This window comes from Dermacentor andersoni, chromosome 1, assembly GCF_023375885.2.
Source record: "Dermacentor andersoni chromosome 1, qqDerAnde1_hic_scaffold, whole genome shotgun sequence".
Lineage (NCBI taxonomy): Eukaryota > Metazoa > Arthropoda > Arachnida > Ixodida > Ixodidae > Dermacentor > Dermacentor andersoni.
The window spans coordinates 292,754,878-292,899,056 of record NC_092814.1 but is presented as its reverse complement, the minus strand read 5'-3'; the positions used below and the strand labels follow the sequence as shown (position 1 = coordinate 292,899,056).

The 144,179-nt window shown below is 46.9% G+C and overlaps 1 protein-coding gene and 1 long non-coding RNA gene across 4 annotated transcripts; one reads left to right on the top strand and one right to left on the bottom strand.

The window, feature by feature from the left end:
- Positions 1-13,859: 13,859 nt before the first annotated feature.
- Positions 13,860-66,486, bottom strand: LOC126548618 (uncharacterized). Of its 2 annotated transcripts, XR_008609193.2 has the most exons (6): positions 66,323-66,486; positions 59,803-59,844; positions 34,682-34,806; positions 20,130-20,228; positions 16,985-17,047; positions 13,860-14,007 (listed from the first exon to the last, which is right to left on the bottom strand). It is a non-coding gene; the product is annotated as an uncharacterized lncRNA (long non-coding RNA). The 2 variants fall into 2 exon arrangements; XR_011890673.1 differs by lacking the exon at positions 20,130-20,228 and having other exon boundaries at positions 66,323-66,484.
- A 14,462-nt stretch (positions 66,487-80,948) lies between these two features.
- spz4 (Spaetzle domain-containing protein 4) lies at positions 80,949-142,537 on the top strand. Of its 2 annotated transcripts, XM_050196828.3 has the most exons (8): positions 80,949-81,647; positions 109,378-109,526; positions 119,661-120,113; positions 123,736-123,792; positions 126,492-126,648; positions 130,618-130,931; positions 136,768-136,890; positions 142,222-142,537. In XM_050196828.3, exons 1-8 carry the CDS (start codon positions 81,552-81,554, stop codon positions 142,424-142,426), a joined length of 1,554 nt encoding a protein of 517 aa, XP_050052785.1. In that variant the 5' UTR covers positions 80,949-81,551; the 3' UTR covers positions 142,427-142,537. The 2 variants fall into 2 exon arrangements, with proteins under 2 accessions (XP_050052785.1, XP_050052786.1); XM_050196829.3 differs by lacking the exon at positions 123,736-123,792 and having other exon boundaries at positions 80,950-81,647.
- The last annotated feature ends 1,642 nt before the right edge of the window (positions 142,538-144,179 follow it).

The following is a 144,179-nucleotide window of genomic DNA, read 5'->3' as shown; positions in this document are numbered from 1 at the left end:
TTTGTGCGCGAAACAAACAGTGACGAAGAACAGGTCCTCGTGTTGCTTCTTTTCTTCGTCCCTATTTGTTTTGCGCACAAAAAGTTTTTTTTTTTATGTATACTCCGTTTCATAGATTAGGTTCAACGCAGTGAAAGCTACGCAAGGAGTTCAGTGACCAAAATTTAGCACTCGGCGCGTTCCTTGTATGCTTCGCTGCGCGCCAGCGGCATTTGCTCGCGCGAGCATGCACGTGAGGCTGCCGCGACGAGCTGCAAATAATAAAGACTAAACGAAAAACAACGAAAAGCAAATTGATCTAAAACAACGTGTTAGCTGAGATATAAGTACGTGGTTCGTTTCTAACGATGAAATCCTTTTGATGGGAGAGCATTACATGCCCCATTACGCGATAATCCGTCGCAGTCGGCGGCGTGACCGAAAGATGGTACCAAAATGACCGACTGCGCAAAGAGTAAAAACCCGTCAAAAATGTTCGGATTGACGTCAAATTTCTCAGGGAGCTTCCTGTAAACAAAGTAAATTAACGGCTTCGAAAAGGAAATTTGGTGCATTTCAGTCTGGGTTGGAATTGAACCTGGACCTGCGGGGTGCCAGACTAGCACGCTTCCCCATGCCACGGCGACTCAACTGTTCTGGCTGACTTAAAGGGCCCCTCGCCAGGTCTGGCCATTTTGAGCTGACAAGCGCAGAGCATACAATGCGCGCCAACGATCGCGTTTACAAAGAATTACATCGCTATACGCGCAGCGGAAAGGACTGAAATTTAAATCCGAACGCCGTTTTCTCTTCTCCTCGCGGCCGCAGCGCTCCAAGCCAGACGGTGACGTACTCGCGTCCCTGCGCCTACGTACTCGGGTCCGTAGTGTAACATCGCTCGTGGTGACACGCGACTTCGAGAATCATTCAAGGCACCCTCTGTTATTTGTGTGATCTGTTGCTTGAATTGACGAATTGAAGTTTAGAGAAATGATAAAACACAAACTGAATGTCTGCGTGTTTTTTGTTTTACTTCGCACCGAAGCAAGAGAGATGTACTTCCGCTTCGTCTGCTTGTTCCCACGGTCGGGCAGTCATGTGAGCAGCTACCGAAACTATGCCATTTCCTACCGTGCTCTGCGATCCGCTTGCGCTGTCTCAGTTTTTGTGTAGCACTGAATTATCTTGCCATTCTGTGTCCTTGTACATAGCGCGCAAAATCGTGCGCCGCGCGAACGAGACAACGGCTCGCACTCGACGCTGTCAGCGCAAGGCGTAGCGCCGAAAAAAAAAAAAGAAAATCGAGGAGAAAAGAAATGAAAGCGGGGTTCTCGAGTTCCGGTATGGAAGAAGGTAAGGAAGGAATTTCGCTTGCGGTGGCTGGACGGGGCGAGTGGAGAGAGCGTCTTGCTTGGCAATGGAGCGCGCCTGCTGAAATCATGGGTTCGCGGCACTGAAATATTTCTATGTCGGTTATTAATGAGCCGATTTGAAAACTTTTTTGCTGCAGAACGCTCCCTCTAAGACATGTAACAACTTGCAGCGTATGACCGAAATTTGCTATGGGGCCTGGTGAGGGGCCCTCTAAGGTGCGCCTAGTGCGTGCGTCATTGCACACGTCACATCGCAGCCATCCGCCTGACTAAACGTGTGGCCTAGTGCGCGCATCAATGGGCACGTGGCGGCGCAGCCAATGGGGCGGAGGTGGCAGCATGTCATTAGTGCACAAAATGAGCGCCTTCGTGACGTTGCGAGGTCTACAAACGGAAGTGCTGCTTCTGTGTTCCCGCATGTAAGCAGTCCTAAGTGTCTCCGCCGAATAATTTTTTTTTAAAAACTTTTGAACTGAGCCTATATACAGACGAACGTTTTCACAAATATTGGTCAAAAACACCAAACTTCTTCCAAGCGCGCACCCAGTCATCGTAAGGTGTCTCTCTAGCCTCCTCAGCGTTGCAGCTGATGTATGAAACAGAGTTATCGATTCATAGTGGGCTTTCTGTTTGTTGACGAATACATTTTTTGGAGAGATATGCGCGCGTTTCTGCTGTTGCCCGCGTGATACTGTGTATGTGTGCGCGCGCTGGTGAGTGCCGCTTGTCGCCTGCCGAAGTTGGCGGGATATTTTGTCGTTTTCAAATGCATAACAATTTACTAATGTAAGTTCCAGTGTCGTTCATGGTAGCGGCTGCTAATCCGATTTTGTGCGTTGGTATGCTGTTACTGAAGTTACATTTGTTAATAAAAAACTCAAATGAAAAGCTGCAAACTGCTTCACATTTGTGCGCCTTCAGTACATCACAGAAAAAAAAAATCTGATGTATAGTTTCGCTTACTTGAGCGGGTGGGGTATTACTTTGACTGTATTCGTGAACTTCAATCTACGCCATGTTTCGGCCGCTATCGTGGAATGCGATAACCGACATGCTGAATATCACACTACTCATGCGACCAAGATTACATCGCCAGCTACAATAAAAGCTTTCAGGTGTGTTTACTAAACACTACATCACTTATTTATGCGACTGGAAGCAGCAGTGCCCTTAAGGTATTAGGGCACACTGCAGGCCCTCAGCAACATCAGCACATTTTTGTTTCATGCTGGGACCCTGCTTGAAACAACTGCAATTTTATTCAAGTGACCGTTGTGAATGTAGTAGTAGACCGGCACCCACGAGGGCACAAATAATTTCGTAGTGTTTTCTACTTTGTTTAGTGTGCACAGGCACCATCCTCGAGCCAATATGCCGCTACTGCTACGCTCAAACAACGCGCTATTAGCGCCTGTATCTCACTAGTTTAACAGCGATGATTAACTTCGGCGACACAATAATTTTAACGCCTAGCGTTATATGGCGCGTCGGTCGAAAAATTGTGTGACGCCAGGAGACACCTTTTCAAGTACAAAACGAGAACGCCTTTTTGTCAATACAGGGCGAGAATGCGCATTGTGTGTGCGCTTGATAGCTGCGATACGAAGCACAGTGACAAGCGATCCATCGTCCACGACAACAATAGGCGCACCGGCGCAAAACACTCTATGAGGCCGTCCCCTTTTGCCTTTCCTCGTACGCCATACGTAGAAAGGAGGCGTTAAACCTAGGCGAGAAATGCTTAGGCCTATGCTAAAATCGGGATCGCAAGCAGTATGGGATGCCCTGGTAAACACCCGACCAGTGGGATGGAAGGTGACTAAAGGGGACCCAAAACGAGAGGATGCGACTCTCATGCATTAATTACGCAAGCGCGCGTGGCCGTTCTTCCTTCGCTGCCTATGAAACGTGTAGGTTATGCATCGCCGGCCATCGCGCAAACAAATTCATCAGAACATCCTTGAACTGTCAAAATTACGCGTAGCATGGTCGGCGTAGTGCGGAATGTATATGTTCGGCAATGTAAATATGCGCATCTCTCTGCTCGCACTCTTAATAAACAACGCATACTACATCGGCATAACGCCAACATACATGATTACCTCGCATAACAAATACCGGACCACGCTGACTGCCATATAATGCTACGCATATCTTGGACAGTTCCCGTTCGGAGAGGTACCGCTTAATTTTTTCACTCTTAGAAACCGACTGATCGCATGTTTACTAGTTGCAGCCACAATCGAAAAACGTACTGCATTGATATGTAGCCTTTTCGGGGAGCAGTTTGCTCTACAGACACGAAATGGCACTCTAGGTGACGCGTCGTGCGTTGCCTCAACGAAAACGCACGAATACGAAACCATTACCACTTCTACCCTGCCGTGCGATCAGCTGTCGGAACTCGGTGTTCGCCAAAACACTGTGCTGTATTCATTCTGCAAAATGTGAATCGGTAGAGGGAAGACGTGCACATCAGTTGGCTGCAAAGATTGACATATTGAGGAATGGAATAAATCTGCGTGGCCAAGTTCCCGGACCGCTGCTACATAATGACTGCCTGTGTTGCTGGATCTTCGCGATGCAGGCATTCCTCGTGGATAAAAAAAATCGCTCGTACGGCAGCGTTGTATCCTTAACATCCAAAAACATTTAATTCTGGGTTTACATGCCAAAATCGCTATCTGATTATGAGGCACGCCGTAGTGGGCGGACTCTGGATTAATTTTCACCACCTGGGGTTGCCCCCAATGCGCGGGACACAGGCGTATTTGCAATTCCCCCCCAGCGAGATGCGGCCGCCGCGGCCGGGAATTCATCCCCCGGCCTCATGCTTAGCAGCGCAACACCACAACCGCGAAACCACCGCAACGAAAGGACGTCAACCACGGAACGTCGGCAAGAGAGTATCGTTCGCTAAACAGAAACATAGGGAGTAGCGCCGCTTCCTGGCATAGTAAGTTTCTCGCTCGTTATCTACGAACATCCGCTCCAACTTACACGCAAACTTACGCCATAAGATAATGGGCGCACTCTTGAATCGTTGTGCCCAAGCATGGCTGACGGCGACTACACCAACAGTACACAAATGTTCGAAGCTGGACGTTTCGTGACGGTCCACAGAGTAAGCGATTGACTAGTGATAATACCTCTTTGCTACAAGCTATCACCAAGTACAGAGGATTCACGTTACAGAACTTGTGCGCAGTAAGAACAAATCTGTCTCAACTGAGCCCACCCGCGAGCGATTAGGCAGAAAGTAATCGGATATTGACCGCGCCGAAGAAAGTTACTGGATCAGAAACACGGCAAGCCGTTTCTTCAATGTGTTTGCCAAATAAATGACAAAGAGCAAAACACACTCACGTGATTTAATTCATAAGCAGAAAGTCTGTATATAAATAGGAATACATTTCTAGCCCCGCTTCTAGTACAAGCGCCATATCCGCAGCTCGCGCACTTTGCACAATGGGTAATAAGCTCGAAACGCTTAGGTCTGCTCTGATGCTGCGGCCAAGGCTTCGTGTCGTCCACCCACTCACCGTTAAAAATATTAAATTAAATTATGGGGTTTTAGGTGCCAAAACCACTTTCTGATTATGAGGCACGCCGTAGTGGAGGACTCCGGAAATTTCGACCGCCTGGGGTTCTTTAACGTGCTCCTAAATCTAAGTACACGGGTGTTTTCGCATTTCGCCCCCATCGAAATGCGGTCGCCGTGGCCGCGATTCGATCCCGCGACCTAGTGCTCAGCAGCCCAACACCATAGCCACTGAGCAACCACGGCGGGTAACCCACTCACCGTCTACGATATCCGGCGAAACAGAGGTTTGCCGAGCCGCACCAGGCGTCATGCACGTCTATTATGAACACGGAGGCAACGGAGGCGGATGAGGCAAGCAATGGACGCGTCACTACGCGATCAAATATACCGGCGCTCGCGAGATCGCCCTGAAAAGGGTCTATACAGCTTCGAGCGAACACAGCAGCGAAAGCCCACCATAAGGCCACTTAATATTTTGATAGCTGAAAAAGGTTCTCAACACGTTCGTTTCTTGACTTGACCGCCGCACGCTGCCAATATTGGCGCATTGCTAGAGACGGAAGGAAGGGAGGAGAGTACTTTAGAAAACGACGATAAAGAGAAAAGGTGAGTGGAGGCAGAGAGCGCTGTAAAATAGAAGGCGCCTGTTATCGCTGGGACAGAAGTTGGCCGCGCCAAATGCATTACCACTTAGGCGAGTCGGCGCTCCTTATATTTTAATCCGTGGCGATGACCGCCTGCAAGAAAAAAAAAAGCTATACTGCCATCGAGATTGCATCAGTGTGCTGTGTCGGGTATAAATTGCCATAAAGGGAAAAAAAAATGTAGTATCTCATTCAATAAGTACGCTCTGTACGAATATATCTAGGTTATATAAACGCATTTGCCAGTCTGCAACTTAAGCATCACAGCCCGACCTACTTGACCAAGCATGGGTTCTCTGACACCTGCTTACAGAACGTTCTGTTGTGGAAGCGTATGACGATATAATCATGATTTAGCATAGTACGCTGATGAAGATTCAGTGCATGTTTATATATAGGGGAAAAAAACAAGCACAACAGAGAGATTATTACAGGAAATACGACTGCACGAGCGCTCGTGCCACTTGTAAACGTCTATATGTAGTGCTTTCGCTTTCTTGAACATAAATAATCACGCCTACTTTCTGCCGCAAGAAGCCGCTTGACTATCCCTTTTGCAGTTCATTGCTCTATTTGTACAATGCTCTGCAACAGAGGCGGCAACCATCATAGTGAAAAGAGCGCGCGTAGACGCTTAATAATGGCCGAGGCAGTGCCCGCAACATTCAGTTCCACAATTTTTGTAATCTTTCTCATCACTGCCACTGTCGTACAACACGGATCGGTTTTCTGTCCAGTCTATCTGTGAAGAGCAGCATCTTTAATTGAGCTAGCTGGTCACAACATACTGATGGCACTAGACCGCGATAGAGACGGAGACGAATTACCCTTGCAAAAAACACGGCTAACGTGTTTGTCCCCGTCTCTAGCACCCTCAAGAGCTTTACATTTGTGAATAGCACCCCTTGACAACATTCCTTTACAATGTGCCATTTGCGAAAACATTCTGCGCGTGCGCGACAAGGGCATTTTCCAACGACAGCTGCTTATCTGGGACGTTTCGCCATTTCCTAAGAAGCGAAATAAGTCGTCGTAAATTGCGGCCAACGCGCTTGTTTCTTTAATTTGAGACAGCATAAGCGACTGACCAGTTGTGGAGAGCGCGCGTTCTATATAGCCACCTTATCGTTATCTCGTGAGACGCAAGTGACTCAGCCCAATTCAGCTGGCCGAGAAGCGGTCAACTATCACCGATAGCATTTACGATCGAGGATAGTGTCATGTTTTCAAGCCAGATTTTGTTGTTCGGCCGCTGCATGGAAGAGGTCGCGCACTATTTTGCAAGTTGCATATTGAATGCAACGTTTCATTTGGAAGCGCAATCCTGCGCGATAATAAAACAAGTCAAATTGCGCGCAGTGACCAACATACTAGGTGAAGAAGGCGAGGCAGACTTGTTGAGTCAGCACGTAAAGGTTGTGATTGAACAACAGGGCCGCACGAACAGTCATCCATGCTCGTGGAACTGGTGTCAGGGTAGATAACGTATTGCAAAATTCACGCGATCTTTCTTTCCCTAATTTTTGCAGTCGTCTCCGCACGACTGAGTGCATTTACTGCGAATTTCTAAATGCTTCTATATTTCCACCCCGGTGATAAGCTCTTTCTGCTCTTCTTCCTACAGCTCTCAAATGTTGGTATTCTCCTTAAACTGATGTGCACTCGTCAGGAATGGGCACTTGTTTCACACGCATTTTCATTGTTTCTTGTATCGCTGATCTGAGTTTTTCTACGTCAGCTTCACAGTCCACTCGACTGGACAAGTGTTGACGAAAGAGCTGCCAGTTTGTTACATCTACGTATCTTCGTTTCGCAGTACTTTTTAAACGTGGATGTGATATAAGAATTGCGAAGTGATCGCTTCCACGTGTTTCTGTGCCTGTTCTCCCCCAGCGTCGGTAGCACTATCATTAAAGCACAGTGTTACGTCTCTGCAACTGGCGTAGCGATATCCCCGCATAAATATGACAGATCCATCACTCAATATTGACAGAGTGCATCTTTCTGCGGCACATTCAACGATATTCCCACGGGCATCACAGTGATTACTCCCCCATGTTACGTTGTGTGCGTTAAAGTCCCCACATATGATAATGTTTCATCCTGTGACGCTAAAAATATTTACTAAATTATCAAGCATAATACGTCGCGATGCTTAGAGGTATATGCTTACAACTCTTACACATAGTTTTGCGAGATATACTTTGCAGGCTACATATTCAGGAAAATCTGGACTGCTTGATTGAATGAGGTGAGAGTACAAATCTTTTCGAACGCTGATCTACTGTTTCCAGCTGGACGAGAGGAATTATGTATTATGTAATTAGCAAGACGGAAGTCATCACGTACTCCAGCCTCTTATTGGCACAGCACAGGGAAGCTGTACCGTGCAACTAACTTGCGAAAATCAGCAGATTTGGATCAAAGGCTATTAGCGTTCCACTGAAATATTGCAACATTTTCGTAACGACTTTTCGGGATTGCCATCCGGTAGCACTGATGTGGACAGCTGGCTCATTAATGGCTCCACAGACAACAGTGCATTTACCTCAGGCAGCTTGTTCGCCTGAGGTAGAGGTGTGACAATTGCTCGAACTTCAGCGAACAGCATGGGTAGAATCATCTGTTCAACACTGAGTGGCGCGGTGTTATCCTGGAATGCCGATGTTCCAGTCGCCGTCTGCGGTGATCGCTGAGGGCTGTTCTGAGAAAATCGCTGAGGTTGTCCTAGGTTAGGCCGCTGATATTGTTGTGATGTGTGGCCGTAGCAAAATGATGACTCCGCTGTCTCTGAGACCCTTGCGTGGCTTGCTGCTTTAACGCCGACGAATACGACAGTTCTTTTGATTTTTGTTCAATTGCTGTCAACTGGCGATTATTCGCTAGGCTCACTGCATCAAGATTCGGAAGGGGCTCTTTGTGTCGTGGTTGCTTCCCACGAATTAATTCATGTTTGCGTAACATGGATGCGGCCTTTTTCTGTGGACATGCTGAGAAAGAAGCCATGAGATTACCCGCCCAATTAGCATATTTAGGCTGTCTCACAGACTTGCATTCAGCATGCTCATGGTTCTCGGAGCAGATTTTACATCGACGTGTTCCATGACAGTTATTTGTCAGGTGTCCAAACCTCTGGCAGTTATAACACCTCAAGGAAGCACCAAGGTATTCTTGCACCGGGTGGCTGGTGAAGCCCAAGTGGATTCTCTGAGGCATTGGCTTATCATCTTCGAAGTGAAGGATTACACTGTGCAAAGAGCGCGATTCTACTGTACCATCCTCCAGACGGTAGTATCTTGCTTGTCCGCGGACTGATATTACTCCAAAACCTTTCAAAAACTCGAGCAGTTGCCCTTCAGTGTACTGAAGCGGCACGTGACGAATCTTTCCGACATCTCGAGTGTACGAAGCCGGTATGCAGGGCTTAACTCTCGTGCAGTAAAAGCAGGTTTTTCGCATATGCCACTGAGGTAACACTCACAGAAAAACTGCCGTCTGTGTTTACTCGGAACGTTCGAACTTTTTCTTTTGCCGCCGAGACAATTTCTGATGCAAAATTATTTGGATTCACTTGCCAGAAATTGTGGCCTTCTTCTGATGATCGGAACACCACCGGGATTCCTTGATTTCTTTTCTTTTTGTAGGTCACGAACTTGAAAGGCTCTTCGTCACACTCAATGCCTTCATAATCGCTTAGCTCATAGTTTGAAGTACTGTCGGGCTCCTGATTGGGTGTCTCATCAAGACGAGGTCTCTTGCTCTCACCTTCGCTGGGTTCCACCATGGTCACCGTTCGCGCCTTCATGTTCAAGGACTAGCCGTGCCGGCTTGATGATGTCATGCACATAGAATGGTAGAATCTTTGACGCATTCCTGCGATGCACTCATGTGCCTCAAAACACACTGGCGGTCATAAGGCTCGTGCCGCCGTTCTCGGCTGCCGACCGCCGTAGCGGTTCGGGGAAAACTCCGAGGGAAAAGGCAAAGAAGGCTTCGTACCTGGCTTCAACGGGATCGTAGGTCGGTACACTTCTCCCTGAATTCCAGAGCAAATAAGCCCAGGCACAATGTGGCCAAACTAGCTAAAATTGAAGTAAAAAGCGTGCAGAAAGGAACAGGGCCACCACCTCGGAGAACTTTTTCTTCAACAGATAACTTATCCTGATTAAATTACACAAATACATTCCGAGGCATTTCATTTTGCCTCATACATGTTATCTAAACCTTAAAAGGCAAACAAATTAAGTTCGCAAGCCTTCAGCTAGAGGTAAAATAAAAATAAGAATGAAAATAGTCAGACTTGACGATGAAAGATTAATTCTGCAAGTATATTGGGAATTGTAGCATGTTTGTTTATCTCGACAGAAATTGGCGATGGGCGACGTTAAGAAGTTGTTCCTGTTACGCGAAGACCAATAATTTAACTGCGTAGATGCGCATTTGAAATGTCCTTAAGAGAAATGTTCGAATTTTACTTCTGTCACACAGCACGTGCACTGTCATTCCCAGTAAACGACGTTCATACCGAGTGTTATTGCGGTCTTGAGCTTCCTGTCTACACGGGTGTACAAAATGCCATTAGCAATTGATAGCGATGTTTATCGGCACCTTGTGCACGCAGGCACTCGGCAATAAGCATGTGTACTTTCAGGTTACGTTTCGCCCTGCGCAAACGGGTGAGGTGGTCTTTCCACACTTTCAGCAGCGCGCGCATCTCGTCGCCCGTCCAGTGCGCTTTTCCCTTCCCATCCTCCGCTAACGAAGCTACAGAATTGGCTTCCGTAGTTGGTGGATAGGCTTTAGTGCGGCACCACTTTGTAAACAACATGAAATGAAAAAAAAAAAAACAGACGAGCGTTTGTAAACATGGCCGACAAGAGGTCCTAACGTCCGGTCGGAGGCTGGGAACAAGAATATAGCTGCACAAACTACTTCAACTATCGTGCGCACGTCATAAAATTATTAAACAGTTCATAACAGCAATTATGACAACTTTTACTCTAATTACATTTCGTTTTAACTTATCCATTTCGTAATTTTTGTTCAAGCCCCAGCCATCGAGATTACACAAGTTGCGTTTGCGTGAGAACACATTCAATGGGCGAACACCGTTAGCTGTGAATGTCATTCATTATGCCCGTGTAGAAGCAATACAAATGACATTAAGACGTAATCTCATTCGCTGCGAAGGCACTAGACGTGCCGTGTGACAGGGGTATATTCAGTTCGTTTAGATGCTCGGGTAACTGGAACCTAATCATCTCGTAGCCGAAATTTTCCGTACAGTAGCCAACGCCCAGGCTGACATCTGTCGGAGTGGATACGGAAATTCGAGAGGACGTAAAGACGCTAACTTTGATATAAACTCCAGCGATTTTTTGTTCTTTTCTATAATTGCACAATAACTTTCACGAATATGAATTGAATAGATCTATGATTCCCTTGCACGTTAAACAAGTGTCTGGTTGTACGTCTGTAAGGTATATCATACACAATACTATTAAACTATTAAAGAGTGGAACGCCCTTCCCGACACTGTTGTCACCACCCCTACTGAAATATTTTCTGCTGCGCTCTGGCAGCATTTGCGCATGAGTGCAGCATGACTTCAATTGTTTTCATTGAGTGCGCCGCTGTCACCTGCTGGTTCCACTGCAATCTGTGTCCACTGCTGTAATCACGCCAAAGTTTTTTTATGCCATGCTTTTAACTTTTTGCGTTTACTCATGTATAACACCCCGCTACAACAATTCCTCAGGGCGAATGTAGGTATATTAATAAATAAATAAAAAAATAAAATACGAAGAATTCTTTTTGTAGGACCGATATCTGTTTTAAGTTTGCAATGGTGGTGGACGCCCACAAACTAATGGACAGTAATTTAGATAAGAGCAGAATAGGGAAGTATACAGAAGCAACTTTATGCGGAAGAGCATACCTGCGCCGTGTAACAAAAGTTATAACTTGAGAGGCTTTCAAGGCGATATGATTTATCTGTCTGTCCCACAGCATTTGTTCTGAAAAATCCGCTCCCAGTGACTTAAAAGAGTGCAATTTCTATAATTTCTCCCTTGTACGACAAGTTAACAGTAAGGTCATTTCTTTTATTGTTTCTGAGAAAACAGACTGCTTTAAATTTGTTAACATTAATATTCAACACATTTGTGTCGCACCATGCTTCAAGATTTTTAGAAAGGTACTCGTCTGTACTGCCAAGTTATCGGGGTGCTGCGTGCGTCGGTCCAATTGCCCCTTAAGTCGTAGCTTTTTGTCGACAGAAGCGAGCTCCCTGGGGGGATGGCGTCAGCAAGAAAAGATTTGGCTGGATCTCCATTACTCTAAATGTAGGTTACACAAAGAATAGCCCAGTTTCGCCCGACGGGTGAGTTGTTGACAGCGATAGCAAGCTTTATCGTATAGCTCCTGAACTCCTCGGGCACTGTTATAACTGCACGCAGGTGTGACATGTTGGCGCTATCCAGCACGCGAGGAAACTGCGGCTTGGCAGAACGAACAGCACGCCGGCGTGATTGCAGGTGTCGCAACTTGATGGAGCACGACATGAGAGTGTAAGGGACTAAATCGTTATTTTAACAGATGACTCTTTGCCCTAGAAAGAGGAGGGAAAATAAGAAAAGGGGGGGGGGATAACAACTATAGTAGCGGCCATGTAATCTGGCTTCGCGCGCCAAGTGCCACAGTGACTTTAATGTGCACTAGACGTCAGCCTGAGCGGCCGCCTTGATCCGGTCATTCAGACTCCCGACGGCGTTCCCTCTGTGCTTCTTTCTTGTCTTTTTCGAGGCCGGGGCATTTCCACAGCAAGTGGTGCAGACTGGGGCGCGCTCCCATGTTGCATGTCTTAAATGTGCGGTAGATCGAGGAACGTACTTCGTTCCGTGGGAACGGACCCTCCTCGGCGCTGTCTCTTGTGTTTCATGTTCACCTAGAGGCGGTCATCCATCAGGCTAGGGCAACATACGGGAGGGCTGCTCTCGTTCTTGCTTTGTGGGTTAGGAGATGAGCGCCGCGAGGAAGCCCCTCAGGAAGATGGTGGGTGTCGTGTTGCACCTTTGCCCGAAACTCCCTTTTAGCGCTGTAATCTGCCTTGTTTTCGTAAACCTTCCAATTCCATGAGCTTTGGCGCAATAGAGATATCGACCGTTGTAGCAGATGAGCCGGAGTGCAGCAGCTCGCTCGCAGCGTCGTGGGCCGGGCCGTCGCCGACACTACCCGCGTGCCCCGGGACCCAGTCGACGCGCACCTTAGATCTGTGCGACGGATTAATATGCCACGCCGCATGTCTTGTATGGCGCTCCCAATAAAGTACCAATACGTCGAGTTCTTAAAAGCGATTTCAGGACCTCCAGACAGTCAATAAAAATAAAAATTCTTATTGTCTGGCCGTTTTATGAGTCATCACGGTTCATCATCTTCGTTTTCTGCAAGGCGAACAAAATGGCGTGAAACTCCACTGTCTCAGTTGGCGGCTCCTCTTGGTTTCGAAACACCACAGCCTCGCGCCTGTTGCCACAAGAGAACGCCACTACTGAAAGGCGGGACTGCGTGGTCAGGCCTGGCGGCTTCTCAAGATAAGGTGAGGACCCCTGCCGAGGAAGCTGACAGTAAATCTACTCTCACCGCTACAGCTAGGCCTCGACTCACTCAACGGCTCACTCATTCACGTCGAGCTCGAGACTGCTGAACAGCGAGCAGCACAAGCCGCAGCTCACCGCCGACGCCGGGCAGACATTTCGGCTCGTAGTCGTGAAAACGTGGACAAGAGGTTTCGCCGAAATGATCTCGCACAACAGCCTTCTTACACCGCTTACTACGATATCCGAAGGTGGCGCTTTTGTAGCTAACGCTGTGGCTGTGGTTCACGTTTTACACCAGGCATGCTTACTTTTTTTTCTATTTCTATATAATTTCATGAAAAATTGTTTTCCTGTAGAATATCTTTTTGTTTTCTGTTCTCTACACACACAAAGAAGTCACAGATAAACGCAGAAAATCAGTGAGCCAGTAGATTACACAGCGAGTGAATTAGTAAAGGGAGAATTAGTGGATGCCAGAATGGACCAATGAGTGAGTGAGTGAGTGAGTGAGTGAGTGAGTGAGTGAGTGAGTGAGTGAGTGAGTGAGTGAGTGAGTGAGTGAGTGAGTGAGTGAGTGAGTGAGTGAGTGAGTGAGTGAGTGAGTGAGTGTTTACCGTGTGACTAAGAGAATCACCGAATGAGTGAGGAAGCATAATGTGCTTCTGTAGGCCGGTTGTTTTATGTCACTGTCTGAACGCAATGGCAAAAGCCATGCCTTAAATTCAAGGACGCTTAATGTGAAATTTAATTTCTGAAGCACACGCAGTTTTCTTTGAATCTTCCGGTGCAGTATCCACCTTTCTGGGCCTTCTTCTCTTTGCAGTACTTTGAGCATTCATTGGACCCAAATGGGCAGCCGAAACTTTTACCTGTAGCAGTAATAAGAATGAAAGGATGTGAAAGAGATATTATTATCGTATTGTTAAGACGCACATACACAAGCACATACAAACGCACGCACTGATCTCTAAAGGATATACGTTGTCTTTGTAGGAAGGCAATCCGCACGGACCGAGGAACTCCCAGAGGCGGGAGTTACAACGCCACACGTAGCTGAGACTTGATCCTGTCAGACAAACAATTGCTGCACTTCTAAACCACACTAGCAGTCTTATATTGCTGCACTGCATGTGTGCAAAGAGTAGCGTGTATCCCGTAAAAACACGTTGCTCCCCCTTTAGCACGACGATGCTGTAGGTGTAAATCGCCATTACATTACGTTACGTTTGAGAAGTATCATCAGCAAAAGAAATGAAACGTGAACAAGAAAAAATGATCAGAACACCTGTTACGGGTAATTACACGGAAATGTGGCATGTAGTCACTCTTTAGCCACTTTCTAAGCATGAGGGTTTCACAAAAGCACGCCTTAGGGCACATTCACACCGGCGACTTGAGGAGGTCGCGCGACCATTTGCGACTCGCAATCAAAAAGCGACCGAAGGCGACTGATGCTCACACCGGCAAGCCCGGCTGCGCGCGACCCGCAAGTCGCAATCCCGGAGATTATCGTTCTCAGCGAGAACTCTCGGAATCTACGCGGAATTTGAACGCGACGCCGGAGAAGGACGGATGTAGACACACGAAAGATCACTTCCGGTGCGCCGCTGATTGGTTTATCAGTTTTGCGACCACAGTCGCGCGACTGAAAAATCGCGCAGAGAGCGACTGGCCCAAAATGGTCGCTTTTCAAGAAAGGCGACCGTTTGCGACCATTTGCGACTGGTCGCTTTGCGACCAACTTGGTCGCGCGACCACTGTCAGTCGCCGGTGTGAATGAGCCCTTAGAGTCTGAATTAAACCGTTGTTAGAAATCCAGGGTGAACCTGGGATGGCTATTCTGGACACTGACAAATTCCGCGATATTGTCGACTTCGCCATCTTGTCAGCTCTGATTAGCCCAGAGTGCTGCTACGGCCTCTTGGACTGGCTCAAAATATCGCCATTACAACAGTTGCCAATATGGCGGAAATAGGCAATGTCTAGAACAGCACCCCTAGAGAGAAAACAACGCGTTGGAGAAGTTTCAGAACTCCTGTTCTTGGTAAGTGATCAAAGGAACACTACAGAGAAAAAAAAAGGTTGAGCTGTGTTAGTAAATTGCGCTTTGACAATACCAGAAAGACCAAGGTGCAACCACATGCACGCGATTTTCGAGCGACGGCGACGAGCCTGGGCCAGGATTTGCCGTTGCGGAGGGCGATTTGCCGTTGTGGAGGCCTTCGCCGGTTTTTGGCGAGCCAGAAAATTTTGTTCGCAGCCCAATAGTCTGCGCGGCGTCTTCCGTGGGCGACAGCATGATTGCGCAACAACATGGCAGCAACCAGTCCGCCCGCTTTGATCTGAATGCGCTCTTGCAGCTTGCTCTCTGCCGTGACAGCAAAAAATAAATACTAAAATCAGCCATCGCTTCGTCTCATCTCAAGTTGAGGACAAAGTACCTGTGTTTTCTTGTCGTTATTATTGAGATCAGTAATTAGTTTTGACGCTGTTAGGCCTGAGACGCCACCGAGAGCCGTAAAACTGTTTTCAGTTTTACTCACCAGATGGGGCGCCAAAGCATTTCACGCTGGCAGCATGGAAATGGATTCCCACTGGGAATGACAGCATACTTAAGCAAGATCTAATACACCTCGGTTAAAACATTGCCCTCGTGGTAAGTTTGCTGTTTCTGCACGGACGCATGATTGTATTTATTCGGACAACAACGTAAATTTGTCGCTACTGTTTTTCCGCGATGCCGCGTCCATGTGTAACTCCACGCCGCAACGCCGCTTGTCGCTGTCGCTTGAGTATCACGTGCTTGTGGTTAACACATTTCCAGAAAGTACGAAAAGACGAAAGATAGGTGTTGACGCGACCTCAAAGTTTCTTCGAAACGTCGCCGGAACGTCGGGGAACTTGACAACGTCGCCAGGTTCCTAGTCAATTGTTCATCAGCAATGTGTACTACATTCTGTTCAAAAAGCGCCCGACTAAACTAGCAAGTTGCGAGAACTTTTGCGGCGTCACAACAGCCCGAATCAGTGACATGCCATTGACGTAGCGACGCTGTAACTTCGAAGCAAAATCCAGAGCTTTGTTTGGCATTGTTTTGCTTCTAATACTCAACCTCTCTGCTCCAAATCAACAAACGTAGAGTTTTGGGTGAATACCTCGTCGGTAAAAGCCAGTTTATTGTCTTTCTTTAGCGTCTCTTTAACAGGCTGCTTCAGCTACGCTTTCAGCTTGAACGCTGCCCGCAAGAGTAGGGATAAGCCGGCAGCTACTGTAACACGACACTATGGTGTAATACGTACCTAATTACGGCAGGCTGCAGGGCTTGATGAAATTTATATAAATGAGACATTTTCAACGCTTAGAAAGAAAAAAAATAAACACCTTAGAAGAAGACAAAAGAGACGACACGATAGAAAAAGGCGCCGAAACTTCCAGCGTCCTTCCTGTTTTTCCGTTCTCCAAGATGCTATCGCAACTTGCTACCAGGACGAAGGTGCGTTCGCGCCGCCATTTGCAAGTGGTCGGTGGGACTTCCGCGTTTATTGAAAGCCCAGTACGAGTTGAAGTACCGCGGCGGTAGAGGGCCGATGAAGTGACACTGCACGCTTTTAGAGACAAATATTAAGTAGTTACATGGCAATTATGGGCTCTGAAGAGGAACAAGCACCGTAGTAGTGTCGGTGGGGCTGCGCTTCCGTTCTCGACATTTTAAATTGCCGGTTGGTAAATTTGCCTCGCGACGTACCGTACAACAGGTTATCTGAGACTCTATGAATAACGGTGACAATAAAATCAAAGGTTCAGTTAAAGCAAAATAAAGGCTAGTATTTAAAATTCGACACTTACGGATGACCATGAAAGCGCGTGAACAGACAGTGGCACCTGCGGCGCAGCAAGGCCCCAGATAATCTGCAAAGAGCAACAGCAGCGCTGGTAACGCAACGGGAACTTCCTGATATGCATCATTTATGACAACAAGAGCTGACTGAAAGTATTCTTGCATTTCGAGGGAAGTGCCTCGAACTGCCAGTCTCGCGGCAATTTTGCGTGTATTCGCGGGCTTCTTTCTCGCTCGGAAAAACACTTTTATGTAGCACGTATTGAGCAACAGAAAGCTGTATCGGGAGTTTTTTATGCTGCTCTACGATTTTCTCATTGACATTTTTCGTCTAACTGTATTATTTGAGAAGTTAATTAATGAATTAGGACTAATTGTGTAATTAGGTGGTATGAAAAAACAACCTGAGTATCTTCAAGCGACGGCAAACAACATTACCTTGGTTTTGTCCAGCTACGTGGCATTTGCATATTTTTAAATCTTGGTACATGATAGTTGGGACACTCTGTATAAAACAAGGCTTTGCTAATATAGGATTGGGGATAAAATAACGAATAGCTCTTCGAACCTTTGAATAAACAGTCGCCGGAGAACACTGAGTAATATTTTATGTGAAATCAATGGGTTCCGAAAAAAAGAAAAGAAAGGTTCAAGATAGTGTATTTTGAGAGTGTATTTGATAGTGTATTTACGGCCGTGTGCGCCGATCAGTGCAAACACGTCTGGTCAGGTTTTGACTAAATTAGAATGCTGAAACTGGCCAATAAACGATGAACGCTCTAAGAAAAAGCACCAACGTTGTCGCAGGGGTAACAAAAAACGAGAAAAGAAATCAAATCAGTAGGGCCCTGCCAGGTTGGTATAAATCACTGGTCAGCGTTTAAACGGCTATAATGCAAGGACTCTGTGATAAACATGGCAGAAAACGGTGTGTAGTAGGATTGCTTCTAAAACGACCCATCTCCCTAATTTAGGAACGAGACAATGCTTGGTGATTTTTCAATATATAATTATGTATGTGAATTGACTAAGGTGACCGTTTGGGCATGTTGGTAGGACATGAATGCATCTTTTTGCGCACAAGACAAAAACGAAGGAAAGGCTGAGACACACATATGTATATATTTGTGTCTATATATATATATATATATATATATGGGGATCGTTTACTTTAGGTTGCGAAGGTGAGCGCAACAGTGGCCAGCTGGTTGATCAACTCAGCGTCGTCCTCTTCCTCTGTTCCCGCTCGGGACCGCAAGCACGTTCGCCGGTCTTCGTTTTCCTCACGCGTAACAATATATATATATATATATATATATATATATATGGTCTCTTGCTTCAAAATAAAACGATGTTGTAAGTCTGCACTCAAGTGTCTCAGCCTCTCCTTCGTCCTCGTCTTGTGCGCAAAAAGCTGCATATTCATCTGCATTGAATTGAATTATGGGGCGTTATGTGTCAAAACTACGATTTGATTATGAGGCGCACCGTAGTGGGGGGCTCCGAATTAATTTTGACCACCAGGAAATCTTCAAAGTGCCCCCACTGCACGGGACACGGGTGTTTCTGCATTTCGCCCCCGTCGAAATGCGGCCAAGGTCCATCTAAATAGGTCGTGAAGTTTGGAACGAAATGCGTGAGGGGATGGGGAGGTGGCAAATACTGAAACTAGAAAACCTGTGTAATTTTGAAAATTCGACAATGCCTAATTAGAACACCGTCATACGAGTAAATATTCTGCATAAAGGGAAATTCTGTTTCAAATACTTTTGCTCTACTCAAACAACAAACGTTGATTTTTTTTTCTATTTTACAATTTATCAATTCGTTCTTGACGACCCCTGTCAACTAGTGATTCTGGCGCAAGAGACAGCTGACCTGTGCGAGCCTAGCTATTATGTCGTGCGGAATGGCGTTGCTCACTTGAACGCGGCGGTTTCGTCCGAGTTTTTCTTTATTTCCTAGCATATTTGTTTAAAGTGTCGCGTGCGCTTCGCTTCAGATATTGCGTGACCTAGCGCACGGCATTCATTGGCGAAAGGTGTGAGCGCAGCCTTTTTGCTATCGTGTAAGTTCACGCTGTGTATCGCCGATACGACAAATGCGGAGCCCTCCGCGTAGAAACGTCACGTTATATTCGTTCACTCTCTGACACAGGCTCTGAATGTCCTGCAGTCAGCAAAATTAGTAGGTTCAATGTTTTATAAATGATAACGTGGTGCGATGTTGTCTTGTCTGATAACATTTGGATATGAATACATGGTGTCGTATGGAATTGCGAATGATTCTGTGAAAAGCCTTCGCATATATTAATATACATTACGACTGTGCGCTTGCCATAGTACTTTTCATACATCGATGCATGTTTTGTTTGGTCAATGATATTGGTTACGTTATTCTAGACGAATAAAAGTGAAGTTACTTTTGTAACCTCTCTGACCCTGTCATATATTTCCATCCAATTCGCTTACCTTCCTGAGGAACCTACAGGAGCAATTGACATCAATAACAGCCTATGGTCACCTTACGACATACACCACTACTATAGTCTCATCATGAGAAGCCAACACACGCGCCTGTGTGTCATAGTCTCATGACACACAGGCGCGTGTCAGCTCGCCTCAGCCTCAGAAGGGAAATGACTGCTGGCGTAGGGGTCAAAATGTCGGACGCTAAAGAAATTGAAACATTCGCGTCAAACAGCATAAGCCCTCGACGTCACTTCTGGGTGTGACGTTGTACTTTTTGTTTATTTTTTTACGTAAGTTTTCCCCACGACGCACAGATGGCGACGGCTGCCCCACACCGCCATTTTCTTGACACGTGGACTCCTATGGAAGCTTTGCTACCAGTTTACATGCACCTTGATGCGGCCGCTGCGGCCGGGATTTGATCCCGCGACCTCGTGCATAGCAGCGTAACACCATAACTGCTAAGCCACCGCAGCGGGTAATTATGTATGTGTATTTGGCAGTTTCTTCTGCAACCCTTGCAATCATTTTGTTCACCGAAATTTTCTGTGTTCGCATCGACCCTTAGCTGGCTTACAATACTACGTGTTCAGAATATATTCACACACATTAGCTGCCATCCTTATTATTGCGATAAATTTCACGAAGTGGGCAACCAGAAAGCTGAGCGCTCCTGTCTCACCTGAAATTATTAGAAGTGTGATAGTAAAGGCGATCATCTTCATGCTTGGCCGCCAACACAAATGCAGAAGAGAGAGAGAGTGCAGCAGGGAAGTGGCGCCTGCAATACAATCAAGAAAGGGTATCTACACTGCTTCACCGGTGCGCAGCAATTATGCCAAATTGGGTGCACTAGATTTATGAACTCTGCTTGTGATACTGAGGTCGCAGTTTACATGGCAAGTCCACTTCTTTAGCCACCTGCGCAAGGAACATGTCCACATAGAAAGTTACTGACAAGGTACAGGAATTAGGGTCATCAACAACCAGCGCTCCTAGTGGTTCAACGCTGGAAAAGAACAGGTGAGGTTTCTGGGGGGGAAACATTTTTCTTTCCCTTTTCTTGTTTTTCTTTTCTTTTCTTTTTTGCGAATAGCTAATCACAGAGGCTATCTTTAAATAAATGACCGGAGGAAATAGATTATGCGGGTTGATTATGCATAATCGGCCCTTTTCTTGTTTGAGGGTGGACAAAAAATTAAATTAGGGAGTTTTACGTGCCAAAACCAGGATCTGATTGTGAGGCATGCCGTAGCATGGGATTCCGATTCAGTTTTGACCGCTTGTGTTCTTTAACCTGTACTTAATCCTAGGTACACGAGCGTTTTTGCGTTTCGCCCCCGTCAAATGTGGCCACCGCAGCCGGGATCGAACCTGCGACGTCGAGCTTAGCAGCGCGGCGCCATAATTGCCGCTGCAGGTTTCGATGGCCGAATACCCACTTCAATATAAGCGCAAAACTTGAGGTATGGGAGTCAAGCAAACGCTTCCAAATCTGGGGGCATTCTTGCTGAGGGAAAAGCTATTTGCGAAGAAACGAGGGTGCCGACAGAAATGTTTTAGGGAATCTACGAAATTCAAAGGGGCTGAGAAACGCATATCGCGGTGTTAGTACAAGAAAAGGAGGTGTTCGTCTGCACTGAAACAGTCACGAATAACGAGAGCGTTGCCGGTGTCAACGAGACCTATTTTGTGAGCGGTAGTATGCCTCCTATAGTTACATATAGAGGCGTTTTGTATTGATGGCATTCATAGAGTTCCACTTGTCCACACAGCGAGGCAGTTAGACGAGAACTTCAAAAAATATTTCAGCGAACTGACAGATTAGTGATCAGAGTTCTCATTCTTATCACGCACGTGTTCACTATTATTTTGTCATTGCCTGCAACGCACTACGTTTACTGCTCTTGTGGCTCATATCGTTTGGTGCTCCACATTGGTCATGACATGATGCGAGCAGCAAACTCGAGAAAGCATCCACACTAACAGTGAAATGCGAGCATTCATGGACAAGGCGTTAGGAACAATGGACGGCGCACCTTGAGAATCATTCAAAATCTCTATCACGCTCTTACCGAACAGAAACGGGCGACGATCTGGTGATGGTGTCCTCCGGTCTCCTGCTCGCGGGTTATCTTGGCACAGTATGACTTGACACGGAAACGTCGTGTTCGTTAAAAAAAAAAAGTTGGGATAACTGGGGTGCCGCCTCTTCAAACCGTATGTCGCTAAGACGAGGCCGTCAAGCACCCTCCCCACGCTGCCGCCTGGCCACTCTGACGGAGTTGAAAGAGAGCATAAGGGGTTGACGTCGACAGGCCTGGCTGACAAGCGCCATTCAAAAACTGGCGCCGCGTGCTTCAGAGCTTGGTCACGACGAAGTTGGAACGCGTGTAGGGCCGAAGTCATCGATTGAAAGGGAGCCGCGAAAATGCCTTGAAGCGTCCTCGCTTGCATGGCGTTAAAATTGCGGCAATTCTGCTGTAAGCGTGAACGAAGCGTTCGTGCGCGTCAAGCGTGTGGAAAAGTCAAGTTTCTAAACGCTACGCCTCACTCTCCCTCGAACGCAGACTGAAGCGCTCAGCTCGAGTGATAGGTCGTCTTGGCGGTGACAGTTTTGTTTATTACCATGCACAGAACATGAGTGTGATCTCTTGCTAGGACGGTGAAGCTGAAGAGATGCGCTTTCGAAGGAAGGCGCCCGAGTGGGGTCGACGAGCGCAAGTAAAAGGCAGCTCTGAAATACGGGTGCTACATCTTGTTTCGCACTGTATTTTTAGTCTATAGGCGCGTGTCAGAGCAGGCTTGCCCGGCGGAGTACATCTAAGTTTATCTGTGTTTGCAAATGCTCCTTTCATGAAATACTGCTCTAGCTATGCAGGAGCAATATTTCTGCCAAGAACGCATAAGAAGAGGACTGCTCGTGCACGACCACACAGAATTGATCGATGTTAGTTAATATGTATCACAAATATGCGTATATTCTGAAACACTCAAGCGGTGCATGAGGCTACAACGTTTTGATGATAATTTACCATCAGTTACTCTTTTGTCACAGAGTGCAATATCATTATTTTTTACTACATTCGCTGTAACGCCACGTCCACACTTAACGGTTATTTTTTATTATTATCATTATTTGCGGTACACATCCATACCGTCTCTCGAGCAGCTCCACTGCACTACACTACACTCTCACGTTTACCCGCGATTCCCTCATTCCCGGCAAGGAGAAACATATTATTTGTATTTCCAAAATTTCTGACGCGTGGATACATATTCAGGTAATGTCTACCTTTCACTTTCATGGGAGCAAAGAAAGAAGGAGCAAACGCGTATAGCCGTGACAAATAGCGCTTTTGTTATACATTTGTCGTCTTCTGTTTATCTGCGCACTTAACCCCCTCGCGCTGAATATTACTTCTACTTGTTTCCATTTACCACACTGTAAGTTCACACCCATGCCAAGCAACTATCGCGCTTATTCTTGAAGAAATTTAGGACTGAGGAATCATTACAGGTACGCAGTACCTGTAATGATTTTAAAGATTTGAAATTGACATCAATGCCATTTATGTCGCCAACTAGCGTATGACATGGCCTCCTTATGCTAATAATTCTAAGCGCCCTGTGCTGCGCTGGAGGAGTTTTGCTGGTACGTACGACCAACGCTGTCTTTATATCACGATTGGCGCGGCGCCCCCACCACGTGTCGAAATGCATCCAAATGAGACCTTCTTTAAAAGCGACCCTCGTATTGCTCTTTTTAGCAGTGCGAGAAGATTATCGAACGGAAAGTGCGAAGAACGAAGAGCGGGAAGCGGCTTCGGTGAAGCAAGGGCGCTCGTCTTCTTTGGCACGGCCGTTTCGGCGCGTGGTTGAAGGCATGCGCAGCCCACGCGACCCGATCTTGTGGCGGGCGCAGGGAGCCGAGATGGCGGATGGTGTCAAAGGTTGTGTAAACTCAAGTTTAGGAGACGCGTTCAAGCGAGGGGCCCGACTTCCTGTTGCCGCCGCTTTTGATAATGCCAGCGTTCGGATCGCGAGTGAAGCTCGCAGCCATCAATGGAGATATGAACATATTTACCTGTGCGTTCGGGACATCATGCTTTGCAATTTAGTAAGTACGCGAATGTTAACTGCAATTTATACTGCCAATAAAGCTACGGACCATATTCTGTGTTATTGTCTAATACTTTGCTATTGCAGTGAATGATTCACATTTAGGGGGAAAGTGGGGTTTTATTTATCAGTATTGTCGCTGTGGCGGATTTCGTAAAACGAATTTATGAAACACTATTTGGCTTCTCTTATAGCTGGCCGTGTCAAAGCAAAGAAACCTTTCTGGAGCAACAATTAAAAATTTAAAACGTCATAAAGAAGAAGAATCACAGCAATCACTTGGGTCTCTCGGAAATTTTTTAACAATTTAGAGATGCCGGTTGTTCACCGTTATGCGGCTGGAAGTAGTACAAGTGGGTTGACAGCGACTGGCTACAAAAGAGAAGTCATGATTCCTTGAGGTCCAGAGCGAGCAGGCACCAGTCTGTTTTAAAGTAGTGAACTTGGATGACCTAGCCGAGTGATCTGAATGCGTTACTGGCTCTTTGCGACAAAGAATTGTACAAAAAGTGATTCCGCGTCCCCCTGAGAACTTCATGTATCCCGTTCACGAAAGAAACCGACGCTTCACGCCTATGCACTTCGAACGTGTTATAAAAATGCCATGTCAGACAGACGCTGGTTACTGTACTCTACAAAGGAAAGCAACGTTTTCTGTTCGTACTGCAAGTTGCTTCGCGCAGCAAGGACAAGTCCTATTAGATCGTATGAATTCGATGAGTGGAGAAATCTATCCTGCCACCTATCCCTACAATAAAACTCTGAGCAGGACTTTCAGGCCCTGGAACAGTGGATCGAGCTCTCTGCGCGTCTGGAACAGCAAGCGATGATTGATACTACGCATCAAAAACTATTGTCCACAGAAAAAAAAAACATTGGCAGAATGTTTTGCAAATGTTTGTAGGTAGTCGTTAAGTTTCTCGGGCAACAGAATATAGCTTTCGGGGGATCCATCAATGAGTTGTCTGAAAGGGACATTGGCAACTTCTTGAAAGTAGTAGAAATGTTGGCAGATTTTGAACCATTCATTATGGAGAATATTTTCTGGTTTCAGAATGCGTAAATATGCGCCCACTCCTTGGGTAACGTTACTCAGAATGATTTGATTAGTCTGCTTTAAATGAAAGTTACGAAACGGGTCTTGGAGTTGAGGAGAGCAGCCATATAATATTCTATAATAGTAGACTGCACTCCTGATGCTAGCCACGTGGAGCAGATGAGCACATTAATCCGCTTTGCTTCAATTAGTCTTAACGGAGCAAGCAGCGGTAAAGCAAAAATAGAGGAGAGGTTCATCGAGTTTCTACCTGTGCGCGATTCCACTGGAGCTGGCCTATCAGATTTCTTTTAGAGCTGGAATGGTTAGAAATTCCACTTGCAGAAATTCAATCTGGCAACGTTTCCAACATGAAAGGCATGTACACCCCGGAGTTCAAAAAAGAATCCTGCATCTGAACAAATGACCCTGCTTTGTGCCTTGCAGCGCTCATTCTTTGAACCTGGTCGGGAACGATACGGCTGTGTGCTGTCCTGACTCTGTGTGGTTCTTTTTTTTTCTGTTCAGAAGATATACGTGTTCTTTTGATCATCAGTCCATCGTTGGGTTATTCTAAAAGGACACGCTAGGGCAACCTCACGGTGAAACTTCTCTCAGAGACAAGGTGGTCCAGCAAAATGGAGGCAGTCCGTCCTTTCCGGAATCAGATTGATGGAATATACGACGATCTCGTAGCCATTTGAGGCAACCCAACTTCTGAAGTCATGCATGAGAAGGCATGAGGCCGCAGTGAAGAAGTTCAAATTCTTGTGCCGAGTGGTGATTTGGTTTAATGCACACACAAAAATATATATGTATATATTTAGTTAATAAATCACTTTTGAACCCTACTTTGCGCCTGCCGGATGCTATTAATGCTCTAAAAAGCGTACGCTGTTTTCTTATGAAGGACCGATCTGACAAAAGCTTCCAAGAGGCAGTGGGAGAAACAATAACCTGGTATCGAAGCTGGAAGGAAGGAAGGAAGGAAGGAAGGAAGTAAAACTTTATTTGGTCCTGCAAGTAGTGATAATTAATCACTAAGCGGGCCACTCCCACGTCGTGACCGGAAGGCCAAGCCTCACGGCCACGTCGTGAGCCTGCTGGACAGCCCAGAATTGTTCATCCAGGTCCGGGCTGCGAAGTGCAGCCTCCCACCTGGATGCATCCTTGATCGCCGAGTCTTCAATTCTTTCGCAAGACCAGAGCATGTGTTCGAGCGTGGCTAAAGCACCACAATCTTGGCAATAAGGCTCTGTATACGTCTCTGGATAAAACATGTTCAGTCTCCGTGGGCAAGGATAAGTACCAGTCTGTAGTAAGCGTAATGTAAGTGCCTGAGCCCTGTTTAGTTTAGGATGCGGCAAACTGTAAACCCTGCGATTAAGAAGGTAATACTTCGTGATTTCATTGTATGTGGAAGGGGAGTCTCTGTTCTCGGGAAGTACCGCCACGCCGTTGCGCGGGGCAGATCTCGCGCTGCCTCATGAGCGGACTCATTGAGATTCGGAGGGGCTCCCTCGATCATCCCAAGGTGAGCAGGAAACCAACATGAGTAGTGTTGAGAGATCTCACATGTCTGCATAATTTTAAAAGCAACCTTAGCCACCGAGCCCTTCTCAAAGGCCCTAACGGCCGATTTTGAATCGCTATATACAAAAGGCCTGCGCCTGTCAACCAGGGCGAGCGCAATAGCCGCTTGCTCCGCGACCTCTGGCCTATCAGTCCGAACGGTAGCAGCGTTAACGAGACTGCCCTCATTGCCCACGACAACTATGGTAAACACCTTTCTCTCCTCGTTAAAAGAAGCATCGACGAAGCCAACCTTCTGATTCTCATCACGAATGAGTCTCAGCAGGCAAGCTTCCCTGGCCTTTCTTCTACCAACATTTCGCTCCGGATGCATGTTCCTGGGAACAGGCTTGACGTGATACCGATTACGGACCTTCACGGGAATACCGACATGAAGCTGCGAAATCTTCTCCTGAGGAACACCTAACTCTCTCAGAATCTGCCGACCCGTGCTAGTCGTAGAGAGACGCACCATCTGCGTCCTCTCCTGAGCCTCAGCTATCTCATCCTAGGTATTATGAATTCCCAGCTGGAGAAGTCGGTCGGTGCTGGTGCACATTGGCACTCCCAACACTTTCTTCGTGATCTTCCTAATCTGCGTGTCAAGCTTCTCCTTCTCCGATGGTTTCCACTTGTGCATGGCCGCCACATAAGTAAAGTGACACAATACAAATGCGTGCATAAGTCTAATGAGACTATCCTCCTTGAACCCCGTCTGCCTGTTGGCCACCCTCTTCACTAGGCGTACCGCATTTTCTGTCTTGGCAATGATCTTCTGGATCGTCAGCGTGTTGGCGCCGTTCGACTCAATAATCATTCCCAGGACCCTGATCTTATCAACACTAGGTATGAGATCGCCATTTCTTGTACGAAGCTGAATGCTCAGCTGGTCCACGGGGATCCATCCCCTTGGCTTGCGTCCCCTTCTAGTGGGACTGTACAGCAACAGCTCCGACTTGGAGGGGGAGCACCTTAACCCCGTCGGGTCCAAATAATTCTCAATTACATCTACTGCCTCCTGCGGAACACTTTCGATATAGCCCTCACTACCACCGGGACACCATATGGTCACGTCATCTGCATACATGGTGTGCCTAATCCCCTCAATCTCCAAGAGCTTCTTGGTCAATCCGACCATGGCCAGATTGAACAATGTGGGCGAGATGACGGCCCCTTGAGGAGTGCCCCTGTATCCAAGATTTAACATCGTTGACTCCAGCTCCGCAACCTTTAAGGTAGCCTTCCTGCCTGACAGGAAGGACCTGACATGGTCATGAAAGCGCGCACCGAGGCCAAGATCCGAAATGGACTTAAGAATATAAGAGTGCCGAACGTTGTCAAAAGCCTTCTCCAGGTCCAGCGCTAGGATGGCCTTGACGCCCCTTCCATCTCCATCAATGACCTGATGCTTGATGAGCTTCATTGCGTCTTGAGTCGACAGCCCGGCCCTAAAACCAATCATAGTGTGGGGGTAGACCTGGTTCTCCTCAAGGTACCTTGTAAGCCGATTAAGCACCGCATGCTCGGCTACCTTGCCCACACACGAAGTGAGCGAAATAGGCCTTAAGTTATCAATGCTCGGGACTTTGCCAGCCTTGGGAATTAGCACCGTGAGAGCTGTCTTCCACTGCTCCGGAACCACCCCATCTCTTCACATAGCGTTAACCTCCCCGGTAAGGTAGTTGATTGACCTATCGTCCAGATTTTTCAAAAGCTTGTTCGAAATCCCGTCCGCTCCGGGAGCCGACTTGCTCTTAAGGTTATGCAAAACCGTGCGTCCCTCTTCCACAGAAAAGTCCTCATCTAGGGAAAAGTTGTCCTCTCCCGTGTAGGCCTGCTCCGTCAGAAAAGCATCCGGGTCCGCAACAGGAAGGTATTTGTTGGCCAGCTTTTCAACCAGCTCTTCCTGCGAGGCAGACCCCACTGCTTCGTGTACAGCTCTAGCAAGGACGTGCCCCTGACTAACCCTCGTATTGGAGTCGTTCAGCAAATGCTTAATCAAGCCCCACGGCCTCCCGTTGCGCACCTGCTCGTCCACGGAGTTGCATACCTCATCCCACTGTTGCCTAGACAAAAGCTTACAGTGCTCCTCAATCAGCTTATTCAGCTCGGAAATCTTTTTACGCAGCCTGCGATTAAGCCTCTGCCCCTTCCACCTAGCCAGGATAGACCGCTTGGCTTCAATCAGATGGGCTAGCCTGCTATCCACACTATCCACCTCCAAATCCGTAGCGATCTCCTTCGTAGCCTCCTTTACATCCTCCCTCACCTGGGTGACCCAATCCTTCAGGGACGGCCAGTACAGGCCTTCGAATTCCTTCCTCCTTTCTCCTCTCTCCTCCCGGATCATCCGAAACTTATCCCCGTCTATAAACGTTAACGCCCTAGGGCGCCTACCCTCAACCTCAAAAACGACTTGGTTAATATAATGATCACTACCTAGGTCTTCGGCAAGATTGCACCAACTAGGCTTGGCTGCGTTCTTTACAAAGCAGAGGTCAGGGGTAGTATCCCTACACGTCGACCTCCCTATACGTGTCGGAAAGGCAGGGTCAGTGAACAGCGTAAGGTCAAACTCCGCAGCGTTCTGCCAAAGGTCTCTCCCTTTTACTGTGTCATGCTTGTAACCCCACACGTGATACGGAGCATTAAAATCCCCAGCCACGATCAGCGGATGGTCCCCGGCAAGCTTAGAAGCCTTCTGCAGAAGCAGCTTGAATCTCTGCACCCTGTCCCTCGGGGCACTATACACGTTCAGAATAAACACGCTTTTCTTGTTCACCCGGTTAGGAATCACCTCAATCATGACATAATCCAGGGAACTTAAAGGTATCTTAAGATCATGGATCACATGCGTCCGTTTGCTATCCAACAGAATGCAGGTCCCCCGAGCTTTGGATCCGCCGAAGACGGTTCGGTAGCCCGTCAGAGAAACTTCTTCCGTCATTGTCTCCTGCAGTAGAATAGCCTGCGGCCTACCCTTACACGCGCGAATATACTGCTGTAGAGGCGCCCGTTTACGAGCATACCCCCTACAGTTCCATTGCCACACACAAAAAGCCTCATTTTGTCGCGCCATGTTGAAGCAGTTGCTGCGAGCCATCTTGCTGAACCTGAGACTTCCCTGTCGAGGAACCAGCCCACTGAAATCCGGACCTAAGAAGGGGAGAGGCACTCAGACTGGATTTGTTTTCGAACACCTCTATTCTACATTGCAGCTCCTTGAACCTCCCATCAATCGAGCCGAGCGACTCTGTGAGACGCGTATTCAGCTGCGCCAGACCATCGTTGACCTGCTTAACACTATCTACAACACTCGACAGCATCTCCTTCACCTCAGATCTCAACTTCCTCGACGCGGGCTCCGCCTCATGAGTCATCGCCTTCCTCTTTGAGGGGCGCGACCCACTAGCCTCACCTACATCAGCAAAATCCATGCTCTCTATGGGCTCAGGCATTGCCCTCTCGGCCGGTGCAGGTCCTGCCACACCGTTAAGGGCCGGCCACACCGTTAAGGGCCGAGATTTCTGCCCTAAGCAGCCTCACCATTTCTCTCAACTCTGCGTTTTCCTGTTCTAGCCTCTTGAATCTCGCCTCATTCTTGCTTTGCTCTGGCCTTACCAAACTAGGCATCTCCGTTCGAGCACTTGTGCGCTCCGTCGAGGTAGTACCACTGGCCGCTCCACTGGGGCCCTTGCCTTGTAGACCCTGCAACACACCACTCTTGCGCACACCCTGTCCCGCAGTCCCGTTGAGGCCACGCGCAGTCTCAGTTCCCAACTGTCCGTCCAGTCCGAAGCGCACCTTAGACGCCGATCTGCTCCCAGACCGGTCACCGGAGCGGCTGCGAGATGCTCTACCTGGTCTCCTTGATCTTGATCTTGAACGTCGACGCCCACGATCTTGTCCTTGCCCGCTCTCCAGCGTCTTCCCCAACGTTGGGAACTGGCTGTCGTCGTACCTGAAGCCTCCCTTCTCTTCATCCTCCGCCTTGATGTCCGCCATAGCCCGCTCAAAACGACGGCGCCGGACCACATATGGGGTACGGAACCGCTGCTGGCACTCCTTGGCAGCCGTGATATGCTCTCCCCCACACAGTTCACACTTGGGCGTACACCGGTGGGCCTCACTGGGATTGGTTGAACCGCAGCCCCTGCAAACCACTTCTTCCGGCGAGGGGCAGACGTCAGCGCGATGCCCCAGCTTTCCACAAGCATAACAAGCATCAATCTGCTTGCGGTAAAGCGTGCACCTAACCAGCGCGTTACCATAACGAACGTAGTTGGGCACCTTGTATCCATCGAAGGCGATGATGACTGTACCCGACTCCTTGATGCGTTTTGCCGCCAGGGCCAGGGGATTATGCGGGTTGACAATCTTGCAACTGAGCGCTTCGGGTCCCTCGCTGAGAGGAACATTTCTTATGATTCCCTTGCACGTTTCATGCGGCGCCGCACGATATGCCGCAGCTTCATGCATGTGCCCAGCAATGCATAAATCCTTGATCCTCACGTACTTCGCAACATTTTCTTCTTCCGGCGTGCTAACCACCACAATATTCTGCTGATAATTGGGGCAGATCGTGTCCGCTTCTCGCTTTACCTCGTCTATGCAAGCAGCAGCCGCGATTGCATCAGCCACCGCGGCCGCACCAATTTTAGCAATATTCAGACCTCCCCTAATCCTGACGATAATCTTGATATCATATTTCGGCAGCGGAGGCATTTTACCGCGAAGGATGATAGCCTTCTTGACGCTAGCAGGCGAGTGACTCACTTTGCCGTTCTTGGGTCCCGGCCCGCCGTTAGGGCTAACAGCGTTGCCACCGTATGATGGCCTTGGCTTGGTCGTGGAATTCCTCTGGGTGTTAATTTTCCAGCCAGCATCCTCCGAAACGTCTTCCGGAGCAATATATTCGCCTTCCACAGCGTATTCCATCATGACAAAAGCGTCAAGCGGCCGGGGAGCCGGCGCGGCCCACGAGCACGGCGGGTTCGGCGATAAGGGTTAACACCTCCGGCGGCGTAGTCTAGACGAGAAAGGCCGTAAAATCGAGTACAGTCCACTCACTGAAAAAGGTCCTATATCCCGGTATACCGTGTAACTTCGCGGAACCGCTTAGCACAGAATCAGGCACCAAAGAGAGAAAAATCCGGTCCGAACTGCCCATAAAGCGGGAGCCGACGCGGACACGTCTCACTACTTGTAGTGGGGCAAGAGCATCCTCGATGCTGGAAGTTGAACCTGTTTCTCCGAGTGCCATCCTCTGTTCGTCTTAAGAAAAGTTCGAGGCAGTTTGCATAGGAAGGAAACGATAAGACACTCGTTGACTTGGAGACGAAGTTCCGCGTGGGCTTCTTCACCTCCATTTTGGACGTGGCAATAAACTCTGTGACAGCTAAGTTTGAACGAAAAGAACACAGCAAGTACTTCCGGTCCTTATACGACAGCAAGAAACGGGGTGTAGTTCCTCGAGAAGCGCTCTTGTCGTCGCAGAACCTGGAAGGGCTTCAACTGATGAGAATCGGCTAATTGATATCATTAGATTAGAACTTTGTAACGACCTCACAGGGCTCTTTCGTATCATTAATCAAGGCATGTTCGTCACGTCGTAAAATATGACATTGCTCCCAATGTCGCCATCGCAGTGCGCATCCTGTGAACTTTGCCAATCACAGTCACGTTCGGAGAAAGTAGCTTCTCAAAGCTACAAATTATAAAAAGCTTCCTCCGTTCCGGTATGTCCCAAGATAGACTAGTGGGCTTTGCAATGATATCAATAGAAAAGGACCAACTGAAATAGAGCTTTCCGAGACTGTGAAAGGCTTCGTTTCTGTGCAAGCCCGCAAAGTTCGGGTTCTTTGAACATCATCAAGCTCCTCCCCGAATTTAAAAGGCTCACATTGCCTCCTTATACACCTTTTCATCGGGCGAGGAGGAAAAGATGCGAGGCGAGCCTTTCACCCTCTCTGGCTTGTGATAGCCGGCGCGGCGCTGCTTGAACACATGTTTGCCGTCGCGTGCTGCGGAATGATTTGGAAATGTTTTGGCTCGTTCTGCATGAAGTTTGCATGATGTCAGTTCACACAAGGGGAGAGAATAATCACTGTGTAGCCTTTCGGTCCAGCGCTAACTGCAGCAATCGGAAATTTCTTTTGGCTGCGCAAACGTGCGATATGCATCACAAGCCGTGGTGTGTGTGCACGTCTTGTGAACTATTTTGGCTGTATAGGTTTTCACTCGACAAATAGAACCGGCGTCTGTGAATTGCCAGCGTGAATTGGAAAATTTTCTTACTATCTGATTGCTTGGCGTGGGAACTAAAACATAACAGTGCCCGTCTACGGCCAACCGAATGCAACCCCGAAATGTGTGAGCGCCAATGTTTATAGAACATTTCCGTCAGCCACCGGCATCGTTCACACGTATTTCAAGTCTAGTAGATTTGTAATCACTATGCTATGTCTACGACCCACCGTGACTTTGGCGGTACGCTGCTATAAGCCCGAAGGTGTGGGACCAAATCCCGGCCACGGCGACCGCATTTCGATGGTGGCTAATCGCGAAAACCCCCAATCTACTATGCATTAGGGGCACGTTAAAGAACCCCATGTGGTCGAAATTAATGCGGAGTCTCCCACTACAATGTGTCTCATAATAATACCGTGGTTTTGTCACAGAAAGCCCCCTAATATAATTTTCTTTATAGCTATGTCTATGTTAGCCTTCCGTATGGCACCGATGGCTGCGTTTGATGAACCAGCATTAAACATTTAAGGTTTGTGCTCCGGCGTTGTCCTTTTGCCCTGTAAAGCAGTAATACCCAAAGGGTATCGAATAAAAAGAACCCGACGGCTATTTGTGAGGACAAAATTTCCGTAAGACGTGTGCATGAGTGCGTCGTAGAGGACGGGACGAAGAACACCAAAAAAACATATCGATTTTCATCTTCTTCTTCAGCATAAGAACAACAAAAAAAGCATGGACTAACGCCACAATAAGACCTCGCACGGTCATTCCGCACGCTTTGGATCATGCGTTATATAGAATGAACACATCTGTAAACAAGCGTACTACTGCTTCGTGTTCTCGTGCAGTACACAGCCCGTCGCTCACCGCTCGACAAGTGTGGTTCACACTGTACGGTATGCTGTTATTACTAACCAAGACTGTTTTATTCGTGGGCAGAGACCTGGTCAAACAAACGAGGTAGTCGCGCAATGTATCTACATATAAGAATTTGGACGTTTGTAAAAATAAGCAGCACAACTTATTCCGTAGCAGAACGGTACCCACGCTGTTAGGATCGTCATATATATGACGACCCTCACAGAGCCAGTACCGCTCAATGTTTTGTAACTATTAATTGCTGCTAACCCACTGCTTATAACTACGGTGAGAATGCTGCCGTAAGGTCACATTAGTGAAACAAATTTTCAGAAATATTCAACTGATCTCCAAGGCTGGTTGCACAGGCTCAAACAGGCACGCACACATCGCGCTGTGTGCTTCGTCCGCCTCAACGCCGCTGAAACTCCAGCCATGCTTTCTTAAATCACTTCAGTGGGCTTTAGAGAACCGTTTCCTACGTAGAAGACGCCACGCCAGACTAAACCAATCGCGCGAACGCGAAACAACCAGCAGAAACTGCCGCCGAGCGTATACCTGAAATACAACACGGAGCGCTATCCTAATAGCATCATGTCGATTTTCCGTAGATGGCGCCACTGCCTACGCAATGTGGCGGCGCTAATGAATAAAAAAAAAAAGTTCTATACTAGTATGCGCGTCAAACTTCGAGTCTGGCACTTTATCAATTTCGCCAAAGCGTGTAACGTCTTTACTGATTTGTTTAAGTTCATATATTGTTTTTTTATATTCTTTGGGTTTGGTATTATGCAACGTTTGACCTTTCATGTTGATGCTTCTCATTCATAGTGTTTTGTACGCAATTTCGTCAACGCTTCATGTTTTTCGATATTATTACTTTTGCGAAAGACGTCTATTATATAATGTTTCGTTGTTCCAAACATATAAAGGCCTTCTGTTATGTGCAAACTAGATTCCATTTTAGTTTTTAGCCACACCATCCTTTATATGGCTAAATGTTCATGGAATAACAAAATGATACCCAGAAGCCTGTTTGCTAATGCTTCTCTGACAAAATATAGTAACGTTTCAAAAAGTGACATTAAAATTTTTCATTATGCTAGCATAACTTTGGTACTAGAGTGGAGAGGGGCGCATTAACTTTACTTTGCCTGGGGCACCACCTCTGTATACAGCACACGTCTGTTTCCTACGTGCTACATCTATTCCAATTCTAAACGTGTAACCGCAGTTATCGCACTAACTACTAATTATTCTCACTATATCGGTGCAAAGAGAGAAACCATGCTTAGGCTAGAGAAAGTTTTCCGCTAAACACACACACAACAAGTGAGACAGTGCAAATGTCTTCATTTTTAGGGAGTTTCTCGTATCGCTCAGCGAGGATCTTCTACCGGCGTGTCAGTGTTGCACAAGCACAAGTGCTGGCGAAGTCCCACGCAAAAGAAGAACTCGTGTTCCATGCTTTTGCAGAACACGAAGCATTCGAACGGGTCGTGTGGGCATCCGTGCGAAGCGTCTGAAAACCAGCGGGGAAAGAACGATTAGGATGGAAATACTGAGGAACATACGATTTCAACACTGTCATCAAATTTAAATATATTTCATTTATCCGAAACTACAATTTAATGTTTCACTATCTCAGCCGTTCCGTCGAAGCAGTACACAGGCTGAGTCTGGGCACTGCGCAAACAGAGTGTTTTCTACATAGGAAATATCGAGCCGAAAATTTGGCCTGCTCTTGCTCGGAATCAGAAGAAATCATTGCACACCTTTCCCTGCAAAGCACTATTCAAGCTCCGCATTTAAAAAAAGAAATATTTAAAAATAACAAGCGATAAATTGCGTGCTTTGTACAGGAGACCGCTCTCATAGCAACAACATATTGGCACTATTATCAACAACTGAACTGCGAATGCGTACAGTTAGCGCCTTAAAAGAATCCTTGCAAGTGTCAAGAATCTCTGAGAATTAGTAGTGTGGTGTTGTATGTTATGCAATAAGCGAAGCTTTCCTTGCCTACCCTCCCGAGTTTCGCGTGGCAGCTACTAGATCAGTTGGTATCTCGGCGCAAATATTTCTGAATATATAAGTAGGTATACGAAGCTCATATGTGTGAAGAATGCAACTACCAGCATAAGGGCTTATAAAAGCCCTGTATGCTGACCGATAAGATAGTGCCAGTAAGTGCACCCTTGTTCAGCATAATAAAAAAAATTAATGACTACATAAAAAGTTCGGCAGCACGTTACACTCCTGAAACACGTGCAGGCGTAAGCCTGCTGCTCACGTGGTATTGCAGTAAGTTATACGATCGGAGGGGTCAGACGTCTTGCAAGACATAATGATCCGCAGTGTGAAGTAAACGTTTAGAGCTGTAGGTCGGTCTCCTCAACGACACATGCGAGCACCTAATGCACTACCTAAAGATTCCTTCTTTCTTTCTTTCTTTCTTTCTTTCTTTCTTTCTTTCTTTCTTTCTTTCTTTCTTTCTTTTCTTTTCTTTCTTTCTTTTTTTCTTTCTTCATTCATATTCAGCAATTGCATCTTTGCTTAATAACTAACGGGGTATGAGCCATTCCTGATTATGATATTCTTACAGCGAAGCTGTCTATGGCTAATCTGGAAAAATTGGTGGCCGAGATGTTGACAAAACGAAATCATGATGTGGGCCTATCCTGGTGATAGTGCAGAAAGGGTCCAAGCTCAATGGCACATACCCCTGTGGGATTGGGGACCTGTAACGCGACCTTTAACTACCCTTGTCACACGTGGGACCCAAAGAGGTCCCTGGCACAAGAGTAAGAACACATGTTCTTGAAAAAATGTTTTGTACAGCTTTTTCGAAAAGGACTGTTAAAAAGTTATCGGTGCCAAATGTGTGAACGCGCTAGTACCACTCCTTGCGCGTTCGTCGTCGTATTCTTCCGCAGCTTGCTCCGTTGTGCACAATATTATCATCAGCAATGGCTCGAGCGTCGTTGTCTTTCACAGATGGTTCCGTTGACGCTCATACAGCGTAGAATTTCACTTCTCTTCTGTCGTCGTAAAGGGGAGGCCGCGTTTATGGGGGTATGAGCTATTGCTTAAGGGGGTATGAGCCATTCACTGTCTTACGTGACGGATACATTTAGGCACGTAGGTGATACGCGAATGTATGTGCGTACCTATATCACCACGATGATCACAGATTATAAGTCAATAAATATGTTCGTACCCTTGTTCAATATCCTATGTCACCTCTGTGTCGTGCGCTAAACAGCTTCCCTGGTCATCCACATTTGCAGAGTGGAATGGCACTTAGCTTTTTGCTTCACTGGGCTATACGCCGCTTTTTACGGTTATGAGCCATTCCAACGAGCCACTTCAGGCTTTCGCTTTAAAATATTAATACATTATGTTGGCTCATAGATATCTCTAAAGCACACTTATATTTTTAAGAAATGGGTTTGTGGGCGAGGAAAACCAGACAGACGTCGGTGCCAGGTGTCCACAAATTATATTTTAACCGAGCCCGCTTAATCAGGCGGGAGCGGGACAAAGCACTGCTGTCCTTCGATCTTGCAACCGCCGATTCCTTGCTCGCGCACCATAAGCGTGCTGGACGTGTCGTCGTCGTCGCCTTTCTTGGTCGGATCACTGTGGCACATAGTAGCGCTCTACAGGGCGTTATATTGTTGACGTCTACCTTTCCCAAACAAGTCAGTTTGATAGCAAAAGACTAGAAGATATTATGGCTGCTAATCTCGGTCCTTGGACAATAAGAGGGGACTTCAACGCTCACCACCGTATATGGGGATGCTCCAGGATAAATTCGAGGGGCCGGTCACTAATATCTTTTGCATCGGGCCACAACCTGCGTCTTCTAAATGACGGAAGCCCGCCATTTCTGCGAGGAACAATGTACAGCAGCTGCCTTGACTTGACTTTGGTGTCACGTTGCCTGACTTCGAGCGTGCAGTGGTTCACTGATATTGAAACCCACGGAAGTGATCATATTCCAACCTATGCGAGAATCAATGGTCTAGACGCCGCATTACCGGTTGTATCTCGCCAAATCGACTGGTCAGTCTTTCAACATTATGTAGAAGGCACATGCAAGAAACATCGCACGCAAATTAGAAGACATAACTGCAGACGCAATGCAAGATCGCACGCGTTGCTTCACACATTCATCAAAGCGTACAGAGAATGACGTTGAGTTGGAAAGGCTTCGTGCACTACGTCGCCGAGCTGAAAGGAGGAACAGGCGCACGAAGTCAATTCTTAACCTCAGAGAAGCTCGGCGCAAGCAAAAGAGGCTAAAACGCCGAATGGATAAGCTAGCGGATCAAATATGGAAATGCGTTTGCGAGTCACTGAACCCCCGCAAGCCATTGTCCCGTGTGTGGCGTACCCTACGGGGTCATTGCTCAAGTCCCCAGCAACGACGCCCTTTTAACGCCCTTGCTCTCTATCAAAACGCCGTGAAATAGACGTTGCAGAGGAATTTTGTGCGAAAGTCGCTGGTGGCACAGTTTTAGTCCCTGACATGACTTTAGGCGACATCCCCGGTCCACGAGAAACAAGTACGGACGCTTCATTCTCCATGGAAGAATTAGAAGCTGCTATGGCGCTCTCTGTTTGTCTTCACCAGGGCCCGATGGCATAACATATACTGCTTTGCGCCACCTAGGTCGAGAAGCACGAAGAGAACTCCTCAGCCTTTTTAATAGTTCATGGCAAGATGGTGTCGTCCCATAGGAATGGAAACGCAGCCGTCTGGTACCGCTGCTAAAAGCAGGAAAGTCACCGCTCGAACTGGCATCGTATCGGCATATATCACTTGCCAGCTGCGTCGGGAAGCTCATGGGACGTATGATCCTCATGCGTCTCGAATGGTACCTTGAACACCACAAAATTGACCCTGACTCTATGACGGTATTTCGACGAGGCCGTTCATCGATTGACAGTGACATCGATCTAGTATCATCTGTAGAACAGCAAAAATCTTGGAAGCGATTATCAGTAGCACTCTTTCTTGACGTGAAAGGCGCTTACGGCAACGTTTCCCATCAAACCATTCTAGACGCACTTTTGACAGTTGAACTAGAAGGGCGAGTACATTGATGGATCAGAAACTACTTGACATAAAGGTCCTTGTTCGTACGTACGGAAGGTGGTCCGACTACCGACCACTACACATGCCGAGGCGTTCCCCAGGGCGGTGTTCTAAGCCGTTTTCTTTTCAACCTCGCGTTTCTTGGGCTGGCCGAATCCCTATCGGAAACAGTGAGTGTTTCAATCTACGCTGATGACATATGCATCTGGGCATCAGCGGTCACTCAACTGAAGGTTCGCGCAAGGCTACAGAAAGCATTAACACAGGCATCTGACTATCTTCGTACACAATGCCTTACCACCGCAACAGAAGAATGTGCGTTAGTCGCTTTTACGCGAGAAGCGATATCTCGTTATCCAGTATACATCAATGGCCAGCCTATCTCCTATAAGAGAAATCATCAGTTTTTGGGTGTCATTGTTGACCAGGACCTCTATTGGAGCCCTCAAGTTGCCCACTTGAAAAAGAAGCTCACATCTATTGTGCACGTCTTCAAGTTCATCGCCGGCAAAACATGGGGATCGTCAGTGGGCTCCATACTACAGTTATATAGAGTACTTGTTGTCGGATTCCTACGCTACAGCTCTCCCTTGCTTGCTAAAACATGCAAGTCAAATCTTCAAGAACTTCAGAGCGTGCAAGCACAGGCACTCTGTGTTTGCCTAGGCCTTCCACGGAGCGCCTCAACAGCAGGAACCATTATAATGATTAAGACCATCCGATCCCGACTTACATTAGCACCGACATGCTTAGGGCCCATGTTCGTCATGTTTCACGGATTCAATCAAGCTCTCTTGCCTGCCTGCCAGAAGGACGACCGCAGGCGTCCTTCTCCAACGAGGTCAGCATCCATCGTGCCTCCCTACCATCGGGTTTCACACCCTCAGCACGTTCAACCTCAGCTTTGTGGTGTTTAAAACAACCTCAAATGCGCCTTACGGTTCCAGGGATAAGAAAGAAGACCGGCCTGCCTACCTTGGCTTTGAAGTAAGCGGCTCTGGATTGTTTGCATACTTTCTACTTTGACCGAGTCCACATATATACTGATGGCTCTTCCACTCAGACCAGCTCTACCGGCGCAATGCTTATACCATCACGATCACTAAGCATCCGATACAAGATTTCTCACTTGACATCATCGACCGGTTCGGAGCTTGTTGCCCTCCGAGGTGCCGTCGATTATATTAACAACTAACCGGCTTATCGGTGGGAAATATTCTGCGATTCGAAGGCGGCCTTACAATGTCTTCTGTCATCTCTTCGTCGCGGGTCCTGTGAACAACTCGCGTCGGAGATACGAGAAATGCGCCATTATATGATCGCGAAAGGACACGACGTCGTGTTTCAGTGGCTGCCTGGCCACTGCGGCATCTCCGGCAACGACCTCGCTGACGAAGCTGCTAGGAAAGCACACGAAGGAGAAACCCTTGTTTCTGTACCTTTATCACGGACTGACGCAGCCCAACACTCAAGCAAGCTAGCGCACCATATGACATGGGAGAAGTAGCACACGCCTGAATTCACCCAACATCGATTGCATTCCCTCGATCCATCTATGCAACTGCGGCTGTTACCAGAGTTTCCGCGTAATGAGGAAACATTGCTGTGCCGCTTACATGTTTGGCGTGGCATTCAACGATGCATATAGGTTTTTGATTGGAATGGCTGACAGCGCCGAGTGCAATGCCTGCGGTGTCGAGAAAACTATAGAACATCTACTGTGCTACTGCCCATCTTTTGAAAATGAAAGACATGACCTCTGCACAGCTCTCAATCAGTTAGATAGAAAACCTTTCACCTTGAACAAGATCTTGGGACCATGGCCTCGCATATCGCAGCTACAAAAGGCCACAAAAGCGCTGCTGCAATATTTGAAAGCTACCGGATTGAGTCGGCGTCTGTGATCCGGACTGAGTGACCGAACGATATCCCCAATGGACTTTCTCTTCTTCTTTTAATCTTTCCGTCCCCTTTTTCATTTCCCCAGTGTAGGGTTGCCAACTGGGCTCAGTGCTGGTTAGCCTCCTTACCTTTCATTTATCATTTGCTCTTTCTACATATATATTCAACTGTTCTTTATTTACTTCATTTTTAATGCGAAAGCATTATATGCCCCATTACACTCAAAATCCGGCGTAAATATAAATATTGTATGAAATGATAAGCTGCATGGGATCAATGTAAACAAAATTGTAGCATCGCTGTTAGTTGTGAAACATAAAGAACCTCTTCGCTAAAGCTCGCACTTCACATTGATTTCTACATATGCGTTGGGCCTGCATATTTTTTTACGTGCCCATTCCTGCACTGCAGTTTTGTTTATTCGCAATGGATTTCGACTGCCAGTGACAGCGCTTGATTTATTTTTGCTGCACTTCATTTTCACAAACAATGATTACTTACTCTAGAAACTATGTGCTGTGACGTGCGATGTGCTCGCTTGCATTCCTGTGCACAATGTGCAAGCGCGATCTGACCCTCTTGCTTATATTTTATTCGATTGATTTTATTTGCTTGCTTGCGCTCCTGTTTCTTTATTGGCGTGAACCAGCTTTGGTATGCACTGTTTAATTAAGCGAAAAGGAATATTCGGAATCACTAATGATGTCAAATCTCTTACGCACATATATAACTAAAATATAGTTATAGGACGCAGCATGACGTTTCCTGTGCTGTGCTTACATTCACACAATGAAGGAGGCAGATGGGTGGGAATGAACAAGTATCGGCCGTTCACAAGCTCCAACATTTTTCTAGTTTCCAAATCACCGAGTTTGTATCGACCAATGGAGCAGTCAGAAAAAAAAAGCAGAACAAGAGAGGCCAGTTCTTGGAACGTATAAAGAATTTGGCTCACGTAGGCCATTTTCTCAATGTTCATGCTTCATAGAACGGTAATATACACTATGGAACTTCAGTCTATCAGCATATACATATTACCATTTACAAATTATCAGAATACCGTAGATGTAGACGTGAGTGGCAGAGCTTCTGGCACCATAATACGTCGCTGAGTTCAACCACAGTGCACAAAACATGGCCTCTGAAATCAGGCGGCACGCACCGTCCGATTTCGTAGTCCATGCACAGAAATATTGCTGTAGTGAAGAACTACGTCCAACTTGAATTCTAAACAAAACAAAACAATACGTGGGTGTGGGGGCCGGAACGGAACATGGGGAAATAAGTATTCGATTACCACAACATGCTTCTGTCTACACAGCCGAAGTCTACGCAGTATAGACTGTAGTTAAAACGAGCATCGCTGACAAACACGAAAACACAGTAATATACACTGATTCATTAAACACACTGTAGGCTCTACACGCGAAGTCCGAATGGGAACCCCTGATAGGGGATATTTTAAGCATGGTAACATTAAACAAATAAGGCCGGTCAATTAGGTTTTGCTGGGTACCAAGCCATGTTGGCATACCGGGTAATGAAGCAGCGGATAGGTGTGCATCAATGGCAGCACACAAATACATAACAAACACGGCGCTTCCATATCGGGATAGTATCACGGCGATTAGCGTCAAAATGGCATCAGGAATGGGACTATTGCATAAGCAACATGCTACATCTTACTAAACCCGTAATTGGTGAGTGGAAGTCATGCACTCACCAGCAACGGTTCTATGAGGTGATCCTGTGTCGGCTTCGGATTGGACACACACATTTAACACACAACTTTCTCCTCCGAAAAGAAAACCCGCCGACTTGCGAAAAATGCAACGAACCTCTTACAGTAATACATATCCTTATAACATGTCCACATTTTGAAACACAGCGACGGAAGCTTTTACACAACCTATATAACTTACATATACCTTTACACTCTGCCCTATTACTGGCAGATGACCCGCTAGTGCCATTTACTAACCTCTCCCACTTTTTAGAGAAAACTGGTTATTTACCCGAACTATAATGCAATGCAGGTTCTCCCGCTCTAACGTTGCATTTCCTTTTGTCTTGTGACTGGTGCAGCATGGCCTTAGTTACCTTTGTGTCATTAAACCCCAACTAACCAACCAACTAACTTGAATTTTGACGTAAAGGTGTCGGCACCAACATTTCATTGATGCACAGTGGCTCCCGTCTTTTTCTTCGTCGAGAACACGCATACAACATAAAAATGTTTCTCATGCGTTGCGGATGAACAAAGTACGACCAGTTGTCGCTATCGGTTCAACTGCTGCCGGTGCTCTGACATTCCGTAAACGGCAACATGCTATGCGGACTTGGAAAAACTCTCTAACTGCTTGTGTGTGAGTTCCGCACACAACGATAAATATGACAATCAGATACAAAAAAAGAGGTCAAAAATAATATGCTCGTCTTCGAAGCACTAGTTTTGTGTATAGAGCAAATTATAACAACGAAAAGCAAACAAATAGCAGAAATTCTGTATATATACAACAGGAAATTTCTCTCAAAGGGAGCTGTAAAGATTTACCGATTTAAGAAAGGTTTTAGTGCGAAAGCATTATATCGCTCATGACGCTGAAAATCCGGCGGCGTTCTCGGAAAAGACACAAAAAGTCACGTGGTCACAGCCGATCAACGGAATATGGAGATCGCTCAGGAGTATTGTATACGGACGCTGCCGGCCCTCACTACGGGGGTTGGTTTACGGCGGCAGTCGTCCATCAAAACACACCCGTTATTGGCCTCACCTTGAGGGCCCCAATATTACTCACGTGGAGGAGGTGGCTATCGCGATTGCTGCCGCAGATCCAGCGTCTCGAGTCATCATTACTGATTCGAGGGGTGCTTGCCGCAATGTAGAACAAGGCCAAATCCCATATCGTGCCTTCCAAATCCTTAATAAATGTGAGAAAGAGGAATTCCAACCCCGGCGCTCCATCATTTGGCCCCAGCTCATCAGGGAATAGAGGGGAACGAAGTAGCGGACGCTACAGCCCGCGCGCTTCATTTCCGGGCGTCGCCTCCATCACCCGTCGACGAGGTCCCCGAATTCAAACCGGCAATCACCTTTAAAGAAATCACACAGCTGTATCAGCTTAATCACAGCCGATACTTTCCCCCATACAAAGGCCTCAAAAAGACAGAGGAGCGCTGGCTTCTCCGTCTCTACACGAATACAGTACTGTGCCCGGCGGTGCTGAAACACTTCAACCCGGCATTTTCGGGCTAGTGCCCGCAGTGTGGGGAGGTGTTTGCGGACACATACCACGTGGTGTGGGCATGCCTCTCCAACCCTGCTTTCCCCCCAAACCCCCACCCTACCCGAGAGGACTAGAAGGCCGCCCTGCTCGGCTGCTCAATTCTCCAGGACCTACGTGCCCTGGTGGCCCGAGCCAAAGCCGCTGCACAAGTCACGCGGGTCCCGGACAAGGGACCCCCCCCCCCCCCATAGACTTTGTAAGGGCTGGGCCCTTAGCTCAGCTCACACCTCTCCTGCAAATAGCAGAAATAAGGTTTATCACCACCACCACCACCGTGGGCTCTTGGTTCCTTGAAGCACCACCATATGTCACTCACCTCCTCGCATCCGCGGCAGCGGTACCGCCGACCGTGCAGGGGAAAGAAAAAAAACTGAATGCTCGCCCTTGCGCATAGCGTTCGCCATATGCGTTTTCCGGTAAAGATTGCGGCTGCGTGTGCTGCAGTTGCCGGAAAGCGGCAATTGTGTGACCGGTAAAGATCGGCTGCATCGTGACTGGCGACGAGGAAGCGGCAGGGCGTTCTTTATCTCATTGGCAGCGCTCGGCCAGCAGCCTACATTTTCGCCGTCATCCGACGGGAACCGACCTTGTCCACCGAACGCACGCTTGAGAGCAGCACGATACCACTGCGCAATGGCTCCGTCACGTGGCTTTTTAAATATTTCGCGGGCTTTCTTTGAAACCCCGAAAAAGGGACTACGTGAGACGTATCGTAAAGGACGCAACTCGATCGGTGGTTTCTGAAGATGCTCTACAAATCTGCGTATCATACTTGGGGTCCTCAGCCAATAATTAAGAAAGTTGGGTAATTAAACTTGATTAATTAGTGAGTTATGGGGAAAACAAAAAAAGAATACTATAGGCTATCGCCAATAGTATGCGTTCGGTTCAATTCGATTCCGACGCGCCTTTCATCTTTAAATTCTTGGCTCAAGTTATGTGGGACATGCTGTATACAACGAAAAGGACAGACAAGATGGGCACCACAACCAACTGCTTCTATTCCCACTCTCGTTGCAAACGGTTAGTTTCCTGGTGAGTGTGGCAAGTCCGTCAAGGTGATCAGTTAGGGCTTGATACAGGACGAATGTTTCCTAATCTATGAAGCTTCCCCCTCAAGGAAACCATGTGGGTATTCCTTCCAACGTTATCCTAAGAGCATGTGCACATCAAATTTTCTTTTTAGACAGGTGTACGCATTAGCGCAATTAGGAGTTTTGTCTTGCTCTCTCTCTCTCTTTCTATATATATATATATATATATATATATATATATATATATATATATATATATATATATATATATATATATATATATATATATATATATATGTGTGAGATTTAACATATTCGAGGATGCTTTCCTCACTATTCGTCTCTTCAGTGTGACGAACATTAGGTGGGATATGAGCCATCACGCTCTAATTGCGAGGAGGCGAGAGCAATTTACGCGACTTTAAAAACGACATCCATTGTTCAGGTATTCGTCCATAAAGTGCACCTTTTTGTTTCCTTGTTTCTTTTTTTCTTTTTTTTTTTTTTGCTCCGATACTGAAACAGGGGTCAGTAACCCGCCGTGGTGGCTTGGCGTTGCGCGGCTAAGCACGAGGTTGCTGGACCCATTCGCGGACGCCACAGCCGCATTTCGATGGGAGCGAAATACAAGAACGCCTGTGCATTGGGTGCACCTTAAAGGACCTCAGGTGGTAAAATCTATCCGGCGTACCCCACTACGGCGCTCCTCATAATCAGGTCGTGGGATCTGGCACGTGAAACCCCTAAATTTAATTTTTAACAGCGCCGGAAACGCTGCGCACGCTATTCTCGATGCTGCCGTGACGAGAACAGGTCACTGCTATGAGCTGCTGAGTTGTCGAATCCATCATCGCGGGCTTGTACCGTAAGCGGCGGACCCTTCCGCCGCTTACGGCGGAAGGGTCACGTGAGCTTCGCGCGATAAGAGACGGACGGGTACAAGCGGCGAACCATTCCGTATAAAGAAACCAAACGAGGTGGGACGAATAATGAGGACAGTCCTTCGGCCGATCCTCGTGCGCCCATGGAATTTCAGAATCGAGGCGAGAAAATGTGAATTTTCGTCAACGAGTGCCTTAGCAACGGGCGACGCTTTTAAAATAAACGTGCTGATTTGAAAGGCACCCTCCTGTAACGCTGCCAATACAACGTGAGTGCTAAGACATGTAAATAAATAGTTAAGCAATCTTAATTGATTTGCTGGCGTCCGGACTACACGGCTGCTCGAACATTTAGTGTCCGCCGCGCTAAAGGGACGAATAGTAAAGAAATCATCCTCGCCTCGATAAAATTTTTTTTGTACTTCCTTTCCATAAAAATAGATCATCCGGCACAAGTCTAACGCTTTTTTTTTTTTTTTTTGCATGCGCATTTCGAAAACACAGGCTCCATGGTAGGGGGGAGGAGGGTGGTGCGAGAAGGGGCTGGGTCGCTGGACCTCGAAGGGACTGGAGTGGCTACAAGCCGAAATCCGCACCTACAGCCCATTAGTCTACGTCAGAAAACGAAGCAACTCATAAAAACGATTTCATTTATAATCTTGGTGTTCTCGTTGCTCTGAAGCAATTGAACTTAGAAGCAATAAACCATTCACTGCAAAAAAGAAATCCTATACAGGAGTTTTAACAGCTAAAAAGCCATAAAATCAATTTTTGCTCTGTTAGATAGGAGTAGAAAAGAGACAAACCATCAGTTTCATTCAGTCACTACTCGAGGGTGTGCAAAACCGAAGTGACATAATTTTATTCTTGCTGCATGCAAGCTCCAATTTTTGTCATACTAAGAGCGAAATATCTTTTGTTCGTTTCTTTGCTACTTTGGATTGCCAGCACTTTATAGCGCCTCCCTCCCCCCCCCCTCACGTAAATTTAGGCAGACTTATTGTATGCGTGAGCAAACTATCTGAATCTCTGGACAAAAAAGAAAAAGACTGGCAGTTTCGCCTGAAGGGGCGAAGCACTGACTGCGATGTTGCGCCAATCACATCGCAACATTTGGCACAGGAATGAGCTCCTGCGGCAGTGTAATGACCTGCACGAATGTCAGAATTTGACTAATTGCGTGAGCGCACCAAAATAGCAAAGAATTTCTGTGCATGTTTCCTATGTGGATTTGTGTTCTTTCTTTTTTTTTAAGTAGACTTGAGCGTAACTTTTTAACTGCTATATATAGAGAGAATAATGATGCGACACTCCTGTCCATAAAGCAGGCACGATTCCCTGCAGACAGGCTACGTGCGCAGCTGTGCACGCAAAAAAAAATAGAGAGAAACAAAGAAAGAAATCTTCAAAAATGCTCGCACTATGAAATGAAAGAGCTCCGTTGATCCATGCAAAAATTCCTTTCTCGCGCGATTTAAGATTACACGTGTTTCGTGTTTCCTGAGAACACCAGTCATGATCGGACAGTAAATTTTCTTTATTTCGATGGGGGAGTGAGGTATACTCCCAGGAAAGAATACCCCAGAAGGCAAGCGTTTTCCTTCCATCCTAGCTTATTCCTGTTCTGCACAAACGAAAGAGAGAGAGAAAAATAAACAAGAGAAGAAATGCAGGGAGGTCAACAAGGCGCACGTCCGGTCTGCTTCCCGGCAGTGGAAAAATGGAATATAGGAACAAAAAGGGAGAGGGGGAGAGAGAGCGCAGTTTTGCGCACATTCGAAGATTCGCATTATCCATAAACGGTCGAGAAGACTTGTCGACTTCAGGCACTGCAATAATGATCTCGTTACCTTCTGTGCCATCAACGCGCACGGCAACAGTCCAAGGGTCATTGTTTTTCGAAAATGGTTTAGAGTCCAGCCAGTTTAATGCTGTCCGGAGCGGTTCACGCTCGGTATCTTATCGCGAACAAATACACACGTGTTAATAGTTTATGTGCTTCCGCAAGAGTCGCACGTGGGCGTATCCCCAATTCCAATGCAGAAAGAGTAGACCTTTGCGAATTGCAATGCCAAACATCAACAGCCAGCCTCACTCGGTCAACGCCTGCGTAGCGACAAGTGACGAGACAACCAAGGGTGTCATTTACGGATTGGACCCGCACACGACGCCTGCAACGCTAAAAGCGAATCTATGCATACGCACGCAAGGGGTTGAAATTCTCCAAGCGCGCATGTTCCGTAAAACTAAAACGGCCGTTATCACCTTTTTTGGAAGTATTATGCCGCGGTACGTCTACTACAACGGCGGAGAACTTGCTTGCTATCCCTACAAAATTACCACTCAGGTGTGCAAAGTGTGTCACCAAATTGGTCACCGATCGGACGTCTGTCCGCAGCCGGACGCTCCAGTATGTCGTACATGTGGACAACTGGACCCTATTGCCGGACTTGAGTGCGCTCCCAAGTGTGCAGCCTTGTGGGGAGGGTCACATGACAGGAGACCGAAGTTGTAAGAAACGTCTCAAACCCCAAAGCAAAAGAACGCCGAGGACTGGCGTTCAACGGACTACCCGGAAGGACAGCTCAACGAGGCCACCTCAACGCCTACGTTGGTTCAGTTCCGATGATGGAAAATCCGCATCGGATCCCTCGCCGGAGGTATCGGAGACTCGCCGTCGATCCAGGTCAAGATGGTGGACCCGAAAAAACTCCAATCCCAAAAACCCACCTCATTGCCAATCACCAAAATCGGCTAAATCGGGGGCTTTCGGCACTGTGACCAAGCAAGCGCCACAAGATAACATGGTAAGCTGGGCACGAGTCGTTTCTCCTACTGCTCCTGTAACGGAAAATCCCGAATATCGGAAGATCATTAACGAGAACAAGCTTCTCCGCGAGAGCTTGGCAGAAATTAAGCGAGAGTTGGCCTCCTTCAAAGCTAGTCGCTGTACCGAAACGAACAAAACAGCACATACTAAGGCAGCAGGCACGCCCCTCGAGGTTATAACGACGCCGAATTCCATGGAGGTCACACTCCAACAAGTTGGGCATCAATTACAAACTATGCAAAATTTTCTGCAGCAGATGTACGCAGACTTTCAAAGCCTAAAAACTTACGTCGATGAATCCGTGGCCATTGTAAAGAGCGCGGCTCGTAAGCGAGCCAGCATTAGCCGCAGTGCTCAATCTAACCGCCGTCCGCGACCCATACCGACCTCGGACAGCGAAAGCACTATTCATGGCGAGTAGAACGCGAACACATCACGAATATCTCGAAATTTGGCAATGGAACTGCCGCACCTTCCACAAACGGGCGGCAGCTCTACAGCAATACATTAACACGGTGTCAGTCAAACCTGACGTTATTTGTTTGCAAGAGATCGGTAACAAGTCGGTCAGATTGACTGGCTACTACACGATATCCCACCCAGACTACCCTAAGGTCGCGACGATGGTGCTCAAGGACACAGCAACCAGTATAGATTATCTGGCGACTAGCAGCATCAACCACCAAATCGTAACAATACTACCGCAGAAGCGTAGCAAGGCAAAAACCATAATCACGAACGTGTATAGCCCACCTAAAGAAAGGAGGGCCGATTTTGAGGCCATCATTCGGTACGTCATGTGTCACTCCGGCACCCAGGATAGACTACTGCTTCTTGGGGACTTCAATGCTCCTCACACCAGCTGAGGTTACCGAACAGACACCCCCAAAGGCCGGGAGGTCGAGCCAGCGGTCGAAGCATATGATCTCCAACTCATCATTCTCCCTCAAAACCCGACGATATTAGGTAACAGCGTCAGTGCAGACACCTTTCCAGATCTCACATTCACAAATAATGTCGAAGAGGTATTCTGGACCAATCTAGGAGATAATCTAGGCAGTGACCATTTCATCATCAGCGTGTCGGTAGGCTCCCCGAAAATTCGGCGACCCTGTGGCCAGGTGGTAATCACGAAGTGGGTAACTTATCGCAAAATCCCCATGCCGGAGATATCACCTGAGAACGCTGAAGAGTGGGCAACACACATACGAGACGCTCATAAAGCAACATCTAAGCGGCTAGCGCTCACAGCGGACACGCTGGTAGTTGACAACCATATGCTACATATGTGGGAAGCCAGAAGGGGGCTAACTAAACGATGGAAAAAACAGCGACTTAATCGCAAACTGCGCCACAGAATTGCTGAAATATCCGAGCGGGCAAACGCTTACGCACAGCAGTTAGAGACAGCGAGTTGGGCGAGCTTGTGCGACTCACTTTGCGAAACGTTACACACCTCCAAGACATGGGCGATACTTCGCAGCATAATGGAACCAGGAATAACGAAAACGGCCAATAACCGCACCCTTCAAAAACTTACCGGAGAATTTTCAGGAACAGATCAGGCCCTCCTCACTAAGCTTAAAGAGAAGTACGTAGGAGCAGTAATCACTCCCCCATGCACCTTGCCATACCAAGGGCAAGTAAACGCAGTGCTAGACGCTCCTATAACTAAGGCAGAACTCTTCGCGGCAGCGCAAGTTGCGAAGAGAAATACTGCTCCAGGACCAGATCAGCTCACAAATGCTATGATCCGGAATCTGAGCGACGAACACCTAGAACAGCTTACCCGGTATTTTAATGAACAGATATGGGAGAGCGGCGTAGTTCCACAACAGTGGGAGGAGGCCAAAATCGTGCTTATTCCGAAAGCAGGAAAACCTCATGATCTACAAAATCTCAGACCAATATCACTAACCTCCTGTCTTGGAAAATTATTTGAGAAGGTGATCCACACACGTCTCACGTCTTACATTGAAGACCGCAACCTATTTCCCACAAACATATTCGGCTTTCGCCAACATTTGTCGACACAGGATGTTTTCCTGCTACTTCGCGAAGTTCTTTGCAACACCACGGTTGGTGCGGAACATCTCGTCCTGGCTCTTGATTTGAAAAGCGCATTCGACACTATTTCACATGAACTTATCTTATCTGAGCTAAATGACATCGGTTGTGGACAAAGAATCCATGACTACGCCCGCTCTTTCCTGACCTATCGCATCGCGACAATAGGCATTGGCACTACGCGCTCAGACCCTTTTCCCATGCCCAATAGAGGTACACCACAAGGGGCGATACTCTCCCCCCTTCTTTTGAATATCGGCATGAGACGCTTAGCCAAAACACTCGACGTCACACCTGGGCTAGGGTACGCGTTATATGCAGACGATATTACCCTATGGGCAACCAGCGGCTCGTTATGACAAAAAGAACAAATTCTGCAAGAAGCAGCGACCGCTGTTGAAACCTTCGCTCGCAGCAGCGGAATGAGCTGCGCTCCCGATAAATCAGAATTTATCAGGATACGAGGTCGAGGCCGTCAAACTCACGAGCCGGTGAACCTCTTTCTAGGAGACAGCCAGATAAGGGAGGTCCAGAAAATGCGAGTCCTCGGACTGTGGCTGCAAAGCAACAAACGAGTAGACCACACCATTAAAACCCTTAGGACTACGGTGAAACAGATCTCCCGTATGATTCGTAGAGTAACTTATCACCGAAAAGGTTTCAAGGAAACAGAGACGATCCGGCTCGTTCAGGCTTTTGTGCTAAGTCGTCGCACATATAGCCTCCCTTTCCAGGACCCCACGAAAACAGAACTAAAGGCCCTAGATGCGTTGATCAGAACGTCGTACAAAGCGGCTCTCGGTCAACCGCAGGGAACCTCTACTGAACGCCTGCTGGCCCTCGGGATTCATAATAACTACGAGAAGCTACGGACAGCGACGCTCATATCTCAACGGGAGAGGCTTAGCTTAAGCTCCTCTGGCAGAAAATTACTTTGCCGCGTGGGTTACCCTACTCGTCCACAGTATGCGGGAGAATAACTCGAATCTCTGCCCAAAGTCCTTCGTGAAAGGATCATAGTAGCCCCAATCCCTAAGAACATGAGTCCGAAACACCACAGGGGTCGTAGAAGTGCTCGAGTTCGAAAGTTAATGCAGCAATTCGGTGGAAACCCGGATACAGTCTACACAGATGTCGCTCGATGTGGTGCTTACAAATACGCCCTCGCAGTGGTAGGAGTGGCCGCAAATCAACGGCTTGTGACTTGCGCCACGGCTAGAGTTGTATCTGCGAATAGCGCAGAAGCTTCAGCCATCGCGCTAGCTATTAAAACTAAGGACGCTCTGGGACAATACACGATAACTCTTACAGATTCCCAAGTCGCATGTAGACTCTTCCTCACCGGGAGGCTACCACACAGCACCACTCACCTATTATGATCCAACCTAACGCAGAAACACATGATGATCTGGTGCCCGGGTCACGCAGGATTCGAGGGCAATGAGAGAGCGGACGGCGCAGCTCGTGCTTTTGTCAACCGAGCGGCCGACCACTCGGACGAGAACCCCTTCTTACCACGAGACATCCTTGAGCACCAACGGCGCGACCGAAGAAAGTACAGTCCACCACACCCTGACCTATGCAGGCAGGACTCTTATGACTGGCGCCGAATACAGACGCACACATTTCCAAACCTTTATTTGAAACATGCCATTCACCCAACGCTGTACAGCGTTCGCTGTCCTTGGTGCGGAGGCCGGCCAACTCTCGCCCACATTACGTGGGACTGCCAGAACAGGCCACCCAAAATTAACACACCAAAAATAGCCGGCAAACTTTCCGGAAGGGAGCAGCGGGAGACTTGGCTCGCCAGCGAGGATCGGGAGATGCAACTAGCGCTCCTCGACCAGGCACGGCGGACCGCTCAAGCCAGTGGGGCCCTGGACTAGAGGCTCCACCCACTCGCTTTCTGAATATTTTTTTAAATAAACGTTTTGATATATATATTGCATATACTACCCCGATCCAAAGGCGGCACGACAACGTCGCCTCAGAGCGGCACAATTTTAAGGCACCTGTAGCTTTAGGGATGGATCAACTGTATGTAAATTACAGTTGGAGAGATTAGGAGAAGGCCAATTTGTGTCAAAGCTTTATCCGGGAAATAAAGTTTCGTTCAAAAGTGAAAATTTGGCGCGTTAGTATTGAAGCATGGCTAAATCCAGAGCGCGAACTACTGGGGCACAAACTAAGTAACAAGAAAAGACAGCGCCGTGTCCTGTCTTTTCTTGTTCCTTAGCTTGTGTCCCAGTAATTCGCGCTCTGAATTCAGCCAGTTTCCTTGTAGCGTCGGTACTGGAGGGGGATCGAAATTGTTCAAGCTCCTACATGGGTGACCAGGCGGCGTCGTCAGCGAGGTCCTTAGCAGCAATGCTAGTGTCCAGACAGCCATTGAAATCGAGTTTTGTGGTGGCCCTCTTTTATTTCGTATACCAGCTGCTCATGAGTCCGGTGACATAGGGCGAAATGGAGACTATGAGGTGCTGCCTTAAAGTGGCAAATATTTACCATTTACGAGGTTGCTCATGAAAAAGGCATTTTAGAGCCTCATGCAGGGCAGCAAGCTCTGCCGCCGTTCATGTTCTCATATGTGATAGTGCGAATGTGATCGTAATTAGCGCAGTCCGAATGACAACTGCACCTCTAGAGATGGCATATGAGAGCGACACATCCATACAGATTTTTGTTTGGTCCTCGCATGCCTTATTCAGTAATAGCTGCAGCGTCACTTTCAATTTCAAATTTCTTCAATTTTTTTTTCAAAGAATCTGTTCAGAATCGTTCAGTTCGCTTTATTTTATCAAACCATTCCCCTACTGCCAGTGTTTAACTGAACAATCTAATCTTGGCCTTCCTAACTTGCTCTCAAGAAGAAAAGTATCACGTCTGTATATCTTTCATAAAAGTTTTATTCTTGAACCTGTCATTGAAACGCGAACTTTTATCACAACCACCATATTTGTCATCCCGCACTGATCACCAGTATAAAGTCGCCCTTCCTTTTTGCCATACTAAACTGTTTCAGGATTCATTTATACCTAAGACTAGTTCAGAGTGAAACCACCTTCCCAGCACCATTGCCAGCATTGAAGATGCACACTCATTCAAGGCTGCCGTCGTTGAGCACTTCTTAGAATAACCTGCGCTGCTATTTGTTAATTCCGTTTCCTGTTATACATGTACAATTGTGTTGCTTACGCTATTGTCATTGAAGGCCTCTGTTGTGGACCTCTGTTAAAATAACCTGCTGAGTTAATTACTAGTTTTGTATTTTATTTCATATATAACAATGTTTCCGTTATTACAACTGTATTAACACAGTTTACCCACCCCCTCTGTAATACCTTTTGGGCCCCGAGGGTATTCCAATAAATAAATAAATAAATAAATAAATAAATAAATAAATAAATAAATAAATAAATAAATACTGTTTTAGGTGATTGGCCTTCTCCGTTACACCCGGAATATTTAAGCGTAGTTGGGGCTGTTGGAGACAGCACAAGTGAAATGAAGGCCTTGCTGCTGGTTTGTATCCTGATGAAGGACACCCTTGATGGGTGACGATAACTTCAGAAAATATGGAACGAGGTATCTGCGAGGGCAGATACCTAGGTGTGAGATCGTGATCGGGGACGCTATAAATAGGACAAATGTGTGCCCTGAGACAATCCACCGCAACGCATGATTGGATGGAATGATCTTTGGCGAGCGCAACTGCTGCCGATGTTGAAGCGCAATGAGAAAGTCCAAAACACGTGCGCAATGCTTGACCCTGTAAGGTCTCCAATGAGCGAACATTCGACTTGCACGTATTGGACAGCACTGGAAGGCTGTATCGTAGAAATCCCCAGAAATCGAGCTCTTAATAACCGAAGCGTGGAACGTACAGATGTGCCCCATGCATATTTTCTCGCCCATCAATCGGACAATCGACGACAGTCTTTTCTTCAGATAGGCGCAAGATTTCAGTCTATTATTCCACCCAAAAATTGATGGGTCTTTTCTTAAGTCCTAGCGCGTCCATTAATTGAGACTGTGTATACGGCACCATAAGTTTGCGTGTTAAAGCTATCAACGCGCCTTTCTCGTTGGATACAGGGAAGCATTGTGTTCAACGGTAAATTGATGTCAAGTTTGCTGCCCGCTGTAATAACACACGCACCTGAGGGCGAGTAGCCCCTAAAATAGAAAGGCGAATTTCATCTGCATATATCGAAAGGCAGAGACTGCCTTTGGTAACGTTTCAGCTAGACCAATGATGGTCTCATGGAACAAAGTGGGGCTCAATACTCCTTCCTGAAGCGCGCCGCAGTACGTGTGATGTTCAGTGATGGGACCATCTTCTCTATACAAAAAACAACCAATCAGTTATATAGTCGCATTACCGACGGCACATGTGGCAGCAAATTGTGCAATGCAATGTGGCTCAAAAGCCTCCAGGAGGTTGAGGATGTCGTCACGACAACGGTTGTCATATGTGCCGTCGAGAAAGAGCCCAACTATTATGCGCTTACGGCTTTTCTCTTGTTCAACAAACGCTGTGAAATCAATAACGCTTTCGACGGAGGAAAGACCTCGACGAAAGCCTGCCATGGAGGCGGTGTAGACATTTAATGCTCGAGATACCATTCTGGCCGTGCAAGGCCCATCCTTTCCATTCCCTTTCCGATGTAGCTGGCCCGAGCAATAGGGCGTTATGCCGTCAAGTTCAACAGAGGTTTTCCCTCCAGGCCTTCAGGACCTGGAAACCTTCTTTTTCTTCAGTAAAATAATGGTATTAACCACGAAGGGATGTGTGTGTGTGTGTGTGTGTGTGTGTGTGTGTGTGTGTGTGTGTGTGTGTGTGTGTGTGTGTGTGTGTGTGTGTGTGCGTGCGTGCGTGCGTGCGTGCGTGCGTGCGTGCGTGCGTGCGTGCGTGCGTGCGTGCGTGCGTGCGTGCGTGCGAAAATGCAATAGAAGTGGGAAACAGAAAGCAGAAAAGGTACGTAATTATATCGCAATACATCTTTTTGTTCACGTTGGTAACACAATTTTTTTTTATTGAAGTGACTATTAGGAGAGGTTGGCGCCTTTATGGTGGCACCGGTAGCCGGTGCCACCATAAAGGCGCCAACCTCTCCTAATACCTTGACACTTGGCAAAGGAAACAAATTTGCGTAAAAAGTGGAGAATAGCGACACGAACTATGGCACTCAGTAGAACACTGGATGAATAAAAAAATATACAGTCCAACAGTACATCAGTCGCAAAGTTCTGTACATTAGTTCAGTCCACGTACGCATACATAAAGTCAGATATTTTGTACAGCCAAAACACACAACACATGTAATGCACTGCAAGTACAGAACAGAATTATACATATTGCATAAAAGTTGCGATCACCACATAAACCAATTATGAACCACGGACAACGCTTGTGTTCCTCGTTTAGCGTATTCGGATCATCTGATACCTAATATTTTCCCAAAATGCTGGTGTCCTCTAAAAACGTTTCAGAGCAAGAAACGCTCTTTTTTGAAGGCCCGCAGTCGGCCATGGGCCAAGTGTCTTTTTTAGAGTGAATGGTCTTCTGTCTAACATCAACAAATTTGCTTGCAGTACCCTTCTTTGTGGATCGTATTTCGTGCACTCGAGAAGAAGATGATTCACATCTTCGTCTGGATGGCCACAAGAACACTGCGGACTAGAGACACGTTTTATCCTGTGCAAGAAGTGTTTTGTACATGCAGTACCAAGACGCAGGCGGTGTACCAATGTTTCAAATTTTCTGTTGTCTCTTAGATTTTCCGGCATTGATAAGTTTATACATGGGTCTATAAAGTATAACTCCGAGTTTTTAGTTTGCTGATCAAACCAGGTAGTTTTGCTGAGGCGACAAGAAATCTGTCTCAGGAGCAGACGGACTTCACTACGCAATAGAGGAAGATTGGTTGTCTCCGTGTTATTGTGCGCTCGATTCGCAGCTGCGTCCGCTGCAGTATTACCAGGAATATTGCAGTGCCCAGGTATCCACTGGAATGCAATTACGTGGTTCATTGCGCTTGCTTTTGTAAGTTCTTTGAGTGTCTCATACAATATCGAAGTGTTCAAAGAATTTTTCTTATTGCTCTGTAGTAATGTGAGAGCGGCTTGCGAATCGCTAAATATAACCCATTTTTGCGAATGTTTTTTCGGATGTTATGAAACACAAAGCACATAGGATTGCAAACAGTTCTGCCACGGTGGAAGATGTCTCTCGGGATAAGTTAAATGTTTGCTCTAGCGCTAAATATGGAATGACGAATGCTGAAGTCGAGGAATTTCTATGACACGAACCATCTGTATAAACGTGGATGTACTGGGGATATAAGGAGTAAATTTGGAAGAGTGCCAGTTGTTGTGCGGCTACTATGAACATGTCTCTCTTAGATATAATCCCTTCAACCGATAATTGTATTTGAGGACATGTTAACATCCAGGGAGGGTAAGAAATATCCACTTTGAATAATTCGAATCTTGGTAATAATGCTTTATGTTCTCGAACAACATCGTGAATTTTGCTTCTGTTTCTTTCGGTAAGCGCAAGGTTTAATGGATGCTTCTCGTGTTGGGTTAAGATACGATAAATATGTCGGCATGTTTCAACCGTTCGTATGACTGGAAATAGTGGGTGACGAGCTTCAGCAAGTACTAAACAACTCGAGGTAGCCTGCGGAACCCCAAGACACACTCGCAGCCCTCTTGCCAGTAAACGTTCAAGACGTTCCTCAGAAGCTTGCGATAAACCATGGAGAATAGGTGCCGAGTAAGCAATTTTTTGTTTTATAAGTGCGTTATTAACCTGTAATAGTGAAGAGACTGATCCCCCCCACGTTGTACCAGCGAGTCGCCGAAGTACGTTTATTACTGCATTGGTCTGCTTTTCAATTGCGCGGATGTGTGAAGCCCATGTTAGCTGGCGGTCAAGAATAACTCCAAGAAATTTATGCTCTTTCACAAACATCAAAGTTTGCCCATTAAGCGTAAGTTGGAAATTATTCAGCTGTCGTCTAGTGAAAGGAAGTACGGCTGTCTTTGCGTATGAAAGACTCGTGCCTCTTTCTTTTAAAAAGGTGTCGATATTATCAAGACCCTCTTGCAGCGTTGTTTGAATGTCTTGTATATGAGATCCAGAGGCCCATATGCAGATGTCATCTGCGTACAGCGAATACTGTAGACCAGACGGGAGTTTTAGTGGCAAGGCTGCCATGACACAGTTGAATAAGAACGGACTGAGAACACTGCCCCGCGGAATGCCCTGCGTGATGCTGTGATAATTACTCTCTCCTTCGATTGTTTCCATAAATATTTGTCTGTCTTTTAAGAAATTTGATACCCATCGAAGTGCTAGACCGTGTAGGCCAAGCTCTAGCATACCAGCAAGGATGTGTATGTGACTTACAGTGTCGAATGCTCTTTGAATGTCTAAAAATACTGCTACTGTCACATTTCCGCAACTACGTTCATGTTCGACGCATGTGGCAATGTCTAATACTGAATCCATTGTACACCGATTTTGTCCAAAACCGGTCATGTAATTGGAAAACACATTTGTGTGTTCACACCACCACTGCAGTCGACGGTCTATCATCTTCTCCATTAGTTTGGAAAAACAGCTTGTGTGACTGACGGGTCGGTAGGAGTGAAGACAAAGGGGAGTCTTTCCTGGTTTTAGAACTGGAATTACCCGGGCTAATTTCCATGAATCTGGAAGAGTCTCTCTTATCCAGATATCATTAAATATCTCCAAAAGAGCCATTCTTCCTATTGGACCTAGGTTCTTTAACATCATATACGTGACACCATCTGTGCCTGCGGTTGTCTTTGTACGGCATGACGAAAGAGCACATTTCAATTCATTTAGACTAAACTCACAGTCAAGTTGAGGATGCTGTGACATAAAGCACGCACGAACTTTCTGTTCTGCTAGTGTTGTCGAACTTTTAAATTGTAGGCAAGTAAACGGAATTCCTGGTCTGGATATAAGTTGACAGAATTCGTCAGCAACAGATGCTTCCGGAGTGCTTCGAGCTACGGCAAGGGCTCGGAAGGGATGGCTCTGGGTAACTGGACCACTAAAAGATCGGACAACTGACCATATTCTGGGAAGTGGAGTAAACGGAGACAACGACGCGCAGTATTCTCGCCACCTTCTCGTACCTAATTTTTGTAAGTGTCTGCGCGAAGTTGACCGAACTTTCTGTGCCATCTTGTAGTCATCCAGCTTTCCACTGCGGCGGTAAGCCCGTTCTGCGCGCCTTCTAATTGCTCTTAGGCATTCATATTCGCCGTCGACTGCAGCGTATTCATTTGGAACAGTGACTTGTTTTGTGCAGATCTCGTAAGACTCACACAATATATTCGCAAAACTTTGAAAGCTCGGATTTTCACCCAATGAGTTACTTAACTGGTGACGAAAAGTTGGCCAATTAGTATATTTTGAGTAGCGCCGGGTACCCTCACTCCGTATGTGGCGATGTTTTACCAGGATCGGAAAATGATCACTACCGTGCGTTTCTATGTCCGTTGACCATTCAACGCCATCAAGAAGGTCCTGTGAGCAGAGCGTAACATCTATACAGCTTGAGTAACGAAACCCCCGCAAGAACGTTGGAAAGCTGTCATTTAACACGATCAGATTACTTTTTTCTGCGGCAGACTCTATGATGCTTCCGCGGAAATCATTATATTCACTGCCCCAGATGACGTTATGTGCGTTGAAATCCCCACAAACCAGCACATGAGAGTTTTCGATACCAAACACATTCACCAAGCTGTCAACTGATATTTTGCTAGCACATTGTAGATAAAGACTGATCACTGTGACGCTTGTATTTCTAAAAGATATCTTGCATGCTACGAACTTCGGTATATTTACATCGCTCGACTGTATTAAATAGGACGGCAGGTCCTTTCTCACGCATAACATCGATCTGCTACTTCCAGCAATGCGCGATGATTTATATATAACATAGTTTGAAAGACGAAAGTCATCTCTTACGCCTGCCTCCTGTATACATAAAACAGGAAAGTTATGCTGAGCTAGTAGTTTGCGAAAATCAGCTGACTTATTTCGAAGGCTATTAGCATTCCACTGAAATACGAAAACATTGTTGTAACGATTATTCATTGTAAGCCTGCCGTGGAGCTGTTGGTGGTTGTGGAAGCACCAATGATTCCATAGAAAGCAGTGCTTTTACCTATGGTAGGTTGTTTGCTTGTAGAATGGCACTTAGAATTACACGCAGAGCAGTGAATAGCACAATTTTTGCGGTTTGTCTATGCAGGATCATCGCTGCACTCTTTCTCAGCATTCGATAGAGCAGAGTTCGAAACTTCACCCCAGGACTTCCAATAAAATGCCTTCAAAAACGTGTATGCAGTATATGACTTACCATTATTTACTATTTCCGGTCCAGAGGTCGACCCCAGATGTGCTGAAGCAAACCAATTAATTTGATTACACTTGCAGATAACTCATTGCAGGTAACTGCCTTATTTTCTCAGTACCTATAGTTGTTCTTTAAAAAAACAGACTTCTTACAATATGGAATCATATGAACATGAAGCCATAGAAAAATCTTTTGTTTGAACCAACATATGAACGCTAAAGTGTTACATGCTGTTAAAATTTATTTTTTTTTCTTTTCTAATTGAAATGATAATAAAAGAAAGGTGTCCCTATAAAGCTGACGGCTACTCCATTATTGTTTTCCTAATATCATGACAAACCACGCATCCTAAATGTTCAGTAAGGCTTCGACTGGGGCTAGTTGGTATAGCACAGAAAACAGAATGATTTCAAATGAAACAAAATCCAGCCAAATTCACTGAAATTCGCTAAAATTTATTTATTTATTTATTTATTTATTTATTTATTTATTTATTTAAACGTACATCACAGCTCCGGTCGGAGCGTTGAGTAATGGGGGATTATAAAACAACATACGTGATGAGCATGTACGAGAACAAAGAAAAGTAACAGTAAGCAGAACAAAAGAATGCATCATTATACACTCCCAGTTCGCAAAATGTGCATACAGATGCTCGCGGAAAAGTTCGCGGTTAGTGATTGAAGCAATGGTATCTAGAAGATCGTTCCAAAGTGCGACGGCTTGTGGCAAAGCCAAAGAATTTAAAGCTTTAGTCTTAACAAATATGCGTTTGATGCTTAGGTGATTATGAAGGCGCCTGGAGTCCGTAATGGTTTTTCAAGTGGCAGTGGGGATGGCATTAGGCTGTGAATATATTTTTGTATTAAGCATAAAAGCGCAACAGAACGACGATTACTTAACGCCTGGAGTGGAATGTCTAGCATAATTTTTGTTATACTGGAATGGTGGTTATAGTTACATGAAATGAATCAAGCGGCTCTATTTTGTACGGCTTCGAGCATTGAAATAAAATGTTGTTGATGAGGCGACCAGATTCAAGCTGTGGGCGAACGAAGGTTAAGTATGCAAAATATGAGCAATGACGCAAATTTCGACGTAACCCAGTGTTTGTGACGCTTTAGCACATATGTTGGTCATATGAAATTTCAATGAAAGTACGGATGTAAGATGCAAGCCTAAGTACTTATATGACACCGCACGGGACAGCGAAACGTTGTTTATAGAATACGTGAAGTTAGAAAGTGACTGTTTACGAGTAAAGGAAATTGTTTTGCGCTTGTTCGAGTTCAACGTCATAAGCCAGTTACCCCACAAGGCATAAACAAGGTTAAGGTCCTTTAGGAGGATGAGATGGTCATCATGACTTTCAATAGCGCGGTATACGATGCAGTCGTCAGCAAATAGTCGCATGCAAGAGGAAATGTTAGAAGGCAGGTCATTAACATAAATTTTTAAAAAGCAAAATGCCTAGCACGCTGCCCTGCAGAACACCGGATGTGACATCAGAAAAAGAAGCAAAATTATTGCCGACTGTGAACTGCTTGCGAAAAGATAGAATGTTACGAAGCCAAGATAGCGTTGGTGAGTCTAGTCTAAAAGAAGATAGCTTAGCGATGAGGCAGCAGTGAGGAATGCGATCAAATGCTTTTGAGTAGTCAAGATGCAATCACTTTGAAGGTTATTATCCATGTTAAAGTCCAAGTCAGTGATGAATTTAAGTAACTGCGTATCACACGAAAAATATTTTCGGAGCCCATGCTGATTATTAAAAAAGAAGTTATTATACTCGAGTTGGTTATAAAGATATTATGCAATAATATTTTCAAGGATTTTGCAGCATATGCAAGTGAGCGAGAGATAGGGCGGCAGTTCTCCGCCTTATTTGTCAGCGCTTTTAAACACTGGAATTACTTTTCCAACTTTCAAGTCAAGTGGAAGATGTCCTGTTGATAAAGATTGTGTGAAAATGTGATGTAATATTTTACTAGAGGTAGACAATGGATTCTTCAAGATTTTAGAACATATGTTATCGGGACCAGCAGAGGACGATATTTTAGGGCTTGTAATGAGGCGTGCGGTTCTTTCAATTGTGATGTTAATGGGCTCCATGAATCGAAATTCATTATCAGGAATAATGGGCACGACATCACATATGCTGTATTGATCTTGTACATTTCCGTTGTAAGCAAAGTACGAAATACACAGAAAATATATAGTGAAGTCAAGTGTCAGTGTTCGTTTCCCGCAATGAGCACGAACAGGATTCCGCGCGTGCGTTGACCATATAACACGTAATGTGACCTGTCGCGCGGTGCTCTTCAAAGGACGCTACGCTGCCCACATTGTGTCACATTGCACAACATTTCTTATGCATTACGGGTAAAATGAAAACGAAAAAGGACTGTGTGAGCGAAAGACGTTCCCGTTTTACCGACACTGAGTGCGGGAAGCTTGAGCTAGAAAGCTAAATTTGAATTTCGAAAGTAAGTGTTGGTCAAAGTCACCTGACGTCTCTTTAAGGCCCCAAAGGGTTGGTCGGGGGAGGGGGAATGGAGAAATTTGTGCGGGTCTCATCAGGTGCCCTCAGTTTTCGCTGTAATTCGTTCCCCGAAAATGACGTGGAAGGAGCACTGCCAATTTGAAAGTGCGAGTGAATGAGTGACATTACTTCAAAAGCACGTGCACATAAAGAACCAGGGACGGTAATTAAGCAGAGAGCCGCTGATCTCTGCAAAGCACAAACAATGAGGGCGACCGGTGCGGGATCTCGAGTCCAATGCACCGTCGAATGTCCCTAGGGTAACACGACGCCTAGAAACTCAGTGCAGTAAGTAACGCTGTGCTAATGGGCCAACAGTGCGCATGACGAAACGCAACGCAACGCTCACCGCTTTCGCTTATTTGTCATTGCGCACATTTCAGTGTAACCGATGGTCTAATAGCGTGACGTTATTGTTCCGTCTTCCAAGTTTTACCTTATCGTCGTAAGACGCTCAGTTGCGTGGTCACTTCCTTGCCTTTAATTTCGCTTGGCCAGAGAGCGTTACGTAATTGTTGATTGGGCTTACCATCGAAAAACATTCGGAAAATATGTGCTTGAGTTAGTACTTGTATACAAATTGCACGAGCCCGTGACCAGCTGTCCAGCTAAGGTTGGTTGCGGTCGCGATGATGTTACTACAGGTGGAGTTAGCCTGGTAGACTTCGCCGGCAGTTGCACCGCCTGAGCGTCCCTTTCCTCTCCAAATGTGCCAGTTTTTTTCTACAGGAAGCTGATAAGAATGCGCGAAACTTGCTCGCGCGCTGTCGGCTACTATTCTTCCAGGAAAGCTAACTGTCCGTCAGAAAAACTCGCTTCTTGCCATGCTGTCCAGAAGTCTTCTCATTTCAAAACAGAAGCACTCACAGTACCAGATGAAGTGCTGTACATCGCCCACTTCTTTGCACTCAGTGCAAGATGTAGAAGCAGCACGGCCGAGCATAAACGGCCATTAATGGAATGCTGGCCGGTCATGTTCTTATGTTGTATACGAAGGTGGCCTCCGTGCGTCTAAGTCACTCTACAACCGAAGGCTGATGCGGCACTTTATAATGTGAACGATAACGGCGACAAATTGTCTCCTTAGGGAATTCGTGATTCACCGGAGCTCTCACTGTTGGCTCCCTTGAAAGCGCTCCACCGGCGACGGCATCTGCTCTTTCGTTGTCAGTGACACCAACATGCGAAGGTGTCCGATGAAACATTATCTTAAATTTTTTGGGCTATTCTTTTAGTGAACCGAACCTGTTTGGCGGCGCGCCATGAGATAGTTGCTATATTGCTGACTTCGATTCCAACTACTCAGATGATAACTGCTCACATGAAATGGTCAATTAGGGTGTATTTATCTCAACTGAATAAAACATCTATTCATCATTAAAAACTACACTTTGGCTTCGAGAAACCGGATTTATTGGGGTGCTTGGGACGAACTGTTTCGCCTGCCCGAGGTCTTTTGAGTGTGCATAAATCTAACATTACACAGGCGCCTTTGCACTTTGCTCACATCGCTATAGGCTGAAAGGCTGAACAGGCCACAAGTGGCAGTAAAGTTCAGTCTGTGGCTAACCTGAAAGTGCATGAGTCTGCAGAAAAAGAGCCGCTGCATGCGGCATTGCTTCCACGAGGTTGAGGTGAATTACTTCGGTTGAACGCCGCAGTTGCAACGCCCCCTGCCTACAAGTCATGCGCTTGCGTGAACCTTTTAACAGAGAAACCAATTGAATATTCCATAGGAGACGTAGCGTCGTCCGCAAAAAAGAAAAGAAGAGCCTTTCAAGCCAGCCTATCTTAATAATTTTTGCCTCTATGGCAGCGACAACGTATTACAGATGCGGCAGAGAAGAAAGCTTCTCGACAAAGTGCTATCGTTTTGTTGTTGCTGTTTTGCGTGTTGCTTTTGCGTCTAGACAGTCGTTAAATAACAGTCACGGAAGCGAGTAACCCGCCGTGGTTGCTCAGTGGCTATGGTGTTGGGCTGCTGAGCACGAGGTCGTGGGATCGAATCTCGGCAACGGCGGCCTCATTTCGATGGGGGCGAAAACACCCGTGTACTTAGATTTAGGTACACGTTAAGGAACCCCAGGTGGTCGAAATTTCCGGAGTCCTCCACTACGGCGAGCCTCATAATCAGAAAGCGCTTTTGGCACGTAAAACCCCATAACTTTTAATTTTAACGGAAGCGAGTAATTAAATATTTTAGACTAGTTCAGAGACATTACTGTGGCTCACGCCACCTGGTTCGCGCGACAGTTCGTCCAGTACCTAAAAGAGCACGGTTCGTTACAACCCAACTTGATTCGCGCGAAAGAAAAAAAGCGCTTTGCTAGAAGCATCCCGGACAGCTCAATCAATGAAACACAACACTTCGCAGGGCTTACTGTACAAGACACGATTCAAAGGCGTACTTTACCTGCGAGAGCACTCAAGGCAGCCGCAAGGGCAAGGTGGGACATTCGACTAGTGTCGTGTATAAATTTCAGCCTGAAAACGCTGTACAAAGACGTAAGAAATAAATCATGAAATTTTATTTATAATTAATAAAGTGACGCGCCATAAAGTCAGGTTCAAAATGCAAACGAATATCGTGGCATGTGGTACATCGCAAATATCCGTATTAGATATCTGTCGCAGTATTAGGCGAACGAATTTTGGTCACACCAGTCGCCACACCGATGATAGCATGAATGGATCCTTAACGCTTATATCGCGCCCCAATTTGTTCTCCAAAGTTATGCGTATAAAAATAAAATGTCCGGCTAGATTTTACATTGCAAAGCTGTTACGAAACTTAACCAAAACCTCCTGTTTCATTAGTTTCTCGCTGAAGATATGTTCCCCTCCTCAAGTTCATCCGCGATAGAGAGCTGGAGATGCACGACTCTAAAGCTCACGACACACGGCCCTGAAGGCGTTTCTTGCGCGCCAGGCAGCGGTCGGCGAAGTCGGATACGGTTACGCCGGCGGCGCCAGGAATGTCGAAAATTGGGCCCTGTTCGGCGCGTCGAGCGCGGTCCTCCGCCCATAGCCACTCATAACTGAAGCCGCCATCATTCTCCTCTCACCCGCGCACGCTCTTCCTCTCACACTTGGACTTTATGCGGAACACCGCGACGATGGCGAAAATTCGTCTGGGGTGTCCATATAATTGCTACCGCAACAAATGGAATAAGCGAAAGCAGCGACGACTTCCCTGAGTGGACCATAAATATGATCGCTTGGCGCAAACAAGGAAGGACGAAAGGGAACACAAGGGGAGCGCTTGGCGCTCCCCTTGTTCCCTTTTGTCCTTCCTTGTTTGCGTCAGGCGATCATGTTTATGGTTTACTCAGCAATATGAACCGACTATCCCGGCAACATGTACTTCTCGAGCGACGAGTTCGTTTTCTCGTTTCCATCATTGGAGTACTCGCATGTATACCGCATAGCCAGAGTTTTAATGGAACTGTGGGCACAGTTGCTGTTCCTGTTTAATGCTCGTGTGACACTGATGCTCGTGTGCCCCCCATTTGGTGTTACTATCACGTGGTCTTGGCTTATCTAACACTGTTAAACGTGCACCCCCCCCCCCCTCTCGACGGTACTCGGGTACTCTCGCTTCGCTCGTATGAACTACCATTCTGTTCAACATTGATGTTGGGAGTTAATGCCTGACTTTTACTTAAGAGATGATGGCCCGCCAAACATCACCGTGAATACCACAGTCGCTGCTAATAGGAGCTTACAAAATAACACCTCGAATACTTTATAGTCATTGCTGTATGGGAACTTAATTCGGCTCGCAGAGCGTTCTGCTATTCTTTTGTTATTGGCTCAAATTTGTAAATCTTTCAAGCAAAATATAGCTCGAACTCAAGCACTGCATTAAAATAAGTTGTCCTATTATTAGAAACCTGCTCGATTTGCATTCGATTGGATTTCATAAAGTACTGTTCACGCACCTCGCATTTTATGTCATGAGAAAATTGTGAAAATAAATACCGGAGTTTAAGATATTCCTAAACCACGGTTTCCAGCGGGTCATCCATTTCGGGAATGGTTACACCTTCGACAGTCGACGTAAGTGCAAGCGAACGGCGATCGTCTTCAACGTGAATTTTATAAAAAAAAAAAAGCCCCTCTTTACGGCTCGTCTGCCGCCAACAACAGAACAGCTGAAATCATTTGTCTCACCGAGAGATTTCGCTGTTACAAATGTCTTAAACACGCTCGTATAGCGTCTTTAGTTCAAAGCCGCAACAACTTTTCAAAGCATATTTACAATGTTTTTTTTTTTATTTGTATTCACGGAACCTTTATTTCGTTTGCCACACATACACAGAAACGACGCCCGCAGAAAATATGCTTTGATTTCTATGGAACGATTACCACAGACTATACTGCGTTCCGGGTAAATATTAAAATGCAGAATTGTTGAGAACACGCTCGTGAATAGTGAGGTCATAAAACGTGCCATAAAAATATTCTATTATTATTCGGACTCATTTACAGCGTCTCGAGAAACATTACCAAAACAGATCATTTCGAAACCCGTTATTTATTTTAAAGCAGGCTGGTGTCTATAGAAGAATAATTTAACAATTGTGAGACAATACACAGCGTCGCATGAAGGCGAAAACTGAACCGGCGTGAGCGCACGCGCAATAGGCTGAGTGCAACAAAAAGCCAACGGTTCTTTGATATGGCAGCGATAGCGTCAGCCCACTCGACAACTTAAAGCGCGCTCGTGCAGCGTGATGACAGCACTGCTCCACTAAAGCGTTCGATTCCAACGCTTGCATGTACCTAAGGCCCCGGCACCATCCCCCTCCTACGGACTTCAACCCAGACCGACGTGTCAAGCTTTGCAAGTGTAGAAAATTTCGACGGCTGGTTTTAAACAGTACAATACAGAGGCAACACTAAAAATTTTAGATTGCTAAGGTGTTTTCCCAAAACTCCATCTTCATTCGTTTGGCGAAATAAGGCGGATTGTCATTCTATATCGAAAATGAAAGGTCAATGTCGCTGCTGTGAATTTCGCACTGGAACCACTGCGCCAATACCTCAGTGTGACGTCATGTGCTTCAAAAACGTTTTCTCGTATTATTTTTGCAGATCTGGCAGAAAAATTTCTCGAAACTCGTTAGTTTGAGCGCTTGATTCTTTTCGAATGCGATGTAGTCATTCGTTCCGATAACCATCATGCCACAACGAGCTGGCGCGAGAACTTCAGGATGGCGTCTCCACCACTTTCATGAAGCCTTCGCGGAAAGATTAGCCATTTTTCTATTCCAGAGGCTTAACTTAATATTCCTCGTTAGTCACCCTTATGAGTCAACCTTTTTAAACATTGCGAATTATGGGAAAACAAGAAATAGTTGCGGCGCTATATTTTAGTCACCTCAGCAGGAATTTATTTCATGCAAACCGGAGGCCGTAAGTACACCAGGCAGTTCTTCGGGATAGCAGGTCAGGTATTCACCGACCTCTTTCTGTGCCGTGCGATGGACCTCAATACTACTATTTCAGGAGGCCAAGCTTACGTGGAGCCATTTCCCATGGCCTCCAGCCTACTGCACGTCAGCTTCTGTGGGACCACTTGGCGGAGGCTGCCACTTGAAACTTGTGGATAATAAGTGTTCTAATTAGCTTCCAAAGGTCCCGAGTAAAGTGTACGCAACACATGCTCAAATTCATCCCTTGGAGTCAATTCTGATAACAGGCCCAATGGCCTAGGAACTGGGGCGGTACAGTGTATTTTGATTTAGGCAGCATTTACATGAATGCGACAAAAGCGTACTCCTATAACTGTGTCGTACCTTACGTATCGTATCATCGTATTTTACGTAAACGGGATATGATGTACATCGCATCAAATATGCGACAAACAGGGGTAGTTTGGAAATGAAACTATGCATTTTGGGCGGCGCATCAGAACAGCAGTGTGTCTTAACGAGAATTGTAAGAAGGCGTTCCCTGCAGGATGGCAACTATCTGCGGGACGCCAGAACATACATGATGGCTGACGAAGCAGGCCCAGACACTATAATTTATTTCGCGCGTGGTGAGTAGCGATGTCAATTGCAGTTTTTTCTACGCTGAAAGAAACTGCGTCATTTTTGTACATCACCAGCGAAGCGAACATTGGTGAATTCGTAGATGCTCGGGATAAGTGACCGTCCGCTGGTGGCGGGCTATCCAAAGTCGGCTATCTGTGAATGGTTGTTGCAAAGCTAGAGCGCGCAGAAGCTGTATTTGTCTGGAACAAAAAATTAAGAACCTGACACCTTGCAGATGCTTTCGGCACACTTGACAACTCACCTCTATTCGCATTTGAGGTGGTGTGACATCGGACAGCGCAAGCTTGCCGAACAACAAAAATGCGCACTCATTTAAATGACGTCTCTATGAAATGCGATAGGGTAAGCATCACATGATACGCTCCGGCCGTATTCATGTAAACCTTTATTTAGCAAATAAGTATTTTAAACGGTGCTTTCTTTTCTTGTTGTTTTCCCTCCTTATAATTAGAAATAACCTGACGGGTGTCTCGACTACCAGTCTGTCCATATATCCAATTATTCGGAAGCGAAAAGAGATAATGTTACAATTTTTGCTCCGCTGTATTCATAGCAGCGGCGGACACAAGAATTTGTCTGGTAGCAGCAAGTTACATCATCAAGTGTAGGAACCCTTGCAGAAAGCAGAAGTCTATCGGTTGCAGCGCTTCTGCAGCAGGAGTTTCTTCGAGTGCACATTCGCTTTGCCGCCAGAGTGCCGGGTTATCCGCTTGCTTCAGACAGCGGTCCTGTGGTGTGGAATTTGTTCCCGCAGAATTATCAAAGCCCTTCTATGCCGATGGAACCACCGTGGAAAATTCATTCGCGGTCACTTGTAACTTTCGTGCCTGGGTCCTAGAGCAAGAGAAATACAACCGGTCCAGCGCTGACATATGTTGCTCTAGAGCCTGTCAGCACCAGCTACAGGGCTCACCGTCATATTTACACTGATGGCTCCGTTATGCATACATCATCTGCGCGTGTGGATTCTGTCTGCGAGTGTTTCCATCCCTGCCACTCTCAGTCACCGCACTTAAGCTACAGCGACTGAACTAGCTGCACTGCAGGCCGCTTTTAATTACATCATAGACCAGACAGCTTAGTCTTGAGCCATCTTCCCTTACTGAAGAGTGGCCCTGCAGTCCCTGAAGTCGCCACGCACGTAGTAACAACTCGTTATGGACATCAGACGCATATGCAATAAATCCTGTGAACTGCATCACAGCATTGTGCTGCAGTGGTTACCAGCCCACTGCGGAATACAAGGGAACGTCCCGACTGACCATGCTGACAAAGCTGGACACGAGACTTCGAGATAAATGGTCCAGATACCTTTCTCGAGAAAAGACGCGGTGACACTGGTATCTACACATGTTTGGCGTCTCCAGCGATCCCTCTAGAAAGATGCAAGATATCGGTATGGACTCCTACATAAAATAGATCCATCATGTGACCTTTAGATGCCACGAGGCCTCAATAGACAAGGCCAAGCATGCCTTCACCGCATAAGACTAAACGTGGCCTACAAAAACTACTTCAGGTGCAAGATTCAACTCACGGACTCACGAATGTGTTCTGAATGCAACGTCCCTAAAACCTGCAACACGTTCTGTGCGACTGCTGTCGCTGTGCGCCAGAGAGGCAGTCTTTGAAGCGCTGCACCTTCAACGGGTCTAGAGCTTGGAACTGCGGCACATGCTCCGTCCATGGCAAAGTACCACCTGTGCGCCTGTGCGTTACGCGCCAAGAAAGCGCTACTGATGTTCTTGCGGGCCACAAGCCTTAACGAAACTCTGTAAATATCTGTATAGTGTGTGTGTGTGTGTGCGTGTGCGTGTGTGTGTGTGTGTGTGTGTGTGTGTGTGTGTGTGTGTGTGTGTGTGTGTGTGTGTGTGTGTGTGTGTGTGTGTGTGTGTGTGTGCGCGCGTGCGCGCGTGCGTGCGTGTGTGTGTGCGCGTGCGTGCGTGCGTGCGTGCGCGCAAGCTATTATGTGTTTATCACTGTATATATCACAGTCATCCCCCAGCACCTGGAGTAGTATTTCAGGTGAACAGCCAGGCTAACATCTCTAGCATATCATTAATGCTTGTTTCTATCTTTTTTCTCAATTAAGTAATCCCCACTAATCAAGTATCTATTATTACCTTTAGGGAATTTGTTACAGCTCCAGAATTGAAGTCGGTTATAGTGCTCGAGGTATATCCACTTAGTATGAACCCTGTGACTAACCCCAGTTTCGATATATCACTTCCCTGCTAATTCATCAAAATTTCTTCCTGATTGAAACAGATATAAACGCTTCTCTAAGAAGCTACCTTTTCTGTTGTAAATTCTGTAAAAAAGCGAAAAACCATATTTAAAGGAATGGTGCAGATCCCACGTACCGTAGGAATTGACGATATGCGAGGCATTTTGCAGCTACGTAGGTGGTTATACAGCACTCGTTTCGAGATTAGCCGACCCCAAATTGTGTGCCAAAATACACTTAGTATTTTCCTACCTGGTGCACCTCGGTGCAATAAATCGTATAACACTTGCGTATTTCATTGCATATCATGAAGAATAATATCGTAAAACTAGTGTTAGTAACATAGTTTATTGTAGATGGAAATTTCTTGAGCACTGACAGACTTCAAATTTACAATCACCACATACACGCACGGTTATTGTAATGTTATTTAGCTCAGACTATGAGTATCTTCGTTTGTTCAGTCTTATAAAAAAGTCGCAGTTTCGCCTGAAAGGCGAAACATCCATCGCGATATCAAATTAGCAGACATTTATACGAAGTAGGGATAGTAGCTTTATCGGCCGTATAAACTTGGAAACATTCGCTTACAAACTGAATTACCAAAAATTAACAGGCATGGTGTCAGCCCGCACAGGCAAGCGTGAACACAACACACCCGATGACCGCGGGCACTCGCTGTAAAAACGCTGGCGGGAGCAAGCGCGGCAGCAGCAGCAAGTGAAGTGACCTTCGTGCTGTCTATCGCTTCAACGAAACAGCGGCGAGAAAACCGCGCGCACAAAGGTACAGTCGTCTGCAGATCGCTTTCGAGAGACGACGCGCACGACCACGCGCCGCCGCGCGAAGTACGCAGTTGCTGGCGGTATAGAAGCCGCCTGCCCCCCTTTTCTCCTGCGCAGCCTCCTCAATTTTGTCCGCATCGAGCGCGAGATTGAGCTGCGATTGTCAGTTACCCTTGCGCTGGTCGCGTTTTTACAATTGCTAGTAGATACAGCGGGGTGTGGCGCTTTTCACGGCACTCGACGTTTCTACGCAGGCGCGAGTAAGAACGGGTGTTAGAAAATGTGGGGGCCTTTGCTCCTTGAATATGTGAGTTTGCCTAGGCACAACGGAGGAGGTTTCTTAGCGCGTGTTGTATGCGTTTGTCCCCTAGGCATGCCGGCAGTGCGGAGTGCGGTCCGCCGCTGGCTGCCCGCGCGGTGAGGCAGTGGGCACGGACGCCCCATTTGGGGATCGCTGTGTCTGAAGGGGCAAGGTTCTGACTGGTGTTGTATAAGTCGCGGGTCACTTTTTTAGTCGCGACGATAGATTGCATTTTTTACAAGCACTGCTCCAGGAGGGTACATGTAACCGGCAAACGGAGGCCTCAGGAGAGCATCTGAGGTTATATTAAAGCAGACGGCGCAGGATCTCCAGGGAACCCAAGCCGTAGCGGGGGTTCAAAGCTGGAAGCAGGGCGGCACATTTCCCTACATTTCCTCTCTCGCACCTGCTCTTACTCGCGCATGCTCGCAAACATCCGTCGTCTCCGCAAGTGACACGCCCCGCTGTACCTACTAGCAATTGGAAATACGCCGCCCGGTCGTGAAATACGCAGTTTCTGCTGGAGCCCAACGCTGCCCCCCCCTTCTTCCCTCCAATCCCACCACGGCCTTTCGCGCGACGGAAGACGGTGCGTTTGCTCTCCGCCTTTCTCTCTCGCGCGCGCCAGATTGAGCTGCGATCGACGGCTCCCTTCGCGTGCTTTCACTCGCGCATACAACATACGGCCCGCGGCGGTGGTGTTATCGCCCTTCGACTTTATACGGAAGATCATAGCGACGGCGACGGCAAAAATGTGCCTGGGATGTCTATCGCAATAAAGCTTTTCCCTATTGTAACGGTGAAGAAGTTGCAAAATATTACAGGTAGAAAGTGCAACTGTCAACCGAACTATTACGTTTCGCCTACGACGCGCGGTATAGCCGGAGCGGATGCAACGGACGCCGGGGCTTCGTTCAAAGCGGCGGGCATTTTGGCCCGTTCAGCGCCGCCGATACGCCTCCCCGCCAAGCGCGTCCAGGCATGTTTCAATGCCACGTGTCTTCAAGTGTGCGTGTGTGTGTGTGTGCATGTTGGTGCCCACGCTTGCCAAAGCGCGGCGGCCGGGGAGAGGAGCTCCCCAAGTGTGAAACGAGGAGGTCTGACCGGCGCCGGCTCGGCGGATGCGTCACTACACTCGTCTCAACATGTCTCTCAGCCTGTCCGTGCCCCGCATCACGTGCGCCTCTGACGAGGCGTTCCTCCTTCCCCTCGACTCCGAGACTATAAAAGCAGCTGCCCCCGGACGCCGAGAGAGGCTCTGATTTCTTCCGTTGAGTTACGTGCTCTCCCGTCTCTCCACTTCGGTCGACCGGACCGCCCGCTCTTTTGCGATGCTAGAATAAACAAGTTGTTCTGTTACCAGTCGACTCATGCTTTGCCGGGACCTTCGGATGCTTCCAGTTGTGCCCCAGGCCGCCAGGCCAACGCTACCCTTGGGGCTTGCGACCCATTTGCAACAACGGGCGTCAGCGCTGAGATTCCAACAACTGTCTGCCAGCGGTGAGATCGCGACAACGGAGGCCAGCAGCGAAGATATGCAGTTGACTGTATGCCGAGCAACACAACGACCATCCGGGAGCAGTGCAACGAGCCCTGTGTGATGACTGGTTGCCTGCAGCGGAACGACTGCGCTGAATTCTTGGCTGCGAGGTTTGGTGAGTGCGGGACTTTCTTCTTCTGAGTTTTGCCAGGCTTTTGTTAGTGTCAGAAACAGAGCTGGTAATTCTGGTTGTCGTTGCTGCCGGGTTAGTTTGCGGCAAGACAATAGTAGGCAGTAGAGAAAGCAGCATTCAGAGCAGCCATGGATTTGAAGTCGTTGCGCAAACCGAAATTGCTGGAGCTTGCAAGAGAGTTGGGTCTGGATGTCTCAGACAAACTCAGAAAACCAGAACTGCTGAGGGCTATTCTTGAGTTAGAAGCTGAGGATGACGACCTGTCGGAATGCCTTGAGACCATTGAGGAGCGCGCAAAAAAACATGAGCGCGAACTTAAAGAGCAAAAAGAGAAACAGGAGCACGAACTTAAAGAGCAAAAAGAGAAACAGGAGCGCGAACGAAAAGAGCAAAAAGAGAAACAGGAGCGCGAACTTAAAGAACAGAAAGAGAAAGATGAGCGCGAACGAAAAGAATAAAAAGAAAAAGAAGAGCGCGACCGTCAACACGCTTTGGAAATGAAGCGTCTCGAGGTAGAGATGGAACGCGCTCGTAATGGAAGTCAGGCACACGGTGCAGGAGAACGAGTATCGTTCAAAATGACTGACCTGATACGGCCGTTTAAGCTTGGAGAGGACATTGGTTTGTTCCTGGTTAACTTTGAGCGAACGTGCGAGAAGCAGGGGTTCTCTCGGGAAACGTGGCCACAGCGCTTGCTCACTTTGTTACCCGGCGAGGCGGCCGACGTAGTCGCTCGCTTTAAGAGAGAGGAGGCAGAGGATTTCGACAAAGTGAAATCGAGTCTGCTAAAAAAGTACAGGCTGTCAGCGGAGGCGTTCCGTCGGAAGTTTCGGGAAAATGAGAAAGGCAGAAGTGAGTCATATACAAAGTTTGCCTACAGGCTAATGTCAAACATGCAGGAGTGGCTCAAAGAAGAGAAAGCGTTTGGTGACCACGAGAAAGTTCTGCAGTGTTTCGGGCTGGAACAGTTTTATAGTCGGTTACCTGAGAACGTGCGGTACTGGGTCTTGGATAGGCCAGACGTTAGTACGGTTGCTAAAGCCGCTGAGCTAGCCGAGGAGTTTGTGACGCGTCGGGCTCGCGGAGCTAAGGACGGTCAAAAGGGTGAATTTGGCTCCAAGTTTGAGAGGCCGAAGTTCACGCCCATGAGAGCAAAGGGGGACACACGTAGTTCGGATACGAGTGAAAGCAGTCCGACCGAACGTAAGGAGACGGCGGCAACCGAAGCCGAACGCAGAAAGCGGTTCGAGACGAGGCAAGCGCGCGTGTGTTATACGTGCAAGAAGCCGGGTCACTTTTCGGCGCAGTGTCCAGAAACAAAAACAAAAGTCGTGTTTTTGTCATTATGCAGCACTGACGAGAACATGAAGCTTCTCGAGCCTTACATGCGAGACCTCCTCGTGAACGGGAAAGAGTGCCGAGTGCTTCGCGATTCCGCAGCTACAATGGATGTAGTTCACCCCTCTTACGTAGAACGCGATATGTTCACGGGCGAGTGCGCATGGATCAAGCAAGCCGTGGAAGCTCATAGCGTGTGTCTGCCCGTAGCAAAAGTGCTTATTGAAGGACCTTTCGGAGCACTTGAGACGGAGGCGGCAGTGTCATCTATGCTGCCCCCCCAGTACCCGTACCTATTTTCGAACAGGTCCGATCACCTCCTGCGCGAGAAGGGGCTTTTGTTTGGTGAGGCTAGCGTTCAGGCCTTAACCAGATCGAAGGTTCGGGAGCTCGCTGCAAAGGCGGTAGTTGCGGGGCCGACGTTGTCGAACAATGAGAAAGGGTCAGAGGCGCAGCAAGCTGATATTCAGAGCACGCCCGAACTGAATAAAATTAAGCCTGTAGCGTTAAAGGCACCAGATACTGGAGAGGAAATGCCCGACACGGGAAAGTTAGAAGAGCTATCTGCAGATTTGCTCATCGCGCCTACGTCAGACGGACTTAATAGGTTGCTAAAAGTCAGCCGGGCGGCTTTGATAGCCGAGCAAAAGAAGGATGGCAGCCTAGAAAACATACGCTGCATTGTCAAGGAAGGTATCGCCAAGAAAAATGCTCGCTTTGTGGAAAGAGGTGGGGTCCTGTACCGGAAGTATCTAGACCGCAGGGGAGTGGAGTTCGATCAGCTGATCGTGCCTCAGTGCTACCGTCAGGATCTGTTGCGCTTGTCGCATGGGGGTTCGTGGTCTGGACACCTAGGAGTTAAGAAAACTAAGGACCGTCTCTTGCAAGAGTACTATTGGCCAGGGTGTTTTCGGGACGCAGACCACTTTGTGAAGACATGCGACACCTGTCAGCGGGTGGGCAAACCAGGGGACAAATCGAGGGCGCCGTTGAAGTTGGTACCTATCATTACGGAGCCTTTCAGACGGCTCGTTATTGATACAGTGGGACCTCTGCCGGTAACAGCCACGGGGTACAGACACATTTTGACTGTGATCTGCCCAGCGACAAAGTTCCCTGAAGTAGTGCCGCTTAAAGAACTCAGCTCAGTTGAGATAGTCAATGCACTACTGTCCATATTTGCGCGAGTTGGTTTTCCTGCGGAAATCCAGTCAAATCAGGGCACGGTGTTTACGAGCGCTTTGACGACAGCCTTTCTCGAAAGGTGCGGGGTAAAGCTGTTACACAGCTCAGTGTACCACCCACAGTCGAATTCCGTTGAGAAGCTCCACTCCGTCATGAAGCGCGTGTTGAGAGCATTGTGTTTTGAACAACAAACTGACTGGGAGCTGTGTCTGCCTGGGGTGATGTTTGCATTAAGGACCGCGCCGCATGCGGCTACGGGGTTTTCACCAGCTGAGCTGGTGTACGGTCGCTCGCTGCGGTCTCCGCTTCGCATGCTTCGAGAATCGTGGGAAGGCAGGGGCGACTACCCATTCGTGGTGGAGTACGTGCTTAGGCTCCTCGAACGCTTAAGAAGGGCACATGAGTTGTCAGGTGAAGCAATGGCAAAGGCCCAGCACAGGGCCAAGGTTTATTATGATCGGACAGCCAGGGCCCGTCGTTTTGAGGTGGGCGATGAGGTCATGATATTGCGCACGTCGCTAAAGAACAAACTCGACGTGCAGTGGGAGGGCCCAGCACGGATTGTTCAAAAACTGTCGGACGTTAACTACTTGGTGAGTCTGCCAGGAAAGCGGAAAGCACAGCAAGTTTACCACTGTAATCTGCTCAAACCCTATAAACAACGGGAAGCAGTGGTGTGCATGATGGTAAACGTTCCCGAAGAGCTTCCGGTCGAGCTTCCGGGACTAGGCTCAGTGACGAACAGGAAAGACACCGATCAAGTCATTAGTGACTTAATCAGTAAAGCATCGCTGTCGCCTGAGCAGAAAACCGAACTACACCAGCTCTTACAAGAGTTTCAAGGTCTGTTCTCTGAGAGGCCTGGTAGGACTTCTGTCCTTACTCATGACATAGAACTTACCTCCCCAGAGCCAGTACGATCCAAGGCGTACCGGGTGTCACCCCGCCAGAGCGATATTATGGAGGCTGAGGTAAAGAAAATGCTACAGCTCGGTGTTATTGAGGCGGGTGAGAGTGATTATACCTCCCCTTTGATTTTAGTTGAGGTACCGGGCAAGGAACCTCGTCCTTGCGTCGACTACCGCAGGCTTAATTCCATCACTAAGGATCAAATTTATCCGATCCCTAACATCGAGGAGCGCCTTGAGAAAGTTAGTAGCGCTCAGTTTATTTCCACCCTAGATCTTGTCAGGGGTTATTGGCAGGTTCCACTTACAGAAGAGGCTAGTAGGTATGCGGCGTTCATTTCACCAATGGGAACATTCCGTCCTAAAGTGTTGAGTTTTGGTTTGAAGAACGCGCCATACTGCTTTTGAAGCCTCATGGATAAAGTGTTGCGGGGACAGCAAGAATTCGCTTTACCGTATCTAGACGACGTAGCGATATTCTCCGCATCCTGGCCTGAGCATATGGCCCACTTTCGGGCAGTGCTAACCCGTCTGCGCGAAGCGGGCTTGACAGTCAAGGCTCCCAAGTGCCAGTTAGCACAGGCCGAGGTTGTCTACCTCGGTCACGTGATTGGACGGGGTCGTCGCCGCCCCTCTGAAATAAAGGTGGCCGCTGTGCGAGACTTCCCGCAACCGCGCACGAAGACCGATATTCGGTCGTTCTTAGGTGTCGCCGGCTACTATCAGAGGTACATCCCCAGGTACTCTGATATCGCGGCTCCCCTGACGGATGCTCTAAGAAAAACAGAGCCTCAAACATTCGTCTGGGACGAGACAAAGGAAAGAGCTTTTAGCGCCTTAAAGAGAGCCCTAACAAGCCAGCCTGTGCTACGATCGCCAGACTACACAAAAGGGTTCGTTGTTCAGTGCGATGCTAGTGAGCGAGGCATGGGCGTTGTACTGTGCCAACGGGAAAATGGAGAAGTGGAACACCCCGTCCTGTATGCTAGTCGTAAGCTGACCAGTCGTGAGCAGGCGTACAGCGCCACCGAGAAAGAGTGTGCGTGTCTCGTGTGGGCCGTTCAGAAATTGTCATGCTACCTAGCCGGCTCGAGATTTATCATTGAGACGGATCACTGCCCTCTACAATGGCTGCAGACCATCTCTCCCGAAAATGGCCGCCTCCTGCGCTGGAGCCTCGCTTTGCAACAATATTCCTTTGAGGTGCGTTACAAAAAGGGGAGTCTCAACGGTAACGCCGATGGCTTAAGTCGAAGCCCCTAACGTAAGAATCAGCCTCAAAGTTATTTGTTACTGATGTTTTTCTTCCTGAGGCAGTATTTTTAACATATTGCTTTCGTGTAGTGTTTCAAGGTGATGACGTGCTTTCTAGTGCAATTTTCCAATTTGTGGACGCGTTCTGAGTGCTGCTAGACTACTGTAAGGAACTAGGCAGTGGTATAAAAGGGGAAAGAGCCTGGCAGGACTTGGTGAGGGTTGTTTCGTGCTTGCTGACTGAGCGGTTGAGTTTCGGCGTAGTTCTAACGCTTGCCGGGAATGAGAACAAAAATGTCAACTCTCCCGAAGTCACTTTGCAGTGTCCTGTGTGAACCTGAACGTGAGAACGAGGCCTTCTCTGTGCGCTGCGCTCAAGAAACGCCGAAGGACGCCCGACTTCGGTTATGAGCATCATCGAGCGACATCCCTCCGGACAGCGGATGCAGTCCCCTGACCATCGGGATCTCCTTCCCCCGGCGGGGCGGTCTGTTACGTTTCGCCTACGACGCGCGGTATAGCCGGAGCGGATGCAACGGACGCCGGGGCTTCGTTCAAAGCGGCGGACATTTTGGCCCGTTCAGCGCCGCCGATACGCCTCCCCGCCAAGCGCGTCCAGGCATGTTTCAATGCCACGTGTCTTCAAGTGTGCGTTTGTGTGTGTGTGCATGTTGGTGCCCACGCTTGCCAAAGCGCGGCAGCCGGGGAGAGGAGCTCCCCAAGTGTGAAGCGAGGAGGTCTGACCGGCGCCGGCTCGGCGGATGCGTCACTACACTCGTCTCAACATGTCTCTCAGCCTGTCCGTGCCCCGCATCACGTGCGCCTCTGACGAGGCGTTCCTCCTTCCCCTCAACTCCGAGACTATAAAAGCAGCTGCCCCCGGACGCCGAGAGAGGCTCCGATTTCTTCCGTTCAGTTACGTGCTCTCCCGTCTCTCCACTTCGGTCGACCGGACCGCCCGCTCTTTTGCGATGCTAGAATAAACAAGTTGTTCTGTTACCAGTCGACTCATGCTTTGCCGGGACCTTCGGATGCTTCCAGTTGTGCCCCAGGCCGCCAGGCCAACGCTACCCTTGGGGCTTGCGACCCATTTGCAACAACGGGCGTCAGCGCTGAGATTCCAACAGAACGTACATGGATTACTGCACTATTGTTTCCATTTAAGCTCTCGCTTCATTCTGTTGCCAGTGTAGATGGTATAAAATAACTTACTTAAAGGAACGTGCTGTTGGACTAGAATAAAAAACAGGAACAGCGCAATAACACAGGACCCGCGAGTAAAGAGCACAGGACATCGCTCTGTCCTGTGCTCGTTATCGCTCGTCTTGTGTTGCGCTGTTCCTATTTTTATCCTAAAGATGAACCAACCAGCTCCATGGAACACACTGTTGGGCCAGTTGGTACAAAATCATTCCAAAGGAAAGGGAGTACGTTCCAAACTATGACAAATTGTTTAACCCCCATACAGGTGTTATATTAATCAAAGCAACCTTATTTTGGGAACACTACTCAAAAGAGCAAGGTAATTAGTTGCTCACAAATTGGAACCATCACATTTCAAGTGCACCACCATATGAAGATTTCATTCATACAGAAAAACTATTGCAGTCATTTCAAGTGCTTTTACAACAGCTCTACCAATTCAAGTCATTTTATTAAATACTGTCGCAAAAATTGCTTGCGTTACGCAACATTAGAAGGCCTGTATAATCATGTTATAGTACAAAACATGGAACAATGATTAATACTTCTTTATTTTTTATTCTTTTTACGATACGTAAAGTTCATGTACTTAGATTTTGGTGCCCGCAAAGAAAATCCAAGGGGTTTAAGATTAAGGTGGATTCGCTCACTATACGGCGTGATCCACTATCATATCGTGGTTCTGGCACATAAAATCCCAGAGTTTAACTTTCAAACTGAACTATTTCCTTGACAGACATTTTTCCTTGATTAGGTCCAAGAGAATGCGTAGTAACCGATCGCTGTTCTCCTTTCAACACTTCGATACCTTTTCTTTAATGCTTAAATATTCGTCACGGAAATGGCGGAGTCTACTTGCTTAGCTTCATCAGACATGTAGTATACTACTGCTACATGGATTATCGTGAGTCCGTGTATGAATGTTAAAAGACAGGTCGGACCAGGCTCGCAACTCTACCGACAACCGCTCCGCATCTTCCTTCGCCGTCGACGATGCGTCCTCGTTTGTCAGCCTGCTCTCGGGACATGCGCCGTGCGCATGCAACAAAACAGGATAGGGCCGCAGCTCAGTTCTCGTCAGTGTACATCAACTCGCTGTCTACAAACGACGCGTGTCACAAGCGTTCCTTCATGAGTGTTAACGGCAAAGCCACCGAAGTGCTTTGCGCACGCGTCTCTATTTTACTTACCAGGCAGTCAAATGGAAGGGAACATAAGCGTCTCTCAGTCGTTCTATCCAGACTGACTCAAAGACAACAAAACGGGGCTACACAAAGACCATTCCGCCAAGCCACGCAGCACGCCTAGCGGCTCGGGATGAAAGGATGGACACCACACGGCGGAAACCGGGTCAGCTATCATTCAACATCCCGCGTGGCTTGTCTGCGCACGGTCCCCTTCGCCAGGATCTCTGACCAGAAGCACCGTGCGTGCCTCGCTGTAGTATTCATTCCTCGGGGCGTATACGCAAAGCGATGGCCGTGGCACGAGCCGACGACCCTTTCCACGCTGGGTGACGCGACGCGGGTCGAGAGACCGCCACCACCAGAACGTCTCCTCCCGGCCTCTCCCTCTTTCTGCAGCCACTCGACCACTCTGAGAGAAGGCCGAACAGGCGACACGCTCGGCAGCCAGCTGTGGAGGAGGCCAAGAGCTGAAGGAAGGACCCGCACAGCAAACACGCGCACCGGAATCGTTGGTCCCGTCGCGAGGCGCCAGTCGCCGCTAGCACGCGCTGAGAGGGCAAGAGCCGCCCGGTGCGGTTACTGGGTTGCCCGCCTGTCCGCCGGCGGCCTAGAACTGTCGCTGCCGCCACCGCTGCCCGACCGACCGAGTCTCCCGTTCGCCGGGCCGCGCTGCTTTGCCTTTCGTGAATCCGCGGCCTTGAACTGTTTAGAACAGCGCTTAGGGTCACCTGCGGGACTTACGACAGCGGCGGCGCAGCAAAAGCACGGGTTCGCGTCTTCATTCACTGGCTTGACGCAGCAAAACTCTTCGCGGCGCAAACCGCTCGCCGCTGACTTCATGTCCATACGAAGGTCGTAACAGGACCGTAGTGGAGAAGGTATCTCTCGCGAGGAACTCCGATTCGCGCGCCGCTTCTACTCGCCGCCGTCATGTCTTTTGGACCTGCTCGTCCTTGCTGTGAATCCGAGCTTAAGCGGGAGTGAAGACACGTTCAGCTTTCTGCTGCGTGTGTACTTCATCTGCGACGTATCGCAGTTCCGTTGACGGTTGCACCATAGCACGAGAGCTACTCCCGTTACGCAACCAATGGAGAATTACTGCATCTTCCCTTGGAGTACGTCAGCGGTGCTACGCCGCTTCCACTGGCACGTGCTCCTGCTTGCACTCGGCGTATCCGTACTGGTAAGTCATGTTGACGTCACTGCAAATCTTTTTCTGAGAAGGGACGATAACGTCTATAGGTCCATAAACCTTAAGAGCGAGCCCTTCGCGACGGAGTTCGTAGGGTACTCACCAACTCCGTCACGAAGTGCCCTGGCAACCATGACAGCTCACTAGACGCTGCGCCTGCTAAAACATCAGATATTTTTAATAAGTTTTGCAACGTGTCTTTCATGTGTTAATATTGAGCACTATATTCTTTTTATTTATTTTTTCTGTGTGCCCATGTGATATACAGATCCCATGTGTCACCCTGTCATTGAATTTTCACAACTGGACAAGGTTGTGAACGTTAAACACAGCGCACTGACATTCCAGTTGTTTTACTTTCTGTCATTTAATATAAATAAGAAGAAAGGGAACCCGGGTGCCGGATTTTTGTTAGTCACAACCATATGAAGCGAACTGATAATGAAGTCAGGGAAAGAATAGTGAACTTATTTGTAATTTTTAATTGAAGTCTAAAAACAATAAGCTAAAGGGAAACGAAAGTAGTCGAAGAACAACTTGTCGCTGGTGATGCCGAACCCACAACCTCCGCTTTACGCGTGCGTTGCACTACCAATTGCGCTACGGCGACGGCTCCTCCCACGTCCACATTCTGGGGTATTTAGGTATGTGTGCAAGACCCAGCCTGCTCTAACCAGCTACCTGCCCCTAAAGTTCACGTACTACGCCATCGGTCAAAAAGATGTTCCACATCCAGCGCCATGGGCACGAGTTGCGCTGGCTAACATGCCCCAGGTTGGACCTTGTACACATACTTAAATACCCAGGAATATGGACGTGCGAACAGCCGCCGCCGTAGTGCAATGCACGCGTGTTGTGGAGGTTGTGGGTTTGACTGCCACCGGGGGCAAGTTGTTTTTGCGACCACTTTCATTTCCATTTAGCTTACCATTTCTGCGCTTCAGTTAAAAACTACAAATAATTTTTCCTATAATTTCCACGGCGTCATTATCTGTTGGCTTGATTTGCCTAATATAATTGTTAATGGGATCTCAATATATTAGAATATTCGTATGCTCCTTCCAGATGAAAGCCTTTGTGACCTAATTAGAGCCATCCTGCGAGCTACGTTCACGTTCTTCTACTGTCGACATTTGTCTGACCGCTCTGGCTCCTTGCAGTTCAAACGACGCTAGAAGAGCGTGCGCCTCGGCTTTCACCAATGATTTCGGGTGCTGCCCTTTGAACTTCCGGTTATGTAACAGTTTCGCCTCATTGTGTTACGTGCATACCCCGTTAGATACGTTCCAGCAGTTAGTCATGCGAGATTGTGCAAATTCCAGCACGTGCAGCACAGATTCAAACAAGTGCGGCGGCTAGAAGCAACGGGAGTACCTTGTTCTCGAAAGCAATAAGGTTCTTGTCACCTGCTGCTGCAGCTCGGGCAGAATGCAACGCTGCAGGCATAACAGAAAAACATAAATGTGGTGGTCTGGCACAACGTACCGCGACGTCACGCGGTGTCAGAGGAAGTATTGCTGGGAGACCTAGAGGTCTTTAGGACGCGCACAGATATGTTTCATTATTTCGATTTCACTGCGTGAGCGTCCGCAAGTCAACGTCTTGGCCAGCTCTGCTGTAATACATACGTTAGTAACGTTAAGCAAGATTTATGTCACCCTTGTATCGTTTATGTGGAGTCGTTTATGTGGAAACTGAGGAAACAACGGCCACTGGTCCGAAACTGTAAGCAAAAGGGTTCGAGACTCGGAGCACTGCTATGTTTAATGTTCGGCCAGGCACGAACATCGCATAACGATGTTCGGCTGCTAGGTAAGCGGCCGCAATTTCCGTTCCCAGCTGCATTCCAATGGGTATGGAATGCAGCAACATTCATGTAGTGAGCTTTCGGCGCACGTTAAAGAAATCCAAAGCATGCGCAGTGAAAACCAATCCGCAACTTCCACTACGACGTCACACGCAGTTGTTTTGCTTCGGGACATCAAACAACAAACACCATCGACCGATCAATAAATCAGTTAATGAAGGTTAATAATTGTAATCCACCCGAGAGTAGCACGAAGCTACAAAGGAAGCCAACCTGGGTTTCTATTGAAGAAGGCTTCGCAGTTGAAGAAAAATTCGCCCTGGTCCGGGGATTTACCGTCTTAGCTAACCGACTACCGGTCAGCTCTACCGTCTGAGCTAACTCAGAGGTTAGCAGATCGCCGGGCGAAGCGGAATCAATCAAAAACTCGAAGTGCGGACGCAATGAATATGGAAAAACCCATCAATCAGCGGTTTCTAATCCAGCTTGTTTATTCCCGCAGAATTAATTTGTTATACTCAATGAGTTAACGTACCACGTCATGAATACCTCCCAGTGAACTCAACGGCTAGATTCACAGTTATTTGCCTGCATTGTAATACTCGCGTCCATGCGCGAGCCTACCGCTCTGTGCAGTGCAACGGCTGAATGCATACATATTTTGACAGTAAACTGCAGCGGTTCCCTATGTCATGCATAGTTACCAGACAAAGCGAATTCCATTTGTAGCTCTTTGATAAACTCATTCATAGAAAAACTTGATAAAGAGATGTCTTTTCAAGCTGCAGTTGGACAAATGAAATGGAAACCTTATTCTCCTTACTTTTCGCAAAGGATCAAGTTTGCAACTTCGACGTTGCCCTTTATCTGAGCTTCACTCTCTTCAATTCTTGTAGATAATATTCATCCAGGCCGAAACACCTCCTGTCCTGTCGTTCCATATCTCCCGTCACATAATTATCTGTAATTCAATGCTCACAGAATACTTTTGGTCTGCCCACCAAGGGTATCACCACACATTCGAATAATGAACCTACACAATTAACATTAACAATGCGTGCATGGTCCGGTGCATATAGGTACACTGCACAGCGCTTTCTGATGTGTCCAGCTAAGTTTGAAAACAGCATATAATATTTATACGTCTCACCCGATGCACATTGATCGTTTCCGCCTATATGCAGTTCGTCCGGGTAGACCGAGGTACAGCGAGCAGAGAACACTAGTAAGACATATAGTCGGAAATACGAAACAACGTATGGAAACGAACGAATGCAGTTGTTCCGTGCTAGCAAATCTATAGGCCCGAGACCATGAGTTGATTACGTTCTCAACCATTTTTTGACCACCGGTTTTCATGTGACTTCAACTCTTACCACTATCGTTATCATCACTAATGCTCACTTCAGGACAAAAGCCTCTCCGAAAGATGCCCAGCTAAGCCCCTCTTGCGCTGTTAGGCTCCATCTTATACCAACAAACATCCTAATTTCATCGCATCACCTACCGCTCTGCCGTCCTCGATTACGGTTCCCTTCCTTTTGCTACCCTCACATGCCATCGGTCATCTGTGCTACGCAATACACCATCTGACCCCCTCCACTTCTTCCTCTTCATCTCAAATAGAATATCGACTACCCGCGTTCTCACTCTGATCCATACTGACGTCTTCCAGCCTCCAAGTCACGCCCATCAGTTTCCATTTCATCACTCCTGGCAAAATCCTTATCTCATCCGTACGACAAGTTGGCTGAGATAACTTACTGCTCCGCTCTTTCGAAAGGCTGACTACCGATCCACAATTCTTCTTTCCGTGTCAGGTTATTGAACATTAGTTTTCTGCACGTTACTCTTACTATACAGATCCGCAAAGAGGACCGCAAAGTGTCGCGTGAAACGCCGTCAACTCATACACGCTTTCGGTGGCATTCTACGAGCAGCAAACACGGCATACTCTCGAGCTTCGCGCAGTAAGTCGGCTCTCATAGTTGGCTTCGGCAAAAGTTAAACACAATCTCGACCAATGAAGAGAGCGTTAGAAGTCAAAAGACTTGCGCTGACGGCGACATCTAAAAACCGAAAGATTCCAACGGCTTTAAACCGCTTGTATCTATATGACAGCAGAGTGAAATGGTGAAAAGCACTTTTCCTTTATTAGAGCTAGCTCAAGACCAATACAAGCCGATCAGAACAGTAACGCGCTTCAGAAAATTGTTATTGCCGACTGCATTGGCCCTCAACAGGTATACAACTGCTCAACAGTTTTCGGAAGGTTGATGTTGATGTCAAGAGAAAGCATATTTTCTCGCGCACAGAATGAAGCTTGTAGGAGAATGGTGCACCGTATGCCCTGCTGCACAAGCGAATATACTTTCAGTTCTCACTTCATTTGGCGCAAAGGCTATTAAGAAATTCGATATTTCAGAGCGGTAAGTTCTTTTTAATTACTGGACGAGCCGTTTGTTGCGCGAACTCGCACTTTGCTAGAATATGCCCGACAACTTGTGAGAAGGCATCCGGCTTGAGAAGTACGTCCTACAGAGGCTGCTTCGAGCAGGGCAGCCTTGTGCTAGTGGACAGGGAAACTAATCATTTTTTACTAGTTTATGTATTTTGCCCCAGTTTAGCCAAGACATTATGCTTATGTACGGCAGATGCGCGATCGTTGTTCTCATATATCTATACACGCCTGCAAATACTTACTTCGTTAAATTCAGTAGCGCTTTATCCGCCGTACAATCCTCGAGAGTGTCTGGTCTTCAATGGTCAGCGATTAGAAGAAAAGATAAATACGGGTGTGACAGAGGACAAATGTAGGCACTCCTTGAGCCTCCTTGCGACCGCAGAAGACAGTGCGCGCATAAACTCTAGTCCAGCCGCGCATGCAGGGTGCTGTCTACTGAAAGTAGAACGCGCATTTCTATCGAGCAGGAAGTAGGTTATTCGAAAAACTCGGCGTTCTCAACAGGATCACAAAAAATAGCAATTCATTTTTGACCCACAAGCAGGGTTATGCACATTGCAGGCTGTTGTCAAGTACCAGCGCTGTGATCTTAGTTCAATAATAAAAAAAAATGCCGTAAAGCTGACCTTGAAAAGAAAGTCGAAGTAGTATCGCAGTTGGTAACAGAAGCGAAATTACGGGCGACGCTGGAGAACATAAACGAAGTCATTGCCGATATCGCTGTCACAAGTAACAGGCAAAGTGCACGATTACTATAACGTAAAAGGAGCCAGACTTCAGCGATAACTCGTAGTTTGTTCTTATATTTTCTCTTGGTCACTTCCGTGTTTCGGAAACTTCTGTGAGTGATTGTGCAGACCTCTCTGTGTGCCAACAAAATGGAACCGCTTTACCCTGGCACAGATATGTCGACAGACCTAGACCCTATAAAGCGCGTTGCTTCTTTGGTTTAATCGCAAAGCAAGTAAACAGTTTGCCAGGTGCTGCTTGCACGCACCACTTGATCAACACCTCTGCGAGGCGAGCCGGGTGGCATGTCGCCAGTGGCCGGAGGCCAAGACCTAATGCCGATCAGGGCCAAGGGCAACATCCCCTCTCTGGCCGGCCGGACGCCGTCGCGTACGGCCACTACTATGCAGCCCTCTGACCCCGAGCGGCCCACAGATGTGTCTTGTTTTTGTTCCGCCAGCGGCCTGCCGGCTTGCGACGTCGGGGAGGTCTCTGCCTGCGCAGGCGCGCTTGTTACGTGTCTCCTCCGTCTTTGCACGCTTCTACGCCTTTGCCGACTACGGGACTGCCGAGGAGGAAACCGGTTGTCCCAGATTTTCGACGATGTGTGCCCCAATGCCAAGGTCGTCGCCGTCGTCTGCCGGGCAACCATCACCTGCCCCCCTTACTTCCGATGTTGTCGTTCCCCGCGTGCGTCAGGGAGGGAAAAAAGATAGAAGTATAAAAAAAATACACTTTTCTGATACGTCCTTACGGCAAATGTGGGTCGCTCGGCTCTAACACATTCTTGCCGAGTTATACGACTGCAGTCTGAGCACGGAGTTTGTGCGTTCTTTGACACTTCCTTCCACTTCGCCGCCAGCGCTGGTCATATCGAGGAATGACTAGTGGTGCTGGGCAAGCAGTTCCAGGTCGCGCACGTATCCATGTCGAGCTATGATGAGACCCGCCGTGATAGCCCAGTGGCGTTGCGCTGTTCAGCTCGAGGTTTCAGGTCGTCCGATCGCGGCCGCGTTTCTATGGGGGCAAAATGCAAGAAAGACGTTCGTTTACTTACGTGTAGGGGCACGTAAAGATCCCCATGTAGTCAAAATTAATCCGGAGTTCTCCACTGCCGCGTTCCTTATAGTCATACCGGGGTTTTTGGCACGTAAAACCCCAGGATTCGCTTTATCCAGAACATCAGAACAAAATCTATGCGTGGCCTCAGCAGCGCAAGCTTATTTTATATCACATAACTTTCGGAATAGAAAAGCCAAACTAGAATTGTATATAGACATCTGGATGATAACGGTTATCTTCTTCGTTCACGTTGCCTATATAGAACCCTTCGCCTATTGAAGCAAAGAAACAAGTCGAATGACGCCAGTAATTTAGCTACTTAGCCTTACAACTGCACTTGTGAAATCATAGTAACGATAACTCATTAATAAGTACCGCGCTGAAAGAATTAGGATTTCATTGGATATTCTGACAATACTACAAAACTGGTTACTTCGCTAAAAATGAAAAATATAGAGGAAGTATTGCAGCTATCCTTTTGTAAACGACAAACGTACGACGTGGCTAGTCATGCCTACATATTAGGAAATCAATGGTTCTAGGCACTAGAGGAATAGCTCCGCATTTCATATCTGATTTAACTGTAATCAGACAAATCTCTGTCAATACTAACAGTGTAATTACTTCTAAACATGCAGGTCGGTAGGTCTGTTCAAACGGAAGCGTCCCAAATACAGCGTCTTTAATGCATTCATGGCACAGTTTCCGCATCGTCCTTTCCTCAATAGTCATTGCTAAGAGTGTATTTTGTAAACTTATGTCGCATCAGTGCCCTCCACGACTAGCCATCGCTACACATTCTGGTATCTGCCACTCATGATAGCTACTTGCGTGATAGCCGCTAACGATGTAAACGACTTTCTTCAAGAGCGAGGAGTAGGCCTCTCTTCCGAAATATATCAATGATGTATTTGTAGGCTATTTACAGACATGCATAGCCAAATATTTCAGACGAACAACTCGTGCGCCAAGCCAGCCCCCGATTGTCATATATACCTCAATCAGGCGTGGACTTGCGTCACAGCCTGTGTCACTCCATCACATATGTATTAACGGTCTTCATTCGGTAAAAGATGGCCCGTCGCTTTCTCAGCGTAGAGCAAGTTAACAGCGCAGAAAGGCGGACAAAGACGTAAACAGGACCAAAGGGGGCGCTGGTTTTATTATGAAATGCGCAGAATATACTCTTTTGAAACAGCGATCGGAGAGACATTATAACTGACAAATAATTATTCGAAGATTGACGAAAAAAATGCACATGAAACAATCATTCATTATCACAATGGCCTACCGCCCGTGCTGCATGCCTTCCTCAAAAAAAAAAGTTAAAAAACGCCAGCCCTACACGTGACAGGGCCATGGATAGCTTGGATGCCTATGGATGGCTATGAATGGAGCAAGGCGCTTGCTGACGCATGTGCCTTGTTGCCGCGACACTTGTGTTGCTTCTATGGTTGTGCTGGTGTGGTCATCTCCGTGTTTACTATTCACAGTGGTTCGTTCGAACCAAGGTGTGCAGCCACACGCACTAGAATTATACAGTGCCAAAAACCCTATATTATTATGTTTATTGTTGGCATGTTCGCGCACGAGTTCACTTAAAGCTCCTTTGAGTTTACTGAGGCATATGCCCGTTTGTCTACATAACAAGCACCGCAAGAGAGTGGGATTCCGTATACGACGCCGCGTATGAAGTCAACATACTGGCTCCTGTGCTTGACCTCGAATTGTCCCTTCGGCTCTTTTGCCAGTACAGGTTATCTTTGAGATATCTAAGACAACTTACGTGGGGCCGAAAAAAGACAGATGGATGCACAGGCATCGTCCTATCTTTTTTTTTTCCAAACGCTGGAACACTTGATGCATGTAAGGGATCCCAGCGACCTCATCGACCCTTTAAATGCCCCTACATTCCTGTCCCATTGGTTCTTTCACTGATTCGGGCCTTCCCAGAGGATTGCCTCAGCAACATCGCAGTTCCGGGTAACCTGCGGCATACCTACTTGCGCCTGAAAGCTGGTGCCAACATTGTGACGGCATGCACGGTCAAGGGCGCTTGAGCAGCATGTACGCGCGATGCCTCTCTTGACCGATTTGCAGTGAGGCTGACGTAAACGACAATAGAGCGCACTACCGGTAGTACTGTTTTAAAGGCGCAGTCCGTGAAAAATGAAAGGTTCTCCTCGCAAAAGGAGTATATCGTGAAACTAAAATTTGCCTATATACCTGTGTTATTAATACAGATGCACACGTTGTTGTTTATTAAACTGTGAGATTCTAAGAAAATAAGCCACCGAAGGACCGGCTATCTCTATCAAAGATGAACTCCAGAAACTAAGAAAAAGCAAAAAAAAAAGAAAACGAGACAAAGGCAGAAAGAAAAAAATTGCCGGAGAATAAAGCAACGAATACAAGCATAGCATGCTTTAAGCCATATATGCATAGCCCCATCACTATACGTATATCAGCAACGCGCGAACGTCCGTTCACATTGCACCTTACCAGAACAGTCACTACACAAAATAAAAGATACACGGAAGGACGAAAAGAGAACATCACTACAAACACTACACGCAAGTGACTGACAGTACATTTCAGCAAAGAAAGAAAAGATCAGTGCAAATTCGCATGAGTATGCATGAAGCGAGATTAATAATACATTCACGATCGATCGTCTATCAAAGAGACTGCAGAAAGTCACTATCTATTAAAAAGACACAATATGCTGTGACAGCGTGTCTTTATCCGTACACGACCCGGGACCAAGAAACAACCTTGTCCGCGGAAAAATGACGCCTATCAAGCCGATTCAAGCCACTGCACAGGGTATCACACTGCTGCTGGCATTGCGGGCACTCGATGAGCAGATGTTCTACAGACGCGTCGAGGGTTAACCAGCAGCGGACGACCTCTTTTTGACTCTATGTAGTAAGTAAGGCGTTTGAGACACCTCTTAGCGTAGTCGATGTATGAGTGCATCAAAGGAGCGATCACAAAAACATGTGACACTCGAAGCACAACGATAGTGGCGAGCACAGTGGGCGATGGTTGAAATCTGATCTGCGGGTAAAACGCCTCGGCTTTTATACATGACTCGCCGAAGGTTCCAGCGTAATCGCTGGTACCCGCGTGCCTTCCAGAAAACAGTACACAATTCGCGTCGCGCATACATTCAGATTACACAAAACATATAAAATCAACGATAACCTTCGAGTAAGTTCCAAATCATGCGGACGCGTCTTGCACTGAGCGATAATCTTTAGTTTTTAGCGGGTGAAATGCAGTCCCCGAGTAAAGGACAAATAAGTACACGTGTAACGTTCAATATTGAATATTCAAGAGGCATCACGGTATCTAAATTATTTGCCGGAGTAGCCTATCCGTGGGCGGCCTCATTTCTTTCAATATCGACATGGCCCGGAATCCACGGAATACAGACTCGACAGCCAACACAATATGTAATCTGATTGTGCGTGTGCGTGCGTGCGTGCGTGTGTGTGTGTGTGCGTGTGTGTGTGTGTGTGTGTGTGTGCGTGTGCGTGCGTGCGTGCGTGCGTGTGTGTGTGTGTGTGTGTGTGTGTGTGTGTGTGTGTGCGTGCGTGCGTGCGTGCGTGCGTGCGTGCGTGCGTGTGTGTGTGTGTGTGTGTGTGTGTGTGTGTGTGTGTGTGTGTGTGTGTGTGTGTGTGTGTGTGTGTGTGTTCATACGATATTAAGCAACTATTAAACAAAACAGGTACTTAAGTACACAGGTTAACTAGGCGGGCTATCATATCCGGGCATTGACAAGAAATAATATATTCATTCATTGCAAGCAAACTATCTAAAATTTATTCAAATGTGCCGACCGCAAAATTTATTGATACGTTTGTTTTCACAGACGGTTCAACAACAGATGAAGCTTCGACGGCGCGATTTGACGCACCTAAATATTATATGGGTCTTTTTTATTTAACGGCTGCGCCCTTAATGGGATATAGACGAACATTAAGGCCAACGCAAAAACACACACACGCACACAGTGTTCGTCTATGTCTCATTAAGTGCGCTGCCATTAAATCAAGGGTATCCAAGTAACCAGCCCACCAATTTCTCCTGAGCAAGATCATATGATCAATAGTCACAGATTGTATCATCAAGGATCATCTACTACGGCAAAACCCTTCAATATTTCGCAAGCGGAAAGGTCCATGTTGGAAAGTACTTGCATTCATGGGTAATCTACATAGGTAGTCTGCATAGATGGATAGTCTATATATACTATGACTCTAGGACGCTCTGGAGACGATAACAGCAGCGCGTGCCTCAGTTCCAGCCTGAGTATACAGGCCCTGAAGTGGTTACGCTTCTAATTTACCTCCAACTTTTCTTTCTTTCTCGCTCTTTCTTTTTTTTTTTAAGGCACGGTTGGTTGGAGGGTTACAAACATCAGGTTAACAATCGGCTGAACGATTTCTGTTCTTTATAATCACTTCTGTTTATTTAGTTATTTAATACTACGCCAATCGCTGCATTATCGTTGCCATTTCAACATAATGATGATGATTTCGCGTTACACTGACAGCCATTAAAGGACTGACAACAATTATCAAAAGGGTGTTTAACTGAGCTAGTCGGTTCCTTCTGAGAGGATTGCAGCAGCAGAACTTAAGGAACACGGATACAGAAAGAACGAATTATCGGAAGCAGACACGTGGCAGTCGCCGCTTTTGGCATACCTTTTCAAGCAGCTTGCCCAACTTAGGGTAGAAGATCCGTTCAGAATTAGGAACTCTGAAGAAGTAACCTCCGAGATAAGAAAGCACGAAATGAATTATTGGTACGGGTTCTCCATTGACATCGAAGACATGTATTATTCAATGCCGCACGCGGATTTGATGAATGTACTGAGAGCGACCATCGAGAAGCAAGGAGCCTTTCCATTTCAAAACTCGGTAGGAATGTCTGTGGAAACCTTCTTGGAGCTGTTGAGTGCCAATCTCGCTGCCACAATCGCTGTCCATGATGGAGCCTTGTTCGTCCAAAAGAGAGGGGTCTGCATTGGACCAAAAATAGCACCAATCCTGAGCGATTTGTACTTGGCAGCATGCGACAAGGAAATTCAAGAATCCATCAAGGAAAGGCGTATCACACGGCTCTATTGATACGTGGATGACTTCTTTATACTGTGCCAAACGGAGAATGCAACCGACTGCAAACAACTTAAGGACATCGTACTGGAGTCCTTTCAATCAACGTGCCTAGAGCTGAACTTCACTTATGAGCTTCCGAACCACTGTTCTCTGCTATTCCTCGACATTTTCATGGAATTCAAACCGGGATATCTATGCTGGAGGTACCAGCCCACAGCAAAGAAACAATTTCTTCCCTTCACGTCAAGCCATTCCAAGACTGTACAAGAATTATGGGGTTTAACGTGCCAAAACCACTTTCTGATTATGAGGCACGCCGTAGTGGGGGACTCCAGAAATTTCGACCACCTGGGGTTCTTTAACGTGCACTTAAATCTAAGTACACGGGTGTTTTCGCATTTCGCCCCCATCTAAATGCGGCCGCCGTGGCCGGGATCCCAAGACTGTAAAACGGGCAATAGCGGGTGCAGCGTTAAGTTCTGAAGAAATCGTGCCAGCATCAAACTGAAAAAAGTTTTCAGCGGCAGTTAAGTAGGCTGAAAAATGCAGGGTACCCCGTTTCGATGCTATGCAGCATAGCTGAAGGCCTCGTAGAGAAGATTAAAAGAAAACAAGAAAGCAAAAACGGACCTGAAGTTGCGGATGCAAAAAATAAAAATAATTGTGCGAAAATTTCGTATGGTGCATGAACTGACCCATAGTCTCATCAAGATTGGTAAAAGACACGGCGTCTGAGTAGTATGCTCAGCGTCAAACAAAGGAAAAAGTATGTGCGCACGAGTGAATTCGTTTTTGTGACTTTCTTTGCCAATTTAAAGTTATAATCCCTACTTAGACTGCGAACAGCGTGCTGGATTCTATCACTATAAATCATGGTAATTTCGTTTCCAACAACGTCTCACAACAGTCTGGCCAGTTGTCAGTCCCTTTAACGCTCTTTGCCGCACTTCGGTCAGCAAAACTCGTTTTCTCTTGCGTTTTTGTCTCGCAATACGTCTGTTTATGCATGTAATAAGTATCTGGTCATGAGCTCTCTGTGACTGATGGCGGATTTCTATACAGCTCCTTTGTTTGTTTTTGTTTGTTTGTTTGTTTGTTTGTTTGTTTGTTTGTTTGTTTGTTTGTTTGTTTGTTTGTTTGTTTGTTTGTTTGTTTGTTTGTTTGTCAACGACAACCAGTCGAATGGAGAAACAAAACGCTCTCGTAAAATGTTGATTTATTTATTTATTTATTTATTTATTTATTTATTTATTTATTTATTTACCCTCGAGGGGCATCTGACGAATCACTTACGGCGACTGGTGATCCAATGAGACTCACAAAACAACGGTCGCGGAAGCGTCGGCAGCATGGATTTCAACTATAAGCGGCAAAGTACACACTGGTGTCATACATTTACTTCAGGAAAACCCGTTCTCCCTGAAGTAATGAGGCACAGGCGCGAGTCAATGGAATCACAATAACACTTCAACTACGAAGCAGTGCCGCAAACACTGCAGAAGTAGCACGTGCGTTGTTTGCTAGAAAGGCTGCGCGCGTTATCAGCAGGATGTGTGTAACTTGCTTATGCGTGGCACGTGCTGGCGTGAGCGCGCAGAAAGACTACCGCAGAATTTCTTTCGTGCGGATGCGCAACAAAATGTGCTCTTTACTTCATTTTTTCCAAAGACACCTCTGGAGCACTCAATGTTATATTTAAAGTTGTTAAATTTGTTTCGCTTGTGCCAAGCTCATTAAATGTGCATGTACGCGCTATGAATGCGAATGAGTTCGCTCATTCCGGTGCTCCCGGCTCATCCGCATGGCCGCGCTCCAAAACTTATGTCCTGTTCAGCTTATGGGTGAAGTAAGATACGGAGACGAAAGTTACGCGGCTGGGTCTTCGACATTTCTGCTGATAAAATTGTCTTTCAATACTGCCACGGAGCGTTCGACGAAACGTGTTCCGAAAGCCCGCTTGGCCATTTCTTTCGAACTTGCGCGACAACAATTGCCGTAATCACTTCCGCGATTCATGCGATTTGCATTTACGTTAATGCTGGCTTTGAATATTAGGTTACAAACCACCTCCTCTTCATTGTGGAGCAGCAGCTTCTCGAGACGCGTACCGGCTGTTAAGAAAAGATACTGCGAGCACTTTTCGCTCCTTTTGTCCTTCACGACCTCAGGACTAAAACAGATCCGAAGCTGCACCGTATCCGCACGTCGTTCACATGTGCGCCGATGTATTAACACTCCTGCGTAGTCAGTGACTGGGCCCTTGACTGAGCGTGGCTACTCCAATCCAGTCTTTATCCAGTCTATATAGCACGCTACTCTCGACTTCATTCTTCTCTCTCGTAGCGCTGTTTAGTGCTACGTAGTCAAGTCGCTTTTACTGTCATGGTACAATTTGGTGCCTTGAAAGGTGGCGCTCGGTCAGAGTAGTTGCTAGAGGAAGAGGAAGGGCGCTAGAGGAAAGTAATATCGAGTTTAATCTCTCATACACAAAGGCGGGTACAGTAGTAGAGCAGTAGCTTCCAGGTTTGCTTTATGCGGACGACACTGTGTTGCTAGTTAACAAGCAAAGTGATATGCAACGTCTGGTTAATAGCTGTGGACAGGAAGGCGAGAATTTAGGTGTTAAATCTAGCGATAAAAATGCCGTTATGGCATTCAATGAGAACAGTGAACAGACAGTGTCAATTCAGGGCCAGGATAAACCTCGAGTAAAAGAATATAAATACCTTCGTATATAGATAAACGAAGGGGATAGATATGTGGAAACACAGGAAAACACAGGAAAGGGGAAGAAGGATGCGGCCATAATGAAACACAGAGCGCTATGGGGATACAATAGGTACGAGGTATTCCGGGGTGTGTGGAAATGTGTAATGGTTCCAGGATTTACATTTGGAAATGCGGTTGTTTGCTTGAAATAAGGCGTACATTCAGGACTCGATGGCAACCAAAGGTCAGTGGGACGCATCGAATTGGGCGCTCAAGGGAAGACTACAAATGAAGCTGTGCAGGGTGATATGGTCTGGACAAACTTTTAAGTGAGTGAAGCTCACAGTAAAATTGATTATGAAGAGCAACTGGGGAATATGGAAGAAAGTAAATGGGCTGGGAGAGTTTTTCAGGTATTTGTACAGGAAAAACATTGATTCGCAGTGGAGGAAAATAACTAGGAAGCTCACCAGCAAGTATGCGACCTCTGTTTGAGCAACATGGCAACAAAGAACATCAAGCGAAAGTCAGAGAGGCTCAGATAATCTCAGGGGTGGCAGCAATATGAAATAAACCTGCTATGAGTAACTACTTAAGAGGTAGAAATGAAATCAGGAAATAAACTATTTATGATAACTCAAAGGGAAGCTCATTACTTTTCGAAGCGAGATCAGGATGCCTTAGAACACGCAACTATAAAGCGATATATAAGAAGGAAGAAGAAGCATGTGCTTGCTGCAGTAAATCTAGGGAAACGATATAGCATGTTTTATTAGAATGTGACGATGTCTTCCCAGCGGTCGATTTAGGCATCTCTGGCCTCCTTGAAGCCCTTGGGTTCAGCGAAAGCAGGAGGAAAGTAAACATGTCCACAGTAGAGATTAGTAAGCAGCGATTGGAAGATTGGTGGAAGAAAAGTAGGAAAGCGACAAACAACGGAGGCGTGCAAAAGCAAAGTTCACAATAGGAGTTCAGAAAGTTTGGTTATGGAAATTCATCGCGAGTTTTTTTTTTCCTTTCCTTTTCTTTCTTTTCTCTTTTTTTAACATAGGTAGGACATTAGGCAATATAATAACAAGAGCTCGATGGCGCAACCCACCACCCCGTTCCAAAGGGGACGCTCATAGCATCCACCCTCCATCCAGCTGCCATGCCTTTCCAAGGGTGTACAGGTCCGGCAGTTGCTGAGAGCATCTTCCTTATCCATTACTTCTTCGTGCTTTTTTGTCATTTTAGTTACCTCCTTATTGCTTAATTTCCTTTCCTCATTTCATACGGCCATGCGCCAACTAACGGCCCAGAAGGGCATCGTATTATACAGACTATCAGTAGTAAAACTATAGTGATTTCACTGCTATTCGTACTTTCGTACTCGCTCCTAGCTGTGCCAGTGGAAGTTGTTTGACAAGACCTTTCTTTCTCTGCGGTCATCATCTCGATGTTATTAAGGTGCAGATCAATTAAATGTGCACCTTGCTGCCATCGAGAACTAAGTAGCACTACCAAGCAACTTCCCTCAGCTACTTCACTCATGTTGCACTTACGTCAATAAAGTAATTTGGTGAGCTACATCCCTAATCATGGCGCCTCAGAGCACGGGCCCGTTGTAGCATGCCGTTTTGCCGGCTGCACAACTGTACACGAGGCTTCGGGGCACAGTTTTCTTGAGCCAGTAATCATGTTTCCTAATACTTCTCGCTTAAAGCGGAAGTAATAGGCATTGGATGTCCACTGTACTGTCCCACTTTTGCAAGCACATTTTTCTTTTCTTTCTATATACCGCTATGGTAGGCAACACGGACACTTAAACGCAAGTATAGTATAAAGCTGCCTCATTATACCATCGACATATTCGCACGCAGTACAAGTTACATATTCACAATGTCCACTGCCTGCAGATACCATGTCAATATAACGACATTAAGAGATTTAGTCAGTGCTGTCCAGTCACAGGTTGCATTAGTGTTACAGCACACGAGAATATCCGAGAAAACACAGGCACAGTTATTTTGGTGCCGACTGTTTAACTTCAGTAATTGATTCAAAACGCTGATTTCTCTTTCAACGCTTTGGATGACTCTGATCATTGAGGACTATCTTATGTTTCGTATGAGAAAGAAAAACAATAATTTGAATGTTGTAATTCAGGGGCGCTATAACATAAAGCTATTCCAAACTTTCCTATTCCAATTTTGCAATCAGCCTTCCACGATTGGTCAAAAAAATTTTGAGCCGCCACCCACTCCGCCTGTCTGTCAGGCGATGCACGAAAACCGCGAAAACGCCACATCTGATATGATAGGTGCACACTGATTATACATGATTAGACCAAACGAATAAAAAACGATAAATTCTCATTCGACGCCTTTTTCCCAATTAGCGAAAAAAGCTTCATTTGACCAACAGTTATTGGTCAAACATTATCGGGCTGCGCCCACTTTTTCTGTCTGTCACGCGACGTCACAAAACCGCAGAAACTCATCGCGTCAAAGTGACGTGTACGCGATAAACACGCATTAATATGCCGAACAAAACTGAAACCTTTTCTGAATAGCCAGAAACTGCCCCGTTCCATAAGGAATAGAAAGTGGCTGCCCGCCAATCGCTTTGGCACTGGCTACTCAGAGCTGACGGGAGTATGGATTTATTTGCGTATAATAAAACATTTTTCGTGGCAGTATAACGTTATCAAGACCTTTCCGCACGTATATAACATCGCTATGCCAACTCTACTTTGCTGAAGACCTATTTTAGCAGCATTTTTAACCTTCCGTTGCACGCTGCCGCGATTTTCGATCAGACACCGCAAGCTAAGCAAGGGGAAGTGGACTTATCGCAGACGCCGGCACTACCCTCTTCATCCGGTTATCTAATTTCATTGTGCTGGCTCGGCCCTATTGAAACTCTCTCCACTTAAACATGCTCCTCTCTTCTCAGCCAATTAGGTGAGAAAAACTGCTCACTGTAGACAACGCTATTCGCTTTGAAAGCAAAAGAAATCGACATCTCATAAACGAGAAGCGCGTTTGATTGGGCTTTCCAAACAGCGTCGCGGGTTACTGCCCGATGCTTGCGTCGGGGGTTACGTAAATTTGACGTCAGGACATTGGAATAAAAACAGATTGGAATAGTTTTACGTTATAGAGTGCCAGGTTAAGTACATTCATGTTGAAACATTTACATGCACTTAAATAGCAGGTTGAATGATTTCAGCAAACAAGCACGCTATTGAGTGCCTAATGATAAGCGCGTCCCCACCAAGGATGTGTGGACGTTGATAGTCTGAAGCTTATTGCGTTCACGTTGCCTGATGCGTAAAGCAAGAAGCTCCAGCACTTTCCCTCCTGCGCCAAGGCCAGCACTCGCGGGCATCGCCGGGCGACGTCTCTAAGACCGCCGTGAAATTTACAGAGGAACTCAGGCCATTAGTCACACAAAACTTTGAGGGAGCTGACGATTACGGCGAATACGTGTGCACAGAACGCATAATATCTCCGGGTGTGAGTGATTGGATTCGACGTTGGTTTGCATGTTCCCGAAGGCAGTCAGAGGGTAAGCGTGTGGTTATACAATTACTAAGGTAAACTTAGAGTGTTTTCTTCAGCGCTTTCTTTGCGTTGGTAAAGACCTCAAAAGAAGGGTTTATTTCTTATCTCTCTCAAACATTTTTAAAGAGCTTACCAAATTTTAAAGAGTTGACTAAAGCACGTGTCAGAAACATTACCGTGCGAGACAGCGCCTTACATCAGCCAGTCGAGAACAAAGTTTTGGACTTTAAACGGCATTTGTGGATTTCTTACATTGCCATTAACACTGTTTGACCCAACAATGAGTGAATATCCATAAGCTTCAACTGAGGGACTGCCACGCTGCCTAAAAGCATGAGTTGCGAAATGGTCCACACAACTCGTGCTTGAGTTCTGAGAGCACGAATGTGTGAAACATGACGGAATCCATAATAGAGGTGTTCAGTTCTCTCCACGAATTATTAGCAACATCGACGCGCATGGCAAACTCCAGTTTAGTCAGCAACAAGGCGGAAAGCCAATGTACATGTAGAGGCTCACGCATTACCATCGTGAAACGGTTTCGAATGGAGCGCACACGCTCAGGTTGAGCGATGACGGCAGCCTGCTGAAACGCGCGAGACAGGGCCCCGGTATGACGCTGCGCGGCCAGGGAAGAAGAGCTGCCCCGGAAAGCGAGCGAGGGGCGGGGAATTGCAGCCGCTTCGGCGTAAGGAGAGGTCCGCGCGTGTCCTTGACACAGTGACGCCCCAAACTGGGGAGGTCGGGCCGGTGCGCGAGTGGGACAGCTCGGCCAGAAAGGAACCGACGCCGGCGAGGCCGGTTTCCTGCACGCACCGTTACAACGCACACGCTCGCTCAACTCTATCGTGCTTCGCGACGACGAGAGGTTAACGGCCGGTCGACGCGCCGTCCCCACACGCTGCGGCTCGCCAGAGTTCGTGACGGCGTATCTTTCTTTTATTTGAGCGCCCGCTAGACGTACAACTATCATTGCCGGATTGCGATTACCGCTCGTTTTCGTTTAAACAGGGAGCGGAACTGCAAACGCAATGCATAATGATCGATCCCACTTGCAGGAGTCAATTATACAAACTGCAGAGTTACTAAGGAACCGGTCGCATGACTATTGCGAGAAAATTCGCAGTCCCATAGCTGTGACCGCTAAACAGAAAGAAAGAAAGAAAGAAAGAGCACTGCGGGCCACATGAAATTTTCCTAGGCAACGTTAACCCCAGCATCTTGTTAGCAGTGTAGTAGCTAGCAGTGTCCCAAGAAACCGAATTTAAGCGTCCGTAGCGACAATCTGTAGCGCAACGTTGAATGTGCACACTTTGAATCATTCTTATAGAGAGTCTAAGCGAGACCCGGAGATAAGATCTAGCACGGAGTTAAACAAGTGGCAACGTGAACCTTGATCGAGTAACGCCTAGGTCAAAAGGTCATGTGAAGCGTGGTCTTCGCATCGAGGCATTCAGCGCAGGAGTAATTCAAAGCATTCCTCTCACAAAGACAGCCATCTGTTCGCTGTCTTTGTGAGAGCATCACTTAGTGTCGTCGCCATCCCCAAAGTGTCGCCGTTTTTATCATCATTGTCATTGTGTTGTTGCTGTCGTTCCACCGCCGTTGTGCCATCGTCGTCATCATGCACGTCACCATCGGAGAGATTACAAACTGTTCGTTCCGATTGTTACGATACAACAAATGCTTAAGAAACCAACCACTGCAGACTAAACGTCGAGGGGCCACTGGGCCCTTACTTGGAGCTGGTTTTAGCGTTGGCCTCTTGCAGACCGTCTCTCTTAAATAGGCTGCATAATGCCATTTTCCACTTGTTTCTCCGCACGGAACGATATTACACTGACACTATATCGTTTTTTGTCTTCATTCAAGAATATGTTAATGTATGTCGCACCTATTTCACGTGGATGCCTGCCTTACCTTGCGTTCAAATAAGACGTGCGAGAATAATTGTGCCTAGGTAAGAGTTTTGCGTAGCAAATTATTTAGAGGACCTACCTTGGGAAAGCTCTTATCTAAATACACCGGTATAAAGATAGCGTTTTGTATGGCATCCACTGAAGCTATTTTGATGAGGTCTATTGAATTTGTAAGAGACTCCTAAAATCTAACGACTGTTGGGCAGATTTTTTACTTAGGCCATAATTTTTATAAACATTGTCGTAAACCGAAAATTCTTTTTTAATGAAGCATCAAGTGTACAACTATCAGTAAGCAATAAAAATGATTTCACAATTCTGTAAACTACGTCTCTTCGGACGTCTAAAGCGCACCGCTTTGAATATTTTTTGGGCTAGATTGCTACGCAAACGATCTGGAAAACTCACGTAAGCATCAAGCAACATTTTTCCTGTGCTATTTAGGTATCAATATTGCTTACATTTGAGGAGGGGGAAAGGGCACTAACAGATAAGGCGCGAAAAGAAAAATAATAGTCAGTCACTCACAGTCAGTCGCAGAGGAATCTCCGCTGTCACAAGCGTTCGTACAATCCAGTATCCTTCACAAAGTGCAGAAGAACTTTTGCGGCGTCTCGCATGCAACAATGCATAGGCCATGGTCCAAGGATATTTTCTTCCAAGAACGTTCTATTATCTAACAGGTTGAGTTTAGCTTGTAGAGTAGGTCGTTGAGTGCCAGAGGATGGGCGGTGACACAGAAGGTGCTCTAGAGTCTCATCGCACCCGCGCAAGTTGCACGCCGCACTGTTGGCCACCTCTACATTAGGAATGAATAGACATTGGTAAATGCGGCACCCAACCACATGTAACACAGTAAAGTTGTTTCACGATGGGAGAGTCCAGGTGCCAGGCGAAGTGGAATGCTAGGGTCGAGAGAGTGCAAGCGTGAGTTGGTGAAACCCGGTGAATTCCATCGTATAGAAGTGTGATGTGGTGAGCAAGTAAATTAAGTTGCCGCGCAGCATCCGTTCTTGAGAGTGGTATAGGAACCCGCTGATGTTTTTGATGAGCCGAACACGCAGCTTCATCTGCGCTGTCATTGCCGACAATTCCGCAATGGCTCGGCAACCATCGCAATATAATGCCGTCGTCTTTCTCGAGCGCCTGATGATGAGCGTGTCTTATTTCGTGCACTAGCTGCTCGTGTAACCCATGACATAAGGCAAACCGCAGACTTCGTAAGGTTGCTTTGAAATCGCAGAAAATGGTCCAACAATTCCGTTGGTGCTGGAATACATAATTGAGTGCAATTTGAAGAGCTGCAAGTTCTGCTGCTGCAGACGTACCATTGCGCGAATATTTAAATTGCAAAGAAAAGGTATCCGATGGAACACCTACTGCTCCGGTAGAGCCGTTGGAATTGGTGGAACCGTCCGTTTAATTTCTGCTAGGTCGATATTACTTCGCAACTGGTCGACATGCATTCCGCATCTGGGACATGTGCTCTCTAGAAAATTATTAGAAAGGTAAGTAGTGATATTTCATTTCTTACAATCGCTCTGCAATTTGTCTTGTAAGTAGTGTCCGCCTCTCCATGTAATCTAGATGATTGATTGCGACATCTACAATAGAAGACGTTTAATAAACCCGTTTTCAATAAAATAAATTACAGGAGATATATATGTTGTTTTTAAGTTTGGTTCATTAGCGCAATTTTTCCACCGGATTTAAAAACATCCACGTGTTGATAAAATTGAACAAAAAGGCCTGGAGTGCGGCCTCATCCCGGGGACCAGAACCGGTATAACGCACTTCCTCACCAGAGCAGGATTGGCCACCCTGGTGCAGTACTTGGCCACAACCTCCTATATGAATACAACAATCAAACCCCGGCCCTCAGTCCCCAGCTGCTGCGAAGCAACTGACCACGGCGGCGGTCAGACCTGCGACGCAGCAGAGGGTGCTAAGAATCCCTGGTGCCGGACAGGCCGCCATTGCAATCTGAACCTGGCAACGTTTAACGCTAGGACATTATCTAGTGAGGTGAGTCTAGCAGTGGTATTGGAGGAACTAGAGGGCAGTAAATGGGATATAATAGGACTCAGTGAAGTTAGGAGGACAAAAGAAGCATATACAGTGCTGAAAAGTGGGCACGTCCTGTGCTACCGGGGCTTAGCGGAGAGACGAGAACTAGGAGTCGGATTCCTGATTAATAAGGATATAGCTGGTAACATACAGGAACTCTATAGCAATAACGAGAGGGCGGCAGGTCTTGTTGTGAAACTAAATAAGAGGTACAAATTGAAGGTCGTACAGGTCTACGCCCCAAAATCCAGTCATGATGACCAGAATGGATGACCAATATGGATGAGATAGTTCAAGTGGCTGAGGAGTTCTATGGAGATTTATAGAAAACCAGTGCCACCCATGACGACAATGGAAGAGAGAATAGTCTAGAGGAATTTGAGATGCCACAAGTAACGGCGGAAGAATTAAAGAAAGCCTTGGGAGCTATGCAAAGGGGGAAGGCAGCTTGGGAGGATCAGGTAACAGCAGATTTGTTGAAAGATGGTGGGCAGATTGTTCTTGAAAAACTGGCCACCCTGTATACGCAATGCCTCATGCCTTCGAGCGTACCGGAAACTTGTAAGAACGCTAACATAATCCTGATACATTAGAAAGGGGACGCCAAAAGCTTGAAAAATTATAGACCTATCAGCTTACTGTCCGTTGCCTACAATGTATTTACTAAGGTAATCGCAAATAGAATCAGGAGCACCTTAGACTTCTGTCAACCAAAGGACCAGGCAGGATTCCGTAAAGGCTACTCAACAATAGACCATATTCACACTATCAATCAGGTGATAGAGAAATGTGCGGAACATAACCAGCCCTTATATAAAGCTTTCATTGATTACGAGAAAGCGTTTGATTCAGTCGAAACCTCAGCAGTCATAGAGGCATTACGGAATCAGGGCGTAGACGAGCCGTATGTAAAGATACTGAAACATATCTATAGCGGCTCTACAGCCACCGTAGTTATCCATAAAGAAAGCACCAAAATCCCTATAAAGAAAGGCGTCAGGCAGGGAGATACGATCTCTCAAATGCTATTCACAGCGTGTTTACAGGAGGTATTCAGAGACCTGGATTGGGAAGAATTGGGGATAAGAGTTAACGGAGAATACCTTCGTAACTTTCGATTCGCTGATGATATTGCCTTGCTTAGTAACTCAGTGGACCAATCGCAATGCATGATCACTCACCTGGAGAGGCAAAGCAGAAGGGTGGGTCTACAAATTAATCTGCAGAAAACTAATGTTTAACAGTCTAGGAAGAGAACAGCAGTTTAGGATAGGTAGCGAGGCACAGGAAGTGGTAAGGGAATACACCTACTTAGGACAGATAGTGACCGCGGATCCGGATCATGAGTCTGAAATAATCACAAGAATAAGAAAGGGCTGGGGTGCGTTTGTCAGGCATTCTCAGATCATGAACAGCAGGTTGTCATTATCCCTTAAGAGAAAAGTGTATAACAGCTGTGTCTTACCAGTACTCACGTACGGGGCAGAAACCTGGAGGCTTTCGAAAAGGGTTCTACTCAAATTGAGGACGACGCGACGAGCTATGGAAAGAAGAATGATGGGTGTAACGTTAAGGGATAAGAAAAGAGCAGGTTGGGTGAGGGAACAAACGCGAGTTAATGACATCTTAGTTGAAATCAAGAAAAAGAAATGGGCATGGGCGGGACAATAAATGAGGAGGGAAGATAACCGATGGCCATTAACGGTTATGGACTGGATTACAAGGGAAGGGAAGCGTAGCAGGCGGCGGAAAGTTAGGTGGGCGGATGGGATTAAGAAGTTTGCAGGGACAACATGGCCACAATTACTATATGACCGGGGTAGTTGGAGAAGTATGGGAGAAGCCTTTGCCCTGCAGTGGGCGTAACCAGGCTGATGATGATGATGATGATGTGATGATGATGATGATGATGATGATGATGATGATGATGATGATGATGATGATGATGATGATGATGATTCAAGACCAACTTTATAACGGTGGTCGCTTCGAGGCGATACGTATTGTGGCTGAAAAATGAAATCGTCGCGGAGTGTTGAATGATGGTATAATCTATGAAAAAGGACTGAACGTGAGATTTGATGATGAGAAGAAAGTGGGGTAAGTGCAAGGTTGGTTTTCATGGCAGATACACTTACAGTTCTGTTGTAATTACGTAAGATGAAACGTACTGAATTAATTTGCACGAGTTCTAATGAATTAATTAGTTTGTCAATGGCAGGATCCCAAACAGCGCATGCATATTCAAGTCTCGGACGTATAAGGGTAGTATAAAGAAGCATTTTTAGGGATGAAGAGGCAGTTGAAAAGTTGCGGCAATAGGTAGCCAAGCATGCTGTTAGCATTGCGAATTACGTAGTCGGTATGAATACTCTAAGATAAATTATCAGGGATATACACATCTAGGTATCTAAAAGAGCGAACTCATTCCCAGGGAACATTATTTAGGTAATATGTAAGCATGCTGTTAGTCATTCGGGATACCCGCATCACTTTACATTTGCCGACGTTTAGTTCCATTAGCCAATGCTTGCACCAGTTTGATACGCTAATTAGATTAGACTGAAGGTGGTTAGCATCCTCTGCATTAGCTATTTCACGAAAGATGACACAATCATCAGCAAATAAGTGAATGTAAGGTGATAGTGACGAAGGGAGGTCGTTAAAATAAATGGGAAACAAAAGAGGCCTGAGTACTGAACCTTGAGGTACACAGGAAGTTACGCTTCGAAGTGGGGAGTTATGGCCGTTTGCAGTTACAAATTGAGAGAGATTGGACAGGAAGCATTCAATCCACTTCAGGATGTTAATTTACAGGTTCAGCTGTCTTAGTTTAAAAAGTAGAAGTTTATGACAGACCTTATCAAATGAGTTAGCGAAGTCTAAAATAATGCAATCTGCAAATGACGAACGATCAAGAATACGATGTAATTTGTGCGTAAAGTTTGCAAGCTGAGTTTCACATGAAAATGTTTTTTTTTTCTAAATCCATGCTGGGATGGTGTGAAAAATGCATTGGATTCCAGGAAGTTAACAAGATGTTTGAAGATTATATGTTCGAGCAATTTGCAGCAAGTGCTTGAGAGCGAGATGGGGCGATAATTAGATGTTAAATTTTTGTTACCTGATTTATGCAATGGAACCACCTTCCCGATTTTCCATTGGCTAGGTTGAGTAGATGTATTCAGTGATTGCTGAAAAAGTTTTGTTAGTATAATTGAACTAACGGCGTTGGTATTTTTAAGAAATATTGAGTTAATAGAGTCGTAACCAGGCGTTGAGTGTTGGTTCAGGGAATCAATTAGTTTCGCAACGCCAGCCGTATCCATGTTCACTGGAGACATAACTACATAATCGTACTGGCGAGTAGGAGGTAGGCGGTCATTGTAGGGGACTGAAAAATTTTGCTCAAATGGGTCATTAAGGGCGGCAGCGCACTGTTCTTTAGGCATAAGGATGCCCAATGGGTCTTCCAGGGTTAGGTGCTCATCATGCAAGGGGTTGATTACACCCCAAAACTTTTCAACGTTAGTCTTTAACATTGATGGAAGTGCGTTAGATAGGAAGTTAGATTTAGCATTCTTTAGTGCTGTTACGTACGTGTAGAATGCGGACTTATAAGCAGACCAGCGTGTGGCAGTTGGCGAGTGTTTTGCGTAGCGATATAGGCGTTTTTGCGGTTACATAGGCGCTTAAGATGGGTATCGTACCAAGGAGCATCAGAATTTGAGGTAATGATGCGGAACGGAATGTACTTTTCGGGTAGTTGCTGAACTTTAGCGGCGAACATGTCCCAATTCTGCTGAAGCGACCGATTTTCAAAATTCGCTAGGAAAGTCTCGAGAAATACAGTTAATTCGTTATTTATGGTGGTAAAATTAGCTGTTTTGTAAATATCTATAGTTTTTCTGATTTTCTTTGGTTTGCGGGTTAAAGAATTAAATGAAAATGCAAGTAGGCAGTGATCGCTTATACCAGGTAGGTGTGTAATCTCCGAGATTGTATCAGGGTGGGATATCAAAACCAGGTCAAGGGTGCTTGCAGCATTAGAAGCCACACGTGCAGGTTGTGTTACTTAGTTGTAACAATGAAAAAGCTGCGCACAATTCTAAATACTCCTTAGCTTGTGCCGAAGAGGGAGAGAGTGAAGGAGGTTGATGTTCCCAGGTTATGTTTGGAAGATTAAAATCGCGCAGAAGTAGGATGGGAGATGAAGGAAATCTCGTACGCACAAGGTTTATGCTGTCGTGTAGGTAATGGAAAAACGTAGGTTGTGCAGAGGGTGAGCGATAGCACACACCTATGATGAATTTTTTTGTGACCAAAGGTTACGGAAACCCAGACAGCCTCTAGATTGTCGCTCGTACAGACAAGGGAAGACGGAATGTATGTAATATTCTCGTCTAACTAAACCGATAACCTATAAAAAGAAGTGATCGAAGCCTGCTTCATTGTAATAGAGAAAGAAGTTTAAGAAATGGCAGAGAGGTCGACCTCAGGTTGACTTCTCTAGCCTGCTATTCAGTGTCGAAATAAGGGGCGTGGGGAGACAGAGCAAGGAAGTTATGAGTGGTGGCGATGTGGACTGAAAGGTGTGAAAGTAGTTCAGATGGATTTTCACAGTCGCGAGCACAGCCCCGTGCTGTGCAAGACAGTAAGTAATGCCAAAATTGTCTGCCACTAGATTTGTGGTCAGGCCGAGGTCCCAGTAGTACATCTTCATTTCGACTGCTTATTTTCGATACGGAATCAGCCAGCGTCTTCCGTTAGTGCACGTAGTAGAGGCAAACACAAAGGACATGGTGCGCTTGTTTCTGGAACGTCACAACGATTCAGTCGACAGAGTTGGCATGTTGAAGTAGTTACATATAACGTTTGGTAAACGCCACACCTAATCGTAGTCTGTGAAAAACATTGCTGTAAGCCATGCGGCATTCGAAAAAACATAGTAGGGTCAAGCCTGTGAAGGTGGCTACGTGGCGGATTTCCGGTTGCCACCAGTGTTATTTTGTTGCAGTTCTGACAATCGCAGTGACGAGTGGTTTGCCCTCGGGCCTGCAGAATGGAAAGATAACAAGCGTGCCGTCATTTAGGGCGTTTCTGGTATCTTCATCCTCAAGGACGTTACCATGCACTCCTAAATGTCCAGGTATCCACTGGTACCGAATTTAATGTCCCTTTACTTGAGCAACAGTGTGAGCTCTGCCATGTGAAATGAAAGAAAACAATAGGAGTTACTCCTTATCACGCATTAAAGTATTTGCAGGGTTGGCTTTGAGTCCCAAAATATAGTCCATGCTTGAGAGGGATACCCGGATGCACATCGAATGGCCTCTCTGATGGCGACCAGTTCTGCTGCTCTATGTTGTTTCGTATAGGTCAGGCGCCACCTCTGACCCACGGCTGCAGATGACTCGGACAAAGTCACAGAAGCCTACATGTAGATGTACATAGCCTTGCAGAGTCTCCCAAAGCCCGTCGAAGAACCCTGCGGTTATATATATATATATATATATATATATATATATATATATATATATATATACCCGCAGGGTTAGTAGTTCAAATCCTTATGGTTAGACCATTGATATTTTGTGAATTCCCAGAATAAAAAGCAAGGAAAGAGGCCTCGATGACAACCAGGGAGACGTGTCTGGGAGACATGGAGGCGAAGAACATGATGGTATTGATTATTCGTGGCATCTTCATGCTCCTGATAAGATGCTGTCCGCGCGTTCGTGCGCAACAGACGACAAAGGATGGCGTACGCCTACGCGTGTTGGAAAACATACAAGCCCAGGTACTGTGCGTATGCTTAGGCGTTCCGCGTTATACCTAGACTTCTGGCACAGTTGAGGAAGTCCGTACCACTTTAATATCTGTATTATACATGCCTCATGAACTGCTTAGTCTTTTAATGCATTAGCATTAGGAGTGTAAAAATTGAAAAAAAAAAAGTGTATATGTGGGAAGTGTGGGAAGCCGGCCACGTGGTAGAGGTCGAGAGAGAAGGCGGGAGAGCTTACAAGCCCTCCCACCTACCTATCCACTGGCCTCATTGCTCTGCTAAAAGCGCTAGTATACTCGGTCTGTCCCCATCGTCAGCGCACGATCATAAGCAACTCTCTGAAACCAGCAGGCGCATTATACGGAGTGCACCGCTCCAATGAGAAGTGTGCACTGCGGACTGCACAGCGGTTCATCGAGCCCGAGAATCTTGGCGGTAGAAAGTGACCATCCCTGCGCGCTCTATAGCCTTCCTCTATCCCTTTGTGTCCTGGACGTAGTGGCAGCAGGAGCAGCGCGGTGGCAGGACCGGGGGAGCGGCTGACGCACAGAGCTGCGGCCCACGCATCTCGGCGCGCTTCCTGCTCGACATCCCGTGCGACATGACGCGCTCCGCCTTCTGCAACGTCGCCGGCAGCTCCTACCCGTGGTGCGTATAGACAGTTTTTTTTGTCATGGGCGCCGCCACATTGCGTGGGCAGTGGCGTCGTGCTTGGGCAGTTGGCATGCTGGCTTGTGCGAGCGCTCCGTGTTTTATTCCAGGTGTGCGCTCAACAGCAGTTTCTGATGGTTATTCCCGCGGTTGCGCGTTCTATTTAGTATTACGCGGCGTCTTCCACATGAAAAACGGTTCTGTGAGATGTACTGAATTCATATAAGCCGGCATGACCGGCATTTCTGCTGGCGTTGAGGTGGATGGAGCACCCAGCACGATGTGCGCGCCCGTGCTTGAGCCTACAATGAGCCTCGGAGATCAATTGTGTATTTTTGAAAATTCGTTTCCCGAATGTGACCTTACTACAGCCTTCTCAATACTTCTAAGCTGTGGTCTAGCCGCAGTGAGTAGTTGCGAAACATATAACGATTGGAACGGCACGGCTACCATTCTGCTGGGATAACTTGTGCTATTTGCTTTGACAAGCGTTCTAATTGTTATCTCTATATGCTTTGTGCGACTACATAGTTTGTTGGATGAGGTTTTCGCCCACGAATAAAATAATCTTCGTTAGTTATAACAGCAAACCATGCAGTGTAAATCACACTTGTCGAGTAGTCAAGCGACAGGCTGCGGACTGCGCGAGCGTTCGAAACATTGGTAGCAGCTGGGCTATAGATCTGCTTGTTATATAGCGCATGAGCTGAGAATGCTTCCTGAACAGGCGAGGTCTTATTGTGGCATTAGACAGTGTTATATTTTTATTGTTTTTTTTCGTCAACGAAGCGGATGAAAACCGGTTATTTTCTGTTCGGTCTCATTCGTCCCATCTTCTGGGACGCGCTCAACCGTCTTACGAAAATTGTGCCATCACAAATACTATCGGATTCATTTTAAGCGATGCCCTTTTGATATTACTGCTTTACAGGGCGAAAAGACAAAGCCGAAGCACAAAGATTATATGTAACCTGCTGGTTTGCCAATAGCAGTGATCGCTACGTTGAGCAAGGCCATCGGCCTCATACAGGAGGTCTGCTACACTTGAAAGGTGTGAGAACGATGGCGGGGGCTGACGCAAATATCTTACAACAGAGAGTTTTATATTAGGGGGACGCAAGGCCTTGGGACCCCTTAGCGCTTGGGGCCCCAACGCCTTGCGTCCCCTTAATCCAAAACTCTCGATTGGCGCTTACACGTTCTGGGGTTGCATTAGGTTGGCCGTACACGAGCACTCCCATGTTTTAGTTCCCACGCCAAGCGATCAGACAATGAAAAGAGTTTCTAATTCACGCGTTCACGTCACAAATTCTGCTGCTCTTCGTCGAGTGGGAACTGACAGAGTCAAAATAGTTCGCTACACGTACACGTACCGTGGCCGATGATGCATGTCGCATGTTTGCAAAGCCAAAGTAAATTTTCGCGTCTGCATACTGTAGTTACCGCTGGAAGGGTTACCCAGTGGTTCTTCAACGACTTCATATGAATTTGCATCACGTAAGTCTCACGGGGAACGCGCTAAAACATATCCAAATCGTTGCATAGCACATGACGGCAACACATTCAAGCAGCACCACGCCGGCTCGCATAAGACAGAGTGAAGGAAAGGCTCGCCTTGCGCCCTTTCCCACCCACCCGATGAAAACGTTCACACACAGCTATACTCTCACAACAACAGTGTTTCTCGCAGTTGTCGCGACATCTGGTTGAAATTTTGACGGAGGGACTTTGTATCATTCCTCTACAATGTACGCGTATTCATTCACAGGGCCTAGCTACTTTGACAGTACCCACTTTGACAATGCCCCACCCTCCCTACTCTTCCCGTTCTCAAAAAGAGGAACCGATTTCGCACTCATACACAGTTGTCAAAAACAACAGCATCTGTTCGCGCCGTCAGTCGAGTCACGCGTGAACTCGCGTGAAACATGAAACACGTGACACACGAAAACCCAAAATAGACCCCCCCCCCCCCCTTCCGTTCAAGGTGCTACAGCAGTGTTTTTTCTCTATTTGTTTAACTCGTGCCGTTGCGCTGACATCTGGCATCACTGAAGATGAGTACCCATTGGCTCCTGGGATCAGTGCCCAAGCATACTCTAGAGCGTTTCAGTGTCGCGAAAACATAGAGTATATTATTAGTCGCGCACATGAAGCGCATAAGCAATGCCAGGAAGCAGCGAAATAATAATAATCATCATCATCAGATTCGTTACGCCCACTGCAGGGCAAAGGCCTCTCCCATACTTCTCCAACTAACCCGGTCATGTACTAATTGTGGCCATGTCGTCCCTGCAAACTTCTTAATCTCATCCGCCCACCTAACTTTCTGCCGCCACCTGCTACGCTTCCCTTCCCTTGGAATCCAGTCCGTAACCCTTAATGACCATCGGTTATCTCCCCTCCGCATTACATGGCCTGCCCATGCCCATTTCTTTTTCTTCCTTTCAACTAAGACGTCATTAACTCGCGTTTGTTCCCTCACCTAATCTGCTCTTTTCTTATCCCTTAACGTTACACCCATCATTCTTCTTTCCATAGCTCGTTGCGTCGTCCTCAATTTGAGTAGAACCCTTTTCGTAAGCCTCCAGGTTTCTGCCCCGTAGGTGAGTACTGGTAAGACACAGCTATTATACACTTTTCTCTTGAGGGATAATGGCAACCTGCTGTTCATGATCTGAGAATGCCTGCCAAACGCACCCCAACCCATTCTTATTCTTCTGATTATTTCCGTCTCATGATCCGGATCCGCCGTCACTACCTGCCCTAAGTAGATGTATTCCCTTACCACTTCCAGTGCCTCGCTACCTGTTGTAAATTGCTGTTCTCTACCAAGACTGTTAAACATTACTTTAGTTTTCTGCAGATTAACTTTTAGACCCACTCTTCCGCTTTGCCTCTCCAGGTCAGTGAGCATGCATTGCAATTGGTCCCCTGAGTTACTAAGCAAGGCAATATCATCCGCGAATCGCAAGTTACTAAGGTATTCTCCATTAACTTTTATCCCCAATTCTTCCCAATCCAGGTCTCTGAATACCTCCTGTAAACACGCTGTGAATAGCATTTGAGAGATCGTATCTCCCTGCCTGACGCATTTCTTTATTGGGATTTTGTTGCTTTCTTTATGGAGGACTACTGTGGCTGTGGAGCCGCTATAGATATCTTTCAGTATATCAGATATCTTTCAGCAGGGACATATAAGGAGCCAAAGACTGGAATCCAGCGTAGTCATCGTTCTTTGGTGGTGGGCTGTAAAGAGGAGGTGGAGGAGGAGGAGGAGGAGGAGGAGGAGGAGGAGGAGGAGGAGGAGTGTTGCTTGGTGCAGGCGGGCCTAGCCTTGCAAAATGCTGCCGGCAATTCCGCTGCCAGAGCGCCACCTTTCAAACGAGGTACGATCTGAAGCTTATCACAGTCTGTTCGGTAACGGCAGCACCCGGTAACGCAAGGAACTTGACATGGAGTGCAAAAGGTTGTCAATTATCCAATTCCCGTCGACCCACACGGCTCGCCATTCACATTCCAACCCCGTATGATGGAGGAACTTTATGAGGAGCCGAAGCACCTCTGTTCTAAATATTCAACGCCCCCGCGGGAACAGTGTCCCTTGCACTTGAGTGTGGGGCCATTTTGTGGTTCCGTCCATCTGTCAAATTTTTACATTCCGTCTCAAATTCAGGTCATTCTAGTGTGTAATGGTCAATGCCATCAAGAGCTTGATAATGCACATACGACGATGATGTGCTCAGTCCTGTCTTGCACCCGACCACGCTGCAGTTTGCGCTGACCCTGTCCGGACTGGATAAAGAAAAGCGGCTTCACTTCAGTTAAATGCCTTAATCACACAAGGTTGGTGCCTTAGAGACTACAACGAACGGAAGTGGCTTCAGATTATCTGCATCATGTCTCTTTTTGCGTCGCGAGGAGTCATCTTCCTTGGCCTGAACTACAACGCTTTGAGCGCAAGGCTGTCAGCAGCCTCGTTGCCTGCTACGCCGATATGTCAAGGTAGCCACTAGAAAGCCATGGTAAATTGACGTTCTGTAATTCTTTAACAGCAAGTAATGTATGTTGGACGCATTTTTAGGGGGAAACCCACGCTATAATAGTTGCAGCGATGCATTGCTGTCTGTAAAAAATATCAGCAGGCTGAGGTTGATAGGGCTCCAGTTTCCGCAAGGCTACTTCAATGACGACACTTTCCCAAGCCGTAGAAGGTACGACACATTCAAGTCGGACAGCCCATTAGACATTGAGAACCGAGATCACGCAAGCCGCTGCACTAGCTCCATTCTCCTTATCAACAGAGCCGTCAGTGTATGACTATAAATGGCATTCGTACATTCTGCCCAGGTATTCGAACACCAGCGATCTTGCTTCCACCACCGGTGCAAGGTGCTTGGTGCGAATACGCGGAATGTTTCGTTGACATTTTACACTCTCGTAAGACCATGGTGGCTCCTGACATCACAATTATTTAGTAACTTGCAGGCCCAAAGACGTGAGATTCAGTCCACCTCCGAAGTCTATGTATACATAGAAGAGCTCTCCCTGCATGAGTCTCACTGATGCGGTCCTCTCTCCGCTTTATTGTATCTCAACGTCTTCTCTTGCTGTTGTACCGGCTGCATAAAGTAATTTAATCGCATACCACGCTCCACGCAAGGCGCTGCGGACTTTGCTCGTGCTTCCCAATGCCACTGTGCTGAACATCGTGAATGCTGCCGTGAACAAGCCAATACGGGTGTCGCAAGTGATCGACCTGCAGACTTCAGCAAGCGGAGTCAAGACGGCTCTAATTTCAGAGCCTTGCTAGTCCTCCTGCATGATGCAGGATTACAGTTTTTTTCTATATTTTTTTTCTATGCCGTAAGGCAGCCCTCCTCGAAATAAATAAAAAAACATTTCGTAAGTGGTACGTAAGTGTTAAGGCAATTATTGTATAACACCCATCGTATCGTTACTCTGGCGTGCCGAGTTCGAGCGAAGCTACCGTGCGTAAATTAGGTCATAAGTAGTGCGGAAGAGGGCGAGGATAAACGAAGGAAGCTAGGGACGTTAGCCAGAACGGCGTCTGGATGGCTGCCCTACATTCATGATGAGAGAGAAAGGAATAGAAAACGCAGGACAGTACGGATACGCACGTTTGTTCTTACTTTGAAGCGCGTTCTTTTTTTTTATGCGAAGCATATTACTAGAGCTCAGCGCAGCTCCTCAGGCGCGGCGGTGTCGCCTTCAATACCACGTGACACCGTGACGTCACGACAGAGGAGAAACGGGGCTCCAACTCGCGCCGTCGCTCGCGGCGTCGCGGCGGTATATAAGCAGCTGCGCTTTTTCTAGGTGGCTTTGGCTCAACTCTTGCAAGATGGGCTGGGTGGGAATCGAACCAGGGTCTCCGGAGTGTGAGACGGAGACGCTACCACTGAGCCACGAGTACGATGCTTCGAAGCGGTACAAAAGCGCCTCTAGTGAATGCGGTGTTGCCTTAGAAACGAGCTGTTTCTAAGGCTCAGGCGTGCGTCGCTTGCTCAGGCGCACATTTCGTTGCCGCGCCGAACGCTGCGTTACTCGACGCTCACCGCGTCCAATGCGGGGCGCGTAGTCGCTGCGCCGTAGCCCATTGTCTTACACCCCTTGGCGGGTCGACGGGAACGCTGTCGCGTTCCACTCTTGAAGGCGAAGCAGAGTAACGCATGAGTTGTTTCTTCTACTAGCCGAACCAAATATAGCCAAGCAACAGCAGTTCACCAGGCTAAACAGTGGTTCAACAACTAAAATAAAGGCTAGTATGCTTCGCATCCTGGGCTTAACCTTAGCTAAGCCACAGCCATTTTTTTTTTCACCACATAGCGAAAGCACCCGAATTTTTCGCGGGTAGCCAACGTGTGCAAAATGCAGCTGATCATCATCATCATCCTTTCCCAATCATTGAGATTGGGAAAGGAGTCAAGCAGGGGTCGAGGTGCGCCGGAAACCACGTGATGGTGTGTGGAGAGATTATCTTGTTCTTAAGAATCTTGTGAGCCTCCTCAGCGATGGATCCTGAAGCGAAAGCCCTGACCGCCGATCTCTAATCGGTGAAGATTTGTGATGTGCTGTTATCTACGAGTGCTATAGCAACTGCGACCTGCTCCGCTCTGGTTGGTGTTGAGCACTTCACGGAAGCCGCATTCACTATGTGTCCATTGTGATCAACGAGGGCAATGGCGAAGTTAGACGACTGTCCATATTGGGTTGCGTCGACAAAATATGTCGAGTAGGGATCGTCTTTGGTAGGCTTGAGGAGGGCGAGGGCTCTTGCCCTGCGTCTGCCTACGTTGTGTTGAGGATGAACATTACGGGGAAATGGTGTGACTCGTATGTTGTTCCTTTGATGTTTTGAAATTTCATATTTGCGCTCCTCCATGAGGATAGGGTTGATCCCAAGAACTGCCAGGATCTTCTTTCGAGCCGGGGTACAGGATAGACAGGCCACTTGGGCTGACTCCTGGGCCTCGATTATCTCGTCCAATGTGTTGTGCACTCCTAGTTGCATAAGGAGGTCCGTGCTCGCCCGTAACGGAATGCCTAATACTTTTTTGATACTTTTTTTCTGATGAGCGTGTTTAATCGTTTCTTCTCAGAGTTATACCAATTGTGCATGGCTGCCACATAAACTATATGACTCATCAGGAAGGCGTGGAACAACCTGAGGAGGTTGTCTTCCTTTAGGCCTACACGCCTATTCTAGACTCTGTTGATGAGTCTGATCATGTTCTCAGTCTTGACTGTGAGCTTGTTGGGCGTCGTATTGTTACTGTCATTGGATTCGATGAACATGCCAAGGACCCGAATGGTGTCTACTCTGGGGATGGTACAGTCGCTTTTAAGTGGAGGTCGATGTTTATTTCAGACAACGGTTTCCAACCTCTAGGTTTGCGACCTCTCCTGACTGGCCTGTAGAGGAGGAGCTCAGACTTGCTCGGGGAGCATCTAAGCCCAGTATTTTCCAGGTACATCTCTGTTTGATCTACAGCCTCCTGTAAGCCTGATTCAACAGCTCCTTCGCTTCCTCCGGTGCACCAGATTGTGATGTCATCAGTGTAGAGCGTATGATTGATCCCTTCTGTGTTGGAGAGCCTTTGCGATAGTTTCTTCATGGCGATGTTAAAAAGCAGTGGTTAGACTACAATTTCGGTCTGGGCTCCAGAGGCACGCCACATGGAGATGCACAAAAGGTTAGAAATTTTCAATTCTTCCTTAAGTTTTGTCAGTAGACAGAATGTTGACTCTGTGCAAGAAATCTCTGCAAGAACCTCTGATATGAGAACATCAACTATTTCATGTCTGTAGCATACTATTTCCCATGTCTAGCATACCTATTCTTAAAGAATGTGCATGATTTAAACATTTTGAAAAAGAACGAAAAAAAAAACGAACCCACCAGGGGCATACTTACATTGAGAGCAAACATACCGCCGCCTATCTTCCAACTCGTCTTACCAAAACACTTTGCATATATTATTCAAATTTGCAACGCAGCTCTAATGAGAAAAGTATTTCAAGATGTATGCGACACGTTTCAAATATATTTATTTTCGTTGGCTTTTGATACACCATCATGGTGGGCACAGTTGAGCATACATTGCCTGAAGGGGCTACATAGGGAATAATCACTGCGACGCCGGAACTGGTTGATGCAGCCGATCTCTCAATACAACCGTAAACCCGACCGCAAAAGTTTTCAGAGCGCCGCGAGCTCCGAAAAAGCCAAATCCTGTCGCACCCGCTGCATCCGCTGTCGAAATTAAAGGTGGAGAGGGTACCTCATCGTAGGGCCAACACATTGCCCACCCCAAATTACCAGGATTAGTGGCAAAGTAGACAGGTAATTTCACTTTTTTTTCGCGATTTTGGTCAAGCAGCGCACTTGGATGATGAGGGCATACACAGTACATGTTCGTGTGAACGTCTCTTTTCCAAGTGCGCTGCTTTACCAAAACAGGATGAGCAACTAGCCCGTCAGTACCTATTAAGTAAGTTTTTCGCGAATTCAAAGCTCCCAAAACTTTTGCAGCAGCCTGTAAGCATGCTTTCGCCGTGACCCTCATATAAGAATTGAGCAAACTAAGTTATCTAAGTACTAGCCAATGGTATATAGGTGAGACTTTTTCCAAAGCCCTGGAATTGTATCGTGCTATGTACTACAGGTTTATGAATGGTGTGAGTCGGTCTATGGTATCACGCACTAGTGCCAAGCTGAAAAGCGCCTATTGGGGTTTTCATCCTTGCTATTGACGAAAACAAAGTAAAGGACGAGACGTATGCGGAAAACGGCAAATGACAGCACTGTTCTTTTTTTTTATTATTTTTTGTTTCCGTTCGTTCTGTACTTCCTGTTCTTCACTCTGTTCTCGTATACTTCAGATTCAAGCGACCTTCTGAAGGACAGCAAACGGACAGTTTCATGCAAGCGAAGGATCAAAAGCGCGAATACGAGTTCAAGCGAACAGCGACTGTTAAGAAATTCCAGCGTTGATGCGCACTGATACTGCCTTTCATGCATATGAATTCAACTTGAAGGACACTCAACACTTTGCTCGCACAGCTTTGCAGTTCAGGCGAACGAAGAAGGTTGCTCAGGATGAAAAAATAACGATTAAGCAGGACATCTTAAGTCAACTCCGCTCGTTCTGCTTTCCACCACACCAACCGCGTGCGACTAAGGGGCTTCACAGAACCGCAGCCGCTCTCCTATGTCGCATCCGCTCAAGGTTAGCGTTAAATTCAGCGTGGCGGTACAAGACAGGACATAGCGTGTCATCGTCGTGTGTGCAGTGTCAGGCTCTTAGTGACGTCGACCATCATTTGTTAGAGTGTCCTGAATTTCATACAGAACATAATCTATTAATAGGTGAACTGAATCGCAAAATTGTCTCACACACACACAAGTGCAAGTGACCTTTTGTTCCCAACAGGCCACTGGATATTTAGGAGAGAGGTCTTTCAGTTCCTTCTCAAATTCCTCCGTCATACAGAGCTGGAGTTTGAATGGTGAGCGGGGTGGATGGGGTAACAAGCAAACGTGGAACGGGTGGCGCGCAGCCTTATGCGTCCCAGTTCAAATCCATGCTCGTCGCTGGTCTTCCCTTGTGTTAAGAGAAGTATTGTGACGGGCTTTTGGCTTTACCGCACTTGATGTAAGTGGCACTTGGGTGGCAACAGCTTTTACAAGGCTAGGTCCGCCTTCGTCAAACGGCACATCCCCCCTCCCTCCTCCTCCTACGCACACATTTAGTCAGGTTGTAGGCGAAAGTTGTGTCACCAGCAGCTTTATCTTCAAAAAACAGGGCCCCCATATTCACGAAACGTTCTTACGCCAAAAGCGTTCGTGACCGCCAATAATGATTGGATTGATACTACAATCCAATAATAATGACAGCCAATAATGATGTAGGACATATTATTAATGAAGGCGATCAGCCAATAAAAAGAGCGCTTGCAAACGAAGAGCTTTGCTAATTCGGCCCCACACCCGCCGTGGTTGCTCAGTGGCTATGGTGTTGGGCTGCTGAGCACAAGGTCGCGGGATCGAATCCCGGCCACGGCGGCCGCATTTCGATGGGGGTGAAATGCGAAAACACCCGTGTACTTAGATTTAGGTGCACGTTAAAGAACCCCAGGTGGTCGAAATTTCCGGAGTCCTCCACTACGGCGTGCCTCATAATCAGAAAGTGGTTTTGGCACGTAAAACCCCACAATATATATGTAATTCGGCCCCAGTTGTTTATCAAGTTTCTAACGCTGAAAACCACTGTAGTGCATAAGACGCTGCTGCTAATTTGCAGCACAGCCCCGCTACGCGATATGAATTAGTGTGAACGGTGGCGCGGCAGATCGTCTGTGACACTCGACCATAGAGGAGGCGCATTCCAGTCCCAGCAGCCTCTGAAAAATGTTACCATTAACATCACGCTCATTAACTGCGGATTCGGAACTAGACGGACGTTTTTTACTGCTCCATGGGTTCTCGTGTAACGCATGCAAGCCAAATTTCGCACAGTAATTTAGAGGAGGGTTCAGAGCCAGCTCAACACCCCCGTTAAGCCTGCACGTAGCTCACTCCGCGCTGACAACCATCGTCACGCGCAGGCACGCGGTGCGGCGCTACATCTTTGAGAATCAAGGCCTGGTGAGGCGCATGTACGGCGACCAGCGACACAGCGTGATTGTAGGCACCGAGATAGAGGCGCGCAGGATGCGCTACGACGACCTGCGCTTCCACGAGCCGGAGAGCCCCGTCCCGCCGGTCTCGTCGGTGCATCGGACCCGCGGTCGGGCGGCGTACCGGGTGCGGCCCAACAGCCGCTACGCAAACCTACTCAAGACGTCACCCTTGGCAGACGGCGAGAAGGCACGTCCACCACCGCCGCCACCTCCACCGCCACCGTTTCCGCGGCCGCCCGCACACGCCGATGTGACCGTGGGCATGGCGACCACAACAGCTGGCACGAGCCCAGTGCCGGCCATGGACGTGACGGGTGACAGTCCGGTGACGACAGCACCGGCCTTGCTCGACGACGACGCAGGCGCCTACAAGCCCGGGTGAGTACGTGAGCGTTGTAAGAGAGCATACAGTGAGTGAACGGCCGCCGAATGCGTTCTGCGGTGGTTTATCCTGTTCGCTGAATTGAAAACATCACCGACGATTACAATACTCCCTAATACGAAATTTGAGCGCAGCTCTATACGTGTTCCTTTCGTGATAACTAGGCTGGCGCTGACAATGTCTCGTGCGGCACGTTGCAAACGAAGCGAAATACGGCGCAACTGCCTCGCTAACCTGGAGATCGCGAGCGCCTGCGCGTGGGTGACAGCAGCCGCCGCCGACAGACCTCCCAGACGACCGCGCTACTCTGGCGCCCCCCCCCCCCCCATCTCGTAACCTTCGTCTACGCTTTCCTTATGCTTACGCTATACCCTCCTCCGCTTTCCGCCTCATGGTGCCGCTGCACTCTCCTCTCCCCTTTCCTGCTCGCCTCTTTCATCCACCGCTGCGCTCCACGTTCGCTTTCACCTTTCGCTGTGCTCGTTCGCTCGGTTACGCCAACGCCAACAGCTCGCGACAGGAACGGGCGCCTAAGAGCTGAGCTCTAAAAGCATTGGTGATAGGCGGTTGACTCGATTGAACGGTGAGTATCGCAGTTTCCAGGCCACAGTGTATTAACGCTGCTTGTTCGTAGCAGATCAGCCGACTCATCAGAACAAGTACCAACTTAGCGTCATGGTGCTTAAACTTTCTCAAATGTTGCTTTGTTGGCGCTTGTCTGCGTCCTTGTCTGCGGTCACACCAGAAGAATAATATGGTCATGCCTCTGTAATACGAACCACATTGGTTATTGGTTAAACTTTTATAACGATTGTTATTTTCAACAACAAAAAATCCTTCATAAATGAGCGTTGAAATAAAGGTCTGGTTTGAATGTAACGGTATCTAGTACAGCGTTCAACTTCAGTAAAACATTTGCAGCCTGAAGAGCGTTCCCTAGCAGTATTCCGCTCGATGCCTTTCACTTTCAATTATATTATTTTTGCCCTTTGCCCTTATCTCGTGCAAAGCCGCGCCACCGCTATCGCTGGTATCGGCCCCTTGGTGGGGCGGATCATCAGAAACGAATAGAAACGCAGTAAAGCAATCCTCGCATAATAAAGCCCCATGGTGTACTCGATCTAGTGAATTAGCGGCGTGAACGTTCACACTCTTGGTCACGATACAGACGGTAACCGGTCGTCAGGATTTGAAAGGTAACATTAGGGTGCATGCGTTCTCCTTAGTGGTGTCCGAATGGGGAAATTTCCGAATCGAATCGAATACGAATATTCGACAAAAACAACCACGGAATATTGAATCGAATATCGAATACTTTCTCATTTCTAAAGCAACATGAAAGGTCCAGTTTTCGCGGAGTCCGTTCTTCAAAAAAAGAAAACAGGCTTATATGCATTGACACATGTATGTAGTACCGCTTACAGTTAGACGTCCGGGCCCTTAGGAACTTGTGAATGATAAACAACTGCTTTCAATTATCTGGGGCAACATGGCAGTGACAGTATTGAAAAAAGGAAGAACATGCTGCCAAACCCACTCCCACCGTTGCGTTAGCTGAAGGAGAGAAGGGTGATACTACAGCACTGCACGTTGTTTTGAATGGTGCAAACATGGCGAGCCTTCCCAAATAATAAATCGTAGCAAATTCCTATATAGGCCACCTAAAAGGGAGCCATTATTATTGAATGACTGGAAATTATTAAACAGAAGTTACCTGCCCCGCAGTCTCTCTCTCTCTCTCTCTCCCGATAAGCTTAGCTGCTGCGCGTGCCCTAATTGCGGCCTTAGTGGCCGCTGCTGCTTCCTCGGCCTCTCCCCGCGCAAGACGTCGGTGGCATGCGGTGTTGGCACCGCAGGCTGCTGCTGCATGCTGGCTCGGGCAGCACGTACTGCTATGGTACATTATACTCGCAGCGCAAAACTCGACGAACCGCTCAGCGGTGTTCAATTGGGCGTTAATGCTTTCGCATTCGCAACCTATAAGAAATGCTTAGGCGTCTTCAAATGTTCTTTTCGAACGTATGCTTTTTTTTTAGAGCAAACCCTTAGTTGTTGATATACAAAGAAAGTTGCAACAGCCTTCTTTTTAGTGGCACGAGCATGGATTGACACTCCTATTTCTTGCGCAGCACTTCCGGTGCACCTCCTCAGACGACCGGGGAGGAAATTCAAAATAAATCAGAAAAGAATTGCACAGCAAAAAATTCATGGGCTTTATTACAGATATAACACCAGAGCATAAGGTTAATTACAAGTTGAGTTACTGAAGTGTCTGGCATAATTACAATTAATTAGAAATCAGTGAGACGACCATGGACGAAAATTAAAATAAATCATAACAGGGAAAATAGTACAGTACAAAATTCATGGGTTTCATTATAGATATGATATCAGAGCATAAGTTTATTTACAAGTTGAGTTACTGAAGAGTCTGGAATAATAATCATTAATTAGACATCACTGATTACAGCACACCAAAGCACGCAATCGTAGAGATTAGAGAACCGCCAAATGAGCACGGCTTTGGCAAAATTCCTGGAAACCCGGAAGTAGAAAGCGGAAGTAATGACGTCACTAATGACGGCACACACAAGAAGGTGGCATGATATTTAACCGGCTAATTACTGGAAAGCAGTTGCCTCCGAGTTCGGTTCGTGTGTTGCGTTCGCCTACGTTAACCTTAAGAACCCCACCGCCGAGGTGCGAGTGCCTCTAAGAGACGCTAAGGTTAGGGTCGCCTACCTTTTCTTTTTTTTTTCTGATCGTGTACAAAAGACTGTTACTGTAAAGGGCGGCGATGTGCCGTATAGCCAGCCATCTTGCACGCCGGTCAAGCCACGTGCTTAAATAAGCAAAGAGAGAGAGAGAGATGAAAATAACGCAACGCGTTTTGCAAACATGAGGCATAGCTGTTTTCTATCTTTCTGTTTTTTGTTTTGTTTTTTTAGCTCCATACCTTGGTGAGAATTCCTATCCCCCGAAACGGCCCACAGTGCACCGTTTCTCAATATGTTGAGGTGGACCCGCGGTTGTCCATGAGAAAGGCCAAAGGACCTGTGGAAACAGCTAACAGGTATCCTGAGTCTAACAAAAAAAAAAAATCTGACGATAGTCCGTGTCAAGCTGCCTTCCTCACACCGATCCAAATCTAATAAAAAGAAAGCGGAGTTGAATTTGGAGCGGACTGGCGGCTTCATGCTGAGTCAAGCTCCGTGTCAGTACCGTCGTTTCTGACATGCATGCATTATAGTGTTTCTAATTGATCACATATTGAGTGCTTATAGCTGAGCTAGATCATGGCTACCGCATACACCTGTTATTGGAAGCTATGCATGTAAACGTATGTGCATAATTTTGCGTACAAAGTTTGATGGCTGGAGTTCCTCAGTACATATAGGGCTCGAAAAGGCTAAACGTTTGTGAGCAACTTGGTTAAGGCAAGTCATGCGCAAAAGCTCAGAGAACTTTTAGGAAATCAGAACTCACGAAGAACTCCGCGGAGAAGAAGCCTGTCTTTTTTAGGTATATGGTACGCGTATCACCTTGGAATCGTTTTTTTTTCTTTCTTTCTTTCTTTTGGCACTGTGTGGATGCCTGTGCGCACCGTTTCCATTTCAGCTGGCTGGGTGCTGCTATTTTCAACGCTGCCAGGCTGTTGCGCAAGCTCCCAAATTGGTGCGTTTGCTCGTGCAAGTTATATGTGTGTACGTGCTGCACAATGCTTCAGTGCGCGTGTGCATATTCCTTCACTTACGCATTTTATTTTTCAGCATGGAAAGGTCTGCGATTCGCGTGACGAACAGCTGGCTACGCAGCTTTGATAGCACTCCAAAGCTATACACAAATGGTTGCGAGGGACGTTATATTGGAGAATATTATATTAACACTGACCGCCTAAAGTTCTTGGACATGCACACGTCTAAGAGCGACCGAAAATCGTGGTGGCGTGCAACGGAAGGTTAAAAATGCCACTAAAACGAATACTCAGCGAAGAAAAATTGGAAGAACGATGTCGTATACGCGCCGAAAGGGCTCGACAACGTTATACTGCCACGCAACATGTTTTATTATACGTAAATAAATGCGTGCTCTCCGGCAGCTTCAAGTAGCCAGGGCCAGAGCGATTGGTGGGCAGTCATCTTTTATTCCTCTCCGGAACGGGGCAGTCTCCGGCTATTCAGAAAAAAAAAAACATCTGTTTTGTTCGACATATTAATGCGTATTTAATGCCTACACGTCACTTTGACGTAGAATTTCAACGGTTTTGTGACGTCGTATGACAGACAGGCGGAGTAGGTGTATTGGCGAAACCTTTGAACCAATAGCGGAGAGCTAATGCAGAAAAAGGCGTAACATCGGAAACATAGTTTTTTTTTTTTTCTTTCGTTCAGTCTAATCATGCATAACCAGTGTGTACACGTTATATGCGACGGGGAGTTCTCGCGGTTTTCGTGGCGTCCCGTGAAAGACAGGCGAATCGGAGGTGGCCCAAAAATTTTTTTACCAATCGTGGAGGACTGGTTGCAGAAATGAAACAGAAAACTAGTTTTGAATAGCTTGAGGTTATAGCGTCCCAGCCACCGCGAGCTAAGCAAGGGGAAGCATACCAACGCAGACGCCGCCATCACTGTCCTCATTCGGTTATCTACTTTCACAGCGCTAGCTCGACACCACCGAAACCATCTGCACTTCTGTACGGTCCTCGCTTCTTGTCAATCAATAAGATAAGAAAAACCTGTCAATGGTAAGCAATGCTATTCGCTGTGAAAGCAAATAAAATTGACCTCCTATATAGGAGGTAAGCGTATGATTGGGCTGTTTAAAGCAACGCTGCGGGCCATCGCTTGTTGCTTGCGTCACTGGCACTTAAATTTGTCGTCAGAAGATTGGAATAAAATGTGGCATAGTTACTAGCGCAAATAAGGCTAACGGGAAAAAGGTTGGCACAGGACAGAGCACGTCCTAACCTTTTTTTTTCGTTAGCCTTGTTCGCGCCTAGTAACTATGTCACATCAACTAAACTTAATAATTGCAAGTTATTTCAAAATATTGTAGGATTGTAGAGCCCAGTCTAAGTTCAGAAAGTTAGACCTCTCTCTCTTTCCTTTACTACTCTTTTCTTCTTTTTTTCCCCAATTTATTTCACGGTCACTGCGTAGCGCTATGCACTTTTTCGACCGGGTGCGCTATACCTATATCCCCTAGCAGTGGTGCGCTCCGGAGCACGTTTCTGAGGCTGTTGGCTCAAGAGTGAGCATGCGCTGCCTTATCGTTAGACCACATTACCTCGAGTTTCTCTCTCTATACGTCGAAGAGACCCACTGAGGATAGGCGACGAAAGAGGCCGCCTTCATTCCACAACCTGATAATCGAATGCCAGACCCTTGGATCAGGAACCCACAACCTCCGCATTATGCGCATATGGACATATGTTGTAAGTCCAGAAGGAGATTCTATAGTTAGGCTATCAGGGAGACCTCCTGTTAAAGAATACATGAAGAAAACAAGCAATAGTAAGAAACCAATAATTAGGCAGCAAAGTATATTTACACATAAATAACAATAAATTAGAGAATATTAGAGAATTAGAACGCTAGATACAATAAACAGATAATAAACTAACAGATAAGGTCGCCAGCAGATAATTCTGTGCAATAGTAATTTGAAACTGACGAGGTCCCTGTCAGTACAGCACCTGTTGCATAGTTCTAGAACGACACTATGAACAATTCTGGGGTTGCACGTGCCAAACTCACGTCTGAATATGGGGCACGCCGTATAGTTGCTGACCCCGGAATAATTTTGACCACCTGGTGTTCTTTAAGGTGCACCCACATCGAAGTACACGAGCGTAACGACAGTATAAAACACCGGTGTCAGTGAAAGTTGCACTAATATGCAAGGGGACAAAATCCAAGCTTTTTTTTTTTACTGTAAGCTGCTACACGCGGTTCCCATGCTTAACGTTCCTCAGACCTGACATAGACCATTGGCCAGTAAATTTGCCATATGTGCTGAATGAAACCACTTCATCAACATACCATGCACATTTTTTTTCCTTTTTTTTTCATGCAAGTGGTCTACAGGCGGTCACTCAAGCCTCTGTATGCAGTTCACTTTAGTTTCAGTCCCTGACGTTTCCGTTCTATGTATTTTTTTTTTCAGCAAATTTGTACAATGCACTAAATACAAGTGAAACGAAATCAGAAAGTGTGGGAAGCGGATCGTCGAATGACGTTCTGCAAACGTTCTACACCTCGTGAAAACAGCCGTTTCGCATCTATTTTAAGAACGGGCGGCGAAAAAAAAACAAAGGGGAACTGTGCGTGGCTTCTTTGCACGAGAAGTAACGTGCGCAATGCATCTGTTAACAGGAGCCCCACGCAAGTGGTGTTTCACGGCGAGCCCGTCGACATCGACGCGCCTTCGCGGCTTGCCACGGAGACCCCGCACAACCAGGAACCTGCCGCCATCCTGACGACGCCGACAGCGCCCACGCACGCACCGGCAGCCGCCGTGACCACCAGGGAGGTGGGCAAGCCTGCGCTCGTGAAATCAGTGAACTGAGATGTGACCGGAGATGAGATAAGATTGTGCTCAGCTGCAGCAAGCGACTATCGGAAGGAACGAAAGTAAAGCGGAAATCAATGAAATCATCGTGAATTCAGTAAACTCAGAAATGACCGGAAATAAGATAAGAATATGCTCACGAGCAAGCGGCTCTCAAAAGGAATGAAAGTAAACGGGAAATCAATGAAATCAATGTGAAGCCAATCAGCTTAGAAATTACCGGAAATAAGAATATGATCACGAGCAAGCGGCTCTAAAAGGTAACGAAAGTAAACCGGACCCAAGCGAGCGCGAACAAAAACTCGCGGTACGTCCAAAATGTTTTCCTATTCCTGGTACACATACCCTAAGCTCGCGCTCTCCCAAGGCCCTTATTCCTGAAATAAAATTTTAAAAAGTAAAAAAAAAGTGTTTACGAAGAACTCTTCGTAGGAGTGAATACCAATCGATCATCGCGTTGGATTATTACCGAAGGTGGCCCGCGAATGGTTAACATTACTTGCCGAGGAAAAGCTTTGTGAATTCGGCTCCGGCTCGCAACTATGCGATTTTCCGCTGTTGAAATTGGAGCTAAGTGCAGAGTCAAAGCACGAGGCTTTTGGAATGTCGCATGCACACAGGAATCTAACTCACGTGGTAAAAATATCCCATCCTGCACCAAGACGATAGGCGGCTAGACCCATTTTCTTGAAGGCTGGGGCGCTATTCTGGACATTCCGCCATTTTCTTCGATGCATGACGTAGGCGCGACGCAAACAAAATGGCGCGGGTGGCCCCGTTTTGCTTACGTAACGTGACGCCAACTTGACGTTTCGCCTAAGAAATTGAAATGAAGGCACTGAACGTAAGGTTCTAGGTAAATCAAAACAGTTTTCCTCTGCAGTAAAAATAAAGCAGCTATCTCAAAGCGTATGATTATTCCGTCGAAAACGCTTCTCGCTTCCGTCGTCTGCTGCGTACAAGCCATCGTCTGCTTCAATAGCTAGGATGCGTGTCCCCGGAAAATGGAATGAGTCATCGCATGTTGGCGCCAACGCGCTTGTTTTCTTGCTTGTGAAAACATACGCGACCTACCAGTGGTGATGCGCGCACGTTCTAGGCCACGTTATCGCTATCTCGTGAAACGCAAGTGACTCAGCCCGACTCGGCTGGCTGAGCAACGGCCGAATATCACCGATAGCGTTGCGCGCGCCAGAGATATCCACTAGCGCGACGCAAGCGCCGGCGCTGCCATCTCTTGTTCGTTTCGCTGGTTACTCGCACCGCGGGAGGAAACTTCAAGGCGCCGCCTTGCGTACATTTCTTTTTATAAATTAGAAAGAGGCCGTTGTCATAACTTTTGATTGTGCGAAAAAGCATTAATCTTGATTACAATACAAATGCAGCAGTGAAAAGTGGACAACATTGCCGAACGTTTGCTATGTTCAACCAATATTTTTTCGTATAAACGCGTTCATTTAAAAAATGATGGCCCCAAACACAAATGTCAACACTACCCGAGAGCGATGCAAATACTATGAGCACGCGTTATGAACAAAAGATTTTCGTGGCGCCAAATGGCGGGGAAAATGTGGCGATACGCATTCCTCTCGGCTGCCATTGCATATGGCTGCTCATTAGCATAATTCGCGCGGCTCGTCGCAGCAAAAATTTTGGCGGAAAATCTCAGCAATGGCGGCCCGGCGCAACGTCACGCATCGTCAAAATGACGTTTACGAAACAGCCCTTCCTCTGACGCTCCTCACGAGATATTCCTCCAGCCAATCAGCAAGCTGGCATGGCGCATATATTGGATCGCCACCACATATTCGCGCAATTGCAGATGCATTGCACTGGCTTCTGCACGCTACCGCTCACATTCTTTTTGAAGCGTTAACATCACAATATATCTGCCAAGGACCAAAAAAATGTATTAGTCCATAAAATTTGCAGCTCCACGTCACGTTTCGTCATCTTGATGAAAACGCAAAATGACATTTCGCAAAACTTCCGTTTCCCGGCACAAATTTCAAGGCACGTGAGCTCGCCACAGCCAATCAGAGAGTCAACATGGCGGATAATGGCGGCCGTGCAGCCGCCATGCGTGTCGAGAATAGCACCCATTGATTTGCAATCAGTAGCTGTGCTGGGCTCCTTCTCATAAATCTTGTCTTACGTGCAAAAGTTTACTCAAAGGCGATACTTCTGGCGCCCGCTACTCATCATGATAGCAATCTCACTGCTAACGCGACGGGTGGCCAATCCCGAACTGCGTGTATGAAAGACAGGTCTTGTGAATAAGGGGACCGTTTTATCATTCAAGCGTTCGCGAACCGTGAACATCGCGATACAGTGAAAACGAATTAATTTAAACTTATAGTTGTGAAAGGGCTTTACGACAAAATAAGGCGCACTCAGCTTATAAGTGTAGAAAAGGCTATATTCGGCCTGCCTGCCTTTCCCTTATGACCTCTCTCTCTCTATACATGTATATATATATATATATATATATATATATATATATATATATATATATATATATATATATATATATATATATATATATATATATATATATATATATATATATATATATATATATATTGGGCCTTCTGCTGTGCCTTTCCAGCGGCATTCCCGCCCCCAATCAGCTCCCAGTTTCACGGGGCCGTTCGGATACTCATGTGCAGATCGTAAGAATGAGCGCCGGCCCATCCTGACAGCGAACGGGATAATTGAATGAGGCGCTGCTGACTCAAAAACAGTATAGTTGTTCAGGCCCGAAAGCTAGGCGAATGCGGCTCACGAACTGTTGAAATTATTCGTCCTTATAAGAACACTTTGTAAGAACATGGCGCCAGCCAATCGTGATAGCAAACACGATGTTAACGAAGCCAGAAGCAGTTCTTACGAGCAAAAGGTTTTGTGAACCCGTCAACAGGGTATACAACAACGCTATACAACAATTCGTAAATTCATATGCCAGCTAATCTTGCGCATATGCAAACTTCGCGGAATGAAGACGAGGACGAGAGTAAAGGGCATATATAAAAGACACATATGGAGGCCTGTTTGTGTTTTATATATGGCGTTACACCTGTCCTCGTCCTGGCTCTGCGACGTTTGCGAATCGATCGTACTATATATCTGCGCAACAGCATCATCGGTTGCTCCTGCGCAGCCTCCTGTGTGTCGCCTTTCAACTTAACCGACCGCTCGCATCACCTACGTTACGCATCCTGAACCTGTACATGCCAAATAAAGACAGTTCCGCTTCTGCTCTCGACTCGGCTGGTCCCGCGTCCGGCTCTTTCGGACAACAACGCAACATAACACATTAGGACAATGAACCAAATAGGCCATAAACTTTCGATTGAACCAGGTAAGAGTTACGGCGCACAAATTATTAGCGACGGCCAGCGACTTACCGAGAATTTGTCCCCAAGGCCTGCGTTCACAATACTTTTCTGACGTAAGAGCATCCCCTCATTGGCCAGCGCTCAAGCACCCGCCACTCGTGATAGCGATTGCAGCAACGGAATGACCGTACTGACGACGGCGAATCGCGGACGTCTCTAACGACTATCTTCTGTGAATACGAACCCAGGGGCCATATTCAGAAATATTTTCGTCCATGATCAAGTGTTGTCAGTCATTGGCCGACCACCTTCACTAATAATATGTCCACCATGACAGTGGCAGGCAGCTGCTCTTACGAACAATTCTAGAGTAAGTACCTATGAACTTTTTTTTGTGCGTGTGAATACGGGGTGTCCCATAATATAAGAGTGCCACTTACGCACTTCATGAGCCACCGGACCGGGATAAGTTCGTCATGGAGCGCGCATTTCAAAAGCGTTTTATGCGAAGGGTTTCACACTCGCGCTAACATGATGCCTCGCTCCGTCCCGTTTCCCCCGACGGCGACGTGCCTCTTTTTCCGCGCCGCAGCACCTGTCTACCGGCACGTTGGCGACGACAACGACAGCGGCTGCCGACTTCGAGCCGTCGTACGCGGCCGGCGAGCCGTTCACGCATGAGCCGGAGCCGCTGCACGCGTACGCCACCAGCCAGGCGAGCACGGCGGCGTCCCAGCCTCTGTTCAGCCTGCTCGACAGCAACAGCATCGAGGCGCCCGACGACGCACCGCACCACCACGAGCGGCCGGCGACGGCAGCCGCCTCGGTGAACCACCCGCACGATCACGCCGAGGAGGATGCGTCGGCCGAGCAGCCGCCGCCGGCCGAGCCTCTCAGGAGGGGCGTGTGAGTACGCATGCGCAGTGCCTTAGCAACGTCGTGCTTTCCTTTTACATTCAAGGGAGACCAACCGCAGTCACTAAGGTTAAGCCTGTCAATCATCCTTATTTCTCGGAGTCCTCTCTGCGCGAAGTGTCGAGTTCGCAGCGGTAGAAATAGCTCACGAAGGCTTGTGGTCCCATGGCCTGGACGCCACAACCGGCAGCCTGAAGGCCGCGCACAACGCTGCTTTTTAATTTGTTTTTACTTTTGGTCAGCTCATTAGTAAAAGTTTTTCACCACCACTTCGCACGCAAGTCCGATGATAACGAAGTGGCATGTCCGCCTTTGTCGCTTTCGGTTCAAAGGACGGCACGGTGGAGCCGACAGGGTCACCCTAGGGTTACTGTAATACTCTACAGGGTGTCCCAGCTAACTTTAGTCAGAGTTTAAAAATATGCGAATGTCAGCTAGCTGGAAAGAACCAAGGTAATATCCTTTGCCGTCGCTTGGAGATACAATTTTTTTTCCCTTCCGCCTAATTAGATAATTAGTCTTAATAATTCAACTTCTCAAATATTATAATTAGATTAATATTGTCAATGAGAAATTGCTGAGCGACATGAAAAACTCCCAATACAGCTTTCTGTTGCTCAATACGTGCTACATAAAAGTGTTTTTCCGAGCGTGAAAGAAGGCCGCGAATACACGCAAAATACCTCGAGCAGCCAGTCGAGCGGCAATTTTCCGTGCATTGGCGGGCTTCTTTCGCGCTAGGAAAAACACTTTTATGTAGCACGTATTGAGCAACAGAAAGCTGTATCGGGAGTTTTTCATGTCGCTCAACAATTTCTCATTGACAATATTAATCTAATCATAATATTTGAGAAGTTGTTTAATTAATTTAGACTAATTATGTAATTAGGCGGAATGGAAAAAAAATTATCCGAGTATCTCCAAGCGACACCAAACAACATTACCTTGATTCTCTCCAGCTACGTGGCATTCACATATTTTTAAACTCTGGCTAAAATTAGCTGGGGCACCTTGTATAGGCTGTTAAGCTATAGAGAGACACTACGCCGCCCAGCAGCAGAATCGCTCTGCCGGCTGTGAGAAGCAAGCAGGTAGCAACAGTAATAACGTATAGAAACAATACAGAGAGTCAATAGGTACTGCACGTTAGCTGCATTTGCGCTAAATATAGGAAAGGGCCCCTAGACAACTCAGCCCTACCATTTCGCATCAGCTCACCATATCTCCGAATTTCAGCTAGGTTTGTCTAGTGTCCTGATAATTTCAACTGCATCCCTATGCTCCTTTTACTTATGGTAATGCTTGTGCGTCCTATAAGGAGCTTACTCGTTATTCTTTAAAAGAGTGTTGCACCCGCGTTTTACTTCTTCCCCGTCAAGCGGGTTCCCGAAGCTCCCCTCTCAGTAAACGGGACATGCATTTTTTCAAGAAAATTACTTTATAAGCTTGCCTGGACTTTACGTGCAGGGTAGAAAACCGGATCCGTCCGGCCTCGCCTGCCTGTCCTTCCTACTCCTCTACTTATTACCCTTCTATAAGCTTTCATATATTCATTTGCATATCGAGTAACGCATATGACAACATTTCACTGTTCTGAAAGCTGCCCAGCTGACCATGCTTACAGCTGTCAGGAGCGTTGCGTTATCGGAAGACATACAGTGTCCCTTTCCTTTTTTTACTTCCAGCACTTTTTTTTAAGAAAGCCTCCAAAACCTACGTCACATCACTACAGATTAATTATCTGCCCAGGCACAAGTGGCACATAATCAAGATAAAAACTAAATTATGGGGTTTTACGTGCCAAAACCACTTTCTGATTATGAGGCACGCCGTAGTGGAGGACTCCGGAAATTTCGACCACTTTGGGTTCCTTAACGTGCACCTAAATATAAGTACCACGGGCGTTTTTGCATATCGCCTCCATCGAAATGCGGCCGCCGTGGACCGGGATTCGCTTTTCATCAAAAAAACAAAGCCGTCCATTCACTAAGTAAATTAAATGCATTATTTAACTTCTTAGTTACAAACCTTTAGGCACATGTTTATATTGACACGTGAACTCGTTCATCTTTTACGGGTGAGCGCTTTTAGCGTCTAAGAAATTTTATCGCTCAGCGCAGGACGCGGCTACATGTATCGAAAGTTTCTAGAATGTTATCGATGCTTCTATCCGCTGTCTGTTGTCGCCGAACCTTGTGTAATCTGATTGCATGTATGCGCGACGCGAATGGCGAAGAACTTTGTGGAAGGCACGCGAGTCCCAGCGGTTACTCTGGAACATTCAACGACTGATCTATAAAAGCCGACGCGCTTGACCCACTGGTCAGATTTTGACGATCGCCGACTGTGTTCGCCTTTGTCGCCGTTCTTTAAGTGTAGCTTGTTTTTGTGGGCACAGGTTTGCCCAATAAAAGTTAGTTTCGTATTTCACAGCATTGCTACTGTGTTCTTCATACGTCACTCCACGTGGCAATATTGGACAATTCCAAGGAACTAGCATAACAGTCTAGTTCCCTATTTCTACATCTCAAAATGACCATTGGGACCAAAATTAACGGACGTCAAATTATTTGTTCGATTTACTCGATTATGCACGCGGCACCGAGAAGCGCGGGTCACGGTGCCCCTGTGACGTAGTAGGGTGGCGTAAAATTAAGCTTCGCAATACCGCGCGATAAAGCGGTCTGCCTCACCCCTGCTGCTGAAGAGCCTATACACGCGTACAGTCACGAGTTACGCAAACCGTCGATCGGAATCTGTGAGAAGAGGGAGGTGGCGACGACAGCTTCATTTTACACCACACTTTTACGTCACAGGGGAGTTGGACGGAGAGCCGCGCTTCGCGGTGCCGCGTGAGTTATCATGTAAGTTGAACGATTAGAGAGAGAGAAGTTTAATGATACGAAATGCCGAGAGGTCGGCCTGAGGTATATTCCTCTAGCCAGCTAATCGGCATCGGGGGAAGGGGAAGAGGGAAAGAAAGAGGGAAGAAAGAGGCGCATGATGGGTGACGATGACGATAGAAGGAAGATGAACATATGGCAAGCAATTTGGCATGCTCAAAGTCTGCAATCCCGGCCCGTAATTTTTAAAAAGTTCAGTAATGCCTGGATGGCCTTGAAACTCGATTGAGCATCTGGCCAAGGGCCTAAAATAACGTCCTCCGACAACGGTGCGCTGTCGAGACGCGTAAGGTCGTTGTCCAACCTTTCACGCTCTTCCACGTACTTAAGTCACAAAGCAGATGACCTATAGTCTCAGTCACATTGCACACCTCACAGTGTGGAGACTCGGTGCGTCGCATGAGGTGCACGTATCCGCGCGTAAACGCTACCCCCAGCCTTAGTCTGTGCAGAAGACTGGCACAGCTGCGTTGAATTTTCGGTGGTAGCCTAAATTTCATGGTAGGGTCCAATCTCTGGAGTCGTCTGTGGCGATTATCCGGATTGTCCCAGTGCTTTGCTGTCAATTTTCGGATGACCCTGGAGAGGAGAAAGTTGGCGTCCGCTCTTGAAAAAGGAATTGAAAGCAGTGACTCTCGTTCTTCGAGTGCTTTCTTCGCATCGGCGTCGGCCAGTTCGTTGCCTTGTATACCACAGTGACTGGAAATCCACTGAAATGTGATATAGCGGCCGTTTTCTTGCGCTAAAGTGTAGAGCTCGGCAGTTTGAAGAGGAAACACTCCGTAAGCGCTTTCTTTCAACACCACTCTAAGTAGTTGAAGAGCCGATTTTGCGTCACTGAAGACTGTCCATATTTGAGGAGGCTGTCGCGAAATATATTGAACCGCCTCTCTGATTGCCACTAGCTCCGTAGTTGTTGTAGTCGTCTTGTTATACAGACGAAACCGTCGAATGACTTGATGCGCAGGCACGATGAAAGCCGCACCAGACGCATACGACGACACCGATCCGTCTGTATACACGCTCACCGAGGAGTCATATTCTTTCGACATATATTCAAGTGTTAAATGTCTGAGGCCGACGGTAGGTATCCGCGATTTTTTTTAAATTCCGGGAATAGATAGACGTACCGGTATTTTGGACATTACCCATGGGGGCATACGTGGAAGGTCAGCAGGGGCCAAGTATGCTGGTATGACAGATCCTTGGCATTAACGGCTCTTGAAAAAGTGGAGTCCGGCCGTATATCGGGTAGTGTCAATAAGGGATGGCGTCCATGACGGTACAGCAGTCGCAAGAATACTCGAAGAGGTCCGCATCGTAGATAGACAGGTAAAGGGGTGACGCGAGCCTCCTCAATTGTTCCGTGGGTTGAGGTGCAACGTGGAACACCGAGACATGTTTTCAGCATCTGTGCCTGGGCACTTTCCAGCGTACGCAAACATGACGGGCTCATACTTGATAAAACTGGCAGGCTATACCGAGTACCCGACGTATAGAGCCTGGTACAGCCGGAGTAGCGAATGCTCAGATGGACCCCACTTCATACCGGCCAGAAAGCGAAAAACTTGAGCAAGCCCAGTTAATTTTTTCTTTAACATTGTCACATGTTTCGACCATGAAACACCACGGTCAATGACAACGCCGAGGTATTTGTGGTGGGTGACATATGGGATGGCATTTCCATTGATCATAATTGGGTACCAACACATAAGCGTCCGTGTGAACGCTATCGCAGCGCACTTGTCTGGGGCCAGTTGCAGTCCTTGGCACTGCAGGTACTGAGACGTTAAAGAAGTTGAACGATTAATTTAACACCCATTATTTCGGCCTACGGGACCGTTTTGATAAATCCGTGCACAACCCATCATTCGCATAGCTGAACAACCGCAGAGTCAAAGTTCCTTCTTCACCATCATCACCATCACCAACGTCGTCGTCTTGCTGCTGTCGTCACACAAACGCTCACCTTACAAAGTCATGGTGGTCCATTTGGTAACGTCCTTTGCGAAGCCCAAAATAGTACTGGATAGTATAGATACGCGCAAAATGCTTCGCATAACATCGATTCCCGCAGGATCTGCATTTTACTTTCTCATGCGCGCTTGTGCCGCATTTTCTACAGGGCCCCTGTCAAGTATTTAAGGGAAACGCTTCGCTCCTATTAAGTACGGTATAACTTCAACATTTCTTTCACTTTCTGATAAAAAGATGGCCCATGTAGCGCCCAAAGCGCACACATGTATTCATGAAAGACTAATCTTCGTTCAAATAAGGTGACTGGCCCTTACCCCCCGCAGACTTGTCTAGAAGCGGTAATGTGCTCTTCCAGAAGGGCTGCCAAGATGTGCGGCGTAAAAGATAAAAGTATAATGAATGAACGGGCTTAGGGCATATGAACTTCTTCAGCAGCATAAAGGAAACTTGGGCTAGTTGGTAAACGTTGGTGACTATATTGTTCAACAAAACAGTGCTAAATTAGACGAGGACTAAGAAAGGCCCAAATGTGTGTGCACCTTTCGTAGTTTGATTTGTCAAACATGAACAGTTTGGTCAAATACGGACTAGTTCTGCGCCATGCAAACCTTGACAGCCGTGAACCAACTAGACGGACATCGCACTTTGCTGTTCTGTACTTTGCGATCTGTCATTGTTTCGAGAAAACCTATTTAGACATGCGTTTCCAGATGGGCTAGCCAGACACGGCATGTCAGATACGGCATGCTCGCACACCCTACGGCTGCTTATACTGCACATGGTGAATATATATGTAATACAGCTTAAGTTTGTCGAAAGACAATTGTCCCTCACTTCCGCATCTCATTGCACTGAAAGTGGGCATCTGGAGCAAGCGCCAGCTCGCCCCCAAACCACGCTTATTCTTCACACGAGTTGCATGCGATGCATGCTCTTCTCCGCTGCAGGAACGCATGCCCGGTGAAGCAAGAAGTGCTCGCTCCTTATTGGGCCAACAACACCCGTGGCAAGGTGCTGGCGCTACTCAACGTCTACCCCTTCGAGCAGTATGTGCACGCCGAGAAGTGCGCGTGAGTATAACCCTGCACCCCGGCCTGCAAAACGGGCATACCTATCAAGAGCCAGAAATGTTCTTCTATGTAGCCACGAGTTGCGACTCGTTCATACTTATGCCGCATTTCTTTGCCCTACAGGTTTTTCGTTTTTCTTTTAGCTACACCAAGAGAGAGGAATTTATTTACAGAAAGGCAGAGAGGTCGGCCTGAGCGATAACTTCCTCTGGCCTGCTGCTATACACTGGGGAAAAGGACGGGAGGAAAAGGGATGTTTAATGATGATGATGATGATATGAGGAGGAAGTGCGTATATACAAGGTGTTTCAGCGAACACTTTCAAAAATCTTTAAGAGTTGCCTGTGGCAGATGTCACAATTCTAGTTCATGAACTGGTCTACTCGAAGCGGCGGACAATACTTGCACAAAAATTGAGATGCAAAGTCGACTAATTAGTAACAATGCACTGATTAAGTTTTTAACTAAGTACATTATGGCCCATATTGCAATTTACAAATTCTAGCAGGGGAGTTCTCAAGGCGGATCCACTTGGAACGAATTTTCAAGATGACACCAATTACGAGATATAAATTCCCGAACTTGGCGGAGAAATGCACTGGCATTCCAGTTAACTTGGTAACGAAACGTCGTTTCATGCACTGAAGCAGACAAGTAACTGGAACGCCAATGCATTTCTCCGCAAAGTTCGGGAATTTATATCTCGAAACTTGTGTCGCCCTGAGAACTCGTTCCAAGTGGATCCGCCTTGCGAAGTCCACTGCTATAATTTGTAAATTGCAATATGCGTCCTAAGATAATGAGATATAAGTTAATTAGTGAATTCTTGTTAATTAGTCAATTTTCCATATCAATTTCTTTTGTTTATTTTTTTTTTTTGCAAGTAGTGTCCGCCGCTTCGAGTAGACCGGCTCATAAACTAGAATTGAGCTATCTGCCACAGGCAACCTTTAAAAATTTTTGGAAGTGTTCGCTGAAACACCGTTATACACGTTCACAGCGTTGTGGCATCTCTAAAGCCGTGCGTCCAGCCGAGTGGCTTGTAGAAAGGCTATAGCAGCACTTGTTACCAGGGCTGCGCTGTTTGCATTAGGCCAAGGACCTAAAAGAAACTCTTCTGATAGAAGTCTCTTATCGACGTTTGCAATGGAAGAGACCAGTTTCTGTCGTTCTTGCGCGTACGCGAGACAAACGCAAAATATATGATCAAGTGTTTCTGGTAGCTGACTGCATTCATAATTTGGGCTAGTATCACTGCGACCAATCAGATGTCTATAACGCTGGGTGAATGCGACACCAAGGCGAATCCGGTGCACCATGATTGTTCCACCAAATCTTTAAAAATTCCCTGTGGCAGATAGCATAATTCTAATCATTGATCTTTATAAATTACTCGATGAGGCCGCCATTACTTCCACGAGACATCAATATGCTTAAATGAATAATTAAAACGTGATTGCGCTTATTAACTTCTTAATGAACTATATTACGGCACGTATTTCAATCTTTGAATTGTAGCTAGTGAGTATGCAAGGCATATCGACCTGGAACGAATTCTCAGGACTACGCCAGTTTTAAGATATTAATTTTCATATTGTCCGACAAAATACATTGGCGTTCCAGTTACTTTTGTGCTTCATTGCATAAAACAGCGTTTTCTTTAAAAAGTAAGTGGAAGAACAGTGCACCTTTACCGCAAGTTTAACGGCGCACATATCGAAACCGGTGCTACCTCAGAATTCGTTCTACCTTGCATACTCACTAGCTACAATTCGTGGATTGAAATATGTGCCACGGAGCAATTAATTAAAATCTAGTTAGCGTAAATGTGTTGATAGTTCAATTAAGCATATTAATTTCTCGTAGAAGTAATGGCCGCCTCACCTTGCAATTTAGATACAGGGTTAGAATGCGCTATCTGGCACAGCCAATGTTAAAAATGTTCGTGCAGCTAAAAAAAAAACCCTGTATGGTAGATATGTACTAGACAGATAGTTCTCTGCATCGTTTTTTTTTTTATGTTAATAGTCTATTTGCGTCAATTTGAAGGAATTTGTGTCTGTGGACCATACACAGAATGCCACACCGATGCTTGCGGACTTTTACAGCGAAGATGTTAGCCTCCAATTGGTGGCGAATTTTGTTGTCCATCAGCAAAAAAAAGTGCATATCTTCTTTGGAATCAGGCATACAACACACAGCTCAGTCTTCATTACAATAAAGAAAAGCCCAAAACAAGCGTCATAACCGCATCATGATGCGGTGGATGACAAAGCGCCTGTGACCAATGCGAGGCACGTTCCTTCTCCCCGCGTGTGTTTCCCGGTAAAGATTACGGTCGCATAAGCTGTTCCGGTGGGACAGGGGCAACAGCAGCATGCGAATCAGTGAGTGACGTCACTAAACGTCATATATAAAAGAGAGACCTGCCTAGCAACTCATTGTTCATTGCAAGACTGCTGTGGATAGACTATGCAAAGTTAAGACTCCCGAAGAACAGCGTGAATACGATGAGCGTCGAAGAGTGCAAAATGGTAATGCTCAACAACGGTGTCGTGCTAAGACTAGGCAGAACAATAAAACATTTCATATCCCCATCGACGGCATTTGAGTGGTTTTCTAACAGCTCCGCCGGTCATCCACTTTCGCAGGGTCGGGATGGCGAGTCAATTTTTTTTATTAAATAGAGTTATACATCAGGGGACCCCTAATCGCTTGCGCTTGGGTCCCCGCAAACGCTAAGCAGACTAGGTTCTTGAGCACGCAGGTCGGTTAGCGTCCCCTAATCAAAATCTCTAAACTTTCTGCGCGAGAATGCGTCGCTGCATTTCTCGTCCGTGCTCGTCCGTTGCTCAGCTTCGCGGCACAAGCTTCCCTCAGTCTTCATAAAAAGGCACACGGTCACGTGTGAACGCTTGCATTTGTACACTGTACATATAAAGTACAGAACGCACGCGTTTACAAGATTATAGTCTATGGCCTATGGCAACAGCCATGGCCACAACCGCTTACAAGCCTGTGGCAACAGCACCGTGCAAAATTGTTCAGGAAAGAAATCTAAGCAGACTGCTGAACATAAGTAAATTTTGCTGGATGGTGATGGCAGCTAACTTACGACAAACCTTCTACATTGTGGTTGTCCAGCACCTTTCTAGGCGCGCCACTATTTTATGTAGCACTGTCGCTCACTCCAGTAAGCTTTCTGAACACAGCGCCCTTGATTCACGCGATACAAGCAGATCTCGCAGCAGGAACCAAACACAAACAATAAGAAAATAACATCTAATGCCGCGTTTCTGACTCTGCATTGCCTGCGGGTTCCTTTTTTTTCATGAATCTTTTATATTAAAGCTTCAATTGGGGACCAGCTGGATATATACAGTTAGACACTGTTTATGCCATTCTGGCGCTACAACACAGCCACGCTCATAAAAAAAAAATTCTTTTCTATCGAACACAAAACACCCTCTCACAGATGGCACCGCAGGTGCACGGGGCCTGTGCTCCTCGAACGAGGGCCGTATAGGCAAGATACAAGCACTGCAAGACTCCTACGCAAGGAGTAAGGATACTAGTCCAAGACATCGTGTCGAATGGCTCAGAAACGCATAGATGTTCCGTCCTACTGTCACGAGTGACGGCGACAAAGCATCGAAGATATCTCGGGCGTACTTCAGTTTTCGTATTCGTAAGTGCTCTTCGCCATTCACCGGCTGCCTCTGCGCGTGCTTGCGTGCGTGCGTGAGTGTGTGCGGCCCTCCGTGCGTCCGTCCGTATATGGGCCCAGTCCTTCTGGAGCCAACGTCACAGCACTGCTTGAAGTTGAATCATAATCTTCTTATGTTCTTTTACTGAGTGCTTTAAACACACATTATCGGTGTTTGATCACACTTTGTGATTAGAGGCAAGTGATGTGCCCAGGGCTGGACCGACTCGACAATTGTGCACTATCAGAACAAAACCTTCTAAGCCATGCAGTGCTCCCAAAAGAAACCGTGCGCCGGAGGCTTTATTCGCGTTATATAGCTCAGGTTCCTGAGGTCCGCGGGCCTTCATGATAGACTACGAGCACCGCCTGCCACAGCTCTATTAAGCATGAAATGCTCTTAGCTCCCGTGACCTTCAAGTGACCTTGTGCAAAAAGCCAGAGCCGTTATCCGGACCCTCAAACGAGAACATCCGGGGAAGTTGCGAGAACAAAACGAGATCATCCGGGCAACCAGACAAGACAGCATTACATGCGCTAGTTACTTCCCAAACAAGCTACAAAAAAATATTACTTCCGAGTTCTCCCTAACGTTTGTTCGCAATATCACTCAAGCTGCAACTTCTAGTACGCTGAAGCTTTATCATTTCCAATAACGACATTCAAAAGGCAGATACAGGGCATTATATACTTGATTGTCATCTGTTTGCGCTGAGTACTCTTTTCAACGCCAGTGGTCCGTGAGGTCCGCGGCGCGTCCGGCGCGCCTGCAGCGTCCGGCGCGCCGCGAATGGCTGTTTCACCGAGACGAGACTGGCAATAAGGTTCCGTCTGTGACAGGAAACTATTGCGTCCATATGGACCAGTGCACAGTATGGCGTGCTGCGGTGTAGTGTGGTGAGGTGTGCCACTGCAAACATGCACGACACCATTTTAAGATTGTGGCAAGTATCATCTCCAACCAATCTGCTTTGCCGGTAGTCATTTCACGCTTACATCTACTCTCGATTACGGGAGAGCCAGGATTTTATATCTATCTCACTGTAGCTCTGTATAGTATACGTGGTTACATTGTTCGTGCTCGTCTCTCTCTCTTCTCTCTCCTTGCGTTCTCTTCCTCTTTTTATCCCCTTACTCCTTCGTCCCGTGCAGGGTAGCCAATCGAGACTACCTCTGGTTAACCACCCGGCCTTTCAATGCATCCTTTCTCTCTCTTTTAACGATTTAATTATCAGCATTCTGTAGAACATAAAGCAGTTCCTGGACTTTAGATGAAATTGGGCGTAGTGTCTTCGATGGCGTGGCGTATGCTCAAATCGTTCTGTTGAAACAGGCGCTACGACGATTCTTCGCGCGTCCATCTGTGCCTCGTCGTAAAGCCACACAATGCAATGAATGTTCTGCACTTCAAAGAGGGGCAAATCGGCAACACTGCTGAACTGCCTCCGTTTGGCATGTTATGTAAACGTGAAACGACTGCGCAAACGATGAGACGGAAGCGGCGAAAAACACCGGGCAGTTCTCCCTTCGCCTGCGCGGTGTCATTCGCGCCATTTTGCTTTCGTTAAGTTTTGAACAGTGACCGATTTGCACGTGTACCTAATGCACACCGTACTGCGACGCAGGTTCGAGAACCAGCAGATGTTCTGCCGGGACGGCTGCCGGTGCGAGCAGCAGTTCCGGCTGCACCGGCTACTGGCCTTCGACCCTCGCAACGAGTGTCGGGGCATTTTTGCCGATTGGTTTCGCTTTCCCTCTTGCTGCGTCTGCATCTGCTACGATCTCGGTTCTCCGGCTTCCCGGTGGATGTCTTCCGGCCGAGGTGCCTGACATACTGTGACACCGACTTCGTCTCCAGTGCCAAAGCTAACTTATGCGTGCGCCCCTCTCACAGGCGCGTGTACAAAAAATAAAAACAGATTTAATAAAGACATTTAAAAACACCATGGGTGTTACAAGACAAATTACTACGCATTGACAAGCACATAATATCACTGTGTCCATGCATGGTTAGCCACCCCAGCATTTATGATAGCATTTTAATTTCATCCTAAACGAAGGGAGGAGAAGTAAGGAATGGCAGGAAGGCTAACCAAAAGAAATCCAATTGGCTACACTGCGCGAGAGCAACAGACATTATGCCCGAAAGAAAAAAAAAGTTGGTTGATCCATATTTCAGATCAACTGGTATGACACGAAAGTCAAACATGCATTTTAAGAAGCAGTGGCACGTTCACAAATAGAAGTCCATAAATCTGTGAATTTTTTTTTTTCATGATTACGCTTTCGCTCGAAGAGCGAAGCAATGACAGCGATAGCGAGCCTGTGATGCCTGTAATACTGCGCAGCATAAACAGCTCCCCGGAGGCTGCCACGCATGATATCCGATGCGACGGTGAGTGCATATGTGGCGAAACCGCGTCGTTAGAAATATATTACACAATAACTTTTTCTTGGGCTAGTGCCCGACGACGTGATGTAGTAGTGCAAAAATCCCGAAGAGAAAGATTAGCAGTGACAGATAGAGCAGAAAGAAAGACGGCGCTACACTCACAACTCCTTATTAGGCACAAAGCTTGCTACATAAATATCGCGCCCACAATCGGCACCACGGGGCGGCAAAGAGCAAAAGACAAGTCATCTTGTTCGCGAAAAACCTAGCAATTTCATTTCCACATCATATACTCGAAACAGATGTTTGACTAACACAGGCTCACTGATATGAATATGATATGCATCTAGCAGTTCCCGTGCGGTAAATTTGTGTCTACTCCTACCCAAGATCCTCACCTCAGAAAAATGTAGCTGACAGCAGCACGATCTGCATTGTGCAGGAAGATGCGCGCTCATATCCTTTTTATTTATTTGTTGGCGTGTTCCCTCATTCGGTCGTTCACACAACGGCTGGTCTGCCCGAGGTAGGTTTGCCCGCAACTTCGCGGTCTGGTAAACCACAGCAGTAGAACACTTTTCCACGTAGCATTTCGCATGCTTGATTTGCACGTTTGCACTGCGCATTCCGTGATTGTGGGCATAGGCGAGCCAGTTTGTTCGCGACGGAAAACACAACCGGTAGCCCATACCTGTTAGCCACATGATGTTGTGGCTCGCCTTGAGGAAATAAGGTACTACCTGTGCCTTCCTTCGCGAACCCTGCTCACCTCCCTCGCCCACCTTGGGATTATTGCGACATTTGAACTTCTGCAGCAAGGTTTCTGCCACCTAGGTGATTACCGGACGAGGGAATCCGGCATTTAAAAGCCGCTGGACCATGGCCAGACATAAATGTCAGCAATTTGTTCCAATCTTCCTCGACGTGAAACTGCACTTGAGCGTTACATGGTTAGGCATGTAGCTTAAACCTCACAAGGCAGCGAAAGTGCCAACTGTTTCGTCGGTGCTGGACAAGTGGCGCGTCCACTTCTCGGCTTTCGTCCATTTATCAGCACAGAACTCCTCTCTTGCCGAATGCTGGACACACGTACATAATACCATATACTACAGCGCGGAAAAGATTACGTCTGGTCAAGCTCCATGGTAACTATGAAAACAGTACGCATAATTGCAATCCATTTGATTATTC

Coding starts and splice junctions, on each gene's coding strand:
- spz4 (XM_050196828.3), top strand. CDS start 81,552: ATGGAGAATTACTGCATCTTCCCTTGGAGTACGTCAGCGGTGCTACGC. Junction 109,527..119,660: donor GCCGGCAGCTCCTACCCGTG/GTGCGTATAGAC, acceptor CGTCACGCGCAG/GCACGCGGTGCGGCGCTACA. Junction 130,932..136,767: donor GAGCCTCTCAGGAGGGGCGT/GTGAGTACGCAT, acceptor TCTCCGCTGCAG/GAACGCATGCCCGGTGAAGC.